The sequence below is a fragment of the Xyrauchen texanus genome, chromosome 30 (assembly GCF_025860055.1).
Source record: "Xyrauchen texanus isolate HMW12.3.18 chromosome 30, RBS_HiC_50CHRs, whole genome shotgun sequence".
Lineage (NCBI taxonomy): Eukaryota > Metazoa > Chordata > Actinopteri > Cypriniformes > Catostomidae > Xyrauchen > Xyrauchen texanus.
In genome coordinates, this window is record NC_068305.1 from 24377930 (window position 1) to 24522108 (window position 144179).

The following is a 144179-nucleotide window of genomic DNA, read 5'->3' on the forward strand; positions in this document are numbered from 1 at the left end:
CTTTGGTTCAGTTCTACAATGATAATTATTTTTCTCAAAACAATAAATTCAAATATCTGAACAATTAATTTCTTGTTCACACCAAATTTTAATTTCTTTTTCATTTAAACAAATTGCACGTGTTTTTGCACATGTGCAAAAGAGTAAGTAAAATTGTCTACAATAACTACATGCACATGCAAATACTACATTGTTGATAAAGACTGATGAGTTGAATCTCACTGAAATTGTCATACTCATCACAACTTCTAAACATTCTTTCATCATGTGAGCCATCACATGCTAAAAATATTTCATAAATATCTATGACATGGAATGATTGTGATGTCTGCTAAATCTCTGGCCAGACTAACAAGAACGACAGGATATCCACCAAGAAGATGAGAACTTGTAGTGTTACGTACTGTGAGGAGGTACAATTTATTGTTTTTAATGGAACTACCGAAAGTTTTTTCATTGTTGCAGGTTTTTTTTTTTTTTTTTGGTTGTATGGATGTCATTTTGTGGCAATTTTCTGTTCACTATATATGACTTTACATATAAGAAATATGTAAAAATGGACATGCAAATGTGAATTTTATGTTTACATGCAACACATTACTACACAACTAAATTTACTGTATACATACAAATGTGCATATCATTTTTCTGTGTACTACAGTATTATACAGTATTGACTTCTCCCAGTAAACTTTTACCTACTGTTGAAATCGGTATCTAAAAAGCTCAGTGTTATACACAGTAGCATTCAGCTAGACAAAACTGCCAGTCTTGAATAGTACAAAAATTACTTATTACTGTATTTGTATATAACAAACATTTCCGGTGTTGACTGCCATGGTGAAAAAACTTCTAAAAGTTTGACCAGTATTGCTCACACAATGACATAAAAACTTTTCATTTTGGTGGTATTGTCGAATTTACTGACACAATAACTAGGTTTTGAAGCATGAATTAAATGTTTTGGGTGAGTTACTACATTTTACAGACATGCAATAGAGTTGAGATGTCCCATAAAACACTTACAGTTTAGAGAATGTTAAGACTGTTTCAAGAAATTAGCCAAAGCGATTGAGAAAAACTGTATGAAGGTTTAGATATTATTACTGGAAAACAAGACAAAAAAAAAATAAAAAATATTAAGAAAATGTATTTTTACAGTTTGACCTTGAAAGGAAACTTTGCTTGTTGCTAAATATTGATTTGTCTACATAAGATATTTTGGACAGGCTGCACATTTGCATTGAGAAAATCAAGCAAACTTGCAAGGTGGGGGGACAGTAGGCTTAGGCTAACACAAATGTTTTGCAGCATAAGAAACATGGTAAGACAGACAGACAGACAGATAGACAGACAGATAGATAGATAGACAGACAGACAGACAGACAGACAGACAGACAGACAGACAGACAGACAGACAGATAGATAGATAGATAGATAGATAGATAGATAAACGGATGGATGGACAGACAGACAGACAGACAGACAGACAGACAGACAGACAGACAGACAGATAGATAGATAGATAGATAGATAGATAGATAGATAGATAGATAGATAGATAGATAGATAGATAGATAGATAGATAGATAGATAGATAAATGGACGGACAGACAGACAGACAGACAGACAGACAGACAGACAGACAGACAGACAGACAGATAGATAGATAGATAGATAGATAGATAGATAGATAGATAGATAGATAGATAGATAGATAGATAGATAGATAGATAGATAGATAGATAGATACATAAACGGCCGGATGGACAGACAGACAGACAGACAGACAGACAGACAGATAGATAGATAGATAGATAGATAGATAGATAGATAGATAGATAGACGGACGGACGGACGGACGGAGACGGACAGACAGACAGACAGACAGACAGACAGACAGATAGATAGATAGATAGATAGATAGATAGATAGATAGATAGATAGATAGATAGATAGATAGATAGCCATCAGACAGACAGAAAGACAGACAGACAGACAGATAGATATATGTTCAACAATTAATTTTAATTAAATAATCACAAACTTTGAACACTTATACAAACATTAAAACATTATATTTTTTTTCTTTTAAGTTATGCTCAAAATTATCTAAAATGTCACTACCAAAAACTTTTTTTGTCACTTTTTAGTTTACCTGACAAAACCCTTTTTCAGTGTACATCTGACTTTTCCATCATTTTAAGTGTTAGCTTAAAATGATCCAAAAGGCATAAATATGTGGAGGAGATCTGTAAATCTAAAATGCTGGTCATGGCTTGTGTCAGTCATCTTGTTCATGTCACAGCACTAGAGTTACTGTGATACATTTCCCCTGAGACATAAATGGAGCCTACGCCCAATAACATGCATTCCTATTTTTCATTCAGCATCCACTTGCTCAAGACAAAAAGAGGTTTAGCAAACAAAATAGCAGGTCTGAGTCTACCAGGACACACTGATGATGGGATTGGGGGTAACACAAGTTTCATGGAATTTTTTTTACTGAGTGGGTTAATCTTGTAAGAGATTGAAGTGCACTGTGGGTTAAATGTTTCTTTCCTGGACTTGAAAAAATAAATACAAACAAAGAAACCATCTGATTCTATCACAGTAGCTAGCTTTACTGCACAAGCCAGTTTAGCCAAAACATGGATACCATTTTGTGCTTTCGTCACACACAAGTGAATACTCACTATGTATTTAAGTTTTTTTTTTTTTTATTACATTTCTTCCCAGACTTTGGCTTATATTAAAGATGACATTATAATTTTCCACTCTACAAAGATCTTTATAGTTCACTATAATTTACACATCACTTGAAATGATGCATGAAATAACATTATTGCACAAATATTTTCTCATTTTAAATCTCATGTTATATATGGGTTAGACATTTTAGCCTATGATACTGTGCTAAAACTTGTAATGCCCTCAAAGCGGAAGAATGGTGCAGGCTAGTTTCACTGTGACCTCAAAGAACAGGTCTGCCGTGTAGACAACAGATTCCTTAGACTTTGTACATTTTAGGATGGACAATTATATCATGTTGAATAGCATTCATCCTTCTTTTTTTTTAAATGGCAAGTTAAAAGCATCCTTCTTAAAGTATACAATTACATTTTGTTGGTATTAGAGAATATATGTGTAATAAGCTCAGTAATATTAAGTCCTATTATTTTAAGCCAATTCATATGAATTAGTAAGTACATTCTTGTGCTCTCAATGAATTTTGTACAAATTATGATTTGAATTTGTTATAAATTGCAGTGTGTGCTTTTAAGGCTTACTTATTCTATATAGTGAGCATTAAAATGTATATTTTGTATTGTCATACCATAGTCCTAAAAGTAACTTACATACTGTAACAAACTAAATTACCTAAAATGTGTTGTAAAGTAGTTTAAGATTAATGATACATTAGTGGATTATTTTATAATACTAACCAAACTGGGACACAGATTATGTTTCACTTTGAATATATGGAAGCTCTAAACTAATTTTAATTAGTAACAAACTAAATCCCAAAGTACTTGATGAAAAGGGAGTTAGTCTGAGTGTAGGCCTATTTTATGATCAAATGTTAGAAGAATATAAGCTTTAAAAACAGAATGTTGTGCTACTGTGCGGCATAATAATGTTAGTTTACCTGTATAGTTTAACTTATTATAATCATAATACAGAATGCATGAGTGAATTATGAGAAACACCAACTGATAAATTCTTGAAAGGAAAGGTGTGTTCGCCTACGAATAACCAGTTTAGCAAGCAGGTTTAGGCTGAACGAACTTCATTTAAAGTGCCCACGCATGGTAAGAACCTCTCCAACAAGTTCAACCGGCATGATCATCATTCCATACTAACCTGTGTGAGACCCCATCCTTTTGCACTCTATATAAGCCCCATGGATTAGGCAACAACAGTGCAGTTAGTGCTTGAGTAAAGATGTCTTTATATGGGCTTCAAATGAGTTTTTCCCATCAGGTTTTCACAGATGCTCCAGGATCTTTGGCACTCACTCGTCTTTCGACTCAACTTCACTTCTCTTTGGTAACCTGTAGATTCCTCTTTGGCCGAGTGGTTCTCAACAGTTCAACAGTTCTTTTGAAAATTGTGAAATGTTCAGGACCACTTGATCAGACTTAGGAAAACCGTCCACCAAGGCGCCAGGTCTGTTGCTTTGTTAAAGTTGGTTAAATTTACAGTATCATTTCTGTTTTATTGTCCTTTAGGTCTATGCTCTCTCTCTCTCTCTCTCTCTCTCTCTCTTTCTATCACTTTCTCTCTCTCTCTCTCTCTCTCTCTCTTAAATGGAACGTTTCACATTTTGAATGTAAATAATAAACGTACTATTAAAAGAAAAACGTACAACTACTCTTTCTTATTTTTCGGTAAACACTGGTAGACTTTATGTTTCATTGTTTTTTGTAGTGCTGCGTAGCAAACAACTTCTGACCAATTACCAATTTGTCCTTGGACTTATGACAACATAAATATCTGTGTTCCTTCTGAAACAGGATAGCAGATGCTTCCATTATTTTGTGAAATGTTTGTGGCATGCTTCATGTTTTGTTATATGCTTTCATATGAGTTTGAAATGGCTATTGTTTTTAAACAAAAATCTGCTTTTTGGAAGGATTAGTCCACCATTAATGAAGAGGAATACAACCTTTTTTTTTCCATTTTAAAGGTAAATGTAGGTTACAGGAATGTCCTGCAGACATATAATCATTGCTGGCCGATTACGTTTGTATACCTTCAACATATGCTGTGTCTACACACACTATCTGCATAAGAAATGGGGTATTTCAAAACTAAAGATAGATCTCATTATGATTATATGCCAAGGGGAAGCACATTAAGCTAAGTGCACAAGATATGCAAAATCAGTTTTGTCGTTAAACATGCTTCTGAATTAGATACATTTGTTGTAAGCTTATAACAACACAACAGTTGAAATATTGGGTAAAGCCTTGAAAAGTGTTGAGTCATTTCTTTGAGACGTCCAGACATGACTTGAAAAGTCCTTTCTGTCAAAAGAGGAGAAAAGCATTTCATTCATGAAAGATGTTCTGAGGCTCTTTGCATTAATAGGATCTTGACCAGATTGCACCAGGTATAAACCAGCTGAGGAGTTCCCCCAGGACGTGGTCTTTAGGATTCAGGGCATGTCAAGTCTGACTCCAGGGACCACTGGACATGTTACAAATAACTTCAAAATGGATTGTGATGATCGAACTGCAATAGTCCATTATAATGTCCATTTTTATCACATCAAACTTGTGTGACTTTTCATTTTTTTTCTCCAATGTTGCAGGGAGTCATAAATGAGGCCAGGGCCATAAAACATCAGAGGTTAATATTTATATATATATATATTGTGCATATACACAGGTGTTTTTCACATTTGTAAGTCTAATAGTTTGTGTCAAGTTGCCATGAATTGGGCATCATTGCTTGAGACACTTCAAGATTACTTTAGTTGCGCAACTTAGAAAGGGTCATATTCTTGCTGCTCTTATTATTTGGTCTACATTATTTTAAACATTCAAACACATCAAGGCTAACAATCATCTAACTGATCATTTAAACAGAGACAAACACGTACTGACATCAAGGCAAGTTACTAAATGAAATATTCTGTTTATATTTTTCCCAATAACAATCCATGATAGAATACAATGTAAATTATCAGTAAAAAGAAATCAGTTTCCGTAAAACATAAAGGCCCATAATGCACTTCAACTTAATCATCATTAACCCATGTGCGACCTTCGGGACATTTTTTACTTTTTCATTTTTACATTTCAACCTCAGTTCCTATAATACATACATAATACATACATAGTACACAAAATAGTTACAAAAATGTTACAAAAAGGACAAAAATATCCCCATTGAAATATTTGATCTCAGTGCCAATAAAGCATAAGGTCATAAATTCTATGATATTATGCTTTCATTCCGGAGCCCTGGTTTAAAAATGTAATGTTTGTATATTTTCCACCAGATGGCGACATTTTCTCATGTTTAGCCTATGGAGCAAATACTGTGATAATAAAAAAATAATAATAATAATAATAATTTCCCTTAGCATTTAGTATATGGAAAATGATTCATGTGTGTGTGTGTTTCATAAAAAATAACAGTGAAATTATATAAACAAACTTGGATTTAAATAGTTAAAATCCTGAAAATGAATGAATGTTTTGTAGTTATGATCAGCACTGATGTTGGTTAAAAAAAATTACTAATTGAAAGTACAAAATTATATTAATATATAATATTATTATGGCAGTATTTTGACGCAGATATTTTTGTCCTCTAAGGACCTCTGAGTAACTTTTTTCTATTGACGCACAAGGGTTAATTATATTTGAATCCATTTTATGATTAAACGATCATAAAACAATAATTTGCAGTAGTGAAATTAGTTTGAGAGAGAGAGAGAGAGAGAGAGAGAGAGAGAGAGAGAGAGAGAGAGAGAGAGGCGCAGTCTTTGAACTGATCCACATGGTTCAGTTCAACAAGCTTATAGTTTCGTTTTGGACTACAAGGTGTGCTCGAGCGTCTTGGGTGAGCACATGTAATGGATGGATATGGTAAAACATTATTTTAAGCTAAAGCTACTGAAAGACAGCAGTGTCATTTAAAAAAAGGCACACGAGTTTGAGCAAAATATTTCTTTGGTCTTGCACTGATGTCTGATGCACGGCTATATCAAATGGCATGGTTGGGTAATTAGACATTTGTTAATAAATCCAGATGAGAGGACAACACAAAAGAGAAGAGGTTTCACATTTACATGAGTCAGCACAAAATGCAGGAGAATTACAGCAGAGATCAACAACTGTGGAAGGTGCCACGTTCCTTTTGGATATATAATATTTGGACTGACAGGTCACTCACTATCTGAAGAGAAAACAGAAGGTAATAGCAACTTGCCAGTTTGCATGTTGTTTTATAAACTATACTATAAACAGTATATAGCACAAGAACAGGAGGTGGACAAACTATCTCGCATGGAAATGTATCATGCCATGAAGTGATAAGAATTATTTTTTTACACAAATTACACCAATGAATAAACTTCATAATCGCTCGTTTTATGAAAATTGGAAATTTGGTTAGTGCCCGTTTGGTGGCGCTAGAGTAATGGTAAATTGGTGATTAACCCCACAATGTGATGTTGTGATGTTCCTCTCTCTCTCTCTCTCTCTCTCTCTCTCTCTCTCTCTCTCTCTCTCTCTCTCTCTCACACACACACACACACACACAAGCGCGCGCGCGCGCAATAGAATACATCAAACATGATATGCATATAATACATATGATGCAGGAGAGAATATAATTGGATAAATATAAGTGTAAACTGGACCACTGGTGTAGTTATAAAATATTCTTGCATGTAAAAGCAATAGGACAGTTCAACTGAACAGAACATGATGCGTGTTTAATCTGAATTTGATCTGAATCAAAGGGTGGGTGCACTGTCTGAGCGTCGTTTCTGCTCCGCCCATTGAAGACTCAAATGCTCAATAACTTTGAGACCAAACTTAAATTCATTCTCTGTGGGATCGATAAACGCGACATCTCGCAGGACTGTTATCTAGCATGCCTGAACATTCTACTAACCGGAAAAAGTAAACTTGGAAAGATTACACAGAGTTATGTAAATCAGTGAATATAAATGGACAATCACGGAACTTGAAGTGAATCCAACCAAATCAGTGTCGCGTGCGTACGCGGGGACATTTCAAGCCAGGAACATGTACTCCAATTATTGGGTCCAAGGAGGAGGGCGCAGAACAGATAACAGGAGGTTCACGGTGAGATAATGAGTATGTTTTTATCATTATTATTATTAATAATAATAGTAATATTTATCGTCATAATTATCGGTTCATGTAATAACGCAGATATATTATATATATATTTTTTTTAATTTTGTGAGAGCCCTGAAGCAAAGTTTTGTGTTGTTACTGAAGCCAACTTTCGTTTGCAATAACTTTTTCATTCATCTCTTATTTTAAATTATTTTGTGCTCTCGTCTCACGTTAGGTAGTTGAGATGTCAGCAAGCAGTGAATCAGTGCAGAATCCAGCACTTAATCCAAGGAAAAGGCTTCATTCAGCAGAGGATGTGCAATCGGGCAACCGGCCAAACCCGGAGGGTGCAGGCTCGGTGTCCGTAACAGAGTTAAGCCATTCCGAGAACAAGCAAGGGAGGGAAAGCCTGTGTCAGCGATGTCAAATCATCACGGACGAACTGAACAGGCAGGCGCTCGAGCTGGCTGAGCCAGGAACGCTAAAGGTCTGTACATGCATTCAAATAAACCATTAAAGCAATTCATCTCAGGGCCTTTTTACACCATGAAGGGACTGACATTGGTGCAGAAATAATCGTTTTAATATTTGCAGACTAAACATTAATTGGTGGTGATGGAAGTCAAGTCCTAACGATATCCATTTTTTAGTGTGATATTTTGAGTGAAATACTAAACATGTCTTTACAATGAGACATGATCTATTTTTAACCCAATCGATTAGTTTGTGACTGTGATTGAAAGTATATTCTGGGTTCAATACAAGTCAAGTTAAGTTTGTGGCATAATGTTGAGTACCACAAAAATGATTTTGACTTTTCTTAAAAACATTTAATACAAATAAAATAAAATCTGGTTACTTTGAGGCACTTACAATGGCAGTGAATGGAGCCAAACTGTAAAAATGACAAAGTTTCAAAAATATAGCCTCTAGTCATAAACAATATGCATGTTAACATGATTTTAGTGTGCTAAAATTGCTTACTAACCTTTTCTGTGTAAAGTTAAGTCTAATTTTACAACTTTGTTGCCATGACAACGCAACAATCTCTTTACACTGTCAAACAAACAAGTGATAGCCAGTACTTAGCATAAATAATTCTATGTAAATTCAATTTAATGGCCAGCATCATCCAATCACTGCCAACCATGTTAAAATAAATGTATACATTATAAATCCTGAATCTATGTACTAATTAACATTGTCCCATGTCTGCCAAACATGTTGAGTGGTCCAAACATCATCTGCAGCCTGAAACTGAACTTTTGGTCATATGTTATGAGTGAGTGCACTTGGCTGCATAGGTTAGCTATAGGATGCTCCCTTGCTCCCTATTTAGTGAATGACTCCAGAGTGCTGTCTGTCTGCAGAGGTCTCAGAACAGTTCGATATGCACTTTTTTTATACTAACTCCATATAAGACCTCAATGTGAAAATGCACAGTAAATGTAGAATTTCTAATGAAAAACTAACGCTATTGTCCACTATAGTGATGATTGCATTTAACAGTGTGCTGTTTTACGATAAATCACTAAAATGTTTAAAATGGCATATCGGATGAAACTAGAGACTAGAACTTTTGACTCAAACATGTTTCAATGTAAAAACTCAATTAGGTTTCTTACCAGATGTAGTTTTGTCTGCAATTCTCACAAAGACAAACTCCACTGAGATCTGCACCATGTTGTTTTGTCACATGATGTGGGTCGAAGGTTTAACCCTTTACTGACAAGTAAGTAAAATTTATTTATATAGCACCTATCACAGATAAAATCACAAAGTGCTTTACATAGCAAGTTTAACAAAATAATAACAATTTAGAAACATCATACAGAAATAAAATAAAACATAAAACATACAAACAACATAGCTCAGTCAACTGAAAGCTTGTCTAAAAAGTACTGTCTTTAGCTGTTTTTTAAAAGAGTCAATGGAAACGGCCACGCGCAACGACGAGGGCAGGGCATTCCACAGTTTAGGAGCTACTGCAAAAAATGAGCGCTCTCCCCGAGTTTTAAGGCGTGTTTTGGGGACCATCAGGAGGTTTTGACCTGAAGAACGAAGAGTGCGGCCGGAAGAATATGAGGTCAGCATGTCGGCGATATATTGTGGGGTCTGTCCATGTAGTGCTCTAAAAGTTAAGACTAAAATTTTAAACTCAATTCTATATTTTACTGGAAGCCAGTGAAGATTAAATAAGATGGGAGTAATGTGAGCCGTTCTGTGAGTTCGTGTAATTAGCCTGGCTGCAGCGTTTTGCACCAATTGAAGACGGTTCAGAGAAGATTTGTTAAAACAGGTAAAAAGAGAATTACAATAATCAAGCCGTGAAGAGATAAAAGAGTGAATGATCAATTCCATGGTAGATTTAGGTAAAACAGATCTCAGTTTAGAGCTATTTCTCAAGTGAAAAAAACAATTTCTGACCAACTGTCTAGAATGACCATCCAAAGACATAGATTGGTCGAATAAAACACCCAGGTTTCTTAGACTCATCTGGAAGGACGAGTCCAAGGAACAGAGGTGTTGTTTAATTTGGGGTAATTTTTGTTCTGGAGCTATGATCAATGTTTCAGTCTTTTTTGTATTTAGTTGTAAATAATTATTATATAACCAGGTCTTAATGCATGACAGGCATTCTAATAAATCGGTTAATTTACAGCCAAGAGTCTCGGTTTAAATTAAATTATGCATAAAGTATAGCCTAGCCAAAACACAATGTCTGCTCACAAAGTTGCAGTGCAACACAATCTGACATAGAGGCCAGATATTCTGCATTAGACACTTGCATGATGAAGGTCATTTCAAAATGTGGTGGGAACAAAACTGGCAAAGGCAAAAAGTGGTAGGGACATTTCCCAAGTGTCCCACCTGTAAATGACGCTTAGACCTTTGGCGACATTACCATCACTGAGGATGATACCTAAGACCCCATTTACATCTGGTATTAATATGTGTCTTAGGTGATCCAATCACACATGGTCAGGTGAGACATATCGCTGTTTACACCTGACCACTTTTATGCGTCTTCTGTGACCACTTGTGATTTGGAGGGGAGGGACTCTTTTTCATGATGACCCACATCAATCACTATGTCAGAGTGTTACTGCATGTGCTATTTCTTCCATGATGCAGCTGAAATTTAATTTAAGCACAAACACAAGATTTCGACTAGAATTGTTCATTATTTTAGTGGATTAACCATCTTAACCTGAGCTGCAGATGTTCGTGCTTCTCAAAAGTGTCTCTGCATGTTGATATCAGACACACTGACGAAGATTCATGAAGTGCTCATGCTTGTGTATATATCTGCTTTTTTAAATTGTTCTGATTGGATGGTTATTTCCTTTTAAACCACTCATAACCGAGCATAGCGCTTGATAGACAAGTGATGGGGGCGCTTTGCTGCTGCCAGGACACATTCAGGACGGATAAGTGTTTACACATCAAATGCAATGTGGTCATATGCATTTTTGACCACATACATATGTGGTATATGTTATCCGATCACAAAACATTTGAAACCCCATTTCGATCTTTATTTAGCCCTTAGCACATGTGATTGTATCACCAAAAATGCATCTTAATACCTGGTATAAGCGGGGTCTAAAAAAAATGCACTCTAAAATGCTGTGTAGTATAAACTGTCTTCTGCAGAGTAACTTCCCCACCTATTCAGCTCACAATGCATCTGAAGACAGTGGTCAAAAAGAGGTATGCTACATTTGGACTCTTGCATCCATGTCTGTCTATTTGACATGTATGAGAACTCTATATAATCTTGGAAAATAATACAGCCACCACTACCTCCAGTTTCCGTCTCCTTCCACACTGATTCTTTTACATGATAGTGGGGTGGATTGCAGGTAAAACATACATTTCAGTGACCAGAGCTAGTGAAAGTGTCCAACTCAGCAGGATTTGAGTGGCTATTTTCAGTGCATAAAGAGGTTGCAGTACACCTCAGTGTTTTAGGTTGTGACTATGCTTATGTTTATGGAGGCACAACTTTAAAGGACAATCTCCAGTCCCTTTATTTCTGGTAAACTTTTAAAGCCAATTACTGAATCAATTCAAATTGAGAGTTTAGCCTTTAAATGATTAATGGTATCAAGAGATTAAACATCGAGATTTGAGCCACCTGTTTCCTTTGCGAGTGTGATTATAAGCGGCCTTGTTTAGTTGGTCTTACCATGCTTGTACTGTATACAACACCAATTGGGGTCATTGTTCGAAAGAACAATGTGTGTAAAGGGAAGTGTAGAAATGATAACATCTGAAAAGGAAGTTTAAGCCACCTAACTTTTACTACTCAATGAAAGTGTGATCCTGTTGGCTTGGCAATGCATTTCCTCAAATGGCCAGAGGCTGTGCATTCCTTCACGTTGACTTGGACCTGTCCATAAGGTCTTGTTTTTAAGTATTGTGTGCCAAACTGACCCTGCCACAGGGACGTGTAGGTTTACCACAAGGCAGCATGGTTTAATTCACATTGTTTATACTCTGGTCAAATTACTCTTCAGCCAACAAGACAGTGTTTAACCTATGCTGTAGCTAACAATGTAGGCTACAAAGCTGCAATGTCTGGTTCAGTTACACACCTTTTCTTTATTAACAACAAGTTCAAGGTCTGTTATGGAGACAGCCATAGATTTCACTTAATTGTTTTGGGAAACTCCAGCTCTTTTAGCTGGCTCACAAAATAATTGTGAGGGTGCTTCCAGTCCCTCTCTCACCCGCTACTCTGGAACATAACAATTCCATCACAGTAGTACAGATCATCCAGTCTGCAAATCTTAGTGAAATGTAGGCCTGCATGGAAAACACATAATGAAGATGTTTCCATTTAGAAAAATTCAGGCCTCCCATGAAGATTTCTTTTGGTCAGTTATTTGGCACATTAAAAGTAAACCATAGGAAGGTAATGATTGGCCTATTTTAAGAGAGCTAAGCACAATGCTATGCCATATGTCATATGCTCAGTGGGCATTTTGTGCAAGTTTTGGTATTTCGTGCAAGCATAAGCCAAGTCTAGATGCAAGTGGGTTTTGTGAAATTGAGTGCACAAAACGCTAATGGGCTGTGTCAAGTGCAATTTAATTCTCAGGTTCTTCTCCGGTTATTGCACCGTCAGTGTCCTTTTATATAGTTCATTCCCTGTCAAGCACCAGTGATATAACAAAGGCTGGTTTTCTCCGAAGCACTAAGTAGAATGTTACTTGCACTTAAGTAATACTTAATTTCTGAGGCGTGTTTCCCAAAAGCATCGTTATCTAAGAAATGAGTAAAAACTTTCGTAAATTAACAAAAGCTTTGAACCGCTCTTATGTCCATTAAGTGCAACTTAAACATATTTTTCTGGCATCTTTCACAGTTTATCAAAGATAATGGGTCTTTGAATAAATTTGTTTTAATATATTTTGATAACTGGAAAGCCATTGTAAACTATTTCAGAGGATAAATAAGTGTTGAAAAAATCACAATAAAATCAACAGGCAGTATCTGCAGTCTGCACATGCAGCATGATAGGTCTAAATTACAAGACATGTAATACAGTATAACATAATATTAGCCTTCTTTGATAAGCATAATTGTAATGGCGATAGAACGAAGATATGTTCTTATTAAATGAGCAATGTAATGTAATGTGACCATGCAGTTTAAAACTTAAATAAATATGCCTAATAAATCATTAAAATTAGGTTAACAAAGGAAATTAGAGTAACAGTGTGAAATGAGAGATTCCCTCTCTCTCTTCCTCCTCCTCGTCCTCCAATAGCTAGTTCAAATCAGCTCACTTATAGTATTTTTACAAGGCAGTAACAAATTGCATGATGCATAATGGCAGTAAGTATACGGAGCCTTGAACTCTAGCCAGATGATCTATTAATATTTCGCTAGGTATATGAATAGTTCAGTACTGATGCCCGTCATTTTAATCTGGTTCTTTGTGCATTTGTTCAGTTTCCAGCCAAAAACTTTAGGCTACATGAGAGTCGCTTATGATTCATAACACGTGTATTCACGTTACATGCATTTATTGCATCACTTTCATTAATCTCTATGATACATCTGTAACTCTGTCCTACTAAAGCCATCATTATTTCTATAATTAAATTCTGTAATAGATAATACATTTCTGTGCCTCGACAAGGTTACAAACAACTTCCATGTTTGTTAGTATTTCCACATTCATTTTGAGAAGACAAATTTTGGATATATTTTCCAAAGTGATCAGCACCATTGGACTGGACAGCTCCCGTAATGAAGCACTTAAGTTCTACATTATAACAAGCGATCTACGTTTTAATTTTGGAATCAGGCCTTACTCCATCATAAAATAACAAGTGACGTTAGTTAAGATGATCGTAAAAGCTTAAGTTGCAACGTTATCAGGAAACCCAGCCAAAGACAGCACATTCATAAGAAGTTGGTAGTGTAAATGGGCTTTATGCATTGAATTAGAAAAACAGAAATATAGACTTGTGTCCTTGTTGATTGTCATTGGTACCCTCTATGACAGTGACAAGCTCCTTTTAAAATGTGGTTCTCATCAGGATTTGGATGTAGGCTCCGTTAAATTATAGAGAATATAAGTATTATTAATAATTTTGATCTACTGACACACAATGTGGCGAGGATCAGCATTGTTTGTATTGGCCTTCAAGTTTCACTTCACTTTTACTGGTCGATTTTGGTTTAAAAATTAAAATTACTTTATTGGAATACAAAAAAATGAAACCAAAAATATCTCAACATTTTAAATTACACTTCAAACAAAACAAAAATATTATTAAAATAACGAAGTGGTAAAAAAACAACAACATATAATCACCTTCCCAAATACAAACATTTTGCCCTCTCCAACTTCGTGCACCTGCCCATTTTGCAGTGACCTAAAAATAATGAAAACACAACAGGTGGAAAAATAGCAATATAAACTAGATCATAAAAACAATTATAAATATAGCCTTAACGTAATAAAAATAATCATTGAAAAATAAACAATGACCTATAGATAGTTTCAAAGAAATCTCATACATTTTGTTTCATAAAACGTCTACAGCTGTGATTGTCAGGGACATAATTAGATGTTCCACTATAATTTCAGAGTTTGGACATGGACTTTATTACCACCTGCTGATGGAATCTCCAAATTACAAATGCAAGAATGTCTCGGGTTACTTAACTGTAACCCCTGTTCCCTGATAAAAGCGGAACGAGATGCTGCACTGATTTAGTGCTTTGGGAACAACTTTAGGTGTGACCAGCTGTGAATATGTGTGCAACACGTCAATGAAATTGACTAGAATTTATAGCCTCTGCTGATGACATCATTAGATGCACTTGTAGCAGGGCTATAAATAGATGCGTCACAGGTGCATTGTCAGGTATTTTTTCTGAAGAGCAGTCCTGGGGCATCTCAGTGTGGCAATGAAGCGCAGCATCTCATTCCGCTTTTATCAGGGAAAAGGGATTACAGTTAAGTAAGCCGAGACGTTCCCTATCAAAAAGCTACACTTTGATGCTGCGCTGATTTAGCGCTTTGGCAACGAGAATACCTCCACCGCCGCACTGTGGATGTCCGGACCCCTTACGGTTGTGTAGTTGTGCTCACAAGAGGTCTCAGACATGGGCTTGTGATGTTGACTCAAGAACATGAAAGCCTGGAGTGGCATGAACATCCAAACTATAAAATCTTATGAATGATGTGCGGAGAGGAGCAGCCTGCCGCATCACAAACATGCTGCAGAGGGACACCACTAGCCAAGGCTTTAGAGGAGGCGATCCATCTGGTAGAGTGAGCCCTGATACCTACTTACAAAGCTTGACCGTGCGCCTCGTATGCCAGGGCAATAGCGTCCCACACGCAATGCAACATTGTGTGTTTGGTTGCGGCCGCCCCCCTGTTGCGGCCCCCATGGCAAACGAATAGTTGCCCTGACTTACTCCACTGGCTAGTGCGTTGGACATAAGTCTGATGGGCACGGACTGGACAAAGTCTGTGAAGTCTTTCCTGCTGTAAACTGCGGGAGCAGAAGGCTTCGAGAGTGACCGAATGTACAGTTGAGAAAGGAACCTTAGGCAGGTAGTCAGGATGAGGGTGCAAAATTGCTGTAGCCATTCCTGGGGCAAAAACTAAGCAGGCTGGCAAGACAGACAGAGCCTGTATATCCCCAATTCTTTTTAGAGAAGTAATTGCCATAAGAAAAACCATCTTGAGAGTCAGAAGTTTATCAGACGCTGGCTCTAGAGGTTCGAAGAGGGTCTCAACCAGACCCTCAAGGACTATTGCTAAGTCCCATGAAGGGATCCTGGTACTAGCAGGAGGTCTCAGTCACATGGCTCCAAGAACGAAGCGAGCGAGCAGAGGATGGTTCCCCAACGGCACCCTGTCAGTCAAGGTGTGGCAAGCCAATAGAGTGGCCACGTAAACCCTGAGAGTGGCGGGGTATGTGCCTGCTGATAATTTTCCTGCAGAAATTCAGAACTGAAGCAATCTGGCAGTTAACTTGATCTGCATTATGTGCACTGCAACATCTTTCAAAGAATTCCATTTATTTGCATTACTTCTTCTAGTAGAGGGAGCCCTACCACTTAGAATGGTCTCGATAACTTCAGGTGAAAGCCCAGTGTCCCTCAGTTGGTACCCTTCAGGGGCCAAACATGAAGGTTCCACAGCTCGGGCTGTGGATTAAATATTGTCCCCTGCACCTGGGACAGAATGTCCCTCCTGTCCGGAATCACCCAAGGCAAGCCGTCGAGGAGAGACAATATCTCCGAGAACCATTGCGTCCAGACCCAGGGGTGCTGGGTGACTCAGGGAGAAGTAGTGGGGACATTGCACTGTCTGTTCTCACCCAGATTTGTTCCACTCCCCCGTCGGTATTTTCTGTCTGGACAGTAAATCTGCTCCCACATTCAGGCATCCAGGGATATAAACTGCTCTGATTGACAGGAGCTTGCCCTGGGCCCAAAGGAGAATCTGCCACGCAGGTCTGTTGAGTTGGCGTGAACGTAGACCTCCTTGATGGTTTATGTAGAGACTAATGTTGTGTTGTCCACCTGCACCAGGACATGGCAGTCTCTCAAATACTGGAGGAAGTATTTCAGAGCCTGAAATACCGCCATCAACTCGAGGCGGTTGATGTGCCAATCGAGCTGATGACCCTTGCATTCTCCTTGAGCTGGACGACCATTTAAGACCACACCCAAGCCCGTCAGTAAGGTGTCTGTCTTTAGCAATTTGCAATGGCAAGACGCACTTAGAGTGGGACCCAAAGTGAGGAACAGGGGTCTGAACCACATAAAAAGGGTACGAAGCGCACAGCGCTTAACCTTATTTGTCTTAGGGGACTGGTCCTTCAATTAAATCCCCTGGCTTTGAGCCACAACTGAAACAGTCTCATGTGCAGAAGGCCCAAAGGGATCACAGCGGATCTAAGAGCTTACACGCTGCCAGGTTCTCTGAGATGGGTATCAATTTTGACACTTCCTGTTGAGGGGATGTTGAGAATTCAGCATCCTGGACTAAGGCATTATGCAAAGGTACACCCAACATTTTGCTGAAAACCTCTACCTCCAGAAACACCAGAGGTCGGTGGGAATGGAGAGGTTTCGTGGGGGTACAGGTGAATGCTTCACGTGCCCCGACCCGAGGGGGGCTACACCCACAAGGCTGGGCACAAGACCGTCAGGGTTTTTTCTTCTTAGAAATGACTGCCCTGAGGTCTTGCTTAGGGGGCTGCTGAGGTTGACAAGCCGGCCCCAGTCTCTATGAGGGGGAGCACTCAGGTCCTTCAACAGATCAGCCTGGTATTCCTGTAACACTGCCATAGTGTGCAGGGCAGCACCAGCCTCGTGAACCGAAGAGGCGGAAGCACGCTTCAGGCTTATGAGAAAGATCAGCTGGATCTGGGGAGAGAGCGAGTGATAGGGACGGCCCGTCTCTCACTCCTCAGCCAGATGTATACGAGAACCCTGATGAAAGAGTGGGGACTGGCTCTTGGAAGTAAGGGATACGAGTGTGAAGCATTTGGACTGTAAACAGATCGCAATGCTCGCACCCGCCCTGCCCCAATGTAAGAGCAGTATGCTATTCCCCCAAACACACAAAACAAAACCGGTGTGTGTCCGTTTCAGCCATAGAGCATAAACATGGGAACACACCACTTGCTTTGTTTATCAGTCATTCTTTTTCTTCTTTTTTTGTTTTAAAGAAAAGAGAAAGAGAAAGGTTTCTGCGCACTGCCTAACAATTCTAACTCCTAACAGAGGAAAGTAGAAAGTTCTAACAGTCTAGAAGCACAACACACACAGAATTATCTGAAGACAAGAGATCTGACAATGCACCTGTGACACATCTATTTATAGCCCTGCTACAGGTGCATCCAATGATGTCATCAGCAGAGGCTTTAAATTCTAGTCAATTTCATTGACATGTGGTACACATATTCACAGCTGGTCACACCTAAAGTTGTTCCCAAAGTGCTAAATCAGTGCAGCATCAAAGTGTAGCTTTTTGATAGGGAACTGATTTTAGACTGAGACAGAGATGCTTCTCAAAGCCTTAGCGCAATTACCTTTATCTCTGGAAAATAGCAAATTGCGCTTTGCGCCACTTTGTGCTTTGCGCCAGATTGTGTGCATACACCCACAGATAGCACAAACACTCCCACTCACGCCCACTTGTGTTTTGCGCTGGCAAGAAAATTGTGTTTAGGATTAGCGCTCTCACGAAAATTGGATTAGACGTAGATGGTCGGTTCGTGTAGTTCTGCGCTTTGTGCACTCATGAAAATAGAGCCCGCTGTCTCATTCTAAATAGTAATCAATTGTGACTCTTAATGTAGGTGAAGTGAACTGTGAAGGGTGCATATTGTAATTGTCAAATTCAATATAACAACACAAGTCTGTATCTGGTTATGTAGTTATATATAGCGATTCACCTCAAAGAAAAGAAGAAGGCTATCACAGCTTCTTTGCCTCCCCTAAAGCACAGGGAGGATAAATGGTTGTTTTCTTAGACACCAATTACATTTCTGGAGATAAGATTAAATGTGGTGCAAGAATATAGCTGTAAAATGTGTGCAGACATTTTCCTCTTGGCTCTCTTAGTTAAATTATTTGTCAGCTCAGACAATCAGGTCTGGGTCCAGACAGATTAAGCTGTAAGATATCCCCTCAAGTGGGGATATCTTACAGCTGTGTATGCACACAATCTGTGGGTATATTGTATGTTAATGAAGTGGCACAAAGCACAATTTGCTATTTTCCAGAGTAAAAAGAGTGTTTAACAAAAGCAAGATGAACAAATGTCAGGCTACTTTTAGCACATAATGGGGCTGTCAGTACAAGACACTATATGTTTGTCTCATGTAGTCATATTGCCTAGAAATGGATTAAATTAAAAAGTGTAAATCCATTCTGACTCATCAATAGAAAACTAACTGAATCACATTATTGAGGCATGTTTCTTAGTTTCAAACCATTATGATCCCATACCACATGAATTCAAGAATTTAACATCTTGTAACAGACCTGCTAAAGGAAGACCGCTAACTATAAAGAATTCTGTTTTGGCAGTTTAAGCTAATCGCAATTTGATACTCATATAGTGATTACAAATCTTCAAAAGGTCTGAAAGCCATGGATTTATATATAATATAGGAATAATAGGGTTCAAAACAGTGCTACTATGAATACAAACTTTAATACAGTGAAAAAGACACTATATTAGCATAACATAAATATATATAAATAAATAAAACTTTCCAACCTTCTTTTGAATGTCAATGTAATAAAATAACAGTTTTGATGTCATGAATGTACCTTCATTTACTATCACTATTATTTTGAATGGCAATGGAAAATGAAGCAATGTGATAACAATTTTACCTACTCGCAAAAAGTAGTCCATTAATTTACCTGATGAACTTTCACCTTTGGCTGACCCTTCATGCTTCGCAGAGATAATGTGTGCTTCTAAATCACTTGTACCTTTATTAGCAACTGACACTTAAGTGCCAGCTATACATGTCATACATTCTTTCCACGGATCTCGACCTGGACGAAAGCATGGGCATTTGTGCAAATCTTCTGTAAATTTGCACTTAAGGCACAAAATTTTACACATATTTCTCAAAAATGCACACACACACACACACACACACACACACACACACACACACACACACACACACACACACACACACACACACACACACACACATGTTGTGTTTCCATGTTTTATGGGGACTTTCCATAGACATAATGGTTTTTATACTGTACAAACTTTATATTCTATCCCCTAAACCTAACCCTACCCCTAAACCTAACCCTCACAGAAAACTTTCTGCATTTTTACATTTTCAAAAAACATAATTTAGTATGATTTATAAGCTGTTTTCCTCATGGGGACCAACAAAATGTCCCCACAAGGTCAAAAATTTCGGGTTTTACTATCCTTATGGGGACATTTGGTCCCCACAAAGTGATAAATACACGCCACACACACACACACACACACACACACACACACACACACACACACACACACATGTTGTGTTTCCATGTTTTATGGGGACTTTCCATAGACATAATGGTTTTTATGCTGTACAAACTTTATATTCTATCCCCTAAACCTAACCCTACCCCTAAACCTAACCCTCACAGAAAACTTTCTGCATTTTTACATTTTCAAAAAACATAATTTAGTATGATTTATAAGCTGTTTTCCTCATGGGGACCGACAAAATGTCCCCACAAGGTCAAAAATTTCGGGTTTTACTATCCTTATGGGGACATTTGGTCCCCACAAAGTGATAAATACACGCTCACACATACACACACACACACACACACACACACACACATGCAAACAAAAGCAGAGTATTTTACTTCTCAGCTCTGGCTGTTGCACCCATATGCGTTAGAATGAAGAGTTGAGTGGTTGTGGTGTTTGTGTTTTCTCAATTTACCATCATCATCCACTACAGTGATTTTCATTGCCCGATCCTGAGATTTGTTTACATTTCTGAGTACTGACTATATGCTTTCCCCTTAAAATGCCAGAGTAGATACCAAGTTCTTCCAACATAATCTCCTTTTACAATTACTGAGAAAAATCCCTCTAAAACATTTCACTAGTTGTGGACTTTGATGTGATGTGTGCTAATATGAAAGGGGTTTATCCAACTATGATATATACTGAAAGCAATATTGAGAGGACTGCTTTCCAACAAGTGCATTCTAGGTTAAAATTATTATTACTACAGTCAGCCAAGACCTTCTACTGAAAACCACCTCACCATAAATTCACTGGGGAAGTCTATCTCAGAAGAGGCCCACACTGGTCTCACCGGAGGGGGTGAAGCAATTTTAAAGAAATAAACTGGGAAGGAATGATGTGCTGGTCCATATGATGAGAATTTAAACCTGTACATGTCCCTGCTGTCTCAGCGTTCAGCCCACCAGGCATGACGGCTGTTTATAGGAGAAGCTAGTGGGGTACTTTCCCAAGGGGACTACGGCTTCCTCTTTTACAAGTCTGTACCTACACCAAGGACCTCTCCCTCCATCTATGAGATTATTCTTCCAATCACTTTGTCCTTGGCTATCTAGCAGGTAGCCATTTGGCAGTGCAAATTAAGCCTTTACTCTTTTTGGTTTTCAAACTTCAATATATTATAGAGGACAATAGGTAAAGATTAGTCCATGCAGGCTTGTTCTAAGGATACAGAATTTCTTACTGACTACAGCAAGTGAACGACAGGTTCAGATAAAATATGAGCCCTTGACTTAACATGCCAGTGAAACTCATAGCTTAGAGCCGTATCATCCCCATTCAGGGAAAGCTCCAGTGTTCTCCAAGAGGTTCATTATGTTGGTCCATTTCCTCCCTGCTATTTCTTTCTATCCTTTTTGTTCAATGTCTGAACATGGAGGGATTCTGCTTTACTCTGGTGAATAGGTAATCTTTAGAACACTCGTGACCAGATGACATGTTATCACCTCTCTGTCATTCTATTCCTCTTCCATCCTGTGCTGATTATGTCATGCCCTGAGGGGTCAGGGCCATATTAATGCACAAGCTTACCAGGGCTAAGCCCCAGGGCATGCACCAGTGGGGGGCTGAACTCCCATGGGGTGAGGGGAGTGATACCGTGTTCTCCACCATCGACGAAGGCGTGCATGAATACTTGTTCAGCGGGAGATGCTGATGTAAACACAGAGATGGTGTGCAACGGTTAAATCCATCCATGTAGTGCATGGTGATTGAGTGCGAATGCACCCCCCCCCCACCCCCCGCTCTGATGTCTGACAGAGGCTCAGAGAAACGGTATGCCCCAGGGCTCTGGAGCACCTTAATATGGCCCTGTGAGGGGTCACAACTTGTCCATCACAAAGCAATCCATCACACTGATGGGATGGTGGTTGTCATAGCAACCTGTTTGAAGGCTTTCTTGCATTTGTCTCAGTGTAAATCTGTAAGTCTGCCTGCATTCATCGACTGAATGAACCACAAAAGAATATAGGGGAAATCAGGGGTAGTTATCACACTTTTTACTCCAGTAAATATTTCTTAAAATAAGTTATTTTTTAAAAGTCCATTTCTGTATAGACACTTACTTTAAAGTCTTGGCAACAAATAGCTTTTTCAAAACAGAAATTCATGAAATGACATGAAACATTAAAGGCAACATCCCAAAAATCAAACCATTGTTTCAGACAACAAACATTTAATTAATAAGTTGTATAAACAAAATGTGACAATTTGCCCCAAATTGATACCTATGAAGTGTATTCTCAGAACGCAGTTCAAACTTTCAATTATATTCTACCTTCAAAATATAGTTGACCCCTGTGTTAATGTATGCCAGTGTGGTTTTAAAGGAGAAGTTCACCCAAAATGAAAATTCTCTCATCATTCACTCACTCTCATGCCATCTCAGATGTGTATAACTTCATCTGAACACAAAGATTTTTGAAAAAATATCTCAGCTCTGTAAGTCCTCACAATGCAAGTGAATGGTGGCAAGAAATTTGAAGCTCCAAAAAACTCATTAAGGCAGCATAAAAATAATCCATACGACTCATGTGGTTAAATCCATGACTTCAGTAGCAATATTGTAGGTGTTGGTGAGAAAAAGATAAATATTTAAGTCCTTTTACTGTAAATTCCTGCTCAGTAGCTGGCGATATGCAAAGAATATGTATCACCAAAAACAAAAGAAGTGTGAAAGAAGAAGATCAATGTGAAAGTGGAGATTTATAGTATATATGAACTATCCCTTTAATCTGTTAACTTTATGTAGGTATTTGAGTCTGGAATACCAAAAATATTGTAATTTAAAGGAATAGTTCAACCTAAAATGGATCATTCTCTCATCATTTATTCACCCTCATGCCATTCTAAACCAGTATGACTTCCCATATTCTGTGGAATACAAATAAATTTTGAAGGATGTAAGAGGTGTTTTTTTCTTCCATATAATCCAAGCCATTGGGGATTAAATATTTCAAGCTCCAAAAAGCACATAAAGGTAGCATAAATATTATCCATTCAATTCAAGTGGTATATTCCTTGTCTTCTGAGGCAACACAATAGATTTGAGTTTGAAGCAGACCAACATTTAAGTCCTTTCCAGTATTTCAACATTCCACTACACTACAGGTAGATGTCCATTAATCACATTAATGATATTTATGCATATCTGGTCAACCATTGAGTATGCTTATCCAGCCACTATGAAGTTTTGTCTCTGATGACACCAAACTAATGAGAGTGACCTTTCATTTTCTGTGGAGTTACAGATTCAGGGTGAGTAGTTTTGCAGATAAAGCCCAAGACCACTCCTGCAGCTGAGCACAGAGCTGAGATCAATGCAGCATTTGCATTAATCACTCCGGAGTGCTTGTTCACTGCTAACACACCATGACTGATGAAAACATACGTGGGAAAATGTGTGAGGAGTGGGTTGTAAAGTGCCCTGTTTTTAGAACATTGCCAGCAGCTAAACAGGGTATTGCACTATATGTCCCGAGACCCTACAAATCAGCACCTGAGTGTGAAAGACACAAAATAAGAGAAGTTTCATAACAAATAAGAGAAGTTTCATGACAAATAGAAGAAGATTCATGTTAAAGTTCTTAAGTTTTTCTTCAGATGTACTGTACATAAAAACCATGCAGCTTAGACTAGCATGAATTCCCATGCTGATCCAAACGGGCCTATGCTGAAAATGAAGTAACAGTTGAACTTGAAGTCACTGCAGAGACTACACTGGATACGAGTGATAATGAGATATAGAGACACAACAATAACAACAGAGTGAGAGAAATAGAAAGTCTGGCGATCAAAGGGGACCAGTGGTGAGAAGCAAAGAAAACAAGGGCAAATCCAACAAAAGAAGGATAGTTGAGGTAAGAGATAGAACTGTTTGTCATTGCATCCCTCAGAGCCTGTCATTAACCTGAGGCAATGGGAGTCCGTCAGAGAAGTGGGGTGGATCAGCTAGAGTATATGGGACAGATAAGCTGATAGAACCACACTGGAACAGATTGAATAACAGGCTAAGTGAGCTGTGAAACAGATCAATGCTGTGGTTTGGTAGCCATAATTCAGTTCTGTCCCTGAGCCTGCACCTCAATCAACTTTCAGCGGCTGCCACTGAGATAAGTGCATCATATAAGTCAAATTGAAAGCCCAAGTCACATACGAGATTTCTCTTGATTGACAACTATTCTAATATCACAAAGCTGGGGAGGACTTGGAATCAGCCTGGCATGCACTGTAAACGTTTTCTAAGATTTTACAACAAAATACTGTACTCTGAATCTTACTGTAAAATCAATACAGGCTTGGCCATTTTCTGTCATAACAGTGACAGATTTTTTATTTTATTTTATTTTTTTAATAAATTTGCAAAGATTTCAAACAAACTTCTTTCATGTTGTCATTATGGGGTATTGTTTGTAGAATTTTGTGGAAAATAATGAATTGAATCCATTTTGGAATAAGGCTGTAACATAATAAAATGTGGAAAAAGCGAAGCGCTGTGAATACTTTCCGGACGCACTGTATATATACAGATGATCATTGTGATTGTATAACACAACACTGCTACATTACTGTAATTTCCTAGTCCAGATCCCATATTAAAAAAATCTTAAGTGGCTACTCTTAAAATTAGGGGCTTGTTACTGTTGTTGTAAATCACTTTTGATATTTTAAAAGATTTTATTCTTACATTAGGATGTCCTTAGTAAACTTGCTCTTTTAAGCAAAAACTCTTAGCTAGGAATTATTTGGAGAGCTCCTTATGGTAAGATAAATGTTGTCTTTTACTTGTAATAGTAAAACTACTGCTGTAAAATATATTGTGAAAGTTTGCCAAATAGTAACCATGAATATACTATAAACTCACACTAAAATGTTTTGTTGTGCATACACCTAATTAATATTGCCTATGCTTTCACTGCATGCTAATATCTTTATTTAATGTCTTTTTATATCGCAAAAGAATTAAATGAACTGTAATAATAAACTGAATTAAATAACTTAGTAAGAAAATACACAATGAGTAGTCAAGAGGTTGATGCCTGATTATAAAATCAAGGAGATCCAAAATAATCTAAGTAGCAGTTTGCATTTTATTTTTGATTAACAGACTTTATTAACGTGCCAACATGCCAAAAGCAAGTAAAATGTTGTGGTAATTAGATTTGTAAAAATGATAATTTTTTTATTAGATTGAGTTTTTAATGAGTAAAACGTACTCCCCTAACATAAAATTTTAACTTTAACCTAAACCTAACCAATAGTGTCCTAATGCAATGTTTCCCAACCACTGTGCCGTGGCACGCTAGTGAAAGATTGTCAGGTGTGCCACGGAAAATGATAAAATTCCACAAAATAAATAAATGCATAAATAAAAAAATTATCGGGGGTCATACTCCCACTTGATTGATTACAGCAATAGTCAATCGTGTGCTTGGCAACTGCAGTCCTACCGAGGCAGATCGCTTGATGGTTACAACTACGGCCAATCGCGTGCTTGGCTACAGCAGTGCGTGCACAGTGAATATGTTGCTGCAACCGAATATCCATACTTCCCTACTATATGTATGCCAAAAACTGCCAATGGAGTAGTATGTTTGAATCCACAGTATTCCTGAAGCAGTAAGCGAGAAGTACCCAGATGACCTACTATTTCCGGTGAGATTCTAAGGTGTGGATCGTCCGGACAATTTACAATCCCCTAATCCCTCAGGAGCTGAGGCGACGCTACATTCAAAATGCTGTATTTAAAAGAATGGCTGTGAATTGTGAGTCAGACAGCTCTTCTCAACCGTAAGTGCGTAAAGGCTTGTTTACAAATGAAATGTTTCATGAGTGCCTCTTCTTCACAGTTAAAGCTCCATTCCTGTCGAGACTAATCTCTGCAGAACAAAAATGGGATTTTCCCAATCAGTGGGCATTTTCAAAACATTGAGATTCGCTTAACACTGATGGTGAACAATTAAATGTTAACGCCTCAACTCAGCTCATGTAAAATGTGCTTAACAATGACGAAAGGACATTATTATATTAAGAATTATTATTATTAGAATACTATTGTTGTCTTTTCCCATAAAAGTCATGCTCAGCAGTTTAAATCTGTAGGAAAACAATACCGTAGGTCTGCTTTGTGTTTATAATTCTTAAACATTCTACTGAAGTCTGTAGATTTTTAGTCATGCAAGATTTTTTAATGAAGGAGAAGGACATTATTAAAACTCACTATCATTAGTCTATTATTGTTGTCTTTTTGGGTGAAAACAAATGCTCAAACTGAAGGAAAACTATAGATCTGTTTTTTAACACAAAAGTCTATTGGCAGAATTAGGTCGTGAATGACTCAAAATTATTCAATGACTCACTCACAGAAAAAAATACGCTCATTTGAACCACCTAGTTGCATCTCCAGAAAGGGTCACTGAACTAATCAGTTCATAAAATCTAACAAATTTGTGACAGAAGCAAGCCACACCAAAATTATTTTTGCAGCTAATTCTGCACAATTGTGCAGTAAACTTGCTTTACTTGAAACATTAAAATAGCTGGAATTTATGCTTTTAGCTGATTCCTAAAAAAAAAAAAAAACATTTGTGGACCAGTGATTCTTTCACCTTTTTTACCCTTCATGAGTTTGCTTTCCTGCTGTGGCATTGCAAGAATTAATTTGCAAGAAGAAATCTACCAAAAATTTGAAACTAAGCACATTTGTTGTTTTTTCATTACCCAATTAACACTCTCTAACTCTGACTTGATAGTGGTGTACCGTGGTATTTTTATTTGTAAAAAGTGTTCTGTGGCAGAAAAAAACGTTGGGAAACACTGTCCTAAAGCAAATGAGAGGTAAACAAAACGGATCCTTATCCTTAACCAACACCTAAACTTAACTGACAGTGTCCTCATAGCAAATGACACATGAAAAGCAAATTTTCTGAAGCAACCACGTAATTTTGAGTTGCTTCAATGACACTTTCGGACTATATATATATATATATATATATATATATATATATAATATAAATGTTTTTAGGATATTAGATATTTTTACTTGACCAACAAACAAAAATACTGAGCATGCAGTGCATAAGTCAACCACCCCCCTGGGAAAATTATATTACAGTGTATCACGTTGCAGTTTAACTTGTGTAACAGTCAAATGTTTTACCTTAATAATTAGGTGTGCTCAAGAGAACACTTTGGTACTGCACCACCACAGTTTTGTGCACCAGACGCCTTGTCAAAATATGGACATTTAAGCTCACACCTGCTTTATAACCCTCACTACGCTCACTTTAAATAACCACTGGAGCAGTAAAGCTACGCATAAAAGCAGTAAAGATATGCATAAATATCATTAATGTGATTAATGGACATCTACCTGTAGTGTAGTGGAATGTTGAAATACTGGAAAGGACTTAAATGTTGGTCTGCTTCAAACTCAAATCTATTGTGTTGCCTCAGAAGACAAGGAATATACCACTTGAATTGAATGGATAATATTTATGCTACCTTTATGTGCTTTTTGGAGCTTGAAATATTTAATCCCCAATGGCTTGCATTATATGGAAGAAAAAAACACCTCTTACATCCTTCAAAATTTATTTGTATTCCACAGAATATGGGAAGTAAAGCTTTAAATAACCACTGGAGCAGAAATCAGCTGAGAGAAGGGTGAGAGACACAGGGAGAGTTCTTACTGCTTTCCTTATGTATCCAGTGTTATTTTGGCTAGGTTGAATTTATAATTAATGAATATTATGGGTGTGTTAACTTCTCTTTGATTTAATCACTTCCATGAGTCTCTTGTCCTTGTTGTCGCTTCATGCTACCGGGTTGTCTGCATCTTACTTTCAACCTCCTTATCTCCCTTCAGCCACAGCCTGCCTGGCGGTCACACTTTTAGATTAGTTGTCATTAATGATGGCTGTAAGATTGGAATGTGAGATGCTGATATTTTGGAGGACGGAGCAGAGCGGCTGTGTTAAGGAGATAGCTGTTTTGTCATACCTAGTCTGGGTTTAAGCTTTGAGTACAAAGTCAAAATGTCTTCATAAGGAAAATGACTGGCATTATTATAAAGTTTAACATAGTTTCTAAGACTTTTTCGTTATAGGAAAAAGTAGGTCCAATGCATTGATTTCCAGATGTATTTATTTGTTTAGATAAGTATGGAAATTTCTGCCGCTATTTACTTAACAACTTTAATTTCAGTCTATACCTCACACAATCGCTATCATATGGCTTTGGATTATTTGAAATACAGTGCAGTAGTCATTTGGACTGCTGTTATGATTTCATGTTATGGAAAAAAGAGCTGCCAGGACATTCTTCAACAATTCACCTTTTGTGATTCACTGAAGAAAGAAAGCCATACAGGGTTTGAACTAAATGAGGGTGAGTAAATAATGACAGAACTTACATTTTTGCCTGATCTATTCCTTTAAAGACAAGAATTTAAGTGAATTCAAGTGAATTATAAATCTGGGTGTTCCACAAATCAAACAGTGAAAAGACATCCCCCCAGGTTTCAGTGGCCCCTCAGTTAATGAGCTCATAAAACAAAATTTTGTGTGTGTTATGGGATGTGACCCCACATCCCGGTGTACGCCAGAACTTTGAGGTCCTGGTGTTATCAACAAAGGGCTCCCTTTAACTGTGGCACCTCTGATGTTGAGTCTTAGGTCTTCCTGTGAATATTTCAAGTGGACATTCTTAGAGAGGGTGCATGTTGAGGTCAATGCCACTTCCTGCGATCGAGAATTTTGCCTCTGGTTTTGTCTTTTGCATTCACTGTTATCTTAGCACACCTGTAGGAACATATTTTAACACGTGACAGGATCTTGGAGCATGTCAGTTTTATTTGACTTGTTTAGTCTGACATTTACATGCAGTCAATATTTTTTTTTAATACTTTTTATTATCACGTTGACATTTTTAAACACCTCTCCACAATTCCTTATCTCATCTCTTTATTTATGTGTGGTGCATAAATACTTGTAGGAACAATGCTTTATAGGTGATGTTGGGTCTGTTGCATTATTTTTAATGTAGCAGACACAAGCATAAGGTATAGTTTCTCATCCATCATATTACATTTGGTAATGAGACGAATTCTGAGTTGTTCTGAGGCTGATTTTCTTGATGTCAGCTGCCTAAATGGGGATGTATGTGTAGCAGAATGCACACATATCTTGTACAGATAATGTGTGTTTGTGAGAAGCATAGAGAGAAAACACAGCTGAGGGCCTGCTGAAAAACATTGTCATCGCAACTTGTATGAGGACACAAAACAGCAGAGCTTTGACAAGGAAAAAGAAATATGAGTGTTTAACCATTACTGTTTTCTTTAAAAGGAGGTACCATCTCTGTTCATTCCCTGTTAAAACAGGAAATTACAGGCGGACACAGGGAGGAGTGGAATTGTTCATTTGATCTTTGTTGTTTGGAGGTCTGGACTGTTCAGCTTTGACCTTCGTGGCCAAAAAACAAGTTAATAAAATCCACTACCTGCTGTGAGGTACCTAAAATAGGAACTTTTGAATGCGTTGTTGACATGGAACATGAAATCCCATCCCCTACTGTATTGGAATACTCTAAGGTTACCCATCTATCTCGTTTTTGGCATGGCCTGAAGCTCACATGGATTTTAGGAGGAACTTGATGTTCCCTTTGTGTCAGACCATTGTTATCTGTGTGTGTGCTGTGAAAGTATTTTGAGTAAAAATAGATTTTTATTTTCTACAGACTTGCATGTGTCTTTATTTCCCTAATTTAGAGTAAATAGAGGTTATACACAAATTGGGAGGAGATGTAAACATTTAACTTGGCAGACGAGAGTTTGGGTTCTATAGTGAATGACTCTTGCGAACCGGCTACCACGAAATACTCAGGGGGGAAACCACTCGGACGGGCTATTTTTACACAGAGAAGACAGGATGTTTTTGACCAAAATTCCATTATCTTCAGCAACCTGACTAACACAACAGCTAAGAAATAGAGTTAAACAGCTACAGCTTTACTGTTCATCTCTGCTTGGGAGTCGCGACAATAATGCTCAATCACTCTTTCTCTCTCACTTGTTCTATCTCTCTCTCTCTCTGCACTGCTGCGATTACCTGCAGCTGAAACTCAGGCATGCTGATATAGGGCCATACAGCATTCTTGCTTGTGATATATTGCTTTAATCAATATACAAAAGTACTATTCATTGTTAAATCGAAAAGCAAAATAAAAAAAACTGTTAAATGACAAATCCAGTCAGAATAGCTTTGTGGCTGTATACTTGATGCACTTTTCCAAAACTTAATTTCTGTACTTTTAATTATATTATACGGTTTCAAGTAAAAGATAATATAGTGCAATAACTTTTCAACACAAAATGTAAACTTAAATCATGGGGAAATTTCACCAACAATTTCACTTATCTTTAGTGGCAACAGTTTGACCATATACATCTAGAAATGTGTAGATTTTAGTAACAAGGAGATGAACAAATATCCTTCAAAGAATTACTCATAAATGCTGACTATCAGTATACTAATTAAAATATATTTCTCAATAATCTTTGTGGCTATAGTACAGACATAAAATCATTCTAGAGTATGTGGAAAATGCAACTACAGAGGTACATTATAAATACTGAGAAAATACTGGGTTAGCTGAAGATTGCAGATATATTCTGACAGGTTTTTTTTTTCATGTGCATTGTCAAAGGAAATTTTCTGTGGTGCCTTGAAATATAAACCTTTAGTGTTCTGTATTGAATCTTGGATGATTTTGGTCCTAAAATGCCTTTTGGATCAAAAATGCACTCTGAGAATTGTATTTTTCATGATACGTTTTATTTGTGTTTCTTTTTCTCAGTCTCTGTATCTACAGTTCATCGACTGGCTTTACTTTCTACATGGAAACCACTGTTGCAGAACTGCTGGTCTTATGACTGGATGATACAAATTGTAAGAAAAGATAATATAGTAATAGAATAATATTTATGCTCAAAGTATGAAATTATTTCAGCGCCATCTGAAATATAATTTACATTTCCATTCATTTATTATGAATGATTCTGCTGAATGATTGTATTAATCATCTGTCTTATTGGCTTGGCTAATATGCATCAGTGGGACACTAATAATTCCTATAAGAGTGCCAGATTTTTCAATACATGATGACACACTTGCACCATAATCGCTACTGGAAGGACTTTGTGTAATGTTTATTAAGCCCTCTAAAGACTCTTTATTTGAACACAGAGCTGAACTAGGGTAAAAAATACAATCTTTCAACCTAGTGTGCTTGATTTCTGTTCAAACACTCAAAATAGCTAAATAAATGTATCTTGTTCTTGCAGTAGGTAAACAGATAAGGTACAGTAGCTTGTTGAAATAGGTTCTGGTAGCTTTTACCAAATCAGGAGGAGCTGTATGAATTTCTTTCTTGGGCCATTTTACCTGTGAGTTTATATACCAGTGAGTGCAGTGTGTTATGCAATAACCTACACGGAGACATTCCTTTGAATGCATCCTTGATGTATGTGTATGTCATCTCAGTTACATAACAGTCTCATTACATTGACAGAAATTTGCCTTTTATATAGATGACTTAGAATGCAAGAGAAACCCAGGATAAACAAGTCTTTGCTAAGTCAGTGGGACGATGGCTCTATTTTCACATGTTAGATATGCATGTATCTTCCTGCTTCATTCATTTTCTTTTTTTAACTACCGGTAAATCCCCCACACTGTGGTGACATATTTAGTCTGAAAATATCTGTGGGATGTATGGTAAAGTTTTCTATAACTTTTGTTAATTACAATGCTACATGCATGGTATTTCCTTCCCCTTTCTTTAAGAACTCTCCATGCTGCAACAATTCTGCACAAGTAACTCATGAATGCTGCAGTAATTTTTGGAAACCTTTCTTAATATTGTTAGGAAAGCATTTGTGGCAATATATTCCTCATTAAGAAAAATCTTGTAAATTCTACCCAACAGGGAAAAAAAATAAATGCATCCAAATTACTGAAGTAATCATTTTCTTCTTTGTCATAACCTGTTTGTTTACAAAGCTCTATGAAATTAGTGTTCTAAATGTAAATTAGTCAAACAAGATTGGTGTAATTGTTTTGGGAGTCACTTAAATAGTAAAAGAGTGCATTTCTATAGACAGCCACTTGAATGTAGTATAGGCCTACCCACATGTATTCAAAATATGTCATCATCTCTGCGCTTGCTCATGATAATGGGAGCTTATCGGGCAAGATGTTATTGTAATGGAATATAATTGTTCTATTAAGAGCCATCACTACAATTTTTCCCTGCATCTCACAGTCAGTTATGCCTGCGTCGTTAAAGCCATTATCCTTGGTATCATTGGTGCCGTGTGATCAATCAGAGATTGATGACTAAGGAAGTAGTTTTTTATATGAACTCTTTCACTCACAAAGAGACAAACTCTAATCTGATGACATGACAAAATGGCCCTTAGGGAGAATTAGCATTATACTTTTTTTTAAAGACTCCTGGAACTTTTAAGACTACATTTATAAGAGCAATTTAAATTTAGTTTAAGACACACTTTGGAATTTACTTTATATTGATGTGTTAATTTTTGCTATGTCTGTGAAGTAAAAGAAGCTGTAGTATAAAGCACTGTAGTTAGATGGTGCAGGAAACTATTTTATGCATTTCCAGGTGATCAAAAGGGATATATCCTTGGTGATGCACTTTTGAAGTCTGACATACACAAGCCTAAATATGTTATTGCGTTTCTGAGATGCTTTCATGTGTCAAAATCCAAAGTGTATAAGAGAGATTTACCAAATGGAGATAACAAAGGAACATTCTCAAGAAAGTAAATTTAATTAATGATAGGCTAATTGCATAATACTATGATATGCTATGCTATACTATACTAAACTATACTATTCTCTACTATACTATCCTATACTATACTATACAATACTTTACTACACTATACTATGCTATGCTATGCTATACTATACTATACTATCCTTTACTATACTAATCAATACTATACTATGCTATGCTATGCCATGCTATGCTATGCTATAGTATACTGCAGTGGTTCTCAACCTGAGGGCCAGGACTGACTAGGGGGCCTCAGCAAACTTCCAAGGAGGCCTCAAGATGACTTAAAATTTATTTGAAATAAGAAATATTACTTATATATAACTTAATTAAAATGCTAAATCAAAATGACTCCATGATTCATTATTTTAATCAGACATGCCTAATTAAAGTTTCAGGCAAGGGGGCCTTCAAATATGGTCTAGGACAGTGCGGGGCCATGAAGTCAAAAAGGTTGAGAACCACTGCTATACTGTACCATACTATACTATACTATACTATATGCTAGTTATATGGTATATCATAATTTTATCTTAAAAACTATTTTATTTTTATACATTTTACCATGAAATGACATATATTGCCTTGTTACATTGAGTCCTAAACTAAGGTTTGAGAGGAGCTTGTCAGGTTAGTCCTGTTATCATAATGCAATCACATATAAGCAGCTGTTTACCTCACTCCCTTGATGATTCTTCCGGCATCCCTCCACCACCCTTACTCCTCCTTTATTATTAATCTTAACTAACTTTATTTAAGCAGTTCAATGTGTTACTGCACTTTGTTATTGATAAATATATACAGAATTTGATGCTCTTTAAGTGTACATTTCATCAACAGTATTATGCAATAAGGGGTTGTACTACATTGAATCAGAATGTTTGAAATATAGAACAATGCTGTAGTAATTCTGCTGGATCTGTTCTGTTACCCCTGGGGGGAGGAGCTCTCCCTGCTCTGTCCATGCCTGGCAGCATGGATGGGTGGAGAGTTTGCCCAGAACAGAGCCATACCGCCAACACCAACTGATTGTTTCAATTGTCTGGAAGTGAATGAAGTATTCATTCAAGTATTTAAGTCAAGTATTCATTTGACGGAAGTTTTAAAACTATAAATTATGGGCATTTTTTTTACAGTGTGCTGTAACTGTACTATACCATAAATGCTATTGATACAAGTATTACTGAATGGCTAGCCTGGTGGCTTTTGTTGAGAAAACTGTAAATGCAATTCTAAAATATTGTCTGAATCTGTAGATATTGCCTAGTTTAATGCACAGTTGGAGTTTTAAAACAAATTTTAAAACAGGTATAATGTTTTACAAGGCTCAGAAATGTTTTTAGAGTGTTCAACAACTTTTGCTGTGTTCACTATGTGTACATTTTTAGATGTCACCATTGTTTTGATTTTTTACTCTTCAAACAAATGTGTGCAGTTAATACCAGTTACCACCTAACTATTATGCAGCTTGTTTAAAGCCACATGTGACTAGAATTAATTTGCAATACAAATTAGTCTCTTATTTGAAAGTTGTAGAGCGGAAGAGGGCGGAGCCGGGCTGGAACAACGCACTCCCGGTTCCCAATCAGCCTGATGGTGGCGTGCGAGAGATAAAGGCGGCTGGTGAAGACAGTTCGAGAGAGAGAGAATGACATGCAGCTGCTCTGTGTTTATGTGTTTTTCGTTCAGTTTATTATTAAAACTATTATTTATATTGTCAAGCTGGTTCTCACCTCCTCCTTTCCCTTAACCCGCTTTACATTGGTGCCGAAACCCGGGAAGGAGGAGGGATGCCCGTCGCGGAGTCCTCGATACTGCCGTCCACCCAGGGGAGCGCTGCTGACATCCGCCAGGGGATGGAGTAGCCTGTCCGTGAGGCAAGTGGGGACTGGATTCCCATACCGCCTAGAGTGATGGAGCCACTGCCAGGGGCGGAGAAGTGCCCTGCCATCCCCCAGAAACTCAGAGGGGTCAAGAGGACCGCCGTCCATGAGTGGAGGAGGGAAGCGACTTCCCGACTGCCTGGAGTGCTAGGGCCAGATTCCCCACGGGTTGCTGAGAATGCGGTGGGGCATTCTGTACGCTGGGGGTTGGTCTGACTCCGGGGCTCCCCTGCCTGAGGCAAGGCCGGGAGGAGTGTAGAGCGGAAGAGGGCGAGGCCGGGCTGGAACAACGCACGCCCGGTCCCCAATCAGCCTGATGGGGTGCTTGAGGGATAAAGACTTTGACTTGCTGAAGGTAAAATAGGGGCAGAGATCAAGCGGAGTACATTTATTTTTAGATAAATTTACATTTATGCATTTGGCAGACGCTTTTATCCAAAGCGACTTACAGTGCACTTATTACAGGGACAATCCCCCCAGAGCAACCTGGAGTTAAGTGCCTTGCTCAAGGACACAATGGTGGTGGCTGTGGGGATCGAACCAACAACCTTCTGCTTAACAGTTATGTGCTTTAGCCCACTGCGCCACCACCAGTCTATGATGTATAAATGTACTCTAAAAATGTACCAGGCCATAAATGTACTCTAAATGTACTTATTTTTAGACATCTGCAAGTGGTACTAAAGTAATAAGGCATGAGAGGCCTTGCATTATAGTGATTATATCATGTGCAGTAGGTATTCTTAACCATGATTTGGGGTGGTACCCCCTCGGGTACATTTACAGTACTGCATTTGTGTGCCATGTAAGGTGGGACTGGAGCCCCATATATTCTCCACTCTAAATTCATCAGAATGTTTTGTTTAGTAAGACATTTTACTTGAATTTTTGGTTATTCTCTCACCTTTATTTGTCTTAAGTGTCTACAGGATCTTATCATTTTGTAGTTTAACATCAAGACTTGTTGGCATTTGTGAAATGAAGGCAAAACAACAGTTTGTTCCTAGCCTAGACTTCCTAGACTTCTACTAGATGAGCATACAGGCCACCCCCTGACCTCCAGCACACAATGCACTCTGTCTGCTGTGCTTATAAGGATAAATCTCAATTGTTTGGGTTATGTGATTTACGACACCCCTTTGCGAGTAAGTTGAATTTTCTCTGAGATCAGTCAGTTGTGGTTTGACTGCAAACCAGAAGCGATGATCTGAGAGATTATGAGAATCTGAACTAGTCAATTGCCAAGACCAGTCAAGTTGTGTCAGCATATGCTATTTTGATTTGAGTGGACTACTGAGGGGGAAAAAAAAAAACAGGTAATACAAATTTTGTCTTTATAATGTGTTCATACATGTTTTTATATGGTAGATATTATTATGTAGATATGCATAAATCACACAAATTACTTAAGGTTTGGATTGAGGATAAAAGTGAATTGATCTTGTTCTCTCGAAAGCATTTTCAGTTAGTTCATAAACCTTCCTCAGTTTGTGTATTTTGCTGTCATCTAATAACAAAGGGATTAAGTGTTGCTCAGGCAGTTGAATTTACACAAGATTTATTGTGTTCTATATCATATAAACAACATAATATATATTTTTTTACCTAATCTATAAGAGCAGGTTGTAGATGGTAGATGAATGAAAAACTCAGATACTGTATATGGTCCTGTTGTTCGGACTATGACTGAGTTTAAAACTTTAAATATTATGGAATTTAAACAGCTTCCTGTGTTCTATCATTCCACACATTACACTATTCTTTGCACCTGCCTTCTGTCATGCACTCTCTTATTTCACCCAAACATTTGTGACGGGTCCTACTTATTCCTTGTCTGTTTTCCTCCCATTTTTTGTTCCTGAGCTCCTTTCCCCTCATCTCTTTCCTTCAGTCCCGCCATCATCTGTCTGTTGCCTAACAGGACAGAAAATTGCAATTCACCAGCAATTTTCCCCTCAGTTGAGCGTGGATGTAGTCTTTGAAGGAGGACCTCAGTTCTCTCTTAGCCTGATATCTTTTAAGGGTTTTCGGCATTTGTAAAGAATTTTAAATATCTTTTAAGTGATTCAATGTAAATGTAAAGGTAATTTTCTGGGCGTAATTTGTTGAGGTCCACTGTCATTTGGTGTAACTATCACAGTTAGCATAATTGTGTTAACAATTATCTGCTATTGCTGTTATAGTTACCACCTCTAATGCTACTTCGGTTTACTAACATCTATTTGCTGACAGGTGAAAATATGTGCTCTGAATAACTTTAAATAAAATGTATTCTGAATTCAGCCTTTACATTTTTTTTACATTCTAACTGATACATTTTAAAACACAGCTAGTATACAGTATAAAACATGCATGTGTACTTTTAGATCCTGCAAACCAACCCTGCACTACTTATGTCCTATTTTATGGAAGATTATTTATCTGTTTATACTTTGGCCCTAAAAAGTATTTGGACACTTAACACAGCAATTAAAACATATTAAAAAGATCTTCATTAGCATGTCTGTTGGCTAGTGTTTCAGATCGCCTGCATCAAAGTTCCTCTTACTGCTCTGTATCGCAGGTGCAGTTGTACATCAGACATTTTATCCATGTAACAAGCTCATTGTTAATAATTGGGGCTTAAAAGAAAGTCACAGGTGGTGGATGGGTTCAAGTTTGTCGTTGAAAGGTTCAAGCTCTGTAATGTTGTCGTCATCCTTTCCTCTAGTGTGTCATAAAGTGTGCCTCGTCACCCTCATCCCTTTGTCCTGCCTATCAGAATGCAGTGGCTATTGCAAACACATGTGGGGCGGGTCCCATGGGGCACCAGCTCATAGAAAGGCATTGACTCGTGAATAAAGCATTTCTAACCTCTACATGTTTGCCTAGGAGGGCACCAGAAGCCAACAGACACAATAAAGGGTGCAGGCACTTTCCAGCAGCACTGTTGTGTGACCAGCTCTTAACAAGTGCCGTTGGTGTCTGTTGAGTGGGTGGATGGCTGACACACTCTATGTTTATACATGCATTCACATCATCTGGCATTTTGTATTCTGCAGATGTCTTTTTGCATTTTTACTACTCACAGTATCAGTGTTTCAATTAACACACATAAAGGCTTTTGAGGACACATGTTGATTAAGCTTATCCAAAGCCCTGACAATAATAGACTCTTCCTTTATCTTATAAAGATTTAGATTTACATTCACTACTCTAATTGGAAGTACAAGCATTTAACAGTGATTACAACTAATTTTAAAGCAAAAGTTCGCTCCAAAATTAAAATCCTGTCATCATTTACTCAACTTTATATAGTTTCAAACCGATATGACTTTCTTCTGTGTAACACAAAAAGAGAAAATTTTAAGTATGTCCTCATCTGGAATTCTCGTGAATGTATTCTGAATTGTTTAATTTGGCTTACAAAACAGGTTCCTCACACAAATCGAACAAATGGCTTTAGAAGACTTTGAATATAGTGTACAAGACCACTATTATGATAATTTTAGGGAATGTTTGCATCAGTTTTGAAGTTTGAAAGCTCCAGTCCTCGTTCATGGTAACTGCATAAAAATGAGCAGTCAATACATTCTTCAAAATGTCTTGCTTTTGTGTTTCACTGAAGAAAGAAAGCCATACCAGTTTGGAACAAATTAATTCGTATTTATATTATAAATAATTATAGCTTTATACCCAGAAGCAGCTCTAACAGGTTTAGGGGGATTCATGCAGAGGTGGGTAGAGTAAATATTTACTCAAATAGAAGTAAAAGTACTAACATTACAGAATTATTATTATTATTAATGGATATTCTGTCATCAGTCACCATCATGTTGTTCCAAACAAGTCAAGTCATTCAAATAATTTTTACTTGTATAGTGCCTTTCACAACACACATTGTTTCAAAGCAGCTTTACAGAAGATCAGGCATTGACAGACGATAAAACTGTAATGTCTATAATGTCGATTAATCATCATTGTGTAATTAGATAAAATAAGATTGTGAATTGTGTTTAAAAATAATTAATTATATAATAAGTCAAGTCAAAAAATCACATTCACTGAACCACATTCACTCAAATCCGTATGACTTTCTTTCTTCTATGCAACACAATAAGAAGATTTTAGACAGAATGTCAGCCTTAGTCACCATTTACTTTCAGTGAATGTGTTTTTTTCTCTCCATATTTTGAAAGTGAATGGTGACTGAGACTGTCAGTCCCTAACAGTCTGGCTAACACATTTTGTGTTCCTCAGAAGTTCACATGGCTTTGGAACAACATCGGGGTAGGGAAATTATGACAGAATAATAAATTATGGCTGAGCTATCACTTTAAAGGGATAGTTCACCCAAAAACAAAAAGTATCTCATCATTTACTCACCCTTATACCATTGCAGATGTGTATGACTTCCTTTCTTTTACAGAATGCAAATGATGATTTTTTTTAAGAATATTTCAGCTATTTATGTCAGTACAATGCAAAACCAAAATTTAGATGCTACAAAAAGCACATAAAGGCAGCATAAAAGTAATCCATAAGACTCCAGTAGTTAAATCCATATCTTCAGAAGTGATATGATAGGTGTGGGTGAGAAAGAGACAATATTTGCCATTTTTTGTTAGACATTCTTCTCCCTACCCAGAAGGGGGCGATATGCTGAGAAGAATGTGAATAACCTAAAACACAAAAAGAAGAATGTGAAAGTGATCTGTTTCGTATCCACACCTATCACATCACTTCTGAAGATCCACATCCACAGTCTTATGGATCACTTTTATGCTGATTTATGTGATTTGTTTTTAGCTTTAAAATGTTGTCACTCATTCACTTTCATTGAATGGACCAAAATAGCTGAGAAATTCTTCTAAAAATCTTCATTTGAGTTCAGCAGATGAAAGAAAGTTATACACATCTGGGGTGGCATCAGGGAGAGTAAATGATGAGATAATTTTCATTTTTGGGTGAACTATCCCTTTAAGGGCTCTTTTCAGATCTGGATGAATTTGTCAATAAGAAGATAGGTTTGGAAACCTTTCTAGTAATTATTACGGTGAAAACGGGGACATTACATATAATGCTGAAGTATAAACCAAAGCAAAATCATGTTTCATTTATGTCAAAAGAATTTAGATAATTAGTTCTATACAGCTGTACCACCGTTCCCTAAACGCAGAGTACGCAGCCTGCGTAGGGCACTAACACTGGTCACACAATACTCTCTTCACAATACGATTGCTTTCCATCTGCACATCTCTCATGTGGGTGACTAACTGAGCATGTGCAGAAATGCTGTCTGTTTGCACTCCAGTTGTCAATCACACGAATGGCTGAGGAAAATGTATTTACACTTAACTTGGATGTTTACATGGATTTATACAGTTAATCAGCGATTGTTTCCAGTACCCCCACGAGGGTGCAGAGTAAATCCATAAATACTGCTTATGACATGTGGGACACGGGACAAAGTGCACTGATATATTGCTGCACGGATTTAAAAATGCACACTTAAAACCTAATGTCATAAGAAGAACTCATATTTACATAATCACCCTAGAAACGACCATCACCATGTCACAGAAAAGCCCACATTATTATTAGAGCTGCAACTTACCTCAATGTGATGCTTAAATTTGAGTTTCAGTTTTAATCTTGAAATATCATATTGTCTTGGTGTTAAATGAAGGCATTGCATGACAAAACTAGAATTATTTTCATTGTGTGGAGCGAAGAAAGTGTTTCACTTTGTTTGAAGAGTTCGATGCTGCTGCTGTGATGGACTCAGCTTGAGTGACAGTCTGTGACAGCGCGCATAGCTGTGTGAACTTCCACTGTCGTAAAAGTCCCATTCAATAATCTTTCAATAAATTACGCATTAATTAAAATTAAAACCTAAACATTCTAAATTAGAAATGTATATGATTGGGAGTAAAAAGTACCCATTTTAAAGATACTCTAAAAGTACAGTTACTCGAGTAAATGTAGTGCATTACTACCCCTCTGGATGCATGCATGCCAACTGAAGCTGAAGCAGATTGCAGGCATCTGGCATGCCTATGTCTTACGGTTTTTCCTGCAGTGAACCCTCTGCAGAAGACCTCCACCCCCAGACAAAAGCACTCAATCATGGTATAGAGTTGTGCTGAGGTCTGGGCTTTGTCCTCTGACCTCCATTTCCCTCCCGCAAACATACACTAAGGGTGTCAGCAGTAGACAGAGTACCCCAGCACTGTGTGTAGTCATGGCTCAGAAAGCAACAGCAGGGAAAGGGAGTATATTACGATCCTTAAATCAAGCTACACACAATATTGTGATTCGTGGAAAGAGAGTGCATTGATTTTATTGTTTTAAAATGAACAGCTGTTAGGAATGCCCAAGTTCACCAAAAGTTTACCGTTAAGGATGCTACTTATATAGTATTTTATGAATGTTAATTTTTCTGTATATACTCTAAAAAGTATCCGGACACTTACCCCATATTAAATGTTTTAAAATTAATCTCATTGGATTAAAAACTAAATATCAAAGTGGAATTTGCAACCAAATAATAGACCTTTTCTCAGAACTAACATTTCTTTCTGAGACATTTTTGATATTTATTTTCTCCAGCTGTTCTCAAGGTCATTTTAATGTTTGTATGAAGTCAGTTTCCCTCATACTGGTGTCTTATCAGAGTACCAACAGGTGTATAGCTCATCTATGTACATGCTCCGAAAGATATCTGACAACCAGAAAGTGGCCAAATAGCTTTTGTCTTCTATTATTTCATAATTTAAAACCTAAAAAATCTTTTTTTAATGTTTTGCTTGAAAAGAGTGATTGTGCTTTCTTTCCTTAAAATACATGCCTCTTGGATTGATATTTTGTTATAATGCAAAGATATTCATTGTAGCTAAAGTTTCCAAATAGTTCTGGGCCCCTTTGTATGTTATTATTCTATTTCTCACCGTTTTGTTTTGGTCATGTATTTTCATGTTTTGTTCATGAAACATTTCAGTCACATTGCTGTTCAGAGGATTTTCATTGCTGTTAATTATAGTATGGCTGTTTCTCAATGTGTGTTCTTATACGTTCTTGTGGACTCATTCGCTGTCATCATTCTCTTCCAAAAAAAAAAAGAAAAGAAAAGAAAAAGTTGATATGGGGCTGTTGAATCTACACGTTGCAGCACATCCCAAAACGAATATAAATGCATTCATCCTGTCCCTCCGATTTTACCCTTTCAAGGTAGATAGGCAAGACCGTTATTTACTTCGAGAAACACCCCATCAGTGTCAACATGTGGACTGAGCTGCCACCTCTGTTTCGTACTCTGTTTTTACTATAATCATTATGTGTTACACATAACTGACCTACATACAAAATCTGTTAAAATAAGCCCAGTTTTTGTTTTGAGAATAGAGAATATTTAAGCACAAGCTCTGAAGTTATAATCAGTCGGTTAATTCTACCAAAAACACAGTGTAAACAATACAAACTAAGACCATGATATAAGCTGTTGTTTTGTTTTCACTGGTCATTTACATATTACTGACTTTCCTTGCAGAACCCAAGCGTTGCAGCCTTGCTTCTCAACAAGCTCCAGACTCTGGAATGGCCTCCCAGGTGCTGTGGTACCCAGAGCCATTGTGAAGTGTGTGGAACACCCCTTCATCACTTGAGACGCCTGGCACTCCGCTCTGCCCTGGGGCTGGCATTGGACGTCATGCCTGACCTGCAGCATGGTGCCCTTTCTGGCCTTCTGCCACCACGTGTAGCATCCCACAGTGTTATGTCACCCCATACTTCCTGGGAAATGCTCACACAGAACTCTCCAACTGGGAGCGGTCAACACCTCACTGGGCACCTCTGTGGTCCACCACCCAGAGAGAAACAGCAGGAGATGAGTTGGTATCAAGATGTAGCAACAAGAGTGAGTGGTAAACTAACCTGTTTGGCCACTGTCACACCTCTTCCTATCCATACAACTCTTCCTATCCATACACAACACTACCTGGAGGGAGTTTGGTGTGTGACAAGGGCTTCAGACCATTTTCACATATTGGTAAGTGTAGCTATTGAATGTCTAGTTCTAAAGCTTCTAGATATGGCTGTACCATTAAGCTGTACACATTTATTCTCCTGAATTACCTTTGAAGCTAAAAACTGGAGGGGTTACTATAAAAGTATTGGTGGGAAAGTGTTTTTTCTTACATTTTCTATTACTATCTGTTAATTCAGTGAGATATTGGTAAAGATGCTATATTTTTTAAGATCCGAGCAATGTTCATAGTAAAATCATGTCACATTACCTTTTTCATGTTGTATGTGTAATAGTGGGTGACTTGGGTGAATGCTCCACAAAAATGCAGTGGTTTAATGACAGATCAGTCCTCAATATACACAATACACACAATGGGCCTCATTCATGAAACCTTTAAAAATATATGAATAAATCTGGAGTAATTTGCACATAAAATGGACCTTCCATAAATCTTTCCTCCGTATTCACGAATGATTCGTACCAAATTCCCCAAATTTGTTCATTAAATGTGTATATGTAAGTGAATTCCAAACATTCATAAATGTGAGGCACGTGCATGTTCATTCACAATTATCACAATCCAAGCGTTCCATGACCAAAATTTCTTCTCATCTCCCGATCTCGCTCTCCATTCACAAGCCGGTGCTCAACCACGCCCCCACCAACACATACACCCATCGCCTGACCAGGGTGCTATCCGGCCAGCCCAGTACCCCCCCTCCCATTTCTGGAGTGGAAGTCCGCAACAGCCATCTGCGCTCCTAGTCTGTGGACCACCTCAAACTTAAACGCTGAAGAGCCAGATACCAACAGGTGATCCGTGCATTGGTATCCTTCATGTGATGGAGACACTGGAGTGGGTTATGGTCCGAAGAGAGGATGAAAGACCATCCCAGGAGGCAGTAGAAAAGGGTGAGTACCGCCCACTTGATGGCCAGACACTCAATGATACTGTACCTTGTCTCTCTTGCTGTGAGATTCCCACTGATGTACAGCACTGGGTGCTTCTACCCCTCGACCAGCTGAGACAACATGGCTCCACTCCCCCCGTCCGACGTGTCGGTCAGCAACCAAAGGGAGAGAGAAATCAGGAGAATGTTACAACGGCCCTTCCACAAAGCGCAGCTTTCACCTGCATAAAAACCTGTTGGCATGGCTCTGTTCACTGGATCAGGTATTGGGCTCCCTTTCTTGTGAGATCAGTCAGCGGGCTGGTGACATCTGAATAATTAGGCACAAACCCACTATAGTAGCAAGCCAGCCCAAGGAACTGTCTCACCTCCTTTTTGGTCTTACTGTAGGTCTCAGACAGGATGCAATCACTACATTGTTATCAATTTGGGGACGCACCTGCCTGTGGCCCAAGTGGAACCCCAAATACCGAACTTCCACTGCTCTTCAGAACCAGGACCACCGGGCTGGCCCAGTCACTGTGGGATTCTTCTATTACCCCCATATCGAGAAGTGGGATTCTTCTATTACCCCAATTCTTTTGTGCTTGGGTAATCCGTTTGTCACTGGCAATGGTGAGAGGTGGTCTCTGAAAGTGAACGAGGTGCCTCGACCGACTTTCATGTTCACCTCCGGCTCGAGCTCCTCCCTCTCCAGAACCACCATCACCAAAGACACTGGGACTGCCTCCCTTCATGGTTTTAAGAGGTTGAGGTGGTAAATTTGCTGTGCTCCGCCCCTATCCATTCGTATAACCTCATAATCGACTTCCCTAACTTGTGCCACTTTGCGAGTAATTTAGAGATTTATGTAGGTAGTAATACAAGGACTTTATCTCCTGGTGTAAATTCCCATAGCCTAGCTCCCATGTTATACAGATGGGACTAACGTTCTTGAGCCTGTAGCAAATTCTCCTGTGATAGCTGGCCCAATGTGTGGAGTTTTGCTCTCAGGTCAAGAATATATTGAATTTCATTCTTGCTATTTGAAGGTCCCTCCTCCCAGTTTTCCCTCACATCATCTAAGACACTGCGAGGCTTACGCCAATACAATAATTAAAAACAAAGAGAACCCAGTGGAGTCTTGCGGGACCTCTTGAACTGCAAATAACAGGGATTCAAGCCACTTATACCAATTCCGATTATCTTCATTCACAAACTTACAAATCATGTTTTTCAGGGTTTGATTAAACTGTTTGACTAAGACATCTGTTTGTGGGTGGTACATGCTAGTCTGAATCGATTTAATTCCCAATAATTCATCCAGCTTGCATAGTGTACATGCCATAAACATAGTGCCCTGATCAGTGAGGATTTCTTTTGGAATCCCCACTCAGGAGATGATTCTGAAGAGTGCCTCCACAACACTGCGTGCTGAGATGTTGCACAGAGGCACTGCTTCCGGATATCATATTGTATAATCAGAGGTGTAGTGGTAAAAAAAGAGGTGGGTAAACTATAAATTCTGGTGGACCATGACGTGGTCACCCGGTAAGGTGGGCCACTGCCTACCGGTGTATGTGTATCCTGATGACATCGCTATAGGCTATCATTTGATGGTACTACCAAGGGTATCACTGGTTGTTCCCTCATCATAGGTCACACAATCACTATTCAATTCATACATTAATCTAAATTCTTGTTAAAGAGACCCAAGAAGGAATAATATGGTTGAAATCTATAAAGTTTACTAAATGACAAAACAGAGAGAACAAAAATATTTAAGAGAGATAGAGAGGGAGGCTTATATCCAGGGCTTCCAATGCAATGCACTTGTACATAATGATTAGGGATTTGGGATTATTTTCATAGTTTAATCTGTTGAATATTTTCTCGATTAATCAATTAGTTGTTTGGTCTATAATATGTCAGAACAATGTGGATCCCAAAGTGTTTCCCAAAAGCCCAGGAGGATGATGTCCTCAAATGTCTCGTTTTGTCCACAACTCAAAGATATTCAGTTTACTGTCACAGAGGAGAGAAGACACTAGAACATATTCACATTTAACAAGCTGGAATCAAAGAATTTTTTACTTTTGTCTTAAAAAATGACTCAACCCGACTAATTGATTATCAAAATAGATTAGATAGTAAAATAGTGCAGATTAACGACAGAAGCATTAATCTGGTGCCACATATTTTAATTTTAAGAAAACTCAGTTTCTGTAATTAACAGAAGACAATAGAAGTTCCATTTTGAACACAAAATAATAAACAGTGTGACATGAATCTAATTATCTATTAATCTAACCAAATTAACCTCAAAAACATGAAGTTTAGTACTGTTTTCCAAGCTCACTCACTTTGGGATTGTAGCCGAGGCCGTTTGCTGGCCTCAGGAGGTGGAGGACTGCTGTTTTGACGGCGCTTAAAAAATTGCCGGATATCCATTTTTACATGAGACGTTTGGGCTAGTGAGTGATGGATGAATCTTGATGCAGTCTGCTGCTTCCTGCTGATTGGTCAACACTGACAGTAATGCAGCCAGGGTTTCCCATACGTTCATTTATTTGTGGCGGCCCGCCACAATATCAACGCTGACCGCCACACATTGATTTTCGATTTATTTTTTATTTTTACTAAGCCTAATTAAAATCGTATTTGATTGCAGAGAGCCGTGGCGCATTCGCGCAGCACTAGGCTACCTCTCGCTCGTCCCTCTCTCTCTCTCTCTCTCTCACCCGTACCTCTCGCGCTCTCTCTCCGTCATGGAACACCGCTGCATAAATCTGTCCAACACAGCACTGTCAGTTATTACTTATTAGCCAGCATGCAAGGAGCCTAGCTAATAAGGAGAGCTAAGTTATTGTTAGAATACAGCTGGATTTTTGAGGTCAGCACGCTGTATATAGGTGGTAGTAGTCAATATTGATGCACGCGCATGGGAAACACTGGCAGCAGCGCATTATGAAAGACTTCGTCTTAGGTTTAACAACCTATGAAACTAATACTGAACAATATGAAACTAAAACGACATAAGCTTAATTTAAAATGGCTTAGGAACTATCTATTTAGAGGTGGATAAATGCAATTTAGAGGTGGATAAACCCACTTTGGAGGTGGGTAAACGCTATTTCCGAATTTTGGGAGGTGCGTAAACGGCTTTTAGGTGCGTTTAACCTCCACTACATCCCTGTGTATAATCCACCAGGACCAACACAAAGCGATGCCCGCATACCATCTGTTTTAATGCCTCAACAAGATCCATGCCAATTCTTTCAAAGGGAACCTCGATCAACAGAAGGGGGCACAATGGCACTTTTGGGGTGACCGCTGGATTTACCAGCAAGTGACCCGCCATTGGATTATAATGAGCTGGAATAACATTTCCCGACGGCTCTTCAGTACTAACAACTGGTTTCCTCCTTTGTCTGAGCATCCTGCGTCACTTGATACAATGATCCAGAATAATCTAAAAATACGGATATTCCGTATATATTTCGACCTGTCCTGCTTTTTGTTTTCCTTGCCTCCTGGGAACAGGACAAGGGAGAGGAGAGAGGGGAGAGGAGAGAGGAGAGAGGAGAGAGAGAATGAGATAGAGTGAGAAGGGGAAGGTAGGAGAAGAGAGAGAGAAAGAGAGGGAGAAAATTCCTGGGTTTCATCACCAGCTTAACAGATCTGGTTCTTAATGTGGAAAAGATAAAGTGGGGACCGGGTGAACAATCCACGTCAGATATTTAATATACATTTTTCAGTGTATAACAAAACAGGGTGCTTTTCAGCACCACATAAAAACATACACTGCTTTTCAGCCAGCTACAAATAAACATAAAGACACACACACAACTTTGTGTGTCTCTCTTTCTCTTGAACTGCGGCTCAGGCTACACCTTATCCCTCTCCCGGCTAATTGCGATCATTCTACCACAGTCGCCCCTCATCGCTCTCCCACAATCCCCCCCAGCACTTTCCAATGACCAACTCAACACTTGTAAAAACAAACGAAAGGAATAAACAATACAGCACCTGTTTTACAGTTCCATGTACTGTAGCATCTAATCACCTAATAAGCTATTGTATGTGTAGATGAACTCCATCCTCCACAGCTTCATTGCCTCAAATATCTATCTATCTATCTATCTATCTATCTATCTATCTATCTATCTATCTATCTATCTATCTATCTATCTATCTATCTATCTATCTATCTATCTATCTATCTATCTATCTATCTATCTATCTATCTCTCTCTCTCTCGCTCTCGCTCTCTCTCTCTATCTATCTATCTATCTATCGATCTATATATATCAGCACCACATAAAAGCGTTTTTCTATTCTTTCTGTTGTGTAGTGTTCGCACCTGTTCGCAACATGTTAATTTGTAGCATTAGCATTGACCATACATTATCAACTGTATGCAATTCATTGATGCCTATACTGAATTATGAAACCTAAATTATAGCAAATAAAGAAACTCAAAAATCTGTCACATTAGAGAATGTTTTTGAGAAAAGCAAACAAAATCTACATCTTTCAATGACCTTTGTGCACCATTCCAAGCAGTTCTGCTGGAAAAACAACATACAATTTGTGAAGCACATTTGAGAAGAAACTTTGATTAAATAAATGCAAGTATCAACAAACTGTTTTTAATTAAGTAGCCTATGTGGTTTAAACAGAAAAGATACATTTTTCTCATTTAATTCTTAGTTATTTTTTTCATTACTTATTTAATTGCAGTCATGGCAGTTTGCCAAAAAGTACACAACATATTTGGATGTCTTATGCATGAATGTCATATTTTTGTTTTGAAAATACACAATTTACATCAGAACGGCTTTACATTTTGTTAGTCCTACTTGTGCTCCATGAATGTGGCCCAATGTTCAGTATGTATAATTTACATATAATACACATTATAGACAATATATACATCATACCCAATTTAGACATGATCTATAATATACAACAGTGTGCCATTTGGAATACACTGTATACATAAAATAAACCTAATACAAAATGCGCAGAGCAACCACATATGCAGGAGTTCAAATGGAGTGACAGAGAACACAGAATATTTACTGTATATTGTACAATGGTGGAATGCATGCCTAGTCATATGAGACATGAGCAGAAGAGTAATGAGCAGAAGCATAAGAGATATACAGTAATGTACTGTGCAATATATTGAGTTTAATGTAAAATTTGTAAAGTTTAATGCTTGGGAAGATGGAGTAGATTTGTGTAGTGATAGTTATTGTTGGTCATCATATCAGTCTTATGGCCTAAAGAAAGAACCTGTCCTAAAGCTGATGGATGGTATAAAAACTGAAGCTCCCCTGTAAGAAGTGTTCTGAGATTCATTCTAGTGGTTTGCCAAGGCCACTGTGGTGGCTGATTCTACTGAGCTCATAGTTGTCTTGCAAATATGCAAGTCTTTGTGATTATAGCCTAGGCATTTGGTTATGGCTTTACCTTGAGCACAGTTATTTAAAGATGTCCCTTATAACAGGGTAAATGCGACTGACTATATTTATACCATTATGGAGTACACGTCCAGTTCAGGGCCAACAAACACATATTAAAGTGTTGTTAAAACAGGAGAATAAGATGTCACCTTTTGATAATGTCTAAAGCAGATGTTTATGTTCTGGCTGAATGTGACTTAAAGGTTTAATGATAATCTAAAGATTTGTTATAGATTATCATTAAACCTTTAATGATAATCTAAAGGTATGTTATAGATGTTTTGTCTATATATGATATGCTACTTTTCTATTGCTTGGTTAAAGATGGATCATGGATATCTTAATTGTTTTTGCATGGTGAAAAAAAAACAGTCCATGATGAACTGAAGAATGTGGCACAATAGAAAGTCAAACAAGGACAAAATTCCACAAGATCTGATATTAAGAAGAGTGTGGTACACAGCCAAGGTAAGCAGATGTCAAGTTGTTAGGGGCATCTACTGAAATACTTGCTGTCCTATTTTTCACTGCAACGCAAACACTTCATCCCTATTTATGCCCATGTACAGAAACCATAACTCTGGCAATATTACTTGTTTGTATGCTGAGTGACATGGCATTAGCCAAACATCATTATCTGGTAGATTAGTTGCTGCATGTCTTATATTGGCCTTCTCAGTTCTACTTGACCATCCAGCCAGGAGATTGTGCATTAAGTCATCTTATTATGAAATGCAATTTGATGGGCATTTGGATGGCTCGCTGTGACCCCATTGTCACAGATGAGCCATTTTCCATGGCTCATGCCAAACAGAGATAATCAAGATTGAAAAAAAAATAAAAACAAACTTAAGCAATGTGAATGTAGGTTACTCTTTGCTTAATGCGCTTAATATATAATATAATTGAGTTTATATATATATATTGAGTTTTCTTTACATTTTACAAGGAACAAATCAAATACAAATGATCAGAAATATCAAAGTATAATCAATACACCAAACAGAGGAGAAAATAAATAAATAAAAATAACTAAACAGACTTATGTAAGGGATGCAAAGACAAAGAAAAGGAGAGAAAAAAAAGATTACAGTGCTTTATCAAGTAATATAAGGGATGCCAGTGAGGCTTTAAACTACAATCATACTAATCCTCTTATTAAGATAGAAGTCTATATACAAAAAGGGGTCCCGAATTTGGCTAAATATTACATCCTTATCATGAACCCTACATCACCTAATCTAGAGACACGTATTTAAGAATAATCCTATTCCACATCCTAATGTCATGTTTATTCTGTTGCATACTGTTTTTCATGTCTTTTATTATGAAAAGTTTAGTTCCCTAGTCATGTGATGTCCTGTTTTCCCTCCATGTTCATGTGTCTTGCTTTCATTGTTTTATTGTCTTGTTAACTTGTTATCAGTTCTGTTATGTCATTGTTTCATGTTTCATTGTCTTGTTATATTGTTTTTAGTCTTGTATTTTAATTGGTGGTCTTGTTAACTTGTTACCCATGTCAGAGTATTTATAGCCCTTATGTTTACCTTTGTCGAGTATTGTCAATGTAATGTCATTTCAGGTGTTGGCTAAGGCTAAGTCTAAGTCAACTTTGAGTCTATGTCAAGTCGTTTATGTTGTTATGTTTTGGATTCACATTTTGGATACATCACTTATGTAAATAAACTGCACATGGGTTCACTTCATCACCGTCTTCGTCTGCTCCTGTGTCCTGCCTGCCAGAAACGCTACTGAATACTCGACCGCACATTATGGACCCAGCAGTTCGAATCTTACGGCTACGTCAGGGGAATCGTCCCCTGGAGGACTATGTGATGGACTTCTGCTCTCTGGCCAGCGAGGTTGGTTTAATGAGGTCGCCCTCAAAGACTGTTTTCATTTGGGATTGAATGAGCCAATCTCTTCCTTGATGCCTAGTGGTCGGAGTCCCCTCAATCTGGCCCAATATATCGATCTCGCCATGGTGATCATTGGTTCCACTTTCACTATGGGGGAGGCGTATACCAAGCCAGAGTTCCTCGACATGGCCGCCGCCGAGCCAGATTTCCCTGACATGGTCGCCGCCGAGCCAGAGTTCCTTGACATGGCCTCCGCCGAGCCAGAGTCTGCTCCATGCCATGTTGCAGCCAATCCTCAGTGTGCTCCATGCCATGTCTTAAGCAAGCCTCTGCTCCACGGTGCAGGCCTGCCTCTGCCCCACCTTGATCCCATGCTCTATGCCCTGTCACGCCAGACCACGCCTCAAGACCCCCTTCCCCCAGCTCCCTCCCTTTTGTTCACTTCATCATCGTCTGCTTCTGTGTCCTGCCTGCCAGAAATGTTACACTTAACAGCCGGAGCTTTGTCTGAAATCCACTGCAAAAGTATACATTTTCTGGCAAAAATAGTAAGAATATTAAAGAGCTTTGTCTTGTGTACAGTATAACCCAAAGAATAAGATATTCCTAGTACATAATATGCAGTGTCCGGAACCAAGGAGACCTCCAATATCTTGTTCATATCTTCAGTAACTTTACACCAGAACTTTCTTATTACCTATCTTATGACAAAACCAGAAGCAGTGGGTAAGATTCCCTATTTCTGTCTTGCATTTAGAACAGAGAGAAGAGAAATCAGACCTAAATCTACTGCATTGTGCATGAGATATGTGCACTCTATGAAGAACTTTAAGCTGGATTGATCTCACTCTATTACAAACACTAAGAGACTTTGCATTCCTCCAGACCATATCCCATTCATCGTCAGAAATTGTTGTATCAAGTTCTTTCTCCCAGATTGTTTTAAGACAATGTGTAGATATATTCTTATTCATAGACAGAATTTTATAAAAATGACTTATAGATGCATTTGACAGAGTCTCAAAAAACTGTTCTTCAAAGTTTGATGAACTTACACCTGATAGAAGTGAAGTGTCCTTCTGAATAAAGTTTATTTATTGTTGGAAGTGAAAGAAATCTCTACCATCCTGATCATATTTTTTTGAAATCTGACCAAAGGACATAAGTGTAGGGCCCTCAAAAAGGCCCTCAAACTAGTGAGACCTTTAGTAGCCCTATATTGAAATCGCATATTAGTCATGCCTGGAGGAAAATCAGGGTTCTTGCATATTGATCTAAAGACTGATGTTGTATGGATTGCCACGTCCTGACAGTGTTCAGAGTAATGGGATTTGTACACACTGTTTGAACATTCTTACATTTTTAAAGAAAAAGCTCATTTTTGAGTGGGATCTATAATTGGTTGGATTCTATATCAAGCCAAAGTGAGTCTGGGTCCTCAGCTATCCATGTATTTATATATAGCAGGTGGGTGCTAAGCTGATATGTTTTGATATCTGGGGATTAGTCCTGGTTGCTTCGGCCAGAGGCTCAATTATTAACGCGAACAAAAGGGTCAAGAGTGGACAACCCTGACGCATTCCCCTATTAATCTGAAAACTATCAGAGCGCAGACCATTTGTTATAACAGGTGCTAAAGTGTTAGTGTATAATAATTTGATCCAATTAATGAAATTGTCACCCAACCCGAATTTTGACAATGTATAAAAAAGGTAAGGCCATTCGACACGATCGAATGCTTTTTCTGTATCCATAGAAATCAAAAGACTCTCCACTTTAAGCTGCTGTGAGAGATGAAGGACATTATGAACCTCTAATAAAGGAATTACGACCTCTAATAAAGCCTCTTTGATCAGGTAATAAGCCATCTAACCTAGTCGCAAGGATTTTAGACAAGATCTTATAGTCAGTGTTTAAAAGAGATATTGGCCTGTAGGTGGTGCAATTTTTAGGTGATTTCCCTCTTTTTAAATAACAAAGCAATATTTGCTTCCTGAAGAGAGGGTGGGATGGTCCCTTTTTCCAAGGAATTATTAAACATTGCTAGGAGCAGGTCAGCTAAGATTTCCCTAAATTCTTTATAAAATGTGTTACCCAAACCATCCTGTCCTGGGCTTTTGTCCATCTGCAGAACCTTAATGACTGACAATACTTCCTCTTTTGAGATAGGATAATTAAGGGCTGTTTGTTGTTCAGCACTTAAAGAAGGAAGATTTATTTTAGCAAAGAACACATCCATAAGATTTGTGGATCTTCCCGAAGTCTCAGATTTATATACATTTTCATTAAACTTTACAAATCTATTATTAATAATAGAAGTATTAGAAGAGGGATGCCCTAACTGGCCTTTTATTGACAAAATTGTTTGAGAGTCTGCCTTTTTCTTAATAAGGTGTGCTAGATATTTCCCTGCCTTAACACCATGTTCATAAACCTTAGTTTAGCAAATCTAATCCTCTTCTCAGCCTGTCCCACAAACAATTTTAAAAGAACTTAAAGATGAACGTAAAGCAATAATTTCTATCAATCTATCTGAATTTGGATTCTGAGTGTATTCAGCTTCCATTCTTTTAATTTTAGACTCCAAATTGACTATTTGTTCTGCTTGTTTTCTCTTTTTATTAAATGTATAAGACATTATCAAGCCCCTAGAAAAGGATTTTATCGTTTCCCACAAAAGAGATTAATCACTTGTAGAAGGACTATTAATAGTAAGAAATACCTGAAATTCTGAGACAAAATTAGACATAAAAGCACTATCCTTAAAAATAAAAGGGTTAAGTCACCAATGCTTAGCTTGAACTGAATGATCATGGGGCTTCAAATGCAAAAAAAAACAAACAAAAAAAACAGGTGCACAGTCTGAAATGACAATATTACCAATTGAGCTGCCTTCTATAGAGTGCAGTATTTATTTAGGGGCAAAAAAAAAAATCATCTATTCTTGTATGGCAAGAATGCTGTTTAGAGAAAAACGTCTAAATACATTATCAGCTGGATGTTGGATTCGCCATATATCCACAAAGCCCAAATCCTCACATAATTCATTAATACATTTTGCTTGAAAAGAGGGGGCTGAAGTGCCAGTAGGCAACTTGTCTCTAACAGGATTCAAATGACAATTAAAATCTCCACCCACTAACAAGCAGTCCACTTTATATTGTAGCAGCTTAGCAAACACATTGGTTAGAACATCACATGATTGACCGGGGGGTGGGGGTGGGGGGGGTACATATTCATAATAACTATTTCTTCCTCAAACATTACCCCCTTCACAAATCACCATCTCCGTCATGAATACAGTTTGTCATCTAAAACGACAGTGATTTCTTAAAAAAGATGGTTACTCCTCGACTCCATGATGAAAAAGATGAGAAGAATACGTTACCAAAATCCAGCTGTTGTAGCTTAAGGTGTTCCTGATCATCAAGATGGGTCTCTTGTAACAGAGCAATATCCACTTTCTCTTTTTTTAAGAATGTGAGAATTGATTTCCTCTTTACAGGTGTATGAATTGCACTGACATTCCTGGAGCATATCTTAAGAGTACCTACTCACATCTTTGACTATAACAGGAATAAATAAAAAGCACCTAAATGAGTCCAGCATTACATGGATTTGGTTCAGTAAAACAACCCAGTGTGTATGGGGGCCCTGGATAACAAAAAATTCAGTCCAAGTGACGCAAATGCCCAGGCTTCACTCACATTTAACATGTCCAAGCAAAAATGGAGCATAATGTATACCAGCTCAAAGGAAGGGGAAAAAAAAATATTGTGTACTGACTTATGATGCCAATGTTGGGCACAGTCATAAGATATGTTCAGAAGGTCTTTAGGCAATACAAAAGGACGGATAGACTTGGATATTTCACTCAATGGCAGCAAATAGCTGTCAACCGGTCAGCAAACCTTAACATCTCCCTGATATTGCACTTTGAGAAGGGAAGGGTAAATCTGAGCATATGTTGCGCCTATGGCCCTCAGTTTTTTCTTGACATCGTCAAATCTCTTGCGTTTATGTATGACGGCTGGAGAAAAATCTTGATAGATTCTGACCTTAGAATTTTTGACCATCAGTGCTTGATCGCTCAAATCCTTTGCCACAGAGACAACACACTCTTTATCCAAATAATTATGAAATCTCTCCAGGACTTCACAGGGATATTGAGACTTTGATTTAACAGGCCCAGTGGGAACACAATGTGCCCTTTCAATCCTCAGTCGCCCTGTTTTTGTTGAAATATTCTGAACATTCGGAAGCCAGGATTCAAAAAACTTTATGGGGCGGACGCCCTCCATCTTCTCAGGAAGCCCCATAAAGTTTTTTGAATCCTGGCTTCCGAATGTTCAGAATATGTCCATTTTTTCTTCTCCCTCTGTTCTCCAAGTCATCCAAATGCTCTGCCAGCTCACCATCTCGAACTTCCCCTACTTAATGCACTTTTTGAAGGATAGAGAAATGTCTGAGCATTATTTTTAAAGGATGCGTGTATTTTTGTTAGGCTGCTTGTGAGTTCACATCCTTAATGATATTATGGAATGGCAGGTTCCCATGGTAATATTCTGTATTTAAGTTTTAAAATGACAAGAAAGTGACCTTATCTGCATAGTAGATTTGACCAGTCAATTACAGAATTAGTTGTAATTAGTTCTAGTTAAGCTAGGCAAATTGCTTTGTACCTGTAATCATATGTTAATATTTACACGGATGTACATGATATGTACTGTAGCATACTGTGCAGAACAGCTTGGATGAGTACCCATAACTGCCTTTGGCTGTGTAATAATCATATATTAGAAAGCCTAAACTGAGCATTCTGATTTCTACTGCTGACAATTAATAGTGTGTCAATCTGTTTGTTCAGACTCAGACTCTGTTAAGTGTTGTTGATGTTCTTTGATTGAAAATAGTTATATAGGCTTGTATCTGTAGTCAGTGTGCTTTATGCATACGTCTTTTTGACAAGACATGAGATCATGCACATTCATCAAGCCAGACATTGTAATATATTCTGAAGCCCTTCATAATTACATATCTAATATTGATTACAATGGGCTAAAATATTGTTACTAAATCCTAAACATTGAGTGTATAAAATATTGTTACTGAATCGCAATATGTAGATCTGAAGAAAGATGGGCTCCCTGCAATCATGTTGTTTAAATTAATTACTTATATGTTTTCTTTTCAAAGGCAACAAGTGTGCAGTTATGTGTAACACCTTTGCATGCTAAGGTATACAGCTAATCGGCCCTTTGTCAAAGGAACAAAATGGATGTGCTATTCTCCCTCATATCAAATGCAATGAAAAGCCATTAGACTTTGAATGTGACAGCACATCCAAACCAAACAAAAACACAAGGCTGTTCCTGGAGAACATTTCCACCATGGAAGACAAAGTTATTGTTCTGTAAATTTTAATGGAGTCATCTGTAGCAATGTGCTTTGTCCTTATTTGGTAAGGAAGGTGTTTTCTCCCTTTTTTTTTTTCTTGTGTGTACCCTACTGAAAATACCAGCTTAGACCAGCATACATTTCTAGGCTATTTTATGCTGGTTTGGTGCTGGTCTTGATGGTTGACCATGATAGCTATGTAGTTCAACAGCAAAACTGCTTGTCAACCAGCATGGTATTTCTGGTAAAGATGGTAGACCAAGAAAGTCTAGCTGGTGTCCACTGGTATGGAAATAATCTGCACAACTCTGCTCACCACGCCAGAGAGCTGCTGCTTTGGGGTGGGTTACAGCGAATATGTGTTGTCTATGACTGTCTTTACAATGCCATACTACCATACTTTAACTGCTTCTGCCAAATCTAAGAAACCTAGTGGAGATTTCTTCACACCAGCATTGCATCTCAGGCACCAGTATCCAAAACACACTGTTGCTGGTGCCCAACAATGCTGGTCTTTTTCTTAACAGGGTACTGTATGTTGTATACTATATAGCAATTGTTTTATTAATTGCAAAACAGCCAAAGACCAAAGCCTGCAATACAGCTTTAGCCGAATTTAAAGCTTTACAAGGAACTAAAGGTGGACATTTTCAGTGATGTCTTTTATCTATGCCTCCCCACTTACAGTAATATCAGCTTGGAGGCAGCTAGAGGCATCTAGACTTTGTGTTTCTGTAGTGTAGGAAAGGGCTCATCAGTTTGTCCCCAGGCCTAAGTGCCACCTGCAGCCCACTAATGGGCCTCCTCTGGCAACCTGACTATTTTAAGGCCTTGAGGAGCCCCTATTTGAATGTGTGGAGGGAGCCAAAAGTGCAAATTGTCAACAGATGGGACTGCAATCTCACCTGGGGTGAAAAAATGGCACCTGACGTCCATCTGGGATGGTTGTCTCCTAGACTGCACACACAGGCAGCACATGCTGGCCCACTTTAACTTGGCAGTAGTCTGATCCTGTGAAGGACGTTAAGGACCTCCTGTGCCACACTCAAAAACAGAAACAACAGAGTGAATTTAACAATTTAATTTCATTTACTGTCCTGTCCAGCAGTTGAGAATCACTCTTCTCTTATATCAAGGAACTGGTTTTATTATAAGAGCAATAATATATATGACTTGGGAGGGGGTTCAGCTAAGGGTTTATTAATAATTTTTTTGTGCCACCAGATTGCTGTTGTCTGACAATATTTAATATAACCTGATAATGAATATAATTTTAGAGGAGTTGCTCCCTCCTGTCACCACTTGTACTAGAGAATGTTCTATAAATGTCAAAGTTAAAGTCCAATGTGACCCCTTCGCTGTCACTAAGCTCCATCTGCTGCTGGGTTTTATTGGAACACAGCTGTGCCCATCTAACACACACTTGTGAGCCTGTGTGTTTGAGTGTGTGTGTGAGAGAGAGCATTGGTGCGTGTATTCTTGCTCGATAAAATGAAAATCTCTTGATTGTAATGTTGATGACAGGGCAAGTTCATTAAGCAATTTACCCCAGTTTAACAGAAATGGATTTTCATGGCTGCTGTACAGAAGTTGCAATTGTTTGATGGATGAACTCTTTTGTTGCTGAGAGATAACACTGCCTGGCCATCCACACTGTTGGTTTTACAGATCCTTTGGCTGAAGTGTCCATACTTACAGAATATTTACCTTAAAGGGTTAGTTCACCCCATTCAATTATGCTCATGTTGTTCCAAACTCTATCCCCACTATCTCTTTAACACTCATGTTCTGTTTGTGACACTTTTAATAGACATTATTCATGGTAGCGCCATCTTTGACTTTTAATGGGAATGACAACGAGGCTGTGAGGGATAGACTTACCATCTCTTCAATTTCATGCACAATATTAAGCTGTAAAAAACACCTGGATCATATCTGATTTTCCAAAACACGTGTTGTCTGGAGTTTTTTGTCTACGAATGTTCTAAGAAATATATTTTTTCAAGGTTTTGTTCGCAGAACGATTCAAAAACACTTTAAACTGCAGTACAGTCTATTGAAGAGACTGTATGTTTATCTCTCACAGCCTCGTTTTCATTCCTTTTAAAATTCAAAGATGGCGCTGCTGTGAATAAGGTCTACATGTCATAAAATTCATTGAATTGTCAGGTTGAATGTTGAAAACTTCTTCACACATAAATCATTGGGTTCTCTGGGACCCTTAACATAAAGACAGTGAAGCCAATTTCAACAGAACATGAGTGTTCAGGAATAGTGAAAGCAGCCTGTCCATTCAGAACTCAAAATGTCTATCTCTCTGCTGTGCTCTAATTGTGGACGCTGACATGAGGATATAATTACCACTAGTGTGAAGGGAGATAGATTAGCACACGCAGCCATGGTGGGTGTTTGAGATGGTTCTCTCTAGAGCTGAAGATCCTGCACGTGTAAGTGAGATTCTCCTGCACTCGTTATCTCTACATCAAGCTGTCAGCAGATCACAGCTACTCCAATTTTCCCAGATTCTCTTGTAACTACCCATGCTTTCTCATTTCCTCTGTTTTATTAATTATGTCCTTGTATTTGCATTAATACATAAAGTATGTTGAGAGAGAGTGCGAGAGAGAGAGAGAGTTAAACTAAAAATGCCATGTAACATAGTTGAAAATATAGTCATGAAAAGCAGCATTAAATTAGGCCTGTATATATACAATATACTGTATATACAGTTTACATATACAGTATACTGTATTTCAATAGATAGATAGATAGATTGATTTTCCATTTAATGATGTCACCCAAATTGAGATTCTCAGTGTGTCAGGCAAGTAATACTCTGACTGAAAACAATTAACATGTAATACTAATAAAAAATATTGTATATTGTAAGTAATATTGTAATATTTTATTATTATGACTTATTATTTACAAATGCAAAGGTACCGATTCACTAAAATGAATTGAGAGCAATTGGATCTTTAAGCGAGCACGTTTGATTACTAATGCACGCGCAAGGGCAGTACTATGATGTGATGTTTTGGTTTGTTTGGGGTGCATTGTTTATCTCTTTTGGACCAGGGGGTGCTCCTCGAAAATGTTGCTTGGTTTTGTCCCCCTTGATCGTGTTTTGGCATTGGTCCAGTGTCAGAAGATTAAGTTGGAGGGCACAAGGAAAATCTAGGGAGGCAATGACTCCCCTAGCACCCCCCTCCCCCCCATTACACCCGGCTTTGTATGTGCACAATCCACAATTACCCAAAAATAGCAGTGTAGCGTTTTGTCACACTCCAAACAACTCGTTACTGGAAAATATATTTTTGTTTTGAAAACAGCTGAACTATTGTTACGCTACTGAAAATGTTGTCAAAGTTTTTTAGCTAGTTAATCTCAACACTGAAACGTCAATACTAAGGAAGCAAAATGTATTCAACATCATGGTATAGCTGGCAGATCTGTTTTTACCCCATAACTTCAGAGGCATTTTGAAGATGAAAGCTGTGATATGTCACACTCACTAGCTGCTCTTACATAACAGGCAGCAGGTGCATTTTATCTGAAGCAATTTATAAAACTTTACATTTAAGGACAGTTCCTGGAGTGCCTTAAGAGCGCAGTTTTCTAGTGGTTTTGCTATCAATGCTATCTTCATGTTCAGCTGTTCAGATCCTCAACCGGTTGTATAATATCACAATGTTGCATGAATGCTTTTATTTACAGATTATATGCTATAGATTGGTATAAACATTATATTATAGACTATATGTATTCTACTATACATATTCCATCACCATTTCAAGGTTTGATTTAATTCCAGTGTATGCACAACTTTTAAAGAAAAAAGCTTTTTGAATGTTGTTATGACAATTAATGTCTGAGTATACAAATAAAATATATTAATGTACAGATTATATTTGTTAGCACCACTAAGAAATAGCCCCATGTTTGTAAACTAAGAATTTGTTGACACCAAACATTTTATTTTACAGCAGGCTGTGCTTGTGATATTATGTGTGTTTGTAATCCTGTTTACCAAAGACTGAGCACAGTTAAAAAGCTGTATCACACATCCTTCCATAACCTACTCTCCTCCAGACATAACCATGTCACGACCGCAAAGCTTATCCAGCATAAACTAAATCAATGACACATTTAATCAACAGGGGGAAAACTGTGAAACAGTGAACAGATTACAAGTGAATTATTTTTTGTCATCACTGGAAAAGGTGCCATTTCATCACTCTTCAAGACTGACAGCACATATCGAACTAGAATTGTTGGAGATTAATCCTCTGGGGCTCCTATTTATTCAAGAGTGTGGCTCCATTTTAGAACTAACAAAACTTGTCAAAGGGAGGATACAGTACACCTGGAAAGTTCTCTGGTTGTGAAAAGAGTTATTAAGTTACTTGTTCAGATGTTCAATGTCTACAAAAACATGGCTTCCTGCTGGAATTGCTTTTTAACTAGTATAATTTAAATAAGATTGTTACACTGAAGTCTGTAAATGCACCACCTCTATAAGTGAAAGTAATTTGCTTAAGGACAGCATTTACCATGCTCTTTTGTAATCTTGTATCCTCCTCCTTTCTTACTGTTGTTCTAATCATCATTCATTTCCCAATAGGGCCAAACCTCAGAGAAGGACATTTTGGTAAATGAGGCCTCCAGGTCCACCCAGGCCAGTGCTGTACACTCAGTATCTTCTTCAGAACACAAACCAAACCAACAAGATCAGCCAGCTATCCCACCTGTACCCCAAACAAGCTCAGCAGCCTCATTCTTCCACAGGTAAGCCTAGATATCTATGCAGAGACATGTTTTTCCAAAGTGTTCAGCCACAATTGGATTCAGAACACCAGGTGAAATGCACAGCCATCAGTTCACTCTTGATTGAGCTCTTTGGCTTCTGATTCCATGCTGCAGTCCCTTAGTGCCTCCTCAGCCTCTCACACCCACGAACCAAGAATCCTCAATTGCCTCTAGCAGTCACGTCACTGCAATGCTTTTTCAGTGCCCATGGAGACTGCAGCGATGTTGAAGGCAGTACAGCCTAATGTGTTGAAATGTCATCGATCAATGCTCAGGCTTTGCAGTCTGAGAGAGTGCAAATACAAATGGCAGAGGTCTGCGCACAGCTGGATTGGGCATGTATCCTCAGGGATAATGGTTCATCTTAATCTACTTGACAAATTGTTTGTGAAAATTGCTCCTAAAAAGCGATTATTTAGTTTAACATTTAGAATACATGGTGTATTTGTTAAGTAAGGAATATGTAAGTCAGCCAGTTGTTATCACAAAATAAACACAGACAGGGTGATCAGGGTCTTTTTTCACCCTGAAGGGGTTTATTTTGCGATAACATCCTGTAGTGAGAATCACCCTGGGCCTCACACAAAGACACCAAAGTTTGTGGTGGTTTTTGATCACACTTCACTTAAAGTGTATGCGTGTGTGATTATTAATATCAGATGGCCCCTCCCTCCATCCTTGGGCCACCAGCAAAGAAGTTTCACCTAAACAAATGGACTATTCAATCAAGTAAAATGATATCTTTTGGAGGGAGTTGGTCATCAAAATAATCCAAAGGATTTGTGAGATTCACTAGCCCTTTAGAGCTCTTCTGTATCATCAACACAAGGAACACACAGTTGAAATAAAATTAATTGTATTTACAAAAAGATAAACAAGAATAACTAACAAAAATTACAAAATGGTAGTAATATGTTAAAGAATAATATAAATGAATAGGTAAATAAAAGTGCATGGGATGAAAAGATGCATATGGTTGAACTGGATGTAGCAATGGCAAAGTATGACTATTTATTATGAAAAATGTATAGCTGTTTCTCTATTAATTAATAAGGTGAAAACCTTATTTCTTTTGAAACAAATAACTCTTAAGATTATTTGCAAGTAATTTCACACACAGGGTATGCAATCTATGGAACACTGGATAATAGTATACACTAATGCCAAGGTCTCTGGAGAGAAGTTTGGATAGTGATATATTTACGTTCTGCTTGATCGGTCGATGAGTTCGGTGATGGGGCTCAGGGCCACCTTACGGTGGGGAAGGAACTGGATTCCATTTCTTGAACATGAAGGAGCTGAGGGATGTTGATATCCTGGAAGCACAGAGAGGGTTCTTGCAATCTGGAACACACAGATATATAGCCCTTATGTTGGTGCAAGATTCATCATCTGGAACACTGAGGTGCGTGAAACTTGAAGAGAAGGTTTGTTCACCAGAGCTAAACCTTGTCGCTGAAGTTATCTCCCTGGTATAGGGATTGTAAACTTGCCATTGCAATAGTCTCTTGTAGTGAGACTTGGTACTTGGTACTGTCTCTCGGATTGGACATTGAGAACTTTAGGTGATCTGTTATCCTCTCTCTCTGTAAAGTGGAGACCTAGCAGATTGGATGGTTTGTATTCTGCTACCACTTAGGCCAGAGATCCAGAATGTTGATTATTATTCTGTTTTTGCTCCTGAACTCAAACAGACAGGAACTTAGAACGTTGATCATTATTCTGTTATTGCTCCCGAACTCAAACTTAGAATGGAGAAGTGCTATAGAAGTGTATCCTGTTAACGACCCTCTGGACAGGGGCTCAGGACAAAGGTGTGGTCATACGGAGGATAGCTTTATACCTTCTTGATGAGGAGGAGATTTCAGTTTGGTGCTTCTTGTTTCAGGGTTATGATTGGCTGCTGACTTCGGAGGGGGCCCACACAGTGTGGCTCACCCTCCCTTCTTTGTGTGGAACCTGTGTTTGCCTATTTTAAAGTACATAGTTAGAACAATGTATTTTAAGTCTCATCTATGCATTGTTCCATTTCCATACCTCTTCAAAATTACTCTTGGCATTTCTCTGAAGATTTAAAACCAAGTTGCATGTTAGGAGTTAAAGTTTGTTTTTAAAGATTTGCCTTTGTGGCTTCTTTGTTTCAACCTTTTCAACAAGGTCTTGAAGAATTTTTATGGTGCTTAGCTCAACTCTGGTCTTAGGTCAAACCTTAGGATGAGGGTTTAAGATGCTGCTAAGAAACCATTCATGGGCCAATGATAAGTATTTTCCAATGTATTGGAAGATCTTTCCTGCCTTGTGATGGGTGTCTGGCAGTTGTCTAAGCAGCTTCTCTGATAGCTGTGCTTGGCATTTGTTTGTGTTGGTTCTACCACGATTCAATAAAAATGGAGCCACTCTTCTTTGCCTTGACAGTTAGGGAGGGACTCTGCCATAAAATGGCTCCTGGAATGTCATCTGGTCCAAATCTTCACCAAAACAGGCTGACTGTACATTATCCCGCTTACTACACAGCTACTACCTAAATAAATAAATAAATGCACATGAAACACTGATTTGAGTAGAGAACATACAGTGATCAGAGAAGCAGGAACGATGGCTCGCAAAAACCCAGATGAGTGGTCTGCTACGTGGCTGTGTGGTTATTACAGAGAAAGATCAGATTGCTAGATGGCATCACTGACCAATTAGAACCGAGTATTCCAGAGAGCCGTGTAATAATTTTTGTTATGTGTATGTTTAATGTATGTTAAATGTGCGAGAAACGAATTGCAGTATGACATTGCATACAATTACCCTTGTGCTCCCATCTCCATATCCCACCTTTAGCGCCAACCTCTGTAAATAACTGACAGGTATCACTTGTATTTGCCTTGGCCATTAAGTTTCTTTAAAAAGATGTAATAAAGGGGCAGTGAGTTAGTCATGCGATTGATTTTAGACACGGATCACTATATGACCTGTGCTTCTGTGTGCATATTTAGGCATTATCACAAATCCTTTTTTCCTTTGAGTTCACTTGAATCCACTTGAACGTCTGTCTTTTTGATGCACCTGATGTATAAATAAGGTGGGTCATGTTCTGTACAATGAAATTATTTCTCACCACCTCAAACAGATATGCTCACTCAGAAATATTCAGAATGAGAGCATGTGCCATTATTTAAATGAGGCACGACTGACAAATAGACATTATGAATATTGCTTAGACTGCCTGTGACAAGATATATATATATAATCATGACAAAATGATTTTATACTTTTCTCAATTGTAGGAGTCAAAGCAGCTAAAATGTCAGGCATTCCATTTGTGTCTTTTCCCGGGCCTTGAGGTCCACCTGGAACCAGAGGTGGGCTTATGATTTCTGAGGCCCCAAGCAACTGACCAACCCAGGGCCCCATTTCGGGAATTTTTTTTTACATAATATAAAATGTAAAAAATAACATAAAATTAATTTTAAATCATCATTTTAAATTCATCCTATATATATCTTTTACAAAAAACTATTTTTTTTTTTAATTAACAGGGTGTGCAAAACCTTCTACACTTGCTAATATTTTGGAATTCAGTTTTTATTTATTATTATTATCACCCAACAATTATTTATTGTTGTCCAGTTTGTCATTATAATTTGATACAGTATTATAATTATTACTTTGAAGACTTGTATAAAATAGTCATATATTTCTGTCTTATTTAATTTACTTTCATCTTATATTCTGATGTTGCAGTGTATTGTTCACCATGTTGCAAAAGGCTGAATTTTATGTTAGCATCGTAAGTAACATTCGTTACAGTATAATTATAGTATTACAACACTAGAGCAGAAGGAAAAACAAATGGCTGTTTATCAATTGCTGAAATTTTGCTTGGTGCAGAACAATCTGGAATAATGTTAAACATTGTAGCAGTTGCCTTTGCAACCTGAACTTGTTCAGAATCTTTTATCAGAATTTTTGTGAAATATGCGCTAAAAACAATCTAGACACAACGCAATCTAGAAGCAGCACAACGAATGAAACAGAATGCAGGTGTCTCGACATGCGTTTTTGAGACCTGAGGTTTCTTTTTAGACACTGTGTCTAAAAATGTGCCAGTGCTGTGAGACACTGAAGAAACAGCGAGATGCGGTGCAGCAGGAATGCATGTTCATCCAGCGTGTTTACATAGGAAAACAACGGAAAAACAGAGCAGATGAGGGCAAAAAAACATGTGCGGTATGAACGACCCCTAACTCATCCATTCAGGCATATCTGTGAGTGATAGAACATGGGCGAAACAAGTTCTGAAGGCCTGTATATTTTTTTTCATAAATTACAAACCCGAACTAATTGTCCTACAGAAAAACTGATCCAACCTGTTGGACCTTTAACGTGAACTGCTCTGAGTGCACTGAGAACAGTGTATTTGAATGTGTTCACAGAACAACATGTGACATGACACCCATCAAGCGGTTTTTGCTTTCCTACCGGGGCGTGGGGACCCCCGAGGTCTGGGGCCCCATGCAATTGTGTGGTTTGCATGGTGGTTAAAGCCTCTACTGCCTGGAACCCACACGTCTTTAAAAGCAAGTTGCCATGGTTGCACTGTTGTGATAGAAAGAGAGGCAGAAAAGGCTAAATAATTAAGAGAGGAGGTAGAAATAAGAAAAGGTGAACAGGAACCTGCAGTTTAGAAATCCCTGTTGCTTTCTCTCTCTCTCTCTCTCTCTCTCTCTCTCTCTCTCTCTCTCTCTCTCTCTCATTTAGGTATTTACCTTTTTTGTTTGTTTTGGATAAAAGTGGCCTAGAATTTATCTTTACATAAAAAAAGAATGGGACCATAAAATGTAAATGTAACTGTACACATAATATAACTGCAAATGTGGCAATTGTGTCTTTGTCATAAAGGAAATCCAATAAGAACAGACATGACACATAAGCAACACTACTAAAAAAGCCTTTGAAAAAAATCTACTTTTGTCATATTTTCAAGCACTTATGCAGATGTGAGTTAGATTGCGTGACTAGACTCCTAATGACAACCCCGTAGTTCTAATGCACCCATTTGTGGTGGTCAAAGTCTTGTGTCTGTGTCAATCAAGGTTTTTCAAACCAGCCCATTTTTCAGTGCCCACTTAAGTGGCATACTGCAGCTCAAATGACCTTTAACCCCAGGTTTCCCTGGGATGCGGATTAATGTTTTGAGGCAGGATGGTTGTTGTGACAGATTCCCTTCCTCTCATCTGTTAGAAAGTGACAGTCTAGGAAACAAGACAGAAGGTTGTTAGAATACATACAACCACACATACACACATTCAAACTCATACAAATACACACAGATTATTTTGCATAGTTTCTCTTTGGAAATTTTAGGTCTGTGGTTTTGTTTTTAATTTTATTTTATGTATACAAAACATGGACTCCACAAGGTGGCTTATTGCAAAAACGCGGTTTGTTGCAAAAAAATTTGTGTTCTGGTTTACATTGACTGTATTAGCGGCTCCCATATACAGTGGCAGATTTAGGCTTGGGTGACGGTCAACAATTTTGGGGGCGTGTTGAATCGGGTTTTGCCCAAGGCACCAAACAAACTAGAACCGCTACAGCCCGTATACATACGGATCGTTCAGTAAGCAGCTTTCTCCACAGCAATATAATTTCCTAGTGACGCTTGCGTAAATAACAAACATGACATCAGAGGAAGACTACACTATTTTATTCTCCATTGCTTTGCTTTATTTCCAGATATTCTAGAGTTGTTGCGGTGCTTGTTTCCTTCACTTTCTATCTCAACCTGCAGCTGAATTGCACTTCATTAGTGGGCTTTCCCTCTTAATGTGAAACTCTGTGATTTTCCCAATGTACAAAAGCACACACGGACATGAGGGACAGTCGATATTTTACATTAGTGGGTATAAATGTGTACAGTATACTATATCATTTATGTGATTTTCCCACTGTACTCCCAGAAATGGAATTTTTCCACTGTGTTGACTTGTTGTTTGGCTCCATCCTATGACGTTTGTTGTCCCTCTTGTTTTGGTCCTCTAATTTGGTCATAGGCATGAGGTCATAGGCCTTCAGTACAACAGCACTCTTGCTTGTGTGATACTTGCCTAAATATATCAAAACATAACACATTAAGCGAATAGGTGAAAACTCAGCCACACTGTCTATTCTAAATCAGAATTGTGATGGAAGGATATTTTCACTTATCTCCTACAATCAGCAGTCCTGTGACCTTTAGGGTCAGAACTGGATATAGCAAATCAGTGTGACATATATATGTGACATATATATACCTGCTATATTTATATGTTTGCTATGTCTCATATATATGTCATGTATTTTGTAATGGACTTCACATCACACCCATAGGTAGGTTATTGGCCTGGCATGATGCAGAATTCTGCAGAGGTGCGCAAAAAGCAAGTACCCAGAGCAAGTTGGTTTTAACAACTGAAGGCCAGCTGTAGTCTCGCATTTTAAGATTTACAGATACAAGCAGAGTGGGTTGTTTATTTCTGTAGATGGGACTGTTTCACCTCAGCTTTGATGTTGCTCCATGGTGGAAGGACTCTCTTATGTGCTTTTCTGTTGGGGCTTTCATTGGCACGCTGCATGTGTATTATCTGCTGGAGTCATGCACTGCATTATTGTCCTGTTTACTGCTGTGCTGAAATGCATAATCAACAGGGACCGACAGAGCCAGCATCTGTTTAGACTGAATGAAATTGCTCATAATGAATGCTGCTTGTGCTAAGGTTTGGAATGCATCATGTAACTGATGCTGCTGAACAGCCACAATTTATGGTACCTACTTTTAACGGATGCTTTTAATTTGACCAATTACCTCTCTTTTTTATGATGCTATATGAAGTTTTTAGACATATGCCAGCTGTGGGCATTTCCCTATATACACTGTAGATAGTGTATCATGGTTAAAGAGAGGTTTTACTCTTACAAAAAACTAAAGCTTGGAAAAATGATCTGACAATGCATTGCACTTCAATGCAAAATTCACAATGTTCTTGAAAGAAATGGATGCTTCCTTTCAGCAAGGATGCATTCAATTGACCAAAAATACTGCCAAAATCATTATTTGCTAATTATTGTTATGGTTTGAGATAATTGTTTTAAGTGGTATTTATTCAATTGTTTCTTTACCTGTGATGGCAAACATACACTGTGTCACCTATTCCTTACAAAAACATTCTAAAGTGCTCATTTGGTACTCAGGAACATTTTCTTATTTTTGAGCTACCATGCGGAAATCACAATACAGTGGGATTTTTCCCCATTTGCTGAGGTTACATTGAGTTCTTACAAATTGCTTTACACTTGCAAGTCAATTTTTATTTAAACATAGGCAAAAAGAAACACATTTCTCCTGAAGTCCTATTCTCCTAAAGTTTATAGTTTTAGAGAGATGAAGGCTATTCCATGCATTACTATTTAAAAAAAAAAAAACAGGATGGAGAGGGAAGTGGACGGCCCAGATGGACAACAAAAAGACAAGTAAATCACAGTTTCTAGTTTGAGAAACAGAGTCCACACAGGTCCTAATCGAACTAAATGCCAAAGACCTGCATTGCTGCAAGAGGATTCATGAACAAACAGAACATTTTAAGAATACAAAATTTATTTAAAAATAATAGCCATTTGTACCATTCTAAATGTCTCTAAATCGTTTCTAAACTACATCATGTGCATTGTGACTGAAACGCGTTCCTATTTCAGGTTTATTCTCATTCATGTATGTCCAGGTATTTTGGCTATTAAGTTAACATTCTGTACAAAACTAATATAATGCAATATCATAGAGGAGGAAATTTATCCTCAGTGATATTGTAGCAATTATCCAGATATGGAATGAGATTATTAAGGCGCATTGTTAGTTTCATTTGGGGAGCGGGGAGAGTAGAACGAGGCACACCTGAGGTGTGTTTGGCCTCGTCACTGCTGCCAAATAAACATAGAGTGTTCCTCTTCTCTGGGAGCCGGCTTCCATCTCCATGTGTGCACACACTGTCGTCCTTGCCGATCCAAGTGCAGAGTGGGGAGGGTCCTGGATCCTCCTCTGGACACTCCCCATCCTACATGATGCCTCTTTTCACAGCGAGGATGCCAGATTCCCCTTTATTTTGAACACCATTGCCCCAGACACTATTTTCCCCTTTTTGTGAACATTTTATGTTTATTATTATTTCCGTAAATGCATCTCCAAAGCTTGACGGGACACCCACTGTGTGTGTCTTTTGCTCACCCCGCCACATATGGATTGTGTCACACATTATCTTTATCATGGGTACCTAGCAGACAGTGGCAACTGTAGACATCCCTTGAGAATTTGCTGCTTAGCCTCTCACTTCACACATGCAGTCTGCTGAGAGACTTCTTAGATCACTCTGTATTATTGTGTATTAATTGTTTTTTTTATCCAACTAGACACACCTGATTCTTACACACTTTGAGATCAAACCACAGAGGATTGTATTTTCCAAATAATGTACAAAGTTCTCATGCGTTCCAAATTTTTGTCTGCCATATTATATTTCAAAAGTTTTATTGTGTGTCATTTTATAGGACGTGTGGCTGCTTTTTTCCTAAGTTTGAGTGTGCTTTGTTGTCATTTGTCAAACAGCCACATCACCAGTCTAAACCCAACCTCAGGAGGCGTGAGAGTGGCTCGCTGGCTTACTCGCTCACAGAAAACATCAACACAGACGCCAACATTTCATCCCATGACCCAGTTCGTTTGCTGAAAAATTGAGCTGAATAAGTCATTGACAATTTTCATTAATAGGGTATTAAATAAGGCCTACAACCCTTAAAAATCAAATCCTTTTTCCCTCTTTCATCAAAAAAAAAAAAAAGATTAGTGAGGCATTTAACCTTAATATCTGGAAGTCATACTAGTTATTTTTGTTTTATACATTTAAAAAAATTAAAATGTATCCACAGTAAGTGTCAGAACACTGGCAAAATATGACAAAATGCTTAGCCATTCCATCAAAATGTAGCACCACACCTGCTTATAAGATCACAGTACTGTCACAATCCCCTTCCCCCAATGCACACAATCTGTGCCTTACATTATTCTAATTTTGTCACATTTGAATGCTTTCCATTCAAAGTTTAACCATCTGACTTATGCATTATGTTAAGAAGTAGGCTACTTCCATTTTTGTTGTCTAAAATGAGCAATACTCAAAAAACTACTTGTCTATTTAGTCTGAAGACTGAATATTTCAGAATTTGTTGTTGAAACTAACACAACAAGTCCCGTGTGGCCTCTGAATTGCTTTTCCTTCTGAAAATAATTTCAATCAGTTTATCAGATTTCAAGCTGGTTTCCCTGTGGACTTCCTCTCCTTTGTTCTATCCTTCTCTATCTTTCTAATTGCCCTCTGTACCTATTCATCTGCCCCCCCCCTTCATGCCCTCTTATGCGTTTGAGGTATCCCCCTAATCCCACCTCTCTCATTTCACACCCTGTGCCATCATAAACGAATGTTAATAAGATCACTTGAGATTACTTCCTTTTAATTTTTAACCACCCCACACCTTTTTGCATTTTAACCTCTTAAAGAGGACATGAAAAAAAATAAGTACATTAGATGGAGCTTCATTCAAAAGGGTAGAAAAGGGAGAAAAACAATAAAGGATCACATGGCTGATCTTAAATGATATTGTGGAGATCATTGTGTTTCAGAGCTGGCACATTTCATGTTTTCCAGTCGGGCAGAGTTCCTTTGAAAGAGAATGGGTAGTTGTTCCTCTGTCCCATTGTTTGAACCCCCCTTCTCTTTCACATTAAGTCTGAGGGGAAAACAGGAGATTCAGGGTTCGATCAGTAGAGGAGCTACCTTGTCCTTCATGTAGCTGAGCCCCAGCAGTTCCCAATACCATCAACATCTGCTCAACCTGTTGGAGGCCACAATATTGAATTTAAACATTTGATCAAAATAAGCTCCTGGCTTCTGTTTGTAAACATTCTTTACAAACACCCTCTGTCGGCAATAGAATCAGTGTTTGTTCTGCCAGGCTGAATCTAAACTATACTGTATGTGCGAGTATTTGCTAACAACCTCAGACAAGCTAGCATGCTGTTAAGAGAGCTGCCCCAGCATTTGGGGCAATATCCCCTGGCTCTACATTACAAAGGCTCCAGTGTCCCTCAGGAAAAGCACATAATGCACAAAGCAAAATTCAGCAATGACAGCAGCTAAAAGCAGCTGCCACACAACATAAGGACAAAGAGTTGAGCCAGTGAAAATATAGCTGCTGAACAGGTAACACGGGTGACAAAAGAAGGTGTTGAGAGATGTCATGGTCTTTTAGGTGCACCATTTAGATTTTGCAATATTTATTGAGCTCCAGTGACCTTTTAGCTGATCTTTTTCTAGCCATAGGCATTGCATCTTCTCATTGGTGTCTCATATATGAATCAGTGGCCTTCTGCTGTTTCTAACCAGGGAACAGAGTTCAAATGAAAGAGAGTCTACATGCCATGACAGAGGAGGAAGACTGTCCTTTCATAATTTAAGACCTCAGCCCTCATTATGCTTGCTACGATTAAAAGGAAAGAAACAGCATAGTGGATTAGTCTGTTCAGAGTCACATTGCTATTGAGAGAGAATACCAAACACTTACAGTATGAAGCAATAAGTCAAGAAAATTTGAGCAACAGTATGTTTCTGTATCTTGCATGCACGATAACTTGTAAACTTGAAATAATAGAGGTTGACCGATATATAGGATTTACCAATTAATCGGGGACGATTGTGGCATATTTTAACTATCAGCTATCGGAAAAACTCAGGTAAGTTTCCGATAGTTATTTTTAGTTTAATTTGTCCATGGCTAGTGCTGAAGGGTTCTATACTATTTCTATGTCTCTGTTGGGTTATATGCCAGCTTGAGTTCATGGCTGGATTTTAACGACAGTCCTCTGACTCTAAGCCCAACGCTCTATCAGATGAGCTATAGATGATATTAGAATATATAAGAATAAAAAGTGTATACACAGTATAGATGGGTCTGTGATACAAGCATTAAATGTATAGTTTTTCAAAAGATACATTTGAGTAAATGTAGTAAAAGTATGTGTCGATATCATAAAATAGCATTTTATCAGCCATTAAATTCATGATTTGGGTGAAAGTGAATATGACACACTGTAGTGCCTCTAGTGTTCATTTCACCTGGAAACAGCATTAAGTGCATTAAGGTAAACGGATTTGCCGTGCTGTCCATAATGGGGATCTTGAGCACAGGACTTGGCTTGAGCTCTGAGAACCCCCTTCTCCACTTTCAGTAGTTTGCATGTTAATGTAATCCTGTAGAGCATAGGGTAAATGTGTTTTGGCTTGCTGTCACTGGCGGAGAGCTTGTGACCCGAGACTTGACAAGAGCTTGAAACCCCCCCTGGACTTGTTGAGTTATTAATGAATAGATGGGAGGAGTTGGGGTGGTGGAGGGATGCCAGAAGAATCTTCACAGAGTAGAGGTAAGCAGCTGTTTATATAACTCTGGCGATGAGGTTGGCTGGATTAAATGAACTAGCTCCTCCTGAACTTTGTTTGGAAAACTCAATTTCATCTGCAAACACCTCTTGAGGCCCAATATACTTCATACAAAATTGAAGATATCAGCATATAGAACAAAATCTATCCAAAAAGGTGTTTTTGATTTAATTTTGGTGGTTAGTAACAGCTACCCTGGGCAAACATTTAGGAAATCTTCTTAAGTCACACTAGCAGACTCCAAACAACGCGATTTTGTCCAAGGCTTTCACACTTGCAGACCATTTTACAAAGATCTCACACTTTTCAGTCGCAGGTATAACACACTTGCAGATACAAAATGGTTGAGAGGTGACACACACATAATGACTCACCCCAACTATCTCTCTCTGATCCTTGTCACGTAGAGCATGCCAAAATAACAAGATGAGTAAAACTGCAACTGCAATAGAGTGATTTTCAGACCTGTTGCTTGCTTGATTTGTGCTAAAACAGTGAATGAAAAAGTTACATTGTTGCATTTTCTTTACATGTTTGTATGACTTTCGCATGGTTACAATTTAAAATGCACCAAAGTTGTAAAATGACAGTTGTGGCTATTTGGTCCCGTCATTAGTTGCTTTCGCATAATTTTTGCATTGAAAAATACCTGATTTATCCCATCGAGTCACGTATGTCCTTATGCACATTTCAGTTAGTAAAATATTTTTTTTTCAATAAAAACAGACTGTTGTGGCTCCATTTTCTGGTGTAATTTTAGTGTAGGAAAAAAGGACAGGAAAACTGCTTGGTGACAGAATCACAATGGAGTTCAATCAGCGTTTATGAGTACATGCAGCTGAATGTGATAAATAAAAGTTCAGATCCACCTGATGTCTTTTCCATTCTTCAGTAAAAGAAGAAGTTCATTGGTCACCTGAGGAGAACACAAGATCCGGCCTCAGTGATAGAATGATTGTTTAAAACAAATGAATGTTTTTTTTTACAGTTCTTGAAGTCAACTCAGCTGGGTGTCCCGAAAGTGATTAGCTCTGTCTTGCCTGGACGGTGATTATGTTAATGAAGCTCACACCTGATAATAATTGGAAAAATCAGCTAGTGAGACGCCGACTTTATCGGCTTCCAAACGCCTTGTTACAGCCATTGGTCCAGGACGTCGGTAGGTGTGACCTGAAGCTCCACCTACTTGAAGGACGACAACTAATTCCCGTTCAGTCAGTTAAAATCAGTCGAAATGCATGGGCATTTATTAGCGATCTGGTGTGAATGTATCTTTATCTGTACTATCGTTTGCATAGAGAGATGTTCCAAGATCATGTCATGCAATTTTTTTTGTTTTGTTTTTGTTTAATTTGTCTAAAAAGGAATCAAATATACTAAAATACTCCCAAGTGCCCATTCACTCTTGTGCTATCTGCAGTGAAAGCCATTCACACATTTGCCCAAAGTAAGATGTGCCTTTTTCTCTCTTTCTTTTGTCTGTATTTTGCGCATTAACACACTTTTATACACTCATCTTTGCAGTAGTATCACTGTCATCATAAAATTACAATAACAGAGAGTAATCGGTGCATATTATGGCCACATAGAGCATGTTAGTTAAATAGCCACTATATTACACATCACATTAGTTAATTTTTTACATTTACTGTATTCTTTAGCATCCTCATATTGAAATGTATTTCTAAACACCTACCACAATGGTGTGGCAGGTGTCTGAATGATCGCAAACAGTATACCGTTGCTTGGCTGCTTCAAACTTATTTTTACCCCTGAACAAAGAAGGATTTTTCCAGAACTTTATCGGGGCCTTAACCCTTCATCTTAGTGCTTAAGTCAACTGTAAGCCTATGATACTGCTAACCTGTTTGAGGGTCAACAATGTTTTGGATCAGAGTGAGACCCTTTTACTTCAATTTCAGCTGCAGACACCTCTAATTGCTTGACACAAATAAGAGTTTTCAGTGGTCAGAGCTAGGCGGTACAGGTAGTTTATCAGCTGCCATAGATTGCACAGCATTTTACTAAATGGTTATCTGATCCAAGGAGCCCAAATAATACAGAATAAATGGGAGGTTTAAAGGGAGGAAAAATAAGGAAGTTAGACCTCTAGTCACTTAATGAGCTTCAAGCCAAAGGCTGCAAAGGGGATTATAGAGCTTGGTGACAAATTGTCCTTGAATAACCTTAAGGCTGTCTCTGCTAATGACCATCAGGTTGGAAGGATGACTCTTGCTATCTGGCAAAGATGGACAGGAAGCCAATAGGCAACATGCCAATTGTTTAAATGACAATTTTTTTTTTTGCACTTTTTTCTTTCATAAAAGATGAGATAAGAAAGCTACAAGAAACAGTGGATTTCCGACTGTAAAGACCAGTTTAGACAAGTATGAAGTCCCATGCTGATCCAGGCTGGTTTGATGATTTTTGTAAAGAAGTGTTAGGAGTTTAGAAAGACACTGAAATAAACTGTCACCTGCAAATAGACTGTCACCTGCAAACTATCTGAGCTTATTGCATTGTCAGGTTGACCAATGGGCATATTGTGAGGGAATGGTGATTTACCATTGTGGTAAAGGTGAATCTACTGGACAAAGCTATCAGAATAAGTCTGCCAACAATTGTGGGGCTATATGTCATACTTTTTTGCCAAAATATGGAACATTTCTCTTCTTTGTTTCATCTCATATACCAATTCATCATCCCAAAGACACACATACTCACACACATACATATTACATGTAAATTGGCACTATGCTTTTTCCTGAGCAGCTAAAGCCAGGGTCTGAATGCTTAATAGTTAACTCCATTGTTTTCTGCCTGTTAGTGAAAGCAGTGGAGGTCTGTATCTTTGCTTGAGGACTAATGTCCTCATTACCATCTTGCAGCTCACCTGTTCCTTCAGCATACATGCACTCTTTGTTTGTTTTATCTTGGTTCATTGATTTATCCATCAGCTGTGCCATACATCCCTCTCTAATAATCCCTCTATCCATCCAAGCAGCCCTAGTTTGTATTCTGCTAATCACACACCCCAACCCTCCTTAAATGTTCAGTGCATTCTAAACTATACCCTGTGTTATCTATAGGTTTATATAAGCTCTTTGGTCTTTTGTTGTTTGTTTATGATTGGAAATCGATTGACACATGTAAATGTGCACAGAGAGACAGGGAGATACTCATTATATACATAATACTGTTTCCTTGCTTTTGTTTTAGCACACACACACATTTCACACACACTTACCCAGTCTCTTTGAAGTCCAGCAGAATGAGAAAAAGGGGGTCCTCTGCACTCATGAACTATTCATGCCATGTGATGTGGTGTGTGTGTGTGTGTGTGTGTGTGTGTGTGTGTGTGTGTGTGTGTGTGTGTGTGTGTGAAAGTGCATGCTTTGCACATCAGTGAAGTGTGTTTGTGTGATTGAAAAAGTGTGTGTGTGCATGCCCAGGCAAGTGTGTGGAGCATGCTCCCTACCAGTGATGCTTTGCGCAGTATCTGTGTACTGACACAGTGTCTGGGAGGAGAATAGAAAGGGGGCTGAGCTGAGGAGAGAGAGAGTGAGTGCGAAAAAGCAAGAGAGAGAAGGTGAGAGCGGCTCACAGATTGAGAGAGACATTGAGAGGAGACGGAGAGGGGGACCGTTGGACATTTGCCAGGGTTTCCCAGCAACAGCACAAGCAGGAATCGACTCTTTCCTCCTCCCAGGGGATTTGCCTTTGCTACTGCCTTCTCTGGGAGTTCTGTCATCCCTCAGCTGGGGGCAGAGAGGAATACGACAGAACAGGGGAAAGAAGTGCTGCACAGCGGAGAGGGAAGACGTGCCCCCACCCAGCCTCAATGCAGAGGTGAAGTGAGGACTATGTTGGAGAGAAGTGAAAAAAAGGGAAAAAAGAAAGATGAAGATAGTGGAAGTGTGCAAGTGAGGATAAAAAGTTGAGCAGTGTATAAGGGAAATAATTGAGAAGAGTGGAAGTCGTTCAAGGGTCACACTGAGGTTACAAACTTGTCAGTTTCCAACTGGTGGATGGAAGTGTGGATTGCACTTGGGAATTTTTATCACCAACTCCTGGACTGAGACTAATTTCAGAATACTCTTTGGAAAGAGGGAATTCCTAAAAATGCTTTGGTGCAGGAGAGCTTTGTACATGGCCATACAACTAAAAACTTTTTCATGGGGTTGCCATGAGTGCTTCTGACATCTGCTTCTTGTTCTGCTGCCTCTCATCTCCTTGCTCCTGTAGCCATTTCCTCTGCTCATTTGCTCATTGGAATTTGTACGAAGTGGACCCCTGATGACAGTGAAAGTAATCACATCACCACATTCACCAGCAGACACCTCTAACCCCCCACCTCCATCCCAGTCATACCCCCCCACATCCGCCTCACTCTCACACGTGCTGAGAGCTGTGGAGTGCTCTTACCGGGGTCTGGAATGAACAAGTTAAAATGCTGCTTTTCTCACCCCTTTGCTGATATGACCTCTGAACAAAGATAATGGATTGGAGAGAACTGTAAGTATAATGGACACTTTTGTTTTATTTATTCACCATTACATACATTTTCAGTTGTTCTCTTCAGCATCTCTGGATGTTCACAATCTTCCTTGCAAACTCATGGTGGTTAATTTGTTGCTCTATTGTTCAACACTTAATGGAATTTTTCATCAAAAAATTTAAATGCGTGGAAAACAAAAAGGAGGTGTCAGTCACCATTCACTTTTATTGTATGGAAACAGGATTCAATAAAAGTGAAAGGTGAGTAAGACCAACATGTTACCTAACATCATCTCTAATGTACAACAGAAAAAAGTAAATAACAATATGTTTGGAACAATATGAGGGTGAGTAAATGTCAGAATTTTAATTTGTGGGTGCACTATCCCTTTAACTGATTATCATTAAGGTTCAAAAAGACCTGCATTGCTGGTCATCAGCACATGTTGTGTTTTGGGCTTCACCAGTTAGGTTTAGCTGGTGAGCAGCATAGCTACTGTATGCTGGTCTCCCAATCAGACCAGTGTAAACCAGCATAAACCAGCCTAAACCAGCCTAAACCAACATGGAAATTAATATTCATTGTACAGAAAATTATCTCTGCAATTGAGAGTGCATTAGAAATCATAGTCACCATTGTTCTTCAGGTTTGCTCTCAGTTGCTTAACTCTCTGTCATGCACAAGTTGCAACCCTAAAACCTCACCTGCATTAAAACTAGCAGCTCTTCCATGATAGCAAATCCAGCAGGAGGCTGGAGATTTAACAGGTGGGTGCATCTGCGTGAAGCCCAGCCTAGCGTGCCTGAGCTAATTCTACCATGCTTCTTTTCACCCACTCTGGTCACTCACCTCTGTTGGCTCCTGACTGATATCTCAATCTTTTGTGTATGTGACTGCATTGTGATTTATAAAGCATTGGTCATGCTGCCAGACAGGGAGAATGCAGCTCTCTGCCCTATGTGTGGGCGTAGGTCTTTTCTTTATGTTAGAGGAGGCGCTGTATATGTGTATATTTACAGGCTTGTGTGTGAATAGGTGAGGTGTGTAGCGGAGGATGCAAAAAAGGATTTTCTCTATAGGTGGGTTTAACATTAAGAAAACCCTCCTTCTATTCATTTTTTCAACCCCTTAGTCCCCCCCCCATTCCAGTCCACCCTCTCTCTCTCTCTCTCTCTCTCTCTCTCTCTCTCTCTCCATCATGCACACCTTTGATGGAAATGTAATATTCCAGCATAGGAGAACAGAAACTGGAATGCTTCCTTAAAGGGATAGTTCACCCCAAAATAAAAATTCTGTCATCATTTACCATCACCCTTGTGTTGTTCCATACCTTAATGACCATCTTTCTGTCATGGAACTCAAAATGAGATGTTAGGTAGAATGTTTGGGACTGACATATTCAGTCATAATTTTATAGAGAGAAGAATAGAAGATAGAAGAGTTACGTCAACATTCTTCAACATTTGTCCTCTTGGATAAGTCATATGGTTTGGGAAAGACATGAACATGAGCAAAGGATGTCAGAATTTAAATTTTTGGGTCAACTGTTCCTTTAATTTTGCTTTGTTCCCCTTTACTTATGTATATGCATATGGTGATAGCAGATGATGTGCAGTAATAATTTGCTGCTATAGTCTGTGAGTCTGTGTTTGCACACATATCCATTTACACCATTTAATGCATAGCACAGACACATTTCCTATGGTGGCCTCCCCTTGTGTCCTGCATGGAGACTGTAATTACACTGAAGAGGCTGTGCTCAAGGAGTTGGAGGGTGTGAAGGAGAAAAAGACAGACAGAGAAAGAGAGAGAGAGAGAGAAAGGATGTGAGGAAGAGTGAGGCATTTAATGAGCTCAAGCTTTTCCTCAAGCCCTTCAACCTGAAGCTAACAGGCATAATGACATGAATGTCAACTGAAATACACACACAGCTTCAAGTAGACTGCATCTTTTTCACCATTATTGCACACACATAGCTTACTCAATCTATAAATATATTTTTTATTTACTTTTTGCTAATTATAATTACTATACCTTATCCATAATAATAAAATGAAATGCTTCAATGTTTCAATGGGAGAATGGACTGCTATTTATCCTTTTGAATTGATTTAGCTTGCTTCCTGGGTACTTAAAAAATAATTTGTTACATGTTAACACAAACACACACTTGTACTTCTATATTTCATTTGGACGTTTTGTTCTATGTCCAACAGTTTGTCCCTGCTTTCTCTCATTTGCTTTTGTCACATTTTCACATTACAAAATTCAATTCATTTTTGAGTATTTCCTTTTTGGACTAAATGCTCTCTCATACTGCCAGTGTGTGTATTATATTGTAGCCAAAATCCAATAATGGACAGATTTTTGAGCTGTTTAAATGTTTTCTGTTAAGAATTGTGATAGATGGGTAAATTTCATCATTGCTGCCAATGCATAAAAAGGAGAAAGACTGGAACCTTGCAGGATGTTGATTTGTTAACTCAGACAACAGGAGTCAAATAGGTTTTACAGGAGCATGATCTTGCAATATGGACCATAGAGTTGTCATCTTCTGATGGCTCAAGCTTGCTTTGGCACACCTTTTTGGAGGATTCCTCAGTTGTAGGAATGAACCCTCAAATTCTGGTCTGCAATCAATGTAGATCTAATATTCTTTTCAGTGTGTCAATGGCAAATATTTGGAGGAAAGAGATGGAGCAGTATTGCAATGCAGGTTTAAAGAAGGAACCCCCTGGTCATGACTACTTGACCTGATCTTTCTGTTTACTACTCTTTCACAGGGCTGCCCAGAAACTGAACCTCTCCAAACGGAAGAAGCCTCTGCCTCTGCCAGCCTCCCCACCTGACCCAGAAGAGCCGTTCTTCTACACTGATGGCTTTGGTGCTGCCCTGCAGCTCTCACCCCCAGCTGTACCCCCATGTCTCCTCAGGGCAGGGTCAAAGGTCAAGGACAGCCCTGGGATGGGAAAGGTAAAGTTTTTTTGCTACAGCTGGATGTTTATTCTGTGATATTTCTTAGGTCTTCAAAAGTGGTGCACAGCCTTAAAAAGATTTTCAGAAGTTTGATGCTAGACTTAAAGGGATAGTTCACACAACACTGGGTGAACTTTCCCTTTAAGACATGTTAAACATTTAGTCAGAATTATTGACATTTGTCTGAAAAAGAAAAGATTAAAAGGTCAGGACATTTTGATGATATCTTATCATGACAGCATGTACTTACTCTATATACATACTGTATATTGCAGGGATTACTTTTCTTCTTTATTAGTTCAATTACATAATGTGAAAACTAGTTACCCTCTCCTCAAGAATGCTCTGTGGGTTTTATTGATTTGGCTAGTTCTTGGGTTACATTCAAAGCAGACTGTGTGTGACAGTATGGTTGGCCCAGTTGTCCTGATTCCCAGGCTGTTGGAATTCCAAGAAGCTCCTTCGGAATGCCAGACAGCATTCCTCTCTGTAAGTGACGAACAGGCCGTGAGTGTGGGAAAAGCAATGTATGAAAACAGAAGGGTTGGAGAATGTCATCAGGGGGCATTTGGATTAACGGCATATTTTTCTCTCAGAAAAGGGCTATTTAAGTGCTGGACAGTCTAGGTGTGTAAATGCTGCAGGGCATCAGTATCTTATGATAGCCCAATGGTTTAAGGAGCCATTTCTGTGTAGGGGATGGATGCTAGATACACAGTCTGCATAGTTCATGCTTTGGATGACTAATAAAATGTCTATCATGAATTGTGCATTTGCATTAAGGAACCTGTCATATGCGAAAAAAAGGTTGTATGGACTATTTTGAAAACCCAGAAACTAGTTATTTTCCTTCCCCTTAGTATTAGAAAAACAATAAGCAAATAATAATAATTTGCTGTTTACCATTAGGGATTACAAGGCAAATAAATACATATGGTCTGAGTCTACAGAGATTACATAATCATTTGAAGATAAGTGTCTCTAAGGTAGCATGGATAAGATGAGCAAACTGAAAGCCCTGATCCTACACGCTGGCCTTATCAGATTCTCATCAAATCCTGGAGTGGGGCGGTTTCTTATGGTGGAAATTTTATAGGATTATAGTGAAGTAGATTAAACTCAGTTTTACTATATTATATTATTTGTCCAGTTCCACCTTTGTCCACCCCAGTCTCGCTGCCAATGATGCAGTGTTAAACTGATATTACCTTGTATTGAAGGATGTGTGTATTGCCTCTATAAAAACACCATTATTCTCAGGGACTGGAGAGATACTGTGATCATTGTCATGGTACAGCGCCATTGTACCCATTAGACAAAGCACTTAATCCCAGTTTACTGTTTACACAATTAGTGTACTTTTGGGTCACTTTGTATAAACAACATCTGGTTATTATCAACTAACTTGAGGTCATGCCCTTTTATTGTCTTCTCTGAGAGTGAAATGTAGAATCAGCTCCTCCTATGCATATAACACTATATCTGCTATCATGCTATTAAACAGACAGTTCCATAAATATATCCACTCATGGGACTTATTCACATCATCAGCATATCAGCATGTCACCTCTATTTTGGGAAACAAACTCATTCCTTTCCAGCATACACTCTGGAGGTCTGAAAGCCATTAAAGTTTTCTCTGACACAAGTATGACCCTCCTGCAGCACAGGTGATGTGCTCTAAATAAATTCAAAAAGATATTAGTCATTAGTATTTGGTTAAGATGACGTTTCAGTGGGAACGTAAGAAGATAATGGCTGCTCTTTAGATACATTAATAGACCTTTGATTTATAAACATCAGCAGTTGGTTCAGGTTTATTATGTCATCATGCTTACAGAAAGATGATTCAGCCATTAAGGACAGTGAGGTCTCTGTCACTGAGGTCTCAAAGAGGATCGGGACACCTGAGCAGATGCCCCTTTATAATAGCCATTGCAGATTGAGGGCTGCATTAATAAAGCATTTCCTTAATTGTGCACCTATTTGTGTTGATACATTACACTTGTACAAACACAGCATCAAAAAATGTGCACAATAGGCATTAAAAGTTTTCTAAAGTCTCACCAAAGGCACACAGCTGCAAGTTTTTAATGAGGTTTATCCAGAATGACGCAGAAACGGAAGCATTTGTTAATGAGTCCCACTGAGCTACAGTGTAATACCTGCTGATTTTGAGCCACTTGTGTAGAAAGTGGATACAAATATTTTCATTTACTTTATTTTAGGTAGAAGGAAATGACAAAGCACTATTAGGCTGGTAGAGAGGAACAGGTCATTGTGGGAAGGCAGTGCTAATGCACAGACATTATGTTAAATTACAGACCGTTATGTATATTTAGTTAATCTATATGTAATTGATTGATTAACAAATCATTGTTGCTTTTGTTCCAAATTAAATTGATTGATTGAAAAGTCAGTGTCATGCAGTGTCACAGGAGGGTATGCTAGTTGCAGGCAACACTATTAGAGATTCATATCTCAACTAATGACTAAATTCACATTCAGTGAATCTAAATATGAAACCTCAAATATAAAATTAGCTCAGGTCAATTATTGGTATGAGCTCTTGTCCATTGATGGCATAGCAATCAAGAATGGAAAAGTTGAAGATGAAGTCATTTTAGGAGGTGGTCTTCAGCTGGTGTAGCTGTTCTCATATTGGGCAAGCTGGTGTTCAGCTGGTCAGCTAGCTGGTCTCCTTTACTGACTAGATAAAAAGTGTCCAAAACCCTACTAATACTTGCAAACAAACCAGCCTGACCAGACTGGGAAACCAGCATAGTCAAAAAGGAAACCTTCATGTATAACATTCTTTAATGTCAGTTATTCAGGTTACGCTGGTGTCATTAGTACAAAAAAAAAAGTTTATTGTTTGGTTTGCTTATCCAAACCAGCTGGAAAATAAATGTAGGTGTTGCCTGCCATCTCAATATAAATAAGCATCATACTGTTGTAATTGTGATCTGGCAGAGGAGACCTGTATTCACTGGCAATCGAATTTGTTATCTCAGTGGAGGACTGTAAACTTCACGGACAGTTTGTTGCTATCTAATCCAAAAGTGTCCCCAGTGGCAGGCAATAAAATAAGGCAGTAAACACAGAAAGTGGAGTACATTATTAGCCCACTGAGATACACTAAAATGAACTGCTCTGCATCAGTCATGCGGGATGTGTTGTTTTAATTTACTATCGATCTGTACATTGTATGTGTTTATGAGTGTAAGGAAAGGATAGATATTTCACGCATATTCCATTAATACAACCATCTGGAATCTTGTGTTAAGTCTAATATGTATGTTGCTGATTACAGTTAGTTCATGTTACTCTAAAATCAGATAAAGTCAAGTCAAGTCAATTTTATTGGTATAGTGCCTTTCACAACGTTTCAAAGCAGCTTTACAGAAAATCAGGCATTAACAGAAGATAAAACTGTAATGTCTATAATGTCGATGAGTCATCATTGTGTAATTAGATAGAATAAGATTTTGAATTGTGTTTGAAAATAAATAATTAAATAATTATTGTATTTAAAACCCCAGTGAGCAAGCCGAAGGCGACTGTGGCAAGGAAAATAAAACTCCATAAGTTGTTGGTTAATGGGAGAAAAATAACCTTGGGAGAAACCAAACTCACTGTGGGGGCCAGTTCCCCTCTGGCTAACATCATGAATATAATGTCAATATTTCTTATGTGTAGTGCAAGTCATGGTTTAAAATGATTAAACTAAGTAAGTGTTAAGGGACAGTGTGTAAACATAGATTTTGTATGAACTGTAAGATTAATGACTAATGTCTTTGAAGTCCATCCTATATTAACTGCAGAAGTTCACATAGATGCAACTGTCCTTGTTAATTGACTGATGAAGTGTTTTGTTGGCAATTGATAGTCTACGTATTCCATTCCAAGAGTGTAGTCTATCAATAGACCGATGTGATGCAGGCAGAGATCAGTGAGGTGCATCAGACACATAGCTGAGACCCCTAAATGAGGCTGCATTAAATTAGTCTTTATACTGCTTAAATAAGATAGATAACTTCTTATAATAATCAAAATCCTTTACTTTAAATTGAAAATATCAGTGATGCCAAAAGTAGTATTATCACAGAGAATCAGCAATTAACCAAAGTCAGATGTTTTAGCCAGTGCCTATACGTGTCACGAATGACGGTGAAGGTAGACACGGGGACGAGGATCTAAACGCAGCAGGGTTTATTGAAAACAAATGGCAAACAAAAGAACACCAAAAAAAGAAACATCCACGATGGGAAAAGGTAAACAAAACACGAAAGGTAAACAAAGGCTTAACATAACACGGAAGGCATACACGGGGATAACTATGGTGAAAACGATGATGGAAGCATGGGAAACAGGCATCTACTTACAACAAAGACCGACGGGGGGGAAAAGAGAAACAGACACGGTTAAATACACAAACACAATGAAGACTAAATGAGACACAGGTGAGAACAATGAAGAGTGCAGGCAGTGAGAGAGGCCAGGAATTGTGGGAATTGTAGTTTTGACAAGGACAGTGAAACACGGGGCGAACAAGGAAAACACGACATGGAGCGCAAACGGTGATGGGTGAAGTGGAAAACACAGAGCAGACAAGGAAACATGACATAAATGTGATTACGACAGAGAACACAGGGCAGACAACAGGTAATCGTGACAGAATCCCCCCTCAAAAGGACCGGATTCCAGACGGACTTAAGACACAGGAGGGAAAAACCAACAGGAATAAACAGATGTACAGGGCGAGAGGGGCTAGAAGGGAGGAAAAACTAACAGACCAAAGAGGACACAAGGCACACAAAGACAGAGTAAGGGGGTACAAGGAGCAATTAGGCAGTCCATGGGGGCACAAGGGGAAATTAGGCAGTCCATGGGGGCACAAGGGGAAACTAGGCAGTCAGTGGGGGCACAAGGGGAAACCAGGCAGTCCGTGGGGGCACAAGGGGCAATTAGGCAGTCCGCGGGGGCACAAAGGGAAAGGTTTAGGAGGCCAGGGAGGTATCGACCGGGCAGGGACAGGTTTCGGTGGTCTGGGAGGTGTTGCCCGGGCAGGGTCGGGTTTAGATGGCCCGGAGGCTGGCCGTAAGGCAAGGGCCGGTTCAGGGGGACTGGGAGGAGGCCAAAGGGCTAGGGCTGATCCAAGGGGCCTTGGAGATAAAGCTGAGGGAGGCTCTGGGGGCTCAGGAGACGGTGCTGAGGAAGGCCTAAGAGGCGGAGCCAAGGATGGTTCAGGAGGTGGAGCCGAGGGCGGTGGCGCCGTAGGCAGCTCTAGAGGCGGAGGCCTGGAAGGCTCTGGGGACGGAGCTGAGGAAGGCTCAGAAGGCGTAGCCGAGGAAGGTGGCGCCGTAGGGGCCCTTAGGGGCGGAGCCGTAGGAGGCTCGGGAGGCAGAGCCATAGGAGGCCCTGGAGGCGGAGCCGAGGAAGGTGGCACCGTAGGGGCCTTTAGGGGCGGAGCCGTAGGAGGCCCAGGAGGCGGAGCTGTGTGGGCTCAGAAGGCTCTGGGAGTAGAGCCGTAGGGGGCCTGGGAGGCGGAGCTCTAGAAGGCTCTGGAGTCTCTGGTTGCAGAGCCGTAGGAGGCTCAGGGGGCGGAGCTCTAGAAGGCTCGAGACGAGAGGTGGAGCCCTGGAAGGCCCGAGAGGCTCGAGAGGCGGAGCCCTGGGTGGCTCGAGAGGCGGAGCCCTGGGTGGCTCGAGAGGCGGAGCCCTGGGTGGCTCGAGAGGCGGAGCCCTGGGTGGCTCGAGAGGCTTGAGAAGCTGAGCCCTTGGAGGCTCGGGAGGAGCTCTGGAAGGCTCGAGAGACTTGAGGGGCGGAGCCCTAGGAGGCTCGAGTGACTTGAGGGGCGGAGCCCTGGGAGGCTCGAGGGGCGGAGCCCTGGGAGGCTCGAGGGGCGGAGCCCTGGGACGCTCGAGAGGCTCGGAAGACGCTGACTCTTGGACGGGCACGACCACTGGCGCTGGCTTTTGGACGGTCATGGCTACTGGCGCTGGCTCAGGGACGGTCGAGGCTACAGGCGCTGGCTCAGGGACGGTCGAGGCTACAGGCGCTGGCTCAGGGACGGTCGAGGCTACAGGCGCTGGCTCAGGGACACTCAGGGGCGACAGGCTCGCTCACCGTGATGTGCGTAGGCGTTGGCTCGCTCACCGTGATGTGCGTAGGCGTTGGCTCGCTCACCGTGATGTGCGTAGGTGCCGGCTCGCTGACCGTGGCAGGCGCTGGCTCGCTGACCGTGGCAGGCGCTGGCTCGCTGACCGTGGCAGGCGCTGGCTCGCTGACCGGGGCAGGCGCTGGCTCGCTGACCGGGGCAGGCGCTGGCTGGAGAGCAGAGGCTTTCCTTCTCCTTCTCCGGGCGGAAGAAGTTGGCTGCGCTGGCTCATCGATCCGGGAAGGCAGGGGCTCAGGCTCGACAGCCGGAAACACGAGGAGTGGTGCCTCGGGTGCGAGTGTTCTGAGGGTGAGACTCACGTACTCCCTCCATGTGTGCTCTCCGAATTCCGGCGCTTCCCGCCACTGGGCTGATGATAACCCGCCCCGGTAGATGAGCTTCAGGGAAGCGTCGTCGAACCCGGTGTGGATGGCGACCGTGGAGAAGAGCCGTGAGTACTCGCGAACGGGAAAACCTGCATGGGCCAGTGTGGTGAAAACCGCTGCTAGATCCATATGTGGTCGGTCTTTCTGTCACGAATGACGGTGAAGGTAGACACGGGGACGAGGATCTAAACGCAGCAGGGTTTATTGAAAACAAATGGCAAACAAAAGAACACCAACAAAAGAAACATCCACGATGGGAAAAGGTAAACAAAACACGAAAGGTAAACAAAGGGTTAACATAACACGGAAGGCATACACGGGGATAACTATGGTGAAAACGCTGATGAAGCATGGGAAACAGGCATCTACTTACAACAAAGACCGACGGGGGAAAGGAGAAACAGACACGGTTAAATACACAAACACAATGAAGACTAAACGAGACACAGGTGAGAACAATGAAGAGTGCAGGCAGTGAGAGGCCAGGAATTGTGGGAATTGTAGTTTTGACAAGGACAGTGAAACACGGGGCGAACAACAAGGAAAACACAACATGGAGCGCGAACGGTGACGGGTGAAGTGGAAAACACGGAGCAGACAAGGAAACATGACATAAACGTGATAGTGCGACAGAGAACACAGGGCAGACAACAGGTAATCGTGACAATACGCTAGTGTGCAAAGCAATTTTACTTGCTTTACTACAGTCCTATTAGGCTTTTGACATGCAATGTGATGTGACATATTTTAGGCTTGTATTGTGAATGTCGTGATGTCAAGAGAGGACTTGACTGTAAAATAGTTAATGGGCTACAGTCTAATTTAATTTCTTTTGCATCTCAAAATATAATCACTGAATGCTCTGATTTCATTAGTCAGAATACCATTGAAGGTCTCCATGCCCTGGAAGGCGGACAAGTGCATAGGTGTTTCTGCTGAACCTGAGAAAATGGCAGTAGATGGTCAGTCCTGAAAATATAACTTTTCTTTAGGAATGACACATTTGTGAATGTTTGTCAATTTCCAGGTCCTTTGTGCCATTTTCCATGGACTGACTACAGTTAGGCCTGCCAGGATTATTAAATAGTTGTCTGATCACAGTTATTTCATGATTATTGTGCACTTCAAATTCCCAAATAAGGGAATTTTAAGTAAATATATAAATTCCATCAATGGCACATTTGTGTGTCACTCAGTCAAACGCGTCACTGAGCTGCACCACGGATGTCAACCAGAGCAGCTTCTGTTTGGAAGAGCACATGAAGCACTTCTTAAGTGCTCTGATGCACGCGACATCAGCAAAGTTCGTTCTAAACCCCTGCAAAATATAAACAAACAAATAAACCTTTCATAGTGAATGCAAAGAACTAGCTTCAGTTTAAACAATCATGCAATGGCAAATGTTCCTGTTCATAGTGGATTCATATACACATTGTTAATGACACGCAGTAACACAGAGGAGGTGCACACTTACTCTATTTCTGTAAAGTGATAAAATAATTAAACTAAATATTAAAGGTTTTACTTCATGAGAAATAAGGGCTTGTGGATTAAAGCAAAGATTATTAAAATAAGGTATGAAAGTGAAGAAATTATATTCCTATTTTATGATATCATTTTTTACTGAATATTTGAAGTTAAAAATGTAAAAACATTTCTTAAGCTGTTAATCCTACATGCACTTTAAGAAGTATGACAATTTGTATGACAATTAATCGTGAAAGCCCTCAAAGAGACAATTAATCATTATAGCCCTTTAACAGATAATTCATCTTCATAATCTTGATTATTTGTATGTCAATTAATCATCAGCCAAATTCTATAACTGTGACAGCCCATACTACAGGCTAAGCCACATCTGAGTGTACTGATCTGTACTAGTGCACTAGGCAGTGCTATAAAAGCTATATACATCCCAAGTATTTGATTGTGCAACTCACACCCAAAATCTGTTTTCTTGATGGAGAAGATGCAGTTGCTGTTGCTTGAATGCCTGTCAGTCTCATTTTAACATGAATTGCCTGGCCACTAAGACATGTTATATAGCAGAATATTCCCTGTGTAGGAACAGAAGGGAGTTTAGGGGATCTCAACATCCATCTTCTGCTGATTGACATGCTTCAAGGATTGTCAGTTTAAGGGAAATCTTTGGAAAAGATTATAGAAACAGTATGAGGGGAATCCTGAAAGACATTTTTCTTGAAACAAAACACTTAATAGTAAAGAGAATTAGTAGGTGAGAGGGTGCAATTAAAGCCAGAGACTTGTTAAATTCAGCCTAAATTTTGGTCGAGTATCCCAAGGTGCCTTAAAATGACTAGTTTGTCAAAAATGAAATCTGTAATTATTTAAATTTATTTATTTATTTGGCAGAAGCTTTTATCAAAAGTAACTTACAGTGCCCATGCCATTGTGGTCATGCACTAATATAATAAAAGGCTTAATAATCGTGTGCTTTGCAGGTGAAAGTAATGGTGAGGATATGCCCTGCCAAAGGATCCCGAGACACCTCAGAATCAATGTCCTTTCTGAAGGTAGATGCCCAGAAGAAGCAGTTGACGTTTTGTGAGCTGCCAGCTAGCTCACGCTATGCCTCTGCTACTGCCCGAAAGATGTTTACCTTTGATGCCATCTTCACCCAAGATGCTTCACAGGTACAGTAAGAGTGCAGCTACTTTGATTTCTTGACAGTCATTTTGAAAGTCATACCAAAGCTCTGCCTCCCATTTCCTGTCTGTTCTTCTAATTTAATTTTGAAAACAAAACAAATCTGCACACAATTGAGGTCAGACAGGCAGGACAGTTGTTCTGATCAAACTAGAAGTGTGCAAGGAAGATATACAGTTGCACTTAGTTTGTGAGGAATATAAGGTTTGAGTTGGGTTATCATTCAGAGCCCAGATCACCTCAGAGTCTCAGAGGAAAATATATCAGATAGATCTTTCTCCTGAACTCTTTGGGAGTCTTTGGGTCTGCTGTCCCAGAAACATCAGGTCTGATGATCAACGACTTCACCACACTGTTCAAAGAAGAGGCTTTAAGCAAGCACACATCAGAGGTAGTTCTTACAATAACACTGCCATAGCTTCCCGCAAGCTGCACACACACTTCCACAGTTTGAAGTCTACATCTGAGAGTCCTTATTGAATTTTGCATCTCAGAGAAGGTTGACATGAGCAAGATGTTATGTGAATTGAAAAAGCCTTCACCTCTATCTATGTGTCTATGAAAGTAATTAATTAAGAATCTATCTATCTGTCTGTCTGCTAAATCTAAGATATTTCATACCCTATGTCTTGAATTACAAATGCGTAACAACATTTTTTTATTTGGTCTTTTTTTTTTTTTTCATTTTGGTTCCTTGCAATTTGGTATAGGCTATGTCTCTCAATGTCAGTCTCTGTCCTCAGGCAGAGGTGTGCTCGGGGACAGTGGCAGAGGTAATCCAGTCCGTGGTCAATGGGGCAGATGGCTGCATCTTCTGTTTTGGTCAAGCCAACCTTGGTTTGTAAACATCTTTGTTACTCAACCTAATACACAGTCTGCATTAGACTCCACTTTCAAATTAACATTCTTGTTATGGTTTCCAAGGCCCCTCTGTCACAATTCCCCCTGATTTGACAGATAATACATGTTCAGAATCCATTTTCAGAGGAAGACACCATTATTCATGTGTGGCAAAGGGAAAGTAGGGGGAATGTTCTAATGTTTTGACTAAACTTAAAACCTTCCTAACCAGTAGGTAGAGAAAGAGGGCATATGGGTTTTGAGCTGCAATAGCGGTTTGTTGAACACAAAGTGCCCTTGTTTTACACTTCATGTTTGAAAAGCACTTTGTTTCTCTCTCTTCTCATCTCTTGTTGCTCAGCCCCTCACTGTGAGTGTGTGTGTGCCTCCCACCGCGCTGCTTCGATCCCCCATAGTTAGCTTGGCTGCTCCTTTCTTTGCCTTAGCAAGGCGTATTTTCTCATGACTAACATCCTTGTGGGTTAATTTCATTAGCTCAGGGGCAGTTTACATACACAGTGCTATTATTAACACAAATCATATTATATTCCTACTTTTATAACATTAGGGAGTTTTGTTCAAATAATCAGCTGACAGAATGTAATTTTATAAAATGTCATGTGCTGACAAATGCTGGATACTTATTTAATTATGTACCTGAAACTTTTCGATTGGTGGACCTACTGTATAAAAGAAATGCTAATTGATGTAATGCTTAATAAAAAATCTGACACAGCTCAGCCTATGTTTTTATTATAATTAGGGATAGTGTAGTGGCTTATTATAAATGAACCATAAACTGCCGAGGGGCTTAAGAAGGAAATAGCTTTTGATGACTCATCAATAAAAACAGTCCAAAAATATTTATGTCTTGAATTTTACTGACGAAGATTCCAAAATCCAAAGGGCAAACATTTCCAAGTCATGAGTATGAGTTTGTATGATGTAAAACGTGTCAAATAATAAACAACATTTAGAACATCAACAAAAAATATGTGATTCAAACTCACCTCCTCTCTCTATGTGAGCACATACCAGCACAGGTGTTTTAACCTCCAAATTGTGATGGACACACATTGCCCTTTCTAGTCACATGACACTTAACATTTAAAGAGATGTGAAACAATTAACTTAAACATGGCTCCTACAGATAGTTTGCCCAAAAAAGAAAATTCTGGCATTACTTATTCAGCCTTATGTTGTTCCAAATCATATTACTTTCTCCTGTTGGACACAAAAGGAGAAGTCAGGCAGAAATGTAGGGACTGACCATTCAAATGTAATTTAAAAAAAAAAAAAAAAAGCAGCATTAACATTTCAGCCCTTATGTTCCACCGAAGAAAGTCAGACAGGTTTGGAACAAGTTGATGGTGAGTAATTGATGACAGAATTTTCATTTTCGGGTGAATTAACCCATAGAAAATAAATACCCTTATAAATAAAGGAGAGCAGGTAAAAGTTAATGACTGCTCATTAATAATGCTCACACTTTCTTGCAATGTATTAAGCAGCAATTATAGTTTTCTTACAATAGCTAATCCTTCCCATACAGGCAAAACCTACACCATGATCGGCAGAGACAGTTCTTCTCAGAGCTTGGGTGTGGCCCCCTGTGCTATCTCTTGGCTCTTCAAGCTCATTGAGGAAAAGAAAGAGAAGGCTAATACACGATTCTCGGTCCAAGTGTCTGCTGTGGAAATCTGTGGTAGGGAGGAGCTGTTAAGAGACCTGCTGGCTGACTTTTCCACAGGGGCCTCCCAAGACAGCCAGGGTGCAGGAGTTTCCCTGAGAGAGGACCCAGTCTGCGGATCCCAGGTGCAATAGACCTTATGAACTGTTGGGAGTTTGTTTTTAGTATTATATAGACTGGAGTTGAAAAGTTTGAATTGAAAATCTGGAATTCAAAATATTATTTAAATCTAGTTTTAATTAAATAAAGGAAAAGTTTAGGAATCAGAATATTTTTAAACTAAGAAATGTTATGACGTAAAATGAACAAGATATATTTAAGATTCAACGCTATTTTAGGGAACTAATCAAATAAGCAAATTTGTGAAATCGAGGATGTTAACTGGAAAGTCCTACAGGTCAGACTTCCTTACTTCCAAGATGCTTTTTGGAACATTCACAAATCATAATGGAGTAGCTATCATAGATCATCAGGTCAAGTGTCAGCTCGAGTGCATGCTGTTATTAAAGCATTAGAAATTGCAGAATAGAACCATTTCCACAAGTGAACTATTGGGGTTCATTGTACGTAATTAGGTGATACTTTGTTTCTTGGTTGTAAAACTGCAAGTCACCTTTCTTGACTACTTTTAAATAAAAAAATCTGTTACTTTTATCTGTTTGATGGCCTAGTGCCGCTGGCAGAAATTATGCGTATAGTTCCTTTTATTAAACTTTGCCACTATTAAGACTTTCCACAATCCATTTGTCTTTTTCCCTCTGCCACTGTGTGTGTAATGTGTAGTAGACCACTTTCATTGTAGCATCCTGTCTCATCACCCCTGCAAATGCTTCTATCTCTGTCTATCTTTATTTATTTCTCACTCTTTGTCTACATCCAGCTGCAGAACCAGAGTGAATTGCGGGCTTACTCTGCAGAGAGGGCGGCATTTTTCCTGGATGCAGCTCTGGCAGCACGCAGCACTAACAGATCGGACTGTAAGGAAGAGGACCATCCGAATTCCCACATGCTTTTCACCCTGCACATTTCTCAGTACCGTACGGAGAAGAGCACCAAAGCTGGAAGTATGACTCCCTGTGATCTTATTCACTATGGGCCTCATTCATGAAACAAGAGCAGAACAAATGTTTGTATAAATTGTTCATAAAGCTGGTCTGACGTACATTTTCGGATTCATGAAAGGTTTTGTATTTTCAAAACATTAGTTAGTATAAACAAAAGTTACACCAGCTCCTGACCATGTGTAAATCGTGCGTAAGACATCCGAACATGTTGTGTTCTTTCAGACAATCTACCATGACTACAATTTGATAGAATTTAAATGAAATTAGTAATGAAAAAAATTATTAATGATTAAATTAGTGAAATTAACATTTAAGAACACTAGTGTATACCAAAGTGCTGTACATATGCAAATGAAACAATTCCAGGGCACAGAGGAATAAAAGACTAATTTGAAAAATAACACAAAACAAGAAATTATCCATATAGTCTACAATAAACATTCATGTAAAAGCCAAGGAATACAGATACGTCTTCAGGCATGATTTAAAAACAGGAATGGAAGGGGCAGACCTAACGTCCAGAGGTATAATGTTCCATAGTCTAGGGCCAGCAACAGAAAAAGCACGATCCTGTTTAAACTTTAGGTGAGAGCGAGGTATTTGCAGGAGAAATTTGTCAGAAGATCTGAGGCTTCTAGGGGTTTGTTGATAGCTCAGAAGTTCTGACAGATAATAAGGGGCCACACCATTTAAGGCTTTATAAACAAATAACAAGATCTTAAAATGGATCCTATAATGCACCGGTAACCAGTGGAGATATGCTAAAACCGGTGAAATGTGTTCCCTCTTCTTAGCACCAGTAAGCAACCTTGCAGCTGCGTTTTGGACCAACTGCAGGCGATACAGAGATGAGTGATTTAGCCCCATATACAGTGCATTTGAACAGTCAAGCCTAGATGAGATGAAGGCATGGATAACTGTCTCCAGATCTTATTAGTTGGTAGATCTTGAGTTGGTCATTTAAAAGTAGATCATCACGCCAAAAATGTGGGCACCCCTGACATAGAATATAGATTAACATGGCAGAGGCAGAGCTGCATCTTCCACCAAATAATTACAAATCCAATGTTTGGAAATACTTTGGGTTTTATAAGAGAGATGGAGATTTTGATTAAACCATGCAGTTTTAAAATATGTCATGCTGCTCTAAAATATACAGGCAGTATTTAACAACACACTTGAAGCACCGACACAAAAGCACATTCGTCTGCTGGCAAGTTACGGAACATTTCTTCATTTTTTATCCCTGAGCATCCTTAAAATGTTTCACTGTTAAATGTGTGAACTGTTAAAAGTGTAACTGGAGACAGAACAGGAAAATAACATCTGGTTTTATTTAATCTTTTTATTTTTTATTTAATTTTTTTGCACTACAAAGGCCTTATTGAGAAAGGTCCATGCGTTAGAAGTCAGAAGGCACTTAAGTTAATTTGCTGTCTATCTGAACCAAAGAAATAAAAGCGAACTATCTGTATCCTACCATACTGAATTGCATAGCATCAAATTTGTTCCCATTGCATTGTATTGCGTTGAATCGCATTGTGTTGAATCGAATCGAAATCGGATCATACTGCATTGTAATAGGGGTGAATCGTATCGCATCGCATCGGTAGCAGCTTCATATGTATCTTTAATGTATTGTATCATTGGCTATGCATCGAGATGCATATCGCATCGGCCTCAGTTATGGAGATGTACATCCCTAATAGGCATTGGTAAATCATGTTCAATTGGCGTATGGTTAGTGGTAAAACCATAAATGAACACAGGTGCATACACTAACAATACAACAGGGAAAAAATAAAAAGTTGCACACTGTCATATAGCTTTTAAATCTGTAATATCATACAGTGTTTCATTAAAGACCTTCTTCACACATTCCTGTTGCAAGGGATGAATATCACTGTATACAGTCTTGGATTTGCTCAAGAAGTTTCTTCAAAGACGTGGTTGATGCGCACAACTTAACCAGAGAAGGTGTTGAACATCCGTCTTTCGTTTTTTTATTGATCTCTTGGACTGTTTAATTCACAAAAGAAAATATGACTAAGTTCCTCACTTTCTTGTTAGATTCGAGTGTTTGTTATTGTCGATATTTTACAATACACTATTTAGGAACTTCTGGAATTCATTAAATTTGCTGCCTTAATTTGCTATCGTAATTATCCTACTTCCCACTTCTGAAGAGGTAATTATGAGTATGTCGTTTTCAAGTGCTTTGATATTGGAAAGAACAGGACACATGTATGATGCCAGGTTCATTCATATCACTCAGTTAGCTTGCTGCCGATAATGGAATTTTGGTCAAATACAAGCTATTTTTCTTTTATAAATGTACAAAATGCATCAAATTGTTGCTGATATACATAAATGAATTTGACAGAAACTGCATGCATTAACAATTAGCTGTATTTAGAAAAATTAATAAAACCTGTAATTTAGTACAGAAACTGAACACTCCTCCACCATGTTGAAAGTTTACGACTCATCCCATCCCGGAAACTTGAGTTTCTCAGCCGTATTTACGATGATTCCGATAAAACTTGAAGGCAGCATAACATACACAAGTTACCAACAAATCTAGGGAGTATGAAGCATTCATGAATACAGCAGAAAATGTTATTCTATTCTCTATTTATTAATTGTGGAATGCGATTAAAAATACATGAAAAATATGTATTTATTTGGCATGTTAGGACAGCAGAGAAGGCTTTGCTGGCCCTGAGAATTCGCCATTGCATTTAATATGTTTTTAAGCATCATTAGTATTTTGAGATGTTATCAGTTAACTTAATTTAGTCCTGCTGACAGCGACTTTATGAGAATACTAACAAGAAGGGTTCACACATTTTCATTTTCTGAGTGTAGACATCCTATCAAGTCTGCATGTCAACATCAGCTTGATCATTGGTATTGCGCTCCTGTTGCTGCAATGCGGGCTGGGTGCTGGCCATTGACACTAGCCAGAATAGATTTTAATATGTAATGAGGCTGGAGTCTCCTCTGCAGAAATGTTTATAGAGCCCAGCATGAAATGAGAACCTTGTTTGCATTCCCACTCTTCAGAGGGTCCCTGTTCAGAGTGCCGTCTTTCTAAATCTTGCTGACGTGAGGATAATGGCCTCTATCTCAATGTGAAATGAGAGCATACTATCTCTACAGTACTGATTGTGAATTAATTTTGATCTAGTGACCTACATGGGGCTGTAATCTAACTAACTTTATATACATTTATTGCTTGAATGTTGATGGACTGCCAAGAATGTTGGATCACCACTTACAGTACATACTAAAGATGCTATATCCAACTAATTACTAATAAGGTTCTCTACAACAAAGTGTGGTGCAGTGCCTGTGGCCTTGGAAAGGTTACTACGACATCAAATAATAAAATAATACTAGCATAGAGGTGATGTGTGTGATTTTTTTCATGTTAAAATCCATTATCCTATTCCAGCTTTATGTGCAGACAAGTAAACCCTTCATAGGTTTTTCGTAAGCCTTTACAGTTCCAAGAAAAGAGTAAACACTGTAGCTGTGTGGCACTTTCAACATTGCAACTTTGTTTCAGCGATGAAGCAACATAGGCTCAACCAGAGGTGTGACTGTATGTTTGGACACAGTCATTATTTTTTCTATTTAATTACACACTTCACCATTAAACAGGACAGAAGTCTTGCTTTATCTAAAGGATGGAGGCTTACTTTGGCATGGTTGTCAGATATTTTATTTACAGATTTTAATTCAGTTTAGGTTTTTGGAACAAATTATTTTACTCTGTAAACAATACAATTATGTTTTTAAATGGGGTTTAAAGCATTTTGCCACAGCCTCAACATACTGTACTTACTGCATAGTTGTCTACGTGGACAAAGGCAGTCAGATTCTTAACAAGTTGTGTTCAACTTTCTTTATAGTGTCCGGGGGTCAGAGTCGTCTGCATCTCTTTGACTTGGGCAGTTGTGAGTCTGATCTGAGCCAAACACGAGATGGAGGAAGAGGCCAGTGTCTGTCCTTAGGTGCCCTTGGAAATGTCATCCTAGCCTTGACCAACGGAGCCAAACATGTGCCATACAGGTATGTTCTTCATATAATAGTTCAGGTAATCAATGCAAGTCAATAGTGGGAGATGATATCCCTCTGTTAATAATGCTGGATTGTCTTAAAGCACCCACTGAGCCACTCTGATCTGCATCTGCAAGGATTTCGTTCTCTCCCCCCTCATATCAATGAAGCTAATTAACCAACTTTGAAGCAAGAGAAGGCAGCCAGAGGGAGGGTAAATTGAACTGAGGTGGGACATATTGATAGGAATGTGGTCCAGGAGGATTGGAGATGTTTGCTGAAAGAGAACGAAGAAAGACTTACTAGAGACCAGGACAGAAAACACTGTAAATGTGAGCAGGGAAAATGTATATTTTTCTGATAAATTTGGCTGCAAAAATTAGATCCTCACATCACAATTTAAAAAAAACACTCCAAACCAGGTCACTAGAATGCGAGAATGAAAAGGAGGGATTTCTAATAGTCAGGGGAGCCCATTTTCTTTGGTTGCCTTTTATTCAAGTGTGATTCATAATCCTCTATTTTAAGACAACCTCTCCATGATCTTTTTGGCTAACGAGAAGATTTTTTGATGTATAATTCAGAGACAGCAAGCTCACCATGCTGCTAAGGGAATCGCTGGGCAACATAAACTGCAGAACTACCATGATCGCCCACATCTCTGACTCGCCAGACAATTATGCTGAATCTCTCACCACTGTGCAGCTTGCTTCCCGCATACACTGCATGAGGAAAAAGAAATCCAAGGTATGTGACTCCATTTAAGCTTATGCATTGATCCTTCATATTAGTCAATTAATGTGTGTATTCATACAGGACAAAGTAGGAATGTCCAGTTCATTGTCTTTTTTAATTTTTTTTAAAAACATTTAAGCTTTTCCCGATTGATTTTCCTAGATGACTAGATAGAATTTGATAGATTTTGTTCATCAGAACCCTTCAAATTCTAAAGAAGTATTTGCATTTTTTTCAGAGAAACAGATGTTGAGGTGGTCATTTTACTGCTAAATGTCTCACTGACAGATGCCATATAATCAGTGCTTCTGATCAAGAGGGAGAATGTCATGTAACCATTCCCATTGCTGAGGCAATTTTTACATAACGATTAATCTGCTTTACAGAACATATTAATATTTTATTGATATGAACTGAAATCCTTTGCCAGCACAACTTACAAACCAATGTATTGTATTGGTAACATATTTTGTCTCTCCTTTGGTGTGCAATTTGAACCTGTGTTGATACTGACATGCCATTTCAATATCTGATTTGATTGCACTGTGTGAAACAGCTAAATAACTGCAAAAGTGTATGTGAAAAGTGAATTGATTCCTGTGTGGTATGTGATTCTGCTTAGTATGCATCCAGTTCATCTGGAGGGGAGAGCTCCTGCGAAGAAGGACACATCAAACGAAGACCCTTCCACCCTCGGACTGTGGCTCTTGATCCAGACCATCCTGCACTGCTTTCCAGTGACCCAGATTACTCCTCAAGCAGTGAACACTCATGTGATACAGTGATCTATGTGGGGCCCGGTGGGGCCCCTATCTCTGACCGTGAACTCAGTGACAATGAAAGTCCCCCAGCGTTTGTACCTATCATTCCTTCACTGAACAAGAAGCGTGTAAAAGAGGGACCCAAGTCTGATGGGGACCATCTCAAATGCAACACCTTTGCAGAGTTACAAGAACGGCTTGAGTGTATTGATGGCAGTGAGAGCTCATCTGTTTTTACTAGTGAGGGAAAAGGCCAACAAATTGTCTCCAAAACTGCAGCAGACAAAGTGGTAGAAGGGACTTCTGTATCAGCCAGGACAGCCAAGTCCTCTCTCCAAAAGCCTGCACAGCTGCAACATGGGGGCACATCTGAAGCCAACAAGACATGGCAAGAATCTGAGCCTGTTGTGAAAGAGAAGGTCCACTTAAATATAGGGCCTTTACAAAAACCCAGTGCTTCTAGCTCCTTGCAAAACATCTCAAGGACCCCAGATTGTGGCTTAATCACACGGACACCTCCAGTGGGTATGAGCCAGCAAGCCCTTAGACAGGGAGAACGAAGTTGCTCCCCTGATTTTGACAGAGCCCAGCACCTTAGTAGAAGTCCTTTGGAGGTGAGCCACCAACGTGCTGCTCTAAGGAACAGATGCTTTGATAGAGATGTTTTAAGGACTACAGTAACACTGCAACAGCCTGTGGAGCTTAATGGAGAGGATGAGCTTGTGTTTACTGTGGTCGAGGAGCTGCCTGTTGGTATGGTTCCAGGCAATGGGCAACCTTCCAGCATCATTAGCTTTAACAACAACTGCTCTTTGCAGGCTCTTTCATCTGGCTCACGTCCTGTTAGCATAATCAGTAGCATCAACGATGAATTTGATGCTTACACATCGCAGATGAGCAGGTCCCAAGCTGCTGCTTCAAAGTCACAAGAGGAGCATACAGCTGGATGCATCACACAAACACAAGGATCTTCAGTCTGCTCCTGGCCTGGTGAGACAAACATTTGTACCTTAAGAAGTGATGAGACCATTTTTGAAAGAAGACTCTCTTCAAAATGTTTGCGCAGGGGACCAGACAGCAGCCCCGTGATGGATTTACCTGGTGGTTTACATATCGAGTCTTTCTCCCAACAAAGAACAAATAGCTCTTTAGGTGACAGTGGAATTTGTTTTTCGGAAATAGACTATGATTCTGCAACTGCTGACAAACTATCAATATCGAAGTGCCCTCTATCTCATGACAGTACCAAAGCAACCCTCAGTGGTCCAAAGTCACTAAGATCTAATAGACTTATTGCTTCACAGTCTGCCCATACCTCATACATGTCTCACTCTACACACCCCAAAAAGAGCACACAAACTTCATCCTCTAGCAGTAGCTATAGCAATGAGCTACGACACCAAGGAAGCAGAATAGATGAACAATGGGTCCACACAAGTGCTGAGTTTAGCTCTGCTAGTAAGCCACCCAAAAATGGCATGAGTGGGATTCCATTTAGAAAGACAAGTGGGAATAGCAACAGTGTACCTCGCCCTCCAAAAATGCATGCATCATCTATATCTCAAAGGGTCGTGGATGGTTGTGAGAAATCCAGTGTTAGGAAAGGAGATCTGAGCAAGATGCCTCAGCTCAGGCGAGGAGCCACCACTCTTGGCATGGTCTCAGTGCCCCATAGCTCCTCTGAGACTAAATGTGGTAATGATGTCTCACAAACAACTGGAAGCTTGAAATTCTCATCTTTAGGAAAGAGAGTTAATGGACCAAAGGGTAGTATGCTCCCTAAGTCTGGAAGCATGTCACCCCCTGCTCCACCTGTCCGAAAGTCTAGCCTGGACCAGAGAACACGTATTTTATTGTCTCCAAGTGCCTTAAAGTCTGTGGGTAATGATGGAACAAGATCTTCTTTCTCCAAAGGATCAGTTTCTGAGGAAGACTTTGATGTCCGAGTTAGGGGGGGATCTTTAAGCTTTAAATCATCCAGCCTAAGGACAGCTTCTAGTCTCAGATCAAATAGTGGTAAAGGTGACAATGGCAGGAATTTTGGTAGTCTTATGTCCCTTGAAAGATATGACAGTTTAACCTCAGTGGGTTTAAAACCAGGTACCTCAAGAGAGAACAGTAGTGTCAGTATTGGCAGCACTGGAAAATCTGGTAAAACTGTGCCAAAACTTGGGACTCCCAGTTCTATATCTACACCTGCTGCCAATTCTCCTCCATCTACCATTGGAATTAGTAAGCTTGGACAGCTAAAAGCTAGTATAACACCTAAAGCCATTGTTGGGAATGGCAACAAAGGAAAGGCCTCATTGAATACCGTTTCAAAGTCTACTAGCTCATCCATCAAGTCCTTTGCTGTCTCAGCTGCACGGAATGGCAGTCTACCTCCAACTGGAAAAGCCCCAACTCGCTCAGTCACAGGCTCCAATGGTAAATCAGGGAGGGGCACTATTATGGGCACAAAGCAAGCAATTCGTGCAGCCAACAGTCGGGTCAGCGAATTAGCAGTTGGTAGCTCCAAGAAACACCTCAGGGGCTCTGACCCAGCAGATGGCAACAGTGATGCCATATCATCCAGCGAAAAACCTCTGGCTGCTCCTCTACCCTCTCCGTACAGTAAGATCACTGCTCCTCGCCATCCTCAGCGCTACAGTAGTGGGCATGGAAGTGACAACAGCAGTGTACTCAGTGGTGAACTGCCACCAGCTATGGGCCGCACTGCACTTTTTTATCACAGTGGAGGGAGTAGTGGCTATGAGAGCATGATCAGGGACAGTGAAACCACAGGCAGCGCATCATCTGCTCATGACTCCATGAGTGAGAGTGGAGTGTCCGCGTCTAGCCGAACAAAATCTTCAAAATCTCCCAAAAAGAGATCTAATGGTAGGTTTTCCTATCAAGACACTCTGGGCTTCATGCCCTCACTGGCGTTTAATTCAGTAGATTATTCCATAGATAACAGGAGTAATTTTTGTGCTCTTTCATTTGTTTATTAGATAAGTCTAATTACATTCAGTACAAAAGAATGGAGAAAGATAGAATCTGCAAATCACTGAAGGCTATTTATGTACATGAATATTATTTATGTACTTGGCCATTAACTATCTAAATATTTTAGGACCATAGATATGGCTTATTATTTTAAATAATATGTATTATTAACATAATATATATCTATTAAAATATTTATTTCAAAACTGAAACAATGTATTTAAAAAAAGACAAATATATACTGTAATAATAAAGCATCCCATCTTGCCAGTCTAGCCATTTAATCTATTTTGATTTATGCACCCAAGCTTATTAAGAATATTTGATGTCATGCTCCTAATGCATTTGTAAGCATTTAAAAGCAGGCCCAAAAACTCTGCTGTTCATCATGGGCCCACGTGAAGAGCATTGTCCTTTGTGACCCCTCCAGGCCTACAGCGACGGCGTCTGATTCCGGCTCACCTACAAGACACTTCTTCCCTGGGCAGGAAGGTTGGTGCTGCAGGCCAGTGGGTGGATCTTCCCCCACTGGGGGGTACTATGAAGGAGCCTTTTGAGATCAAAGTATACGAGATTGATGATATGGAACGGCTTCAGAGACGGAAAGAAGGGCTGACAGAGGTAAAAGACTTTTTATGTCACTGAACACTTTGCAAGTTGTGCTATTTGCTTGCTAATGTATTAAAGGTGAATGTGCAGTTGTTACTTTATGGAGGTAAGGTAGGATATACTTTTGTTTTTATGCTTGCCATTCCATCTCATGCAAGGTCGAGCTTTCAGCCTTTCAAAATATACTCTTTTGACCACAAGCCACATACGACACTACAAAAGACTGTGATTCTGCGTGTCTGGAAAACTATGCTGCATTTGGTGCACATAAAATGACTTTTGTTGGGGTAACCTAATCAAAATTGCATTGATTTAGTCACTAAACACTATTTTCTAACCAGTTAATTTAGACATTACCACATCAAGCAATCTTTTTAAAGTTTTTTTACAGTGTATCTACTTTTGTTTTTTCATTGCTGACTGCTGACTGAATTTAGTCTCATTCTGGTTTGACACCTAAGTGTATACCAAATATTTATATATGCTTGAATATGTGGCCACCACAGCTGTCTGATTATACAAGGCCCCCTCAATAGGGCAATGTGACTATGAGGGCCCCCAGCCAGCTTATAGGACCCTTTTTGCCATCATGTTTCTAATTAAAAAAATGTTTTAGCTACTCTTTAAAAAAAATTAATGAGAATTTTCTGACTATTATTTCATATTATAAGGTTAAGCTTTGTCCTTTGTATGAAAAGCTCTGTTGAACAAAAACATTTATTATACTATTCATTGCTATAACATTTCTCCCCAATATTTAAAAAAATAGCTGGACTTAGGTGGTTGGGAAAAAGAAGACATTGATATTTTCTTTTGTGTAGTACAAAAGTACTGACCTAGAAATGTAAAGTTTGTCGAGACAAACTATAATGTTAGTTTAACAAAACATTTTCTGAAAATTTAAAGTAGTTTAAATGCTTGAAGTTAGACATTTTTACAGGTCGTCCAGTAAGAGAAAGAAAGAAAGAAATAATGAATGAATGAATGAAAGAAAGAAAAAAGAAAGACAGCATCTTAAAGCATCTTAAAGCAGATTAAAGGGCTTGTAAGTTTTGACCTCATTTTGAAATCATGAACATTCAAAACACAGACTCTTAGATAATTTAAAATGCCTGTTAATATAATCTACGCTAAGGGATTTTGGCTTGCATGATGAGGGTTTTTCATTGGGAGAATAATACTGGTAGCTGCAGGGTCATTGCTAACAGAATGTACAATACAATGATAACATTACCACAATTTTTTTTAGCCCCACACCTTGTAGCCCTTTGAAGCTCTTACAATGAGGGGTAAAGACTTTAAAGGAAATAGGAAATATGGATGATCACTTCTTAATTGAACACACCCCATCATTCAGATGAGTTAGAAAAGATATAGCCAGAAATACCTGAACTTTTTGCCAAGTTTCACCAAACCCATAAGTACATGCTGTATGAGTCTATTTGTTAAATTCTAAAGTTAAAATATGTCATAATGTACTATTGCCCCTATAAATATATGCATGTTTACACATTTATTTTGTACTGTGTATTTACAAAGTATTTCAAAGTATTTACATTGAGTTTACAGTATGTATAACAGGGGTATTCAATTAAAGTTCCAAGAGGTCTCTACATTTCCTTCCCAGCAAAGGTCTGGACAATAACTTGCATGGTGTCAGTAGTGAGTATACTGTAGCTATGAAATGACACAAGGAATACTTAATCAATTTTATGGAATAGTTATTATAAATGTACAAGTTGGCAGCAATAGTACTTTGTAAATGAAAAAATCATAAAGTCAAAACAGTCTCTTCAAAATTAGTTAAGGATTATGACATTGGGGCCCCAGAGACAAGGCCAAAGTAGTGGGGGTTTGGTTGATCTCCTACCAAAAGATTAAAATATTTCAATTAGTTCATCAACCGAGCGCACTTTGATATGAATATTAAAAGATAAAATCAACTGTTTGTTTTGAAGCTGAATGACAGCAGTCCAGTATTTGTGTTTGAATATTTTTAGATACCTATGGGCATAGCAGGCCTTGCGACTAAAGAAATATATATTATGGGGGTTCAGGGTTACCCCCTGAGAAAAAATGTAAAAGTTTGAATTGACCGTTTTTATATTTCTTTTTTTTCAAATCTGCCAACAACAAACAATGTACATCACAAAAGTAAAGCTAAAAATAATGGAACCATTCTCATGAGAACTCCACTATACCACTAGTAATATTACATTTCTGGTTGTTTTTCCTTGCCATCTATGCCAGAGATGATGACATCTTTGATACATTTTCAAAAAAATTATCTGTTTGTGAACGATTTTAAACATGCTGATCATAATAGATAAGAAAATTGGCCCCGGGGCCCTTGCTAGACAAAATCTGCCTCTACTGTGAATGTGTCAAGCAATTCTGAGGCATTTACTGAAATTATTTTTTGAATGTGGGTATGACTTAAAGCAAGTAGATGTGGAGAAAAGCTATTACCCTTTTGTTGGATGTAAATTACTTTTTAATTAATTTTTACTCTTCATAAATCAATCTTTCCATGGTTTCCAGTGCTTTAACTTACTTTTTCCATGCAGCAGGGTCCCAGTATGATGTAGTAAAAGGCAGAAAAGCTCTCATAATGAAGGCTAAAAAGTGTCTTCGAAAGCATCAGAGTGTCTTCAACAGTTTCTCCTGTTTCTATTACAATATGTGATGTGCAATTGTCAGGAATAAATCTTAACTCTAGGACAGTTATTTATGTTGGCTAATTGATTTTAGATTGGACTGATAGATTTAGTTGAACAGGGATGACTAGAATTGTAAGACAGAGAGAAGTGGAAATAGATTAGAACAGTGGGGAGGGTGTCAGTGGGCCCGGTGATGAATGAAGTGTGGCCCCACAATCTGTGTGCTGCCTGATCGGTCTTTATGGCCCACTCCAAACAGCACGTCCAAGGGTCATTAACAGTTTTCATGTGAGTTTCCCAACCCTGATCTCACAGTCATTTGTGTGGAGGAGACGAGAGGAAACAACATTAACTAAGTGAACTGGTGCTCTGATTTATTTTACATTGAGAGAAAAAAATCTCAGTTTGTGTATTAGAGTGTGGCAGTTTGATCATGAAAAATTAGGCTGTTTGCCCTCTTGTTTTATGTGAATCTGTATTTATGTGTGTGGGTAGTAGGTTATATAACTGCTAGGTTATTTTTATGCATTTTGAGACCAAGACATACTTTGTGAAATTGCATCCTATACTGTATGCAGTGGGCTTTTCATGGCAGCGTGAATTAGTATTTCTTCATCTGTAGTTCACAAAGCTGGGATATTTACATATAGCATGGCTGGTTGTAGTACAGTAGATTACAAACAATACACTTACTGTTAAACATGAAAATATAATTTGAAGCTGTCTAATGCCTACCTGTCAATAATGGAATACTAATGATAGGAGTAAGGATAATCTGTCCTTTAATTCAACCTTTTTAGTCACCTATTCCACTTGAACTTGATCTCCTTTTTATTCCTGTAAGCAAACGTGCCTCTAGGAGATTAAAGACCAGTGAGTGTTTAACCTGGATGCTAATTTTATTTCCAGCTTGGCCCTAAATAATCTGACCAAGGGACTGAGGGTTTAGATCCTTTGTGCACGTTAGTGAGCACTGAATCAATTCATCTTAAGCCCCTGCACTGTTAACTGGGAGGAGGGCCACATAGAGACTTGCAGGCGCTTGGTACAGGTAGGTGTGTGGTTTACTCTGCACAGCTCACACTGCTGCTGTCCCACACTTGCAGGGTTTGCAGTACTTCAACGCCCGCCTTAGGATGCTGGAGAAGAGGCAGCAGCAGATCAAGGAGCTAAGGGCCAAGCACGACAAGCTGAAAAAGGAGTTGGAGGATGCCAAGACCCATCTCATGATGGACCCTAGCAAGTGGATAGGAGAATGTAAGTTCCCAAGTGTCTTATTATCTACAGCATGTAACAAACAGGATAACCATGTTGTATTTACACTACTCTTGTGGTTCAATACTGATGACAGATAGCTCAAAACAGTATGTACTGTATGTACACTTGACTACCATCTTAGAATGTAACACTTTATTTATGCCCTTTAGGCTGGGAATTCACAGAACTTAGTGTTGTGATATTCATGGAAAACATTTTGTTCATACTGCAAATTTTGCATGCTTTAGCTAGCACAGACTTTCTTATGGTTGTTATTTTAGTGCGACGCTTTACACTGATCAGGGATGATCATTTTTATCATGCATCCTCCTCTGCATAGGCTTCCCATTAATGGCTGCATTTATGAATCTAATTGATGAATTTGAACTTCGTCACAGTGGATTTGCAAGAAAATGCTGAGATAGTGGAAACATTGAGTGCTTGTGCATTCATAGAAATTTGTTAAAAAGGTAAAACTTTGAAGTTTTGTCTTAGAAGAGAAGTCTAAGAGTGTGTCCAAACCAGATGTGACATAGTAAATGCAATACTTTTAAATCAGTCCTAACCAGCTTTAAAAAACTGTGCAACATGACATTTTGACGATCACTTGAAAATGTTGTGCTGGCCAACCCCACCTACTGTTAAATCTCATTGTACCAAAATCTCTAAATGCTCTACATAGTGCTATATTAACATAAAATATGATCTGATTGGTGGTTATTAGTGTTATTTTAATTTTAATGTGGACAGACAGATTACTTTACGCTAGCAACCTATCGTGATGTGCCTGATTGGGCCAGGCACAGTGTTAACAAAGTATTCAAATAAAGGCCTTTCAAGATTTATTGAGGTGTTTAGAATAATAATCCTCTTTTACTGTTCAAGTAAAGGCTATGTAGCCATCTTCGAGGCCTGTAATCTTTTAGTTAAGAGGCAGAACCTAGGACATTGTCTTTACAATGAGCGCTTTTACATGCACGTTCTTATGGCCATTATGCTTAATATGCAGACAATGTGTGTGGCCATGCAAATGTATTGAATGTTGTTCCTATATGGGTAGATTTTTGAGCATTACCCCAATTTCTCGTTGCATGTAAACTTTATTTGTTGTTGCCTCAAACAGTGAAAGAGAATTATTTAAAGAAAATGAAGCTGAATAACGTTGTCAGTATCGGTCACTCTACTTTGAATTTACTTTTTAAATGCATTTTATGTATAGACTTTACTGTTTTCTAGATTATACTATAATATCCATTATAAAGTTACAAGTTATTGCATGTATTGAACTATGTCGATCTAAACAAAGAGTGAAATAAACAAAAAATATTTAAATATTTAGTGTGGTAAAATTATTTCTAAAATAAAAAAAAAATGAATATTTAATTCAGTGCATTTAGGAAACATAAAGTTTTAGCTATGAAAGTGGCCTTAGCAAGACAAAATGGGACTCATATTCTAAAAACATAATACATAAAAATATAACATTTGTGTTACTTTTGTTTTATTAATAATTCTGGTACTGTGTTTGGTTTGTCACTTGACATCCAATGTAAAATCTTAGTCCGGAGGCAACGACAGTTGGGAATCACTGGTGTAAAATACTGTTTTAAAACAATAGTAGTGTTTATGTTTTTATTTATATATTTTTTCCATATATAATAGTTGATGTGGACCCAGACCTGGACCAGGAGTCGCAGGACTTCTTGGAGGCTTTGGCTCAGGCCACAGGAGAGCTGGAATTTTGTGTCAACCTATGCAAGTCTCGAGTGATGATGGAGACATGCTTCGACATCGCGGTGCCCACTGTCCAAGGACAGAGTGGACAACAGGAGATGGAGGTCTGAGAGACAAAACAGGGTGTGACTTGTGATGAAATAAAGCATATGACAAGCTAGCTTACAGATAACTTGGGCAAGCAAGGAAAATTTTGACTTTTGAAGAATGTGGAGAAGTTTGGTGTTTTGTGGCAGCAACACATTGTGTTTTGTGGGGTTAAAACTTGCCTGTTTAGACAAATAAAACAAATGAAGTTATTGAAACAGTGGGCAAGGTTAGAAGCTCACTGAAATGTTGAAAGAGACAGGGACAGAATAAAATAAAAGCAAGAAAGTGACACTGAGATCCTTTTTAATGTTACCAGAAAGTGCCTTAAACGTAAAATCCCAAGAACTATTTTTTTTTTCGATTGGTGCAAGTATTGAGACCAACTTTCCCAAGTAAACTATTCGTTTTTATGTTCCCTTTGAGAAACAAAAGTATATAGCATTGTAATGCAGTGAATAGTCTATTTATGATCTAAAAGAATGTAAAATAAATTGGAAATGTTTTTGTTTTCAACCCCCCAAACTATTTTTGCATTTTATAATCTCTAAATAATCATAACAATTAGTATTTCTTAACATGCAAAATGTATTCAGCATCATGCAAAAACTTCAAGGATCCGTCCTTGATTTAATTCGAGACCATGCTTGTCTGCAGTTGATAAGATGTCACTTGATTGGATAAAGATGCTGAAGCTGTGCCACTGTCATCTAGCTTATTTAGTTACAGTTGTTCATCTGCATTTTGAAAGGCCCTCAGACAATATTACATAAACCCTGGATTGAGTTCTACTTGTTTAGTTGATTGGTGCAGCTGGTGGCAGATCATAAATTAGAGCTTGTCTCAAACACTTCTCAGGACATCTGACTGAAGTGTGTATGTACTGATTAATTTCAGTGTGTGTGCATGTGTGCGTGTGTGTGTTGTATGCATTTAAATGCGTCATACTGTTATGTATACATGTGTCTGTTCTTATCTGATCATGCAACATCCAGTGTTAAGCTGGTTTCTTTTAATGTGGTAAATAATTCCACTGTATCTACCTGAACTTCAAAAAGTATGCCTTTCTTCCTTTTTAAAACAAACGTCAAAATGTTAAAATATACAAATGGCTATTATCTGTTGACATATTCACAGCACAGGACGTTCTCCACACGTGGTCCACTGATTTATATTCAGTCACTGAAGTGAATGATTTTTGTCATGTTAATCCTTAAAGTGTGTCTCTTGAGAGAAGTGTCACTGCTGTTTCTCAAATAGAAACGAAAAGAGAAGAGATTATTCAGTTTGCAAAGGTTTGAAGTAGAATTTATGTGAATTTGTTTTACATTTGACTACAATTACTTTTTTGTTGTTGTTGTTGAATGAATCTTTATTTAAAAGAGAGAAAAAGACTCAGGCTTTATTTTTCAGGTTGCTGCATGATATCTATTTATTATTTCAAATTAATTAAATGTTTCCCTTACTTTTATATCTTAGTCTGTGATTTCTACTAATAATTTACATTAAGCAGATTTGCCTAGCATTTTGAACTTTTTCTATTTAAAATGTATGACATTTTCTCAGTGTTTCAGCTTTTTATTGTACAGTTTTTTTTTACCTTTTTAAAAACCATGTATAGACTCTTCAGTTTACATTAACATAAAATTATGAATAAAAAGAATGTTTCCTCTTTACGGTTCATTGTATAAATGTATTTTATTTCTCTCTAAATATATATTTCTAGTCTTTATATGGGTAGTGACTATATTTCTTTAAAATTAAAATTAATTTACTCATCCTCATGCCATCTCAGATGTGTATGACTTTCTTTCTTCTGCAGAACACAAATAAAGATTTTTAGAAGAATATTTCAGATCTGTAGGTCCATAAAATGCAGGTGTATTAAATATCTTGGGAAAATATTAAGCAAAAACATGTATTGTACTTTTTCTTTATAAGTGTAGGGAATACAACTGTGTACAGTAATGACGGTTTCGCATTAAATCAATTGTTCACTGTGCAGTTGTTAAATTCTTACTAGACACAAGAGGGCTTGTGAAGAGATGATACTACACAGATGGCTGGAGCCAAAATAAATTTGGGAATTGAATAACACTAGATTGATCTCCATCAGGTTTTCAGGTCTATAAATGATAATACATTTACTGATTCACTTAAGCTCTTGAGTACTGTTAGTATATTGATATATCATTATCTGCACAGAGGAGACCTGAAAGCTTTATAGGCCAACAGGGTAAACTCCCTTTATGACTGTTTCCATTGGTGTTCCATTCTACCTGCTCTTTCCTTCTCTACCAAACAAATGGGCACCTCAAATGAATAGAGCTGTTTTAATCAGTCCCTCCATTGACACATAGTCATTCCTGCCATAATGTGTCAATAAGAGTCACTGAGGGGGTCCTAAAAAATTAGCTGACCAACCACTAACGGTCTTGTAATGACATAGGGGTTGGTATGTTTAAATGCAGATTATTGGTAATTCAAGTTTAGATATGTAGACCTCAGTAGAGGAACATTTTAAATAATCTATGTCATACTGTCACGATTCCCCGTTGTCTGCTCAGTGTTTCTCCCCTGTCACCTGTCCCGAACTACACTTCCCATAATCCCCTGCCCTCATCGTTGCCAGTGTCATTGTTCTCACCTGTGTTTAATTTAATCATTATCCTTCTGTGTATTTAAGCCCTGTTGTTTGTTCATTTGTTGTCGGTTGTTTTATGTTATGGTTGTCTTTGACTGTGTTCCTGCCGTGCCCTCCGTGGATGTTTCTAGTGTTTATATTTTTGTTATCCCCTTGTGGATGTTTTGTTTGTTCCCTGTGTTTTGATTTATTCTGTGTTTTCTTTTTTATTTAATAAAGAACTGCATTTAGATCCTCACTCCTCGTCTGAATCCAAACACATACACACAAATTAAAATTAACTTTTTTATTAAAATGTGATCTGCTCCATCATTTTTTTTAAACTTTAAATCAGAAACACATTTTAAATTGTATGCACTATAGTGAGAAGGAAAGTCTGAGCTTTCTAACGATACAATAATGTTTCTACTCTAAACCTTTGTTGAGCTAAAATCATGCTATAATAATTTAAATGGTTTTCTTTTAGTTTGGTACATGAAATTCAAAATATTTTTCAGGGACAAAGTGACTCAAAAAGATGGAGCTTGTTTGAACTTGAGAGTCGCCAACGGAGAGAGCAATCTATGTCTCTCTCTTTCTCTCTGTCTGTATCTGCCTTCCTCTGTTCATAACATACATGGATGGGGGAGGGCAGGTTCAAAAGTAAACAGTACATCCTCTAGGCTATGAATGTGATTGAGTTCTTTTTCACCTTGTGATTAAGTGGAACTAAAGCAAACATCTGTGGTATTTCAATTCCAGCCTTTGACACAAAACTTCTTGCATTTATGCAGAAAAACTACTGTAAATGGCAAAACACTTGAAATGCATGACAGAAGGCATGAATAATCTTGTACAATGAGCATGACAATGGTCATATAAAATTACACCAACATGTTTTCTGCAGGATAAAGCATTAATATTTTTTATTGCAGAGCATAGAATACCCAATGGTATAAGAAGGTAACACCATGGTACTTTGATAACAAAATATATTCATAGACCACATTACCATGGTATTAATATTGTACTCCAAGAATATCATGGCACATACTGTATACAAAAAACATTGTACTGTAATACCATTTTACTTTTTGGTAAGTTTATCAATTTGCATACATGTGTAACAACTGGCATTAATGTACTGTATACTGAAAAGATTGATGTTAGAACAAAACATCTATTTATTCCAACTACCTTAGGATTTTAACCCTGGTTCCCTGAGTGGGAATGAGATGCTGTGTAATCGCATTGGGAATACGCCCTGAGAGTCACGTGGTCTGAAGCCCTTATACAATCACAGCAATTTATTGGCTGATAGCGCTTAAGCGACGCCCCTAGGGAGCTACGTCACGGGCTCCATAAAGGCTCTCTCTTCGCGCCATCGAGTCAGATTTTCTGCATCAAGGCACGAGCCTGTGCAGCTGCTAGAGAGGATGGCCAGCTTATGCAACATATCATTCCCACTCGGAACCAGGGTTATGCATCATGTAACCGAGATGCTCCCTTTCATAGGAACTCGAGCTGCATAATCTCATTGGTAACGATACACATTCATGCCATGCGAACAGTAGCTGCCAACTGTCAATGCCCATGTGACAAGCATATAGCAGCACACAAGCGAGCTAAAGCGTCTGAATAAAACAGGCAGAATTATGAGTTTATTCCTGTTCCAACAGAGAGAACCTGGGAGGCAGGAGTCAAACACTGACCAGATTAAAAAAATCAAACAAATGTATGTGGAGAGGACCATTCTGCCACCATACAAATGCCCTCTAAGGATGCACCTCTAGCCAAATCCCATGAGGATACCCTGCTTCTCATAGAATGAGCTCGAATACCTGAAGGCGAAGGTAAACCATTTGCTTCGTAAGTACTTGAAATTGCATCAACTAGCAAATGAGACACCGAAACACCCCTGTTGTGGCCACCAAAACACACAAACAGCTGCTCTGACTTACGCCACTGGTTAGTACGGTCAATATAAACTTGCCACGCCTGAACTAGGCAAAGCATATGCAAGCATTCATGCTCCTCTGACTCAAATGGGGCAGGACAGAAAGCCTGAAAATGTACAGTCTGCGTGCAAAATGATGTAGAAACAACCTTGGGCAAATAGCCCAAGCGAGGTCTTAACACCACCCTTGAACACCCTGACGCAAAATCCATACATAAAGAATTAATCAACAGGGCATGCAAATCACCAACCCTTTTTAACAACGCCAATGCCACCAGCAGGGCCATTTTAAGAGCCAGAAACTTATCAGCGACTGTTGCCAAGGGCTCAAACGGAACACACAAGAGTGCCTCTAAAACAACAGATAAATCCTATATAGGAACGTAGATGAGATGAAAAGGTCTAAGCCTGCATACCCCGTGCATAAAACGAGAGAAGAGAATGTCTACCGACAGAGACTTCATTGATTAAGCGCATGCTCAGCCGCTATAGCGGCAACAAAGACTTTAAGCATTGCCGGGGTCTGCCGGGTTGCCCCAACTCTGGCCGGGGGTGCCAAATGCTGCCCAGAGCCTGAGACATCATGTTTGTTCTGACTGGAATCTCCCAAGGCACTTTCTCCAGGAGAGAGACCAGAGTCAAAAACGTTGAATACTTAAGATTGCCAAAACAGTGCCACTAACAGAAGCCGAACCTGATCCTCCCAAACTCTCTGCAGAACTGCGTGTAACCAATGCATCGATGCACAGTGTTATCGGGGGTGAGAGAGAAAACTAGAGGGGAAAGTGTGATGTCTCGCTCAAAGCAAACACATCCACTTCTGCTCTACTGAAACTTCTCCAGATTTGTTCCAAAATCTGAGGATGTAATGTCTACTCTCCGGACATCAAGCCCTGTCTATACAGGAGATCCACCCCCAAATTCAACCGGCCTGGAGCATGCATTTCTCCTAGAGCAAGCCTCAGCATGGCTTAAGACCACGCGACACTCAGTGTCCCCATTGCGATTATGCAGCTCGAGTTCCAATGAAAGGGAACCTCTGTTTCTGGAACTGTTGTAGATACTTCAAGTAAATTAAAAATAATTCTTATTATGTTAAGGTTGCTTAATTGTCTGACTGCCCATGCAATAACCAACCTTTTCGTGAAAAGGCTACATGCTGTTTTTGAACTTCAAGTATGCTTGTTCTAAAAGCATTGCCTGCCATATGATGATTGAGGTTGCCAGAACCCCGTGATTGGAGAGCCGAAGCAATGAACCAGGCAGTGGGAAGTCATTTGCTATGAACAAGGCTCATTTCCTTGAGTGACACTCTAAAATATACATTGGTGAATGAAGCAGAGACTACACTGTGATTGACACATACCGGAGACAGTGTGACGCATCTTTCTTTTACTGGCACGTTGAAGTGTAAAGGTTAGAAGAGATGGGGTTAATTGCTCCTTGTTGTGAAAGCCAATGTGCCATCTGTCACGCCTATTGCATTAATCCCATCAGAGGCAGCAAGTGCCCATCAAATGCATGGCAACGGCTGTTGTGGCTCACAAGAGAATATGGCTTTGCCTTGCCTGTGGTAAATGTGATTTTATTTTAAATGGGGGGTATCTTACCTAACACATAACTAACATGTCAACATGAAAAATAAAACTCTTATTACCCTTCTGTCACTCACTCGATGTTGTGTCGAATGAAGTGACACAAGGGGTCTTCCTTGGGAATCTCACATACCTCTGAACTTGAGAAAAGGCCAATGAGCAATTGGCTTATATAATTTGCATGTCCCGCCCCCAGAAATATGGGTATAAAGGGAAGCGGGCGTGTGTCTGTCAGTCCGATTTTTCTTCATAGCTGAGCGGTTGTGCAGGAGCAAGCTGAAGTAACACACTGTTCCACTCACCTCTGTTGGCAAGAGCAATGCTGTTGGATCCTACGTCACATTTCCAGTGGCGTTCTCTCTCTCTCTGCACGCTGTGGCGCTTTGACAGCGCTTCTGTCTAAAAGAGTGTTATCCCCTCCTATAAGAGTTTGATTTCTCTAAAAGAGTTTTTATTTTCACTCACAAAAGAACGATATACAGCAGTTGACGTTGACAATGGACGCTTCCTCAACACCCCTCTCTCCCAGCTTGGCCTCTTCGGTGACACCATCGACGTTACCGCAGTTTTCGGCAGTAAAGAGGCAGACGGAGGCCATATCTCTCATCATGCTTCTAAGCGCTCCTGAGACGTAAGACCCTGGCAGTAAGATGTTCGCTCCAGAGCTGGTATCAGGACCACTCCGTCCCCTGATGGAGGGCTGGGAGAAAAATCTTTATTTTCCTTATTTTCTTTCGCCGCACCCCCTTCGGGCTGTGGTACCCACATTCTCAATAAAAGAGTGATTTCCTCACTCCCTGGGTCATCCTGCCGGTGCGTGCCGTTCTCATGGTGCTCTGGACGCAGTCACCTGTACACAGTCACCTCACCTCCGGACCTGCGACTGTCCATCCCCGGCAGGCCGGCACTGACGAGTTCCGAAGACGCCTCTCCAGGACCTCTTCCTCAGTCTCTAACCCGCCCCCTACCGGGTGAGCGTAGTAAAGTAAGTGCTTTGAGTCTTTTCTCAGCACCCAAGCCTCGGGACGCGTTTTTTCCTCCCGACACACTATTACCTGCTCCCCCCTTGTGGGTTCGAGCACACTCTATGAGACGTTTGGCATCTTTGTGGGCACTGGCCAATGGCACCTCCCTAGCAGACATCTGCAGAGCAGCGGGCTGGGCAATACCCAACACCTTTGCGAGATTCTACAATCTCAGGGTTGAGTTGGTCTCGTCCCGTGTTTTGTCAGGTCTGAGCCGGTAGAACTACGTGTAATACGTAAGAAGTAATACGTGTGTAATTCTAATGTTCAAATTAAATAAAGTGTGTGTTTTATTGAACACATACAATGTATATTTCAGTGTTTGTGTCCTTCAATTTCAGATGCAACCTCAATTTATTATTACAGGTGCTCAAAAGGTGTATTTGAGGTGTGGTCATATGAAATGTATCTTAACACTCTAAATATTGGTTTTATTCAGTTTTCCCACTAATCACTAGAATGGTCATAACTTTTAGATTATATTTCTATTGTGCCTGCTATTCTATATTGCCCACAAAATTATGTATATTTCATACACTCTAAGTTTTCCTCTAACTTGTAATTAAAATGGTTGAAAATGCAGTTGTCTGATGAAGTATGGTGGCTGTAGAAAATTTTTGTTCTCATCCTTATTGATAAAGGATGATTAGCCTTAAATAATCATACATACGTATATTATTTGAAAGTCCTAGTTCTTCTCTTCAATTTGGTATATTATGTTCAGATGTTTGATGTTATATAAATATGAATATAATATGAATTTGGATATGAATATCATATCGCACAGAATGGAATTTTCAGAATTTTGGGAAAGGGTTAAGAATTAGTAGCCCAAAAGACTTAAATTTATATAATGTCCTCTGAATAACACCAAAAACGTCATTGTAAGTTGTAGCAACACCTCCTCCTCAACCCTTCAGATGATAACAATGTTTATAGCAATGGAAAGAAGTCAATGGAAAGGAGGAGGCGAGAAACGGCTTGATTATATAAACAATATTTTAATTATAAACTTAAAAGACAACAAACACACATATGACAGACATGTCATCTCTCTCTCCCGCACAATCCTCCGCAGTCGGACTTTATCCCTCTCGGAGGCTTGATTAGCCTGATGAGGGACCGGGTGTGTATAATCACGACCCGGCCCCGCCCTCCGCCCTGCCACATTCCTCCCTTGTTCTCTCAGGCAGGGGAGCCCCTGGTGGATGGAACGCCCCGCCGCGTTCTCCAGCCCCTGGTGGATGGAACGCCCCGCCGCGTTCTCGGGGAACAGAAGGGGTCTCCCCCGCCCCTGGCAGCAGTTCCCCCACTCCCTGGCAGTGGGGGCGGAGGATCCGGAGGTTAATTTAATCTGTTGGAAAGCACTTTTGTCAACTGCTGTTGTTTTAAATGTGCTATAGAAATACAATTTGTGTTGTATTGTATTGTAATACTTATATCATATTATATATGAATATATACTGTAATATATTAATACTGTGTCTCTGCGAGCCACCTACTGACAGCTACAAAAAGATTGCAAATATAAATAACAGACAAGCAACCCAGCAATGTTATAGGATTAAATATTTAATATTTAGTAAGTATACTTCCTTTTATTTAAGGAAGAAATCTTTATGGAATGTTTTCTCAGAATCAAGCCGTTTGTTCAGAAATTCAGGTACACTAAGAGTTGTATTTTTCAGCCCCACTAACAACTGTCAGACTCTTAACAAGATCTCATAATGTGAACGCTGTCATATGCACTAACAGAACTGGCTTTGACAGGAGTACCTGTGCATCTGTGCTTAAGATGCATGCATAATAAACCACAGTAGACCACAGACAGCTGCAGTCTGAGAGCACTCATTCTTATCACCTGTCAGTTTTGCTAATCTACCTCCAATTCCCTCGCTGGTTGATCCCTGACCTTTGTGTGTACTTTGGAGGCCTGTTTTGTGGTGCATTTGTGCCATTTCAGTGGCAATAGTGGAGATTCTATGTAATTACCATCTCACCACTTTCCTTGACAATGCGTGTGTGTAAATCATGTAATCGTAAAACATAGAACTCTGATAAGCATTGGGCATGATGCCAGTTTGATTAAAAAGCTTGGATTGTTAAAAAAGGGTCTGGAAAAAAACATTAGAAAACACAATATGGCACCTTGTTGTGGTTGTAAAGCTGTATGCCATATTTATTAGTCATTTCTGTGTGATTGGATGAGAATATTGCTTTAATTAATCTTTGCTGTAATAATTTTGATTTTGATTTGGATTTGGATGAACTGCTGACCAATTAAGTTCTCTTTACTTAACTGGAGGTCCACTGATTGCCTTCATGATTTTGGTCCTAATATGTGGTATTAATTAGACTGAAACAAAGGCATTTGTTGCTTTTGATGCCCAGCATTGTCTTGACCCCTGACCCCTTTTTAACAGCAAGGTCTAATGGCAGTTATTATAGATTGACAAGTGTAATTACAAGTGATTAAATAGTAAAGTGATTGTTTATTTATATTGTTGTTTAAATCACTGGTTTGTAAGGTTGTTTTAACATTAACTTAAGAGAAAACTAGAAATTCACACTGCACCACCAAAACTGACATTCTGAACTCTCTCCTTTCTGTTAGAGCAAACAAGTATTAAACAATATGTGTGTGCATGCATTGGTTTCTTCATCCTTCTTTGTAAAATGAGAGTAGGATTTTCAGTTTGCATTTTGAAATCTGTGGACAATTCTCACATTGAGCCATTTCTTGTTCTAGCCCATTAACCATGATAATGTCTTTCGTATTGAAATGGAAAAAGCTGCTCCCACATTGAAGCCCACTGGGGTCCTGAAGAAATAAACATGCTTGGACAGACACAGAGGGAGAAGATCCTTCAAATGGCTCCCAGTATTCAGAAGGTGGAAGATTATTGCTCCATCTGAGAAAGAACAAGGTCAAATCCAAATGTTGAATTCTTTGCCTTTTCTGTCCCATTTATGTGCATCAGGTTTCCTCTTAATTTTTCCATTCTATTGCTGTAGCGCTGCTGCTGGCGCTGACGTTGATAAAGATGATGACAATGGAGTCCATTGGAGCCCAAGTCCCCCCCCCCGCCCCCCCCAAGTCCATTTTATTAACATATGTGAAATCCAAAAAACCCTAACTATAAATGTGAAACATAAACATGAATTTGAATATAAAATTAAATTAACATAAACTTGACTTGACATGAACAATGTTAGCAAACATATAATACCTAACCAAGGACAATGGAAAACTTACTGTCATAACCTCCTGATGGAGGGAATGCAATGTTGTGTCGATGTAGTGACACTAGGGGTCGCTCTTGGGAGCCCCAAACACCTCTGATCTTTGAGAAAAGTCCAATGGAAATTGGCGAGTGGAATTTAAAATAATTTAAATATAAAAGGAGTTGGCTTGCAACCACTCATTCAGGTTTTGTGCTGAGGAGCCGAGACAGGGCCCTGGACATTTCAGAGGGTGGTATACAGCATTGTGGTAAGAGGGACACAATGTCTCGTTCCCTCCATCAAGGAACGGAGATTACGACAGCAACCAAGACGTTTCCTATCTGTCACTCACTCGACGTTGTGTCGATGTAGTGACACTAGGGGTCCCTATACAAAATGGCACACCTAGCTGAACTGTGTTTTGTGAACTGCCGACACAGGTGCAAGCAAGCTGCTATGTGCGAATTAGCACGTGCCCTCAGTCTGCACGTAGCCTCCCCCTACGCCTTGGAAACAGGTCTACCTGTGTGTTTTGCTTGCTCGACTCCAAATCAGCTGGACCACCTTGGGGTGGAGTCTCCACTCTCCCCTGAGCGTCACCTGCCAGCGACAGAGCGTTAATATACCCCACCGTCGCCATGTTGTCCATCCGGACAAACACGTGCTTGCCCTGGATCAACAGCAAAAGCCTCCGCAGGGCATGCAGTACCGCCAGCAATATGAGGCAGTTGATATGCCAACACAGTCGTGGTCCTGTCCAGGAGCCAGCGGATGCGTGCCCATTGCACACGGGGCCCCAGCCTGGCTTGGAGGCATCTGTCATAACCACGATGCGCCAGGACACTTGCTGTAAGGGAACCCCTGCCTGTAAAATGCAAGGTCTGTCCAAGAGCTGAAGAAGTGGTGGCAGATCGGCTTGTGTGCCACGGTGCCATGCCCATCTCATGACTCGAGTCTGAAGCCAGTAATGGAATGGTCCCTTATGCATCAACCCATGCGGCGCGTTTCAGTGGGACCGACTTCAGGCAGTTCATCACCAACTGCGTGCACTCGTTCGTGAGGCGGGCTAACATGGAGACTGAGTCTAACTCCATCCTGAGAAAAGAGATGTTCTGAACTGGGGAGAGCTTGCTCTTTTCCCAATTGACCCAAAATTTCTAACTGGCTGAGGTGCTTGAGCACTAAGTCCCTGTGCGCACATAACAAATCTCGAGAGTGAGCTAGAATCAGCTGGTCGTCGAGGAAGTTGTGGATGCGAACGGCCACTTCCATTAACGGGGCAAGGGCTGCCTCTGCGATTTTTGTGAAGACACAAGGTGACAGGGACCGACCGACGGGGAGGATCTTGTACTGATACACCCAGGCCCTCAAAGGAAAACCTTAGGAAGGGTCTGTGTCGAGGTAGAACCGTGACGTGGAAATATATGTCCTTCAGGTATACCACTGCGAACCAATCTTGATGCTGGATGCACGCCAAAAGTATGTGCAAGGCCTGGTTCAGAACTCGCAGGTCCAAGATTGGCCTAAACACACCGCCTTTCTTTGGCACGATGAAGTAAGGGCTGTAGCACCCTTTCTTCATCATGGCTGGAGGGAGAGGCTCTATCGGCTCTATTTTATACTGAGACCTAAAACGATGAGACACGGCAGGTCATATGAGCTGAAAATCATGCCCAATACAATGTAAAATAGAGGCAACCTTAGTCATTAACATTTTTATTGATTTTTCAAAGCAACCAAAAAACAAAACATAAATACAATAAATCAACATTAAATCCCACTACTTCCCCTCCCCAATCAAGAACCCCACCCGACCCCAAACAAAAATCCCAGTGGCCTTACATAAGTACACACATATGCATATAAAATCTTAATATTTTATAAGCAAAAGCTTATGCGCCACTCCTCCCACTACAGGGTGTCTATAAAGTAAATTAATCCAACCATTAAATATACTCCTGAACTCATACATTTCCAAAATCTTAGAAATCTAAGATAATCCCATTAAACCATATCAAAAGCCTTTTCGGCTTCAAGTGAGATGCAGCGACCAGAGATTGATCATTCGAACTGACCACATTATATTGATGAAACGCCTAATGTTATCAGAAGAGCTGCGGCCCCAAATAAACCCTACCTGATCTATATATATAAAAAGTTGTCAAAAATTGACTTAATCGATTAGCCAGTGTTTTAGACAATTTTTTTTACATCTAACTGAATCAGGAAAATTGGACAGTTACACTCGCTTGGATCTTTGTCTTTTTTTAAGAATCAGGCTAATCCAGGCTTGTATCATGAATGTGGGAAGCTTTCCATTCTTTAATGATTCCATTTAAACTTCTAACAAAAATGGAGCCAGTTCTGTAGCATAAGATTTAAAAAATTCAGCAGCAAAGCCATCCAGCCCTGGAGCCTTGCCCGTAGGTAAGGACTTAATTACTTTGCCAAGCTTCTCCAAGGAGTTCTAATGGATCCACAAATTTTCTAATATCTTCATCAGTAGACAAAGACATGGAACTATAAAGATCAAGATAGAATTCTTTAAAAGCATTATTAATATCAATGGCTGAGGTAAAAATTTCACCACCAGCAGATTTCCACCAAAGGGAATGGTAGAAAAGTCTATCTCTGTTTTATATAAGTCAAAGGTTTTCCTGCTTTGTCCCCCGACTCAAAATATGACAGTCTTGCCCTGAATAGCCAAAACTCCACTTTCCGCACTAAAATGGTTTTATATCTGTATTTCAATCGGGTCAATTCTCTGAGGCATCAGATGACATTCACACTTTTAATATTTCCTTCCAGCTCCATGAGTTCTCGTGTTTTGGGTTTTTTGATGAATGATGCAGACTCTATGATCCTGCCTATAATAATGGCCTTAAATGCCTCCCAAGCTACGCCCACAGAAGATACTGAGGACCAGTTATTCTCCATATTAACACTGATTTCAGTCTTTAACATTTGTTGGAAATCATGATTTTTGCAAAGGGATACATTAAGGTGCCAACTATGTGATTTATTTTTATCCTTATGTGGCAGCACCTCTAAACACACCAGGGCATGATCTGAGACTAAAATGTTTCCAATTGAGCAATCCACAGCAGATGAAATGAGGGACTTAGATATAAAATATATATATATATATATATATATATATATATATATATATATATTCTAGAATAAATCTTATGGACTGATGAAAAAAAATTATAGTCCCTACCCAGATGGGTTCAAAAGTCTCCAAATATCTGTAAGACCAAGATGTTTACACATCCTGTGAACCACCAATGTTGCTCTAGGGGGCTTACAAACTTTTGCTTCACTATGATCAAGGACTGAATCCATCAAAAGATTAAAGTCTCCTCCCAATATTATATCATGAGGGGGTGCATAAATATTAGCCAAAATCAGCCTTTGCTAATGAATTTCAGCTAAAACAATAATGACTCTTCCAAATCTCTAATTTATCTGTTTGAGAAATTTGAATTGTAGATGTTTATTTATCAGTATAATTACCCCCCTACTCTTACTTGAGCCAGCACTAAAGAAAACATGTCCCACCCATATCTTTCCAAATTTTTCAGCTTCCTGTGAGGAAAGATATGTTTCTTAGAAACACTATATAACATTTCTAACATTTAAGAAAATAAATAACCTTCCTTCATTTTATGGGGTGCCCCAACGATTCCTATTCCATGTGGAGAGAGATAACCCACTCATTTGACATTGTGATATAATAGAAAAAATAAATTGTGTGTCAAAAACAAAATTATAAAGACCACATTTCAGCATTAATGCAACAATCAAACCCTGAACTTCCCCCCCGAACAACACAAACAGGATAAAGAAAAACATGCACATTAACCCCGCGCACGAGAGCGCCAACCCATCCCTCTAAACTCAAAAGGTCTGTGTACGCATACGAGAGCCCCCGCGACAATTTTGCTGTCAGATTGCTCAAGTCCGGTGCTTCTGCACAAATTTTGTAAGGCAAAATTACATAACAGAAAATACATTGTAAAACAAACCCCAGAATAAACACAAAGAACATGTAGAATTATTCACATAACTGACTTGAAGGGATGTTCCTCTACAAAACAAATTCCAGATGATATAAAGCCAATCAGTTTCCTCGGACAGACAGATGAATGTTCATTGAGCCGGCTGCTTATGAGTGCAGCAGATGATGTAATCATTCCAATGTCCTGCAAAAATACTCCACAACTCAAACTCCAGCCAACAGGAGGTATAAGCATGAGGAACGAACAGATTCATCCACAACTGTTCCAAAGCAGTGTTGTTCAACAAATCGAACTCCAGACGCTAGGTGGAACCAGCACAAAAACAAAACACGCATCCCGGTTCAAGTCAAATTCACTCGGAGGCCGCATAATAATATATACCATGACTTACTCAGTCCTTCAACTTTATAAAAGACATCCTTTGTGTAGGCATGTAAATATTTTGTGGTCACCCATGGTGTCCATTCTCAATCTTGCCGAAAACGTCAGTGCAAAAGCGATCCTCCATCAAGGCAAAAGTCCCTTGGAGTGTCATTCCACAAAACAAACTCCAGGCGCTAGGCGGAACCAACACAAAAAGACACAAAAATGGCGCCAATCTTCCTCCGACAATCGAGAGTATGTTCAGCAAGTCTTTCCACTCATGTGGGAAACACCCAATGGTTACTCACCCATTGTTTTTATGAACGAGAGTGCCTGTTTTGGGCACAAATATACCTTGCGGCCGTCCTTGGTGTATATTCTCAGTCTGGCCGGAAACATCAGTGCAAATGCAATCTTTAGTTGATGTAAGAGTTTCTTATATTCCTTGAACTGATCGTGTTTCTTGTCGAATTTGTCTGGGGACAAGAAAATATTGTGATTCTTCCAAGAAATCTTTCCTTTGCTCCTCGCCTGGCACAACACCAGATCTGTAGTGGATGATCTCAAAAATGTGGTCAGAATTGATCGGGCCTGCCTCCCTCAGCAAGTCTGTGAGCCGGGACTCTGTGAGCTTGCTCGATTTCCAGCTTAAGGCCTGTTATGTCGAGCAGATTCGGGAAGAGCTCGTCTAGGAATTTCACTGTATCTCTGCCCTCCTCATGCTCAGAAATTCCCAAAATGTGCATGTTATTCCTGCGATTCCTATTTTCCAAATCTTCCCATTTTTCCAAAATGCCTTCCACGTCCATTTTGGTCATGGGTGGATTAATAAATAATTCCCTCTCCGATGACTCCAGATAATCAACTCGTTTCTCAACAACTGCCACTCTTAAACCAACTCAGAGAATTTTGTTTCCATCACCGTAATCGATCGGCGTATTACAGCGAGATCCACCAAATCTGGAACAACCTTCGTCAGCTTCACAAACATGTTGGACAGTTGACGCTGAATTACTATCCAAATCCACAGGCCCGTCAGAGCTATTATCCTGAACACGTAAGTGTATTTTACTGTCTCCAGAGCCAGAGGATTTTGATTTCTTTGCCATTCTTAGTTCAAAGCGCAAATATGTCACTGGGTGTATCGAAATTCACCGGATTAAGATATGAAAATAATACAAATGTTTGCAAAGTTTGCAGAGCTGTCGCTCACACGTCTGCTTCTCGCATGCGTCACATGACCCCCAAATAGAGGCAACCTTTAATTGTTTCCTTATTAGCTATTTCTACCTGGCCTAACTTTTAAAATTAGTTTTGTTGGTGCAAACTGGCTTTCCTCTTTGACCAAACTTAGCGATCTGTAGTGCAATATTCTGCTCAAGAAAAAGTGTTATACGGCTACTCTGTGTCAATTCTTGAGGCTGCTTGTGATGTTTGGTGCTACTTTGCAGGTAAACCTTCTCAGTGATTAAATTAAATATAAAAGTAGATCTCGGCATCATTGACATGCGAGCAAAAGCAAGCCAGAGACGAATATATATATGTATTTTTTAAGTCCCTTTGCACCTGTATGTTAATCTAACTCTTGCAGTAATCATTTATCATAGTCATGCAGCCTGTGTTATTAAGTTGTGTGCTGTAAGTCAAACCATCGAGGAGACCCGCATAATGCCACTTTTAGCATGTAAACAGGTAATGTTTAAAAAAAAAAAAAAGTTAACTTGCATGCTTTGCGACAAACATTACAAATTCTATAAATTTCATTTTTTTAAATATTAAAACAGATCCCTGATGTAGGGATTGTTAAATTGAATAATAAATTAACAGGGAAGTAGAGATGGTAAAATACATTTATAAGCTCAGCCTTTATTCAGTTTTTTAATGCCTGATTCAGATTCAACTTTTATTGCAGTTAGAACTGATAGAAAAGTCTGATAGAAAAGTATCTACCTTTGTAGAGCAATACAATACTTTAGGCAATTGCAGAATAGTCTCATTGGTCACAGATACACTTCAGAAAATTGAGTACACAACTATTTCTGGGCTTAAAAATACAAAAACTAAATCAATGCAGAACATTGTATCTCAAAAGGAATACTATGTGGCCCCCTATGCGCTACTTAAAGCGTGATGTGGCCCCTTTACCAAAATAGTTGACCACCCCTGGTCTAGAGCATCACAGGCTCCAAAATTCAGGCAGCATATAAAAAAGTATATGGGTTGCAAGACCAAAGTGCCTTCCATCCCAAAGTTCAAATAAACTTTCTTGATAGGGGTTATATGGAGAGGATCCAACATGGCAAAAAAATATTTTCAAGACAAGTATTTTTGTCTTGTTTTCCTGTAAAATGTTCTAAACATTCTTAAAACATGATTTATTTCCTTGTCAAGCAAAATGGGATAAGATATTAAGACATGTTTTAATATGAATCTTACCAAATTTGTAAACTTTAGACTTAAAACAAGAAAAAGAAAATCTGCCAATTGGGTAAGCAAAATAAACTTAATTCTAAGGGAAAACAAGTTTATTTTGTTTACCTCATTGGCAGATTTTTATTCTTGCTTTTAAGTTCACAATTTTTTTCAGATTTATCTGAAAACAAGACATAATATCTTATCCAATTTTTCTTGACAAGTAAATAAATCACACTAAAAATTTGTAGATTATTTTACAGGAAAACAAGACAAAAATACTTGTCTTGAAAATCATTTTTTGCAGTGAAATGCCTGCAGAAAGCATTGCTGCTTACAGAAAGAGGGCTTTGTTTCAGTTCAAAGTCCTTGAAAGCATATTATATTTATAAGGCACGTCGGATGGAAATGAGGGTAAATCGTGTGACAGTAAAAGGTTTATGTTGGTGGCATGTGCCTTTCCATTCCAAATGCTGTTTTCTGTTTCTGGCCTCTGTGGTAATGTTATAACTTATTTTACTAATTGAAGTGCATCATTGAACTGCTTTCCTTTATTTCCATCTCACCCGACAGATATTATTGGGAGGTTAGATTCAATGCCAGCAGAATAGCAGATTAGAATGATTTACAGTCTCTCAGTGCCACCCCAGTCAGATATGCAATTCTGGTGTTCAACATGACAATTTTATAGCAAAGCACGCAATGCTAATCATACCCAGGGCCACTGGTGCTAAACAATAATCAATGAACAAATCTATAATCGGTTAATGAAAAAAATTTATAAATGTGATAAACAACATATAATGTGTTACACTGGGATTTCTGGAAACACATTTGGGTGACAAATAAATTCACTGGATTAGTTAGTGAAAACAAACAGTTCATTCAAAGAGTTTATTGGGTTTTATTATTAAAATCATTGAAACTCTTACTAAAATTAAAGCCTATCAGAAATAAACTGTGACCTGAAATTTGACCCTTCAGTAGGAATGTCATAAAATATTGATACATTGATTGTTTATCAGCACATTATTCTCTTAATAAATTTTTGAGAAAGCTATATATTAATGTAGCCAATTGGAAAATGTAATGTACTTAAATACAGTCATAAATTGGACGTGGCCCCTTTAAGAACTGGAGTTTTGCAACACTTGCTTTGGGCACTCTCTCATGTTAGAGATGTGAGAACATGCATTGTTCAAGAGAGCTCCCAGTTTTGTTCATCAGTTGAGAACTATTTTGGGATGCATATGAATTGCATGTGTGGAGTTTGACCACGTTTTGTGCACTTGCAAGGGCTGGCCTCTACCATATGTCATTTGTACCCTACATCATTTCTTTCTACTGGGTTTCATTGTGTTGAAATTCACTGAATAATTTTTGCTCTCATTTGGGACATTGTACTTTTTGAGTCACATTTACAATTGTCAGAAAACTCCTGGATTGTAATCCAATTATCCATTCTTCAAATTACAAAAGTACAAAAACACAACTTAAATATTCTTTTTTTATTCTCTTTTTCTGTATGGCCCCATCAACTGCTGTCATTTCTTTTGAGATTGTAGTCAGAATAAATTCCCAAAAATATATTTTTGTATTCTGTGTTGTTTCTTTACAACCAACCGGTCACACTTTTGATACCAGGTGTGGGATATCTGACTATTGGGAGCTTATAGGTCAGTTTAAAATAAAGAACAGTAGATAAAATACATTTAAATATGGTAGAGGTGAAGATAGGTGCCAGTAGGACACAGAATAGAGGCTGTCTTTAGTGGTGCAGTTGTCCAGAGAACAGACATCAGCCAGAGGTGAAATGGCAAGGTGACGGGACTGCTGGATACGAGAGAAAGTGTCTGATTCGGCTAAGTTCTGTTCAACAAGAGACCTATCCAGTGATTTTCTACAACCAATAAAATAAATATATTATACAGACAATTGGCAACAAATTCTTTGGTTTCAACATTATGGACTGATTAAGAGACTTTTTGTTTTGACACAAGTGTACTGACACTGTTTTTACTGAGTTGAACTGAGATGATTTGAACTTTTCAAAATGTCCCAATCTGATGATGATAGTCCAGTATTACAACTCTGATGATGAACAAGGTGCAGGTAGTAAGCATACATGATGTTCAGGGACAGATTCAAGAACTCAACAGAAAGTATGACGAGACCATGTCAGCTATTGCCAATTTGAGTATAGAGCCAACCAGATCTTATGTATATGTGCCAAGGGAGTGTCACATCAACCATGTAGTGGTGATTTCAGCAAAGATGGGAGACATGTTGATGAGTTAATTGACGAAGAAGGCAGGGTAATACATGCTAGATATCAGACCATCAAGGACCAGCTAGACCTCGTACTCTCATTCCTAAAGGGTGCAGTCATAGAAGAGGTCAGATTATGGGTGGGGAATGAACCAGCGTGACCATGTGTCCTCTTGGTGTACCTAAGAGAAGCTTTTTAAGAAAAGTACAATGTGTCTCAGTTATCACAAATATTCTATAGCTGTAAACAAGGTGAGGTGAGGATGTTTGTGCTTACTCTCATGCTTTTTCCCAAGTTCTGTGTTCTATCCAGAAACAATCATCAAATGCAACATCAAATGTGAATTTGGCTATCCAAAATCAATTAGCTGAGGCAACGAATTATGATAGAAGGGCGCTTCGTAAGCTTGTCAGAGACAAGCCAGTCAACGCTAATTGAAGTGCTATATGTAGCCCTAATGAGGCCTCTAAAAGATCCTAAATCTCGTGTCACAAATTAGTCAGCAACAGAAGTGTTGTGTCTGAGACATCAGAATCTCAGTGCGCTGATGCTGGTATACCTGAGAAAAACCTGCTACTCTTGAAGAAATTTTAAATATTTTAGCAAAACAAGGAGAAGCTATAGGAGACCTAACACAAGTTGTCGAGAAACTCACTTTGCAGTGCACTAAGTCAGAAAGCTGTGGCTCATTGTAAACCCGAGGTTTACAGAGGATAGCCAAGCCAAGGTTTACAGAGGATGGTCAACCAATATGATCCAGGTGTAATGGTATAGGACAAGAAAAACGAACACACTGTCACAGAGAATGCTAAATCATCAGTGCATACTTGTCGTGACTGACTACTCTAGCGTGCTGTGGAAAAATAAATATTAGTGGAGTAGTGGCCTCTTGTTTACTTGATACAGGAAACAAAGTCAGTACTAATTCCGAGAGTTTCTTCAGAGAACACCTGTCTGGAGTGGATGAAGTTATGCTGTCCACAGCAGGTTGGCTGAAGATTACAGATACCAATGGTTTAGACATACCTTACCTAGGTTATCTTGAGTTGGAGGTTGAAACCATGGGTATTACCCTACCAGAATATGGTTTTCTAGTAGTCAGAGACTCACAAACTCTTCTACTCTACCAGCCCTCATTGGCATGAACATCATTAGCAGATGTAGACAACTGGTTCATGCAGAGTTTCATACTACCCTAGGTGGAGAGTTGCAATCTGATTGGAGGGAGGCATTTTAGCAGATGCAGAATTCCAGCAGTCTAGGTAAGTGAAGCATAGTCTGAGTAACTGGAAAATACATGGTACACATACCTGCTTCATCAATTACAATGGTAATGGTCGAGGTAGCAAAGAGTATGTTAAACGATTGTTCACAGGACTTCCTGTTCGAACCAGCGAACACACTCTAACCTGCCAGTATGATTCAGTATGATTCATACCTGGCAGTATGAGTCTAGTATGCCAAGATGGCGGCGCGGTAGCATGCAGCGGCCACTCCGGATCCACAATGGTGCTATTTTTGTTAAAAAAGCCCGACTTTTGCAACACATGGACATCGGAGCAACCGGTGTTCGTGTCTACCATCGCCAGACACTACTGAAATATAAGACTCATGCAAAAACCAAGCTGCATGATGACCTGCAGGAGGCGCTACGCGTACTCGGCTTGCTGCGGAGACCAGGCCTCCAGCCCTCGGCGTCGCCTGATGCCGGTGGCCGGGGAGAGGACGTCGTAAGCGGTGTGCGAAAGCGAAGCGCGAAAGAGGGCGGGGTCCATGCTAGGCTAAAACAAACCCTAGCCGGCCGGCTCTCCCGTCTATCCTGCTCTCAAATGTTTGCTCCCTGGACAATAAACTGGACTATATCCGACTCCAGTAGGCTACGCAGCGTGAGTTTAGAGACTGCTGCGTCTTTGTTTTCACGGAGACGTGGCTCAGCGACAGAGTTCCGGATGCCGCCATTCAGCTAGACGGGCTCGCCTCGCTTCGTGCCGACAGAAATACAGCTCTCTCGCGGTAAGACTCGCGGTGGTGGCTTGTGTGTTTACATCAACACGAATGGTGCAAGAACTCTATGCTAGTCTCTAGTTACTGTTCATCGCTGTTGGAGCTTGTGACTGTTAGATGCAGACCTTTTATCTATCACGGAATTCACCACTGTTTGCATAACCGAGTTTACATTCCCCAGCGCTAACGCTAAGGAAGCGCTCTGTGAACTGTATGGGGCTATGAGCTTAACTGCAGAACGCTCACCCCGACGGACTGTTTATTGTCACCGGAGATTTCAACCATGCAAATCTCAAGACAGTGCTCCCTAAATTCCATCAGTATGTGGACTTTGCAACGAGAGGGCTAACGCGCTTGATCTTGTTTACACAAACATCCCAGGCGCTGCACCGGGCGGAGCCCCGCCCCCACCTCGGCTACTCAGACCACATCTCTGTTATGTTAATTCCAGCATACAGGCCGCTCGTCAGAAGCAAAAAACCGCTTCAGAAGCAGGTGAAAACCTGGCCAGCAGGAGCAATCTCTGCTCTTCAGGACTGTTTTGAGTGTACTGACTGGCACATGTTCAGGGAGGCTGCAACATATGACGATTCTACCAACTTGGAGGAATACACAGCATCAGTGACCAGCTACATCAGCAAGTGCATTGATGATGTCACTTTCTCCAAGACCATCACCACACGCTCCAACCAGAAGCTGTGGATGACTGCGGAGGTGCGCACGCTGCTGAGGTCCCGAGACTCCGCCTTCAGAGCAGGCGATAAGGCAGCCCTAAGAACAGCTAGGACCAAACTGTCACGGGCAATCAGAGAGGCAAAGCGCGCACACGCCCAGAGTCACTTCCAGGACAGCGGTGATGTGGCAGGGCGCATGTGGCAGGGCATCCAGGCCATCACCAACTACAGGACAACATCAGTTGCCTGTGACAAAGATGCCTCCCTTCCAGATGCGCTGAACGACTTCTACGCTCGGTTTGAAGTGCAGAACGACGTGATGGCGAGGAAGTCCACCCCTCCTCCCAACGACCAGGTGCTCTGTCTTACCACGGCAGATGTGAGGAAAACTCTACGTAGAGTCAACCCACGGAAGGCTGCTGGACCAGACAACATTCCTGGCAGAGTGCTCAGAGGATGTGCAGACCAGCTAGCAGATGTTCTTACCGACATCTTCAACATCTCTCTGAGCAGCGCACGTTGTTCCAATGTGCTTCAAGGCCACCACCATCATCCCCATGCCAAAGAAGTCTTCAGTGTCCTGCCTCAACGAATACCGTCCCGTCGCGACTTACACCCATCATCATGAAGTGCTTCGAGAGGCTCGTCATGAGGCAGATTAAGACCCAGCTGCCCCCTCACTAGACCCACTGCAGTTTGCGTGATCGTTCAAACCGTTCAACGGACGATGCCATCACCACAACCCTCCATCTGGCCCTCACCCACCTAGACAATAAGGACTCATACGTTCGAATGCTGTTCATAGATTTCAGCTCAGCATTCAACACAATCATTCCCCAGCACCTGATTGGAAAGCTGAACCTGCTGGGCCTGGACACCTCCCTCTGCAACTGGATCCTGGACTTCCTGACTGGGAGACCTCAGTCAGTCCGGATCGGGAACAGCATCTCCACCACCACCACACTGAGCACTGGGGCCCCCAGGGCTGTGTGCTCAGTCCACTGCTGTTCACTCTGCTGACTCACGACTGTGCAGCAATGCACAGCTCGAATCACATCATCAAGTTCGCCGATGACACGACCGTGGTGGGTCTCATCAGCAAGAACAACGAGTCAGCATACAGAGAGGAGGTGCAGCGGCTGACGAACTGGTGTAGAGCCAACAACCTGTCCCTGAATGTCGACAAAACAAAAGAGATGGATGTTGACTTTAGGAGAGCACAAGGTGAACACACTCCGCTGAACATCGACGGCTCCTCTGTGGAGATCGTCAAGAGCACCAAATTCCTTGGTGTTCACCTGGCGGAGAACCTCACCTGGTCCCTCAACACCAGCTCTATCACCAAGAAAGCCCAGCAGCGTCTCTACTTTCTTCGAAGGCTGAGGAAAGCACATCTCCCAACCCCCATCCTCACTACATTCTATAGAGGGACTATTGAGAGCATCCTGAGCAGCTGCATCACTGCCTGGTTTGGGACTTGCACCGCTTCGGACCGCAAAGCCCTGCAGAGGATAGTGAGGACAGCTGAGAAGATCATTGGGGTCTCTCTTCCCTCCATCAAAGACATTTACAAAAAACACTGTATCCATAAAGCAACCAGCATTGTGGATCGACCCCACACACCCCTCACACAAACTCTTTACCCTCCTCCTGTCTGGCAAGAGGTAACGAAGCATTCGGGCCCTCACGGCCAGACTGTGTAACAGCTTCTTCCCCCAAGCCATCAGACTCCTCAATACTCAGAGACTGGTTTGACACACACGTGTCCTGAGTTGCACTTTAATTACTGTCACTTTATAACTGTCTGCTACCTTAATAACTGCTATGTGCACAGAACATTATCTCATAGTATGTTATGTTTACATTTTTAGAAACTGTCATCTTTTTGCACTACTGAGTACTGGTCGGCGCTGCACTGTCTATTGTCCTGTTCATTGTCAGTAATTTGTTGTACTGTCCTGTACTTTTTGCACATGTTTGCACGTGCACTTTATATAGGTATATATAGGTAGTTTATATAGGTATTTTATTTCGTTGTGTAGTCTCATGTGGTCCTATGTTGGTCCTTTGTTGTTTTTATGTAGCACCATGGTCCTGGAGGAACGTTGTCTCATTTTGCTGTGTACTGTACTAACTGTATATGGTTGAAACGACAATAAAAACCACTTGACTTGACTTGACTTGACTTGTTCCCTCTCTTGTGTCTTCAGAGAAATTGTTGTTTCCTGTACTGGTTGTGAATATCTTTCCAGAAGATATCTGGTTACAGTCAGAACTGATGCTCTGTGTCGTGTCGAGAGTATGAAGTCCAAAGGGGCATGTGAGGTGAGATTTCAGTAAATTTCTTCTAATATTGAAGAGATCAGTGTAAACACAAAAGACAGTCGGTTGTTGGAGGACAGCTTCATAGAGCTTTTCAACAAGCTACACATTGGTGGTACTCCTGAACAGCAGGTAGAGCAGAGTGATTTGTTGATGAAGTACTCTGATATTTTTGCTCTTGAGGATTAAGACATTTGTTTTACAGACAAAGTGCAACACGATATTCATGTGGTGGATGATATACTGTTGGCCCAGCCTTATAGGTGTATCCCACCTACTCAGTATAGGGAAATCAGAGAACATATCACTGACCTCATTAAGAAAGAAGTGATCCAAAAAAAGCACTAGTGCTTATGCTTCACCTATAATAATAGTTAGTGAAATGTATGGCACTCTCAGGCTTTGTGTTGATTACAGGCAGCCGAACTCAAAGGATAGATGAAAGTTTTGATGCAGTACAAGGAGCAAAGTTATTTTCTTCCATTGATTTAGTTAGAGGATATCATCAGTTTGCTTTCCACGAGTAAGACTGCATGTATGACTCCATTTGGGATTTTTGAGAATTCTCGGATGCCATTTCGGGTTTGCAATGGACCTTCAACTTTTCAATGTCTTATGCAGACTTCCAAGGGTGATCTAATTTTTCAAATCATACTAGTGTACCTTGATGACATGCTAGTGTACTCGCCCACTTTCCCTGAGCACTTGTTGAGACTGGAATTAGTCTTTAACAGACTAAAAGGAACAGGTCTCAAAAAAAGCCTGAAAAGTGTAATTTCTTGCAGCAAGAAATGACTTCCTTAGGTCATCAGAACAGATTTATATATTGGTACTGATCCAGGAAAGTTCCTAGTTTGTGGTTATAACAAATAACAACCCTCTGTGCCATCTAAAAAAGTTCAAGCTCGGAGATGGATCGCTCAATGAGCTGTCTTTGATTTTGTGATTAAATACTACCGAGGAAGGTATAATGCAGCTGCTGATGCCCTCTCTAGGCAGCCATCAGCATGGGAGTCCGCCACTCTTGAGGATGCAGAATATGACAACTGTATTGCCATCTGAAATATAATAAACAAAGGAACAGTCTTAGAGCCTGACTTAGTGAGGGCTGGTGAAAAGTGCTGTAGGGTTAGACAGATTCGTGCTTTAGAGTGTGGAGTAGAGGATGGCAGTAACAACAGTTACACAACAGTTGAACTTAAGGATTTTCCATTGAAAGATCCCACTCTCAGTTCATTCAGATCCTTTTGGAAACACAAACAAAAGCCCACCACTTGTGAGCGATTTGGTCTATCAAAGTCTGTACTGTCACTGATAAAGCAGTGGAAGTGTGTTAGAGAGCTGGATGGCTTTCTTTATCACATTGTGAATGAGCAACAACGTGGTGAATGTCACACTCATGTCTAAAATTACAGGTCCTTGAGTGAGACATCGGGGCATTGAGCGAACAATAAACCTTTTAAGGAAACTATGCTTCTGGGTTAGCATGTATAATGATGTGGAGTGGTAGATCAAAAAATGTCAAAGGTGCATCTTAACCAAGATGCCACAGCCAAGGATACATCCTCCTATGAAGCTTCAAGGCCCATTTCTGGCTTCAAGGCCCCTTGAAGTAGTGGCAGTAGATTTTACTGTGCTTGAACCTGCCTCTGATGGCCATGAGAACGTGTTAATTGTGACTGATATTTTCACAAAGTCATCACAGACGTTTCAAACCAAGGATCAAGTGTCCTGTGATTGATGTTGGTTAGCAGGTATATTTGCTTCACAGACCTTTGGGTTGGAACAAAATACAGGATTCATGGGGTCCTACTGTTTACAGGGTCATAGATGTAGATGTCATAGCTGCGTTGCGAGCTCCATTACAACACTGCGTTTTATTGTTTGTTTTGTTTACAGTTCTTTGTTTTTTTGTCTTGGATGTTGTCTGCCTTATTGTTTACGACAGACAAACGCTTTTGGACATTGGTTCTACAATTACACATCGAAAACCGGACTTCAAATTCCTTAATGCCGACCGCTGTTTACAAACACGCCGGCGGAGCCCTTTGTCTGGGCTGCCCGGCCGCGGAAACGCAGAAGGAAAAGAGGAAAACGAGCCAGCGTTCTCATCAGAGTAAAACGTCGTGCAAATCGACCCCCGCTACCCTGTATACTACTGTCAAATGTTCAGTCTCTGGACAACAAGCTCTGCGAGCTGAGAGACGAGAGATTGCTGTGTTATCTGCCTTACAGAAACCTGGCTGGCTGCGGAGATTCCAGACTCGGCCATCGAAATCACGGGCTTCTCCGTGCACAGAGCGGACAGAGCGAAAGACCTCTCCGGTAAAAGCAGAGGTGGTGGTGTATGTTTTATGATCAACAAATCATGGTGTGATCAGAGGAATGTACATTTAATCAAGTCTTTCTGCTCTCCTGATCTGGAATTTCTCATGCTTCTGTGTCGACCATTCTGGCTGCCGAGGGAATTCACAGCGGTCATCATCACAGCTGTGTACATCCCCCCACAAGCCGACACAGACCGGGCACTCAGGGAACTGTATGGGAGTATAAGTGAGCAAGAAACCTACGCACCCTGAGGCTGCGTTCATTGTTGCCGGGGACTTTAACAAAGCCAACTTCAAAACAATCGCTCCAAAATACCACCAACACATAAAGTTCAACACACGAGGGGACCGGGTTTTAGATCATTGTTACTCTCCTTTCCAGGAAGGCTACAAATCACTCCCCCGCCCCCCATTTGGCAAATCGGACCATTCTTCCGTTCTACTTCTACCTGCTTACAGGCAGAAACTAAAACGGGAAGCACCCACCCTCAGAACGATCCAGTGCTGGTCGGACCAATCAGATTCTGCGCTACAAGACTGTTTTGATCACCCGGACTGGGAGATGTTCCAGTCCGCCTCTGATGACGACATCGAGGTTTACGCTGACAGCGTAACGTGTTTCATCAGGAAGTGCATAGAGGACGTTGTTCCGACCAAAAACTATACGGATATACCCCAACCAGAAACCATGGGTTAACGGCGATGTTCGCGTGGCACTCACTGCGCGGACCTCCGCTTTTAATTCTTCTAACACGGAGGAGCGTAAACAAGCCAGTTATGCCCTCCGTAACACTATCAGTACAGCCAAACGCCAGTACAGGCACAAGCTTGAAGGTCAGTTCAACAGCACTGACTCTAGAAGTATGTGGCAGGGAATTAACACAATCACGGACTACAAACGGAATAAAGTTTCCACCATGAACACCGCTGCATCTCTCCCGGACGAACTTAATTCATTTTATGCTCGTTTTGAGGACAATAACACCGCCCTCGCGGAGAGAGTATTCGCGGCTGACGCTACAGAGGTTGGTTCACTCTCCGTCTCTGTTGTGGATGTAACCCGATCCTTCCGACGGGTGAACATCCGTAAAGCCGCGGGTCCAGACGGCATTCCGGGCCGCGTCAACAGATCGTGCGCGAATCAACTGGCTGGTGTTTTTACGGACATATTCAATCTGTCCCTCTCCCTGTCTGTAGTCCCCACATGCTTCAAAACATCAACCATTGTGCCTGTTCCGAAGCAAGCCACAATCACTTGCTTAAATGACTGGCGTCCTGTTGCTCTGACCCCCATCATCAGCAAATGCTTCGAGAGGTTAATCAGAGATTACATCTGCTCTGTTCTGCCCCCCTCTTTGGACCCATTGCAGTTTGCCTACCGCAACAACCGCTCCACCGATGATGCCATTGCATCTACAATACACACTGCTCTCTCCCATCTGGAAAAAAGGAACACATATGTGAGAATGCTGTTTGTAGACTACAGCTCAGCATTCAACACCATAGTGCCCTCCAAGCTTGATGAGAAACTCCAGGCTCTGGGCTTAAACAGCTCGCTGTGCAGCTGGATCCTGGATTTCCTGTCAGGCAGACGTCAGGTGGTTAGAATGGGCAGCAACACCTCCTCATCACTGACCCTCAACACTGGAGCCCCGCAGGGCTGTGTTCTCAGCCCACTCCTGTATTCCCTGTACACACATGACTGTGTGGCAACACATAGCTCCAATACCATCATTAAGTTTGCTGATGATACGACGGTGGTAGGTCTAATCACTGACAATGATGAAAGAGCCTACAGAGAGGAGGTGCACACTCTGACACGCTGGTGTCAAGAGCACAACCTCTCCCTCAACGTCAGTAAAACCAAGGAGCTTGTTGTGGACTTTAGGAAGAAAGACGGAGAACACAGCCCCATCACCATCAATGGAGCACCGGTGGAGAGAGTCAGCAGCTTCAAGTTCCTCGGTGTCCACATTACTGAGTAACTCACATGGTCTGTCCACACTGAGGCCATTGTGAAGAAGGCTCACCAGCGCCTCTTCTTCCTGAGACGGCTGAGGAAGTTTGGAATGAACCAACACATCCTCACACGGTTCTACACCAGCACTGTAGAGAGCATCCTGACTGGCTGCATCACCGCCTGGTATGGCAATAGCACCGCGCACAACTGCAAAGCCCTGCAAAGGGTGGTGCGAACTGCCAGGAACATCATCGGAGGTGAGCTTCCCTCCCTCCAGGACATATACACTAGGCGGTGTGTGAAAAAAGCTCGGAGGATCATCAGAGACTCCAGCCACCCGAGTCATGGTCTGTTCTCACTGCTGCCATCAGGCAGGCAGTATCGCAGCATCAGGACCCGCACCAGCCGACTACATGATAGCTTTTTCCCCCAAGCAATCAGACTGTTGAACACTTGATCTATCAGGACCAATAATTAGCACTGCACTTTATTAATCTATACTACTTCATATACATATATATATATATATATATATATATATATCATATACTCCTTTCTTATTGTATTGTATATTGTATTCTATATTGTGTGTATTGTATATAATTATTGTGTTGTGTAAGTATGTGTACATTTGATATGTAAATTGTGTTGTGTAAGTATGTTGTTTATTGTAATTGGTATATGTCTCGTCACTGTCATGACTGCTATGTTGCTCGGACCTGCACACAAGAATTTCACCTACTGTTGAACTTGTGTACATGGTAGTGTGACAATAAAGTGATTTCATTTGATTTGATTTTGATTTGATGTGCAGGATACCACACATACTGTCCAGACTATTGAGGGTGTGTGACAGGTCGGAGGGCAGGGCTGGGTTGTGGTGTTCACATGTTAGAGTTAGCTGGCCTTCCGTTTAATGTAGTCTAGCATAGTAGCTTTGTGAGACTTCAAGGGGGTGATATAATATTTATTGTACTTAATACTAAGCTATCGTCACCTCTGTCACCCCTACATTTGTGCAGCTGGTGTTTCACAGATTCATGTGGTGGAGAGTCCCTTTTTGAAACATGTTAGAGTCAATGAAAGCAGAAGTCAAGGTACCCTGCCGCTCACACTTTACTAATGTTGTGTTGAGAAATATTCATGAAGAGACAAAGATCATTGAGCGTACGGAGCTAGAGAAGGCAGAGGGCATCAATCTTACTACAGATTCCTGGTTTTCACAAGCTACTGATGCAGACTGGTAAGCCTTTGCTGTAGATTTAAGGGTTTGGTGTGGAAATGAGTTACCCTGCTAATCTCAAAATATCTCAAAATATGCAGATATATATTGATAATCATCTGGAAAATGGTCTGAGTATTAATGTGTGAAATAGGCAATGATTCCAAGCCTACTCTTGAGTGAGTGCGTTTACATGCACAACAATATGCTGATAACTACCAAAAATCTGCTTTTTCAAAATAACTTGACAATACAAGAAAATAATATTTGCATGAGATCTGAAGTTAATATATAATCTGAAATTATCAGATTATTCTCTGCTTTTGACATCAAAACATAATCAGGCATGTTCTAAACACTCGTGCATATTGAATCAGCTGGTAAAAACATCAGTAAAGGTGTTAACATGCAATGCAAAATCAGGGTAATGAGCAAAAATCTGTGTGCTGATTGCTTTTTGATTAAACCGGTTACAGTATAAACTTACCATTATAAAGGAACATGACCTTAACATTACCTTAAATGTAAGAACATGCATAAAGGTATGTTCAAAGGTTTTAAGATAGTGTAGATAAAACTACCACACTGCTCTGTGATTATTGCAATCATAAGCTCACTGGACAGCTGTCTATAGGTGAGAACCTGTTCATCAACCAGCTTTCAAAAAGCAACGGTAATATCTGGGAAATTATTGAATTGAGAGGAGTCTTGGTGCTACCTCCTGGCACAGCGGGAAAATAAATAAAATACTGCTGTTCTGAATGACAAGAAGCTATTTTTTTTATTAGAACAGTACACTTTTGCTGACTTTGAGGGGGCAGGACCCAAAATGGCAGGAGGGCTTGTGAACATATGATTAGAGATGACAGCTTTAAAAACCAGCTGGGGGTATTGATAGGGCGCAGTCAATGTGTAGTGTCACATGGTCCCCTTCATGCTCGGGCTGTCTCGAAACAATATTGATTTGGGGACACCACTTAAGTCATCATTATTCATGGTAAATGATTCAGTCACTGATAGTGTTTTGCAAAGAAGCTGTGTGTGAAATGTTATATTTGACCATACTTTGCCAAATACCGTGGCTTCAAAAGAGCTTGTTACTAATATTCTTGATATCTTGTCACAGAATATTTGTGACAGGCATATTTCTGTCCCTGGGATGTTTTTCTATGAAAAACATATTTCACACAATTATTTTCAATGTCCATAGTCAGTTTAGACAAAGATTTTTATTGTGTCTCAAGATAATTATTTTAGTACATTTTATTTGTGTTTTACTGTAGAAAATGCATGTTTTGGTGTTGTCCCCATCCCTGAGATTCAAATATAATGCAATATTTAAAAGAAAGATTTCCTACAAAATTGTGCAATTTTTGGTGTATTTTAATAATAACAAAATTAAGCTAGCATATTATTAGCAAATTTGGATGTTGTTCTTTATTTCCTTTCATTTGTACCTGTCCATTAATGTATCCATCTTTACCAACACACTCTACTATATAATGCTCTGAAATAAAGTTTCAGCATTAAGTTTATTTGGTATGCCATGATAACTTGAGATCCTAGTGGAGCACATGTCTATCAAGAAAGAAGACTGGTGTTTTGATGTCCAGAAAGGTAAGACAATTTACTCCATATTCTTAGTGAAAGCATATACACTTATTATGTGTCACCACCAAACAAGTTATATTTTTGCTATTGATAGTCTACTGAATGTTCGTTGAAACATTGTTTACTAGCTATAGCAAGCCAGTTGATAAGTCACTTATAGTCAGTTAAATATCTACTTGGGACTATCAAAATAAAGTGTTACTGATTTAGGAAAGATTGTAAGAATGCTCGTTCAGTACCATATTTATTTTTCTTCAGTGGTACACAACAGTGATTTTCCTTTTAAAATCATGGTTTGTTTTAAGGTCTGGGTTAGAGGTTAGACTTTATGGTTAAGTTTATGTTTGAGTTGGGGTACATTTTTGAAAAATCATAATAAAATCGTTAGTTTATTTTTCTTTATGAACATAAAAGTCATATGTTTTGTATGAGCCAACTTGTTTGATTTCTTAAAATATTCTCCATCTTGTATTATTATTACAACTTGACATGAGACCGGTTGGAAATCTATACGTTTTGTGAGCTTTAAAAGAGCAATATCTGAGCATTAAACATTTTCTTTGGACTCTACATGCAGTCAGGCATAAATCCTGTCTTACAATGTCACCAAAAGAGCTCCAGTCACCACCTATTTGGTTTGTCTCTGTACAACCTCATAAGATAATTCAACAGGCACATAGAAGGTGTGACTGAGAAGTGCAACCATTACCCTCTACATTTCACTGAGGCATGAGGCTTTTGCATTCAGGACACATTCATCCGTCTGTCTTTTTTGCCTGATGTTGAGCTGAAATAGATTCCCCCTCTCTCTGTCCCCCTGCACCACCTCAATTACCCACTACGAGGAGGATGGAGCCGATAAAAAGAAAGAAGCGGAGAGTTTTCATACATGCTATTCTTTTATAAAAAGTTTTTACAATACAAAAGGTGGCTTTAAAAGTCAAAATATTATTTGTTTTAGTTCCATATCATTGAACATAACACTATTATTGGCATGCTATTGCATACGTACATGCTATTCCTAAAAGATCCAGCCACTGCCTTGAGCTTTGATCAATCTTGGCAGCACTCCATTTCTCTCAGACGGCAAATGAGGCAGGCCTGTCAATTGCCAAGACAGCTTTTGTAAGTCTTGCATGTGCTGCTCGACAGTAGCATGAGCAAATAGTTTGAAGAGCAAAAGAGACACAATGTGTGAAACCATAGAGATCTCTCAAAATGAAACAAAGCCTGTTTTTTTTAGACCAGAATACATTTCTATGCTGGTTCAAGCTGGTAGATGGTGGACCAGCATACCTATGTTTTTTACCAGAAGAAAATTCTGGTCAACCAGCCTGGTCTTTCTGATAAAGCTAGTTGACCAAGTAGGCTTACTGGTTAAGCTAGTTTAAAAGTCTTGTAGGGATACCAGCAAACCAGTCTCCCAGCTGAGTACCAGCATGCCAAACACAAAAGATGGTTGTCTTCAACAGGGTGTGTTCACAGAGTTGAATTAGAGGTTTGACATATTACATTGTTAGCATAAGCAAGTGGCAGAGTCTAAAATCTTGACTTGCTGAGAAAAATCAATTAAAGAAAAATGCTTTTGCATACAAAAGAGTATCACTTACGAGAATATTTAAAATATACATGCTAGCATGGTGATAAACTGTATTATAGCTGCTCGCTTTAGTGTCAGATCATGTGCATTTTGAGCAGGCCAATGGGCATCACACCCGCAGCTGCAGGACTAGTCTAATAGCTTCAGTACTGGACTGTACATCGCAGAGTCCCTGTGAGAAGTTTACGGCTGCAAGAGCTCACACAGTCTCAATCATTTCTCTTCATGTCCCATATGAAGCAGAGGAGCTTTTGATGCAGAGGAAGATTAGGAGTGCTTGAATTATGCATGAATTATGTATGGCACATATCTATATACCCATGAGTATACCCAGACTTTTTTTTCTGCACTTGTTTCTGAACATACTTAATAACAATCTTACATGATATATTCACAACAAGGATGAAATATAAACAAGGTAACTGGTTCAATGTAGCAAAATTTTACACAATTTTGACAGTCTCTGTTGTAATTTGTAATTCTTTACGCATTCATTAACAAATGACATAATGGATGTTAACTCCACTATATTCCATTACATAATACACATTGAACCATTGATGGTTAGGTTTAGTGTTGGAGGTTGAGTAGAGGGTAGGGTTCATAAAATATGCATTCTTGATGACTGTATGTTGACTTCAACTACAAATACAACTTGCTTTTGGCACCACACTGGAAAGCAGACAATTGAAACGAGAAGGTGAGAACCGGCTTGATAATGTAAACAATATTTTAATTATAAACTTAAAAGACAACAACACACATATGACGGACATGCCGTAAACTATATCTCTCTCCTGCACAATCCTCCGCATTTGGCCTTTATCCCTATCGGAGGCTTGATTAGCCTGATAAGGGACCGGGTGTGTAGAATCACGACCCAGCCCCGCCCTCCGCCCTGCCACACACACACATTTCATCTTAACAATACTTCCAGCTTCGGCCACTTGGGGCAGTGTTTAAAATTTTGGTTAGCAAAGATCGATTTCAGCAGCAGAACGTTTGACCTCCTTACACAGATTTCATAGTGTGATTTTTCAGGGAAATCAACTTATGATTTGCTTACCTATAATTGATTATCTACATTAAGTATTTTTTTAAAAACTATGCCCTAGACCTTTCATTTTGTTTGATACGTTTTATAGTGTCATTCTTTGACATTTCATTTTGTACCATAAATAAATTAAAAAGTCTATAGTGATGGTCTACTGGACCTGATAGGCAGCCGCATGTATGCTGCATGTACTATTATAATGCACATGTTTGTCAAAATAGGAATGTTGAATAAAGCATATAATGGCCGTTCCCTCTAGGATGTCTTGGTACAGTTTTTTTTTATTGTCAGACAACTATAAATTCACTAACTGGAATCCAGAATGAATTTATTTAGTTCAATTAACTTGCTCTTCTGTAATTACATTCCGTATGAATACCTGCTATTAGGACATGTTTTTCCATTATATTCAGAGTTGAATGACTTTAATTAATTCAGTCCTTAGTTGCATGGATGGATCACATGCATGTGTCTTGGTTAATATGACACTGGTCATTTAGCTTTGGATGGTGAGTTAAATTGAAGTGACACACTGGCTCTTTTTGTAGAGGAAGAGGTTCATGAAATGTGATGGGTGGTGTCAGTTACTGCAACTCGTCATAGTCACTATGGAGAATGTTTCAGTTTGCATTTTAATATACATAATCAGACATTATTAGCTGATAGCACTAAATATGAATGGTGTTTGTGTTTTTACAATGTCCTGGCTGTAGTGAAAATTGTAGAAATGAACAACCTCCAAAACCAGAACTGAATATGTTCACATAACATTTACATTATAGTCTGGAATCAACTATGTGTCCCTATTAGAGACAAGGATATCTTATTTTTAAACCATTGTTTGGTGCAGCTTTCATATAGTAGATGAACTAGACGAATAGCTGACATACAGTAACTGACATATAAACATTTTATGAACATACTGTATTTAGTTCTTATGAAAGCTTCATTCATACTAATAGAAAGAACAAAGAGACGTAAACTGTTTTACATTGTAAAGGGCACTTAAGTACAGAGCAGGCTGATGTAATAATAATGACAGGGGGAGTAATTGAACAGTAGAATCTAATCAAGGCCCTTTTCTTATAAACTATTGCGGTCTGTATATGAAAAAATCTGACCCCTGGGTTAAACAGAAATGGTGATATCTATTCCTGTTCATGTTTCTTCAAAGCCAGTCATTGGAAATATGATTTGCCACTAATTAATCCAGTATAATGGTGTTACACATAATCAGCATCTGTCTAGGAACCAGGATGTTTAATTATTTTTCCTCCTAACTTGGACACTCTAGCCTGACAATATTAATTAATACCCTTAGATGCACCATAATATATCCAAAATATCTTATTAATTTAAATTTACATTGAACATTCTTTCTTTTTCTTTCATTTAAGACTTGTCTTGAATTCCAGGCTAGGTTCATTTCTGTGAAATGAATTAACCTCTTAGTGAAACAGGCCATGTAGCATACAGACAGTAATGAGGTTAGGTGCTGCTGATTGTTGGTGGCTGGAGCAGTATGCTAATTTGCATCGCACTGACTGCATTTCTGTCTCCGCTGACAGTAAATGAAATACATCATTGTGAAGTCTGGTTATTTACAGAAACAGTTTGGAATAGTTATAATCAGTGTAGTTAATGTTGATTAATGT

General features: G+C 39.4%; 1 protein-coding gene across 1 annotated transcript; it reads left to right on the forward strand.

Annotated features, from left to right (window-relative positions):
• Window positions 1-7747: 7747 nt before the first annotated feature.
• On the forward strand, window positions 7748-109770 carry LOC127624144 (kinesin-like protein KIF26A). Its single transcript, XM_052098826.1, has 15 exons — window positions 7748-7829; window positions 8062-8313; window positions 42667-43173; window positions 61385-61548; window positions 80361-80550; window positions 89562-89753; window positions 90510-90603; window positions 92159-92421; window positions 93177-93360; window positions 97278-97437; window positions 98010-98172; window positions 98783-101801; window positions 102340-102530; window positions 106285-106435; window positions 108098-109770. Exons 1-15 carry the CDS (start codon window positions 7770-7772, stop codon window positions 108277-108279), a joined length of 5772 nt encoding a protein of 1923 aa, XP_051954786.1. The 5' UTR covers window positions 7748-7769; the 3' UTR covers window positions 108280-109770.
• The last annotated feature ends 34409 nt before the right edge of the window (window positions 109771-144179 follow it).

What these genes read in the sequence shown, in the direction of transcription:
- LOC127624144 (XM_052098826.1), top strand. Translation starts at nt 7,770, where the DNA reads ATGTACTCCAATTATTGGGTCCAAGGAGGAGGGCGCAGAACAGATAAC. An exon ending in GCCAAACATGTGCCATACAG is followed by an intron (nt 97,438 to 98,009) that starts GTATGTTCTTCA and finishes TGTATAATTCAG; the next exon opens with AGACAGCAAGCTCACCATGC. An exon ending in TCCCAAAAAGAGATCTAATG is followed by an intron (nt 101,802 to 102,339) that starts GTAGGTTTTCCT and finishes TGACCCCTCCAG; the next exon opens with GCCTACAGCGACGGCGTCTG.